Source organism: Tachypleus tridentatus, chromosome 7, assembly GCF_004210375.1.
Source record: "Tachypleus tridentatus isolate NWPU-2018 chromosome 7, ASM421037v1, whole genome shotgun sequence".
NCBI lineage: Eukaryota > Metazoa > Arthropoda > Merostomata > Xiphosura > Limulidae > Tachypleus > Tachypleus tridentatus.
Window position 1 is genome coordinate 34916049 of NC_134831.1, and position 144179 is coordinate 35060227.

The following is a 144179-nucleotide window of genomic DNA, read 5'->3' on the forward strand; positions in this document are numbered from 1 at the left end:
TTAAGTTACCTATTAAGATTGTTTAAATTCACCGATAGTTTATTAGTTTGACTTGTTCGAAATTTCGCGCAAAGTTACATGAGGGCTACCCGCGCTAGCAGTGAGAGACTAGAGAAAAGACAACTAGCTAGTCATCACTATCCACTGCAAATTTTTGAGCCGCTATTTTGCCAACTAATAGTGGGATTGACCATCCCATTACAACGCTCTCACGACTGAAAGAGCGAATATGTTTGGCAGAATTTGGATTCGAACCCGCGACCTGCAGTATCGGCGTCGAACGCCCTAACCTCTTAGCCATGTCACATCTAAATGTATTATTATTAACGCATTCCAGTTTTTCCACTTCTCCCTACCGAAATATTCTGTCGACCTGAAATATTACATATCAAAATCAACCTCATTGGCTGAATTATGGAGGTTTTATTTCACCAGAATTAACCATGCTTAAACTAATAATTGACACGTGTTAGATAATTCATGGCTTTTACTATTTTCTCCAATTATTACGATAGCTTTTAATCAACAGTAAACTAACTGTATATTTAACTCGCTGTAAAACATGCATGTGTAACAAAGAGGCTGATAGACCCGTTTTATGTGATGAGGCCAAAGCAACAATCTGATTAAACGCAACATTTAACCTTTACAGTTACTCTTAATCTAGTTATAATGTTGGTCTGAAGCACTTTATTGACCAGTCTGTGTGTATTGTCCTAAAGAGTACAGATGCTATTAAAATAAATATAAAAAGTGTACATAATAAGACACTATGCATAAAAATCGAAGTCCCTGTTCAAAAAGACAATACTTATAAAAATGTAGAAGTCTTAGTTCAAAATGATATTATGTATTAAAAAATGGTTTGGTTTGTATTGGATTTCGTGTATGACCACAGGAGAGCTATCTAAACCAGTTGTTCCTAATTTAGCGGTGTAAGACTGGAGATAAAGCAGCTCGTTATTGCCATCCACCACCAACTTTATTGGGCTACTCTTTTACCAACAAATAGTGGGATTCACCGTCACATTATATCACTCTCCCACGGCTTAGTCCGAAAAGATAAACTGACATTAATACTACTATTTGAAAACCTGAAATCTACTACACAGCTGCACACATGCACTATTTGCTACCGATGAATGTGGATTAAGTGAACTATTTATTTTTATCGTTGTAATATCTTTTGTTTGTTTCTTTTTCGCATCAGTTTTAAATCACAACCTTTGTTCCAACTGAGTTATTTGCAATTGATTACAAAGTTCATTATTAAAACAAAAAGCAGATAATTAAAAATAAACTAAGGCTTACATATCATGACTTTACATAATGAAAACAAAATGAAAGTTCATCAAAAAAATTAACTTCTGAAGTTACGGTTTAATGAATATTATAGCATTTTGTTAGAATTAGAAAATTAATGTCTATAGAGATAAATATTCAAGTAAGAAGATGGTTTTATTCGGATAATTTTTGGCATATAAGCGATCTATGGCACCTGAGAAATAAATACAAAATTCATTATGTATATAAAGTTATCGTCAGGAATAGGATTTACAGAGATAATTTGGGAGAAAGTGGTCTACGTGGAAAACTTAAATGCAGAAAGCTTAATAATGTGACCAACCGTTTAAACTCTGCGAGGAATCGTAAGATTTTACAAACAAATAAAACAATGTGTTATAGACCAACGAAGAAAAGAATAAATGTTTCACAAACTCACTGCAGATGTGCAGAGTTCATAAGGTGTTTAAACAAGACCGTGTAAGGAAGACGGTAAACCACGATGGTAGTTTTCTGACAGTGAGGGATACTGTCCCTATTGACGTAATTATGACGAACCAACAGTATCATAACATCTAGGTATATGACGTAGTTCTCGTTTAATGAAATTTATTGGCCTTGGCTTTCAGTTTATTTAACATGATAATATAAAAGCTATGAACTAGTAACCCAAAGGCCTGACGCTAATTAGTTAGTTGGATTTACGGTAAACTTCACGAGAGTTAAAAAAAATGGAAGGACAGAGAATACTGGTTCATATGATTTTATCCTGCAGTTATAAACCAATTAAATATTTATTATTTAATTTATATTACACGATAAACTTACTACGCCTTATACCATAATATTGTGAAACAAGCTTTCCTGAAACCTGTACACAATAAATACATATTTCGTGTTTTCTCACTTGAGCGAGGCAAATTAATGTGACAACCAGCCTATTGAATGTCATGTATGAGTTAAAAATACCATAGCAATTATGCACTCATATCAAACGCTAATGAATTATATTAAACGAATATTAGCTGAAACTTTGTTCCTAAATAGAAAAACAACAACAAAATCTGTAGAGCGAATTATACGAACTGTGTTTTCAAACTGCTGTTTACAACGGTAACAATGACAATGGTCACTTTCCAAACAGAAAGTATAGGCAATGCTATGTTACTCAGAGGCTGCTAAAAATGAAACAGGAGGAAAGCAAAATGTAAATAAAGATCAATGTTTTAATGGAAAGGAAGAGCATCTTGTAGAACATAATAGTTGTAAAATCATATTATTTATACTGGCTACATAGGATTAAAAAAATAAATAAGTAGAATGTTCAATAAAGTAAAATAAAATAAGTAGCTGCAGACTATTTGCGCCCGTGTGATCGGCGATTCAGAATTCAAGACAGCGCTACCTGTATTGCACAATGTCAAAGTGCTACGATGAGACATTATCATGTTGTTAGCAATTTCGTATTTTGTATTTCCAACCTAAAAGATATTTCACGCGACGACTGGAAAAGAATAATTGCACGTCTACGTTCTGGGGCAGTGGAAGATTTATAAAGAGGAAAATTAAATCCCTCTATTCGGTCTGACAAAGGTAACCCAGTAACAAAATTAAAGATGGCTAGCGCAGATAGCCTTCACGTAGATATGTAAGAAAATCAAACAAACAAAAAAACCTTATTCGACAATGGTTGCTAAAGGTTCAAATCAGAGACTCCAAAGTACAAGCAAAGGTATTTCTAATGTAGAGTTACAAAACAGAAAAGTGTCAGATAATGACAATGGTTTGTTTTAAAGCGAAGATTCACAATGAGCTACGGAATAGTAGGTTTGACTCACAAAATCGCAAAGAGAATTACATCAGAGGAAATAAACATCAGACCACCTGGTTAACAAACAGTGTTTTATGATTCTTTTACGTCTATTTATAATATAAATAATTATTTAATTATATAAATATTTGAAGAAGTCACGAAACTTATAATCTGTATTACAACTTTTTTTATCGGGCACGTCCAGCTGACGTCTTTAAATGAACTAGAAGAGAAAATCATTTTAAAACTGCCTCACATAACAAGTTGTAAGTACCGCCAGTTAGTTATTACAGTATAATTCCAAGTAGTTAGTCATCCATTCTGATTGTTTCTAGTGTATATTTATAAGGTTTTTTTAAGGTTCTACTATATTTATGGTTTGTATGAATAATTGTACTCTACTTTATTTTATATTCAAGTAAATAGTTAAAACGATGAAATAAAAAATATCAATGATCGCTTTTCTTTATAAATTAATGATGAGAATTAAAAGTAAAAAATATTCGACTTTAAATGATCTATGATCACAACTTACAGAAAACCTTCCGAATATAGACCGAGTGTTAGCTTAAAACACTACAATCCAGGGTCCTAAGACTTGTTCTCCGAAATAAAACAAAAAACAATCCGAGTTGTAATTAAATCAATCTAATTCTAACAGATTTCTGACTAAAACTGTAGTATGATCATCAGAACACAGACTAAATTAAAATCAAGTTAATCTAACTCTAAGGATTTGTGATCAGAACTTGAATAAGTTTCTTAGGGTAGGCCTGGCATGGCCAAGCGTGTTAAGGCGTGCGACTCGTAATCTGAGGGTCGCTGGTTCACATCCCCGTCGCGCCAAACATGCTCGCCCTTTCAGCCGTGGGGGTGTTACAATGTGACAGTCAATCCCACTATTCGTTGGTAAAAGAGTAGCCCAAGAGTTGGCGGTGGGTGGTAATGACTAGCTGCCTTCCCTCTTGTCGGACGGCTAGCACAGATAGCCCTCGAGTAGCTTTGTGCAAAATTCAAAAAACAAACAAGCAAACAAATTCTTAAGGTAATCCAAGTTGAACTTAAATAACTTTAGAAGCGGTATATTTTTAATAATATATTGTTGTTTATTTACAGAAACAGAACGGGGTCTATTCAGAGCACGTGGTGCCTGTTAGAAATGTTTGAATGCAAAGTTTGTCAAGTATCAGCAGAAATACAATGCTAAATTGTCGGATATTTTTTAGAGCTGAAAAACATTTGTTCTAGGTTCTCAAAGAACTAAACATCTTTATACAAAAACAGAAGCATTTGAGAGAGCTCAAAAATTAAAACTAATATTCGAATAATGTTAAAAGTAACTAAACTCAGTAGATACATATCTCCGCCACTCAATTTTGATCATATTTGACTCTTTAAAAAAAAAAAAGACGTGCGTCCGTATGTTTAGATTTTCACGGACTATGTTTTGTAGGACGATATAACATAATATTCTACATGTGTCCAACAAGTTTCATCAAAATCCGATCACTTTCGATTAAGTTAAAGAGCAAAAATAGTGTGAAAAAATCTGTCTCTAGGTTAACAGAGATTTTTTGGATGTTCGTGACTTTGACCCTCAAAACAGTAATCAATTTCAAATTCGGGGCCTGGCATGGCCTAGCGCGTTAAGGCGTGCGCTTCGTAATCTGAGGGTCGCGGGTTCGCACCCGAGTCGCGCCAAACATGCTCGCCCTCCCAGCCGTGGGGGCGTTATAATGTGACGGTCAATCCCACTTTTCGTTGGTAAAAGAGTAGCCCAAGAGTTGGCGGTGGGTGGTGATGACTAGCTGCCTTCCCTCTAGTCTTACACTGCTAAATTAGGGACGGCTAGCACAGATAGCCCTCGAGTAGCTTTGTGCGAAATTCCAAAACAAACAAATAAACAAAACAAATTTCAAATTGGGTCATATTTCAAATGTATACCAACTTTCGTCCAAATCCAGTTAGCTGTTTTCGAGAAATCTTGCTGACAAACACATACATATATATGGATGGAAACATAACTTCCATCCACCTCCGGTGGCGGAATTAAAATGTGTTAAATTCCAGGGATTATCAGTTAATTTTTCAGAAGAAAAAAAAACAACAACATTGAATACGAGATTCTAACATTATACATATCAAGAATAGAAAAGCAATTTTCTTGTTTAAATTCGGTGTTATTTTATATTTTAAAGTAGTTTTATAAATAAAACTGTCCACTTAAAATATCGTTCAAGTTTCCGTGTACGTCGTGCAGCTCTACAGGATGAGAAGTTGCTGTGGTTTCACAACTGTTGTTGTCTATCTGTCGTCTACTCGATTTTGAAGAAGAATGGAAAAGGAGAGAGATGCACTTCCATTTTCTTTAGGCCACACACAAGTACACAATATTGTCAGCAGGACTAATGACCCCTGTGTACTGAGTAACCCCTAACTGGAAAGATTACTACAACCGACACGACTGGACTAACCCTAAGAGAAAGGTAACGAGACCTCGAGTACTTTCGAATCTGTTAGCTATACAGTACCAAAATACATCAAATTACTGATGGGTAAAGAACAAAGGGCAAAAGAAATGAGTGTATAAAAGCGAACCTCAAACACAGGTTTTCCCTTAAGTATATATAATTTACAGCAATTTCCTTTGCGCAGTCAACGCAGCAACAACAACATCTAAAGACAACTATATGTGGGTTTCTTCTAAAGTGAGAACCACTAGTCTTTCGGATGTAAACTGAAAATATTATACTTTAATTAATTATTCAAAGGGTTGGGATACCCTTGAACGAGTACAGAAGTCTAAGGCAACCACGCAAAAATCTATCTTAAGATCTAGCTAGCTGTTATTATTAATGTATTTTAAATATTCTGTTAAACAAGTCAAGTGAAATAAATGGTTATTTGTATATATTTTCATAGGAATACATATTTGTTACAAATACAATAAAGAATTGTAAATTTTATAAAGACAAATATGTATAGGTATATACGTAACCTGTAGTAGTATATAAAATTGTTAATGCTTCAGAAAGTATCGAAACAAGTCAAAAATACAAAAATTGAGTTACTTAAAATTTAAAAAATATATCCCTACTTTCACAAATCACTGTAATTAGGTTACCTTAAGCAAAAGTGGGGATAAAAAATATCATATATAGCGATTTAAATGACTTTATAGGTACAAGAAGCTTTAGTGTTGGTCAGCCAATAATGTGTAATTGTCATTGTTAACATTCAGACGTTTTAAAAATGGTTTAAGTGGGCGATTTTTATGGCCGTCATTTTGTGTCATTATGATCTATGCTATTAAATACTACCATGCTTAATGATTAGATCTAAAAATGTGAGTTCATGAGACAGATTGTGTGAAACCCGAAAATTTAAAGCGTACTTTGCAGATTATGCTACAAAAAAGTTTAATAGCTTAATCAGTGAAATGGCCACCAGAAGACAACAAAACAATTTTTCAAAACATATATATACTAAATCATTAAAAAACGCGAGTATGTGCATTTTCAGTTAAAATGTGACCTTAACAATCAACATCTAATAAAGTGAAAACAAATGTTTGGACCACGTCAGTGAGGAAATATATTTGTAGAAAAAATAGTTTTAAGCTGAGCTTTTCGAATGTTCTGAACGGTACATCCGTTGCTACAAACAAGTATGCCATTAGTAGTAAAGTTTTTATTGGAAGTATGAGACCAGAGGACAGTCCCAATATATCTAAGGACATTTAATATTATTGGAAATGTTTTAAAGTCAGAAAGTTTCAAAAACTACTGAGAGCATTTAACGTCAACGGCACTTGTGATTGAGAAATGTGAAATATGTCTTTTCTTCTTCTTCTTATCGGAGATTCTTGGAACGGCCATTTTACTCTGAATTTTATTCGATTGCTGAAAAGAGTCGAGATCTGCTTTTGAAAATATATTTATCAATGTCTTGGAAATTGCTTCTTGTTAGTCTTCAACTTAGTTGAAGCAGATATCTCAAAGAAACACATTGACAGTAATGGTATTCTTTGCTTTTAATTTGAGACCTAGAATTCAATTTAGAAAACAAAGAAAAAAACAACATGACGAAATATCTAACAAATTATATAAAATTTATTTTAATTATCTTTGTAGCCAGGGCATAATAAATACAATTTTACCTTAAAGATGCTTAGAGTATTGATGGATAAATAAAAGAATACACGTTATTATTAACTTTAACAACTGTCTCTGTTAGTTATTAAACTTAATAAGTTTAATTATTATCATGGTAATTTTATAGAAAATGCAAAGAAAAATAGTTTTGAAGTTATCTCTAAACAGAAAATAAAGTCCACAATCTAAATATTAAAAGGTTTGGGTTTAACTCGCTATTGAGTTAAAGCTAAAAGACAAATGTGGAAGATCATATTTCCAGAAATTTACTCAAACTTTGGAAATGAAATTGAAAAGTTAAAACATCCAAAAGATTTTGAAGCCTTACCATGTCATTACAATCTACCTCACAACGTTCGGTCATGCTTTATCTGACGACTGTGCAATATTGACATTAATACTTCAGCGTAGTTTTAATTGTAAAAGGCTCTGCTTTAAGTCTGTCATTTCCAAAGTAGACCACTGCTTCTGTGTGCTTTCTATAATGCATCTAATATAGGAGAACAACTGTTTCCTAGCATCTGTTTTAATAGTTCTTTGCACACAAATACTTGGACACTGTATCCTGCAACTTGACTGGTATGTCTTCATACAGAATAGCATGATTTCCGCTTCATTCCCCCTCTGCTTGATGTTTGCGATTGTTCAACCGCAGGTATGATTAAGTATTAGCTTAGAGACCACATATTCTACGGAACTCATTTCCACATTAAGATCATTCCTGATTTTCTGTGTAATGTTACCTGGGGCACATTATCTGTTTTTGTCACTGATTTTGTGTTAATTTATTCTCAAATACCACAAGACGATATGTCTTTCTTACTACAGCCGAGGTACGACTTGTGTCAGGTATATTTATGGATGATGCTGTTGTTCCATACTGATCCATATTACTTTGTATTTCAATGCTATTAAATAAAGGAAATATCATATTCATGGAATTACTAAGAACACAATGAATTCATCTTTATGACCTGGGTTTACAAATAGTTTGCTTTAGAGCGTGGTGTTGTATATATGCGTTTCAGAAGCAATCAATTTTCGGTAGCATCACACTTCCTACGTTGCGTCAAACAATGTCAAAATGTAGTTCTGATACTTGCCGTCCAACCGCAACGCAATATCTGCTGTAGTTCTCACTTGGCTTGTTTATTTGCATATTCTAAATTATTTTAATATAACATAATCAACCTTCTTTAACAATGCTGGTGTTTTTAGAAACAATCCTCCTTAACAATTACGGTGTTTGGATTTAACATATCCAACCCTCTGGATCAATGATTTATGGTGTTTGAATCGAACATACCCAACCTTTTATAACAATGACTGACGGTGCTTGGATTCAACATACCCAACATTTTCTAACAATGATGGTGTTTGTATCTAATATATCCAATCTTTTGTAGCAATGATTGATGGTGTTTGGATAGTGGGATAGGCCAAACATAATAAATGAGCTTTTAAAGAGAACTTCGTTGATGGTGCTGAAGATAAAAATTATGTTTTGTTTTAAATGAGTGAATACTTTATACAAGCTTCCACTTGTTTTAAATAAATCAAATACACCTACTTTGTTATAACTGCTATGGTATTGTAACCATGCACCTAATGTTTTATAGCTGTGATGGTATTGTAAAAGTTACATGTTTGACACAGCTCCTTAATAACCTCATTTATTCGACCCGTGGAATCCAGATTATTGTGAAGTGTTTTGCTTAAAGACTAACAAACACTAAAAGGTTATAACATTTTAAAATGACAATCTTATGAAAAAGTTAGGATTGGTTGGTTTGTTTGTTTTAGAAAAAAGCCATAATGCTATATCCACCGCCGGGAACCTTACCCTGGATTTTATTATTATAAGTCCATAAGCATACCGACTGTTTGATAAAAAAGTCATATTATATATTTTCAACTAAATTTTATTTTGAAAATATAGAGGACAACAATTCATTAAACTAAGATCCTATTCTACAATCTTTTCAAGCACTCCGAACATGATTTAACACTGAAATCTATTCATGAGAGTCAATAGGAGACGTTTTCGGTTCGCTCCAGCACATAAAAAGATCTGAATAGATCGTACATTTGAAGTGATTTATAGGCCTGTAAACCGCACATCGAGTTGAATGCAAGAACGCAACTCATTTCAACATTCACATAACAGACGAGTACAAAGAGAAAATATGCATTTGCTGTGTAGATCGCTTACATTTGTCGCCACAGGTTTTTGTTGTTTTTTTTTTTGTAAAGAACATGGGTTTTCGTGACCAGCAATATTATATTATTATAAAATAAAAAAGTGGGTTTGACGCTTTGAAAGTCATCCATTATCGTTGACAGGAAGGAGATACAGGGAAGAGAGAGTTTTATGAAATCCTTCAGAAATCCTGTGATGTATTGGTTACAGTTCTATGTTCACAGGCAATACTTGGTAAGTAGCTAATTTCTTCCTGCATCAGAGAACGTGATGAACGTAGGATTCAAAGTGGATTTTCGACATTACTTTACCCATAATTCTAGGCGCGGTAATAAGTATGAATCGTAAAGATTCGTCTTTTATGTGTTGTTCGTTCGTGTTTCTTTGTTGTTTTTTGTCACGTAGACGAAACTTTCATGCGCATTACGAAGTTACCTAAGTAATTGTGAAGATCTGAAACGAAAAAGACAGAAGTGTTAGATTTAAGTTGTATTTTATTTCAAGAAACAAAAGTTAAACTGTGTAATTTTAATCTACCTATAAACCAATAGTATCCGATTATGGATTTGATTATCAATTTCACGAGCAAAACAGTGTTAATATTTAATGAATAGGAAAAATCTAGGCTAATGTAAACTATAAAATGGTTATTCTTATTAATTCGTTAGAACTGAAAGTTGTAGTATGGTGATAATCCATTTTAATATGAGCCCTTTAAATTAAACCAAAAATAGATTCTAAACATAAGTATTCTAATTTTGGTAATTAATTATTCCTCACGTGAGACTGGCGAATGAAGGTGTATTTCCACAGAAATGTAGATCCTACCTCCAAGTCACCTCCAAACCCTAGGGTATATTTTATATCCCACATGATAACCTGTATCCTGGGAATCCTCTCGACTGGTGCAGAGTTTTTTGTTTTGTTTTTTTGGCTTGTAATATATATATATATATAATTATATAAATAATATATAATATATATATATATATATATTACATATATACATATATATTACATATATATATATATCGTCAGAATGAAATGTTCACGACGTTATTCCACATTAAATATCAAGACGAGGTTTCAACTAATTTATTCTAAGCTTTAAGAAACGTTCATCATGAATATTCATTTCAACTAGCAGTACTTGAATTGCTAAGAACAAATTCAACATGTTATCAAATCAATCATTAAAGCTTATACGGCTCATTTTACTGTAAAGCATATTTTGCGGTACTTTAATATAAAATATTTTAGAATGGTATTCATGTAAACGTACTGCCAATTAGACGTGAATAATTCATATAACAATCCCGAATTTCTCGTTCCAATATTAAACACGATATTTGGTGATTAGTTCCTTTACCGTAAGATTTTTTTTTTTTTAATTTCGCACAAAGCTACTCGAGGGCTATCTGTGCTAGCCGTCCCTAATTTAGCAGTGTAAGACTAGAGGGAAGACAGCTAGTCATCACCACCCACCGCCAACTCTTGGGTTACTCTTTTACCAACGAATAGTGGGATTGACCGTATCATTATAACACCCCCACGGCTGGGAGGGCGAGCATGTTTGGCGCAACGCGGATGCGAACTCGCGACCCTCAGATTACGAGTCGTACGCCTTAACGCGCTTGGCCATGCCGGACCCCGTAAGAGAAAATAAAGAAAAAAATAACCGGGAACTGAATGTGTTGACATGGTTGATTCAAACAAATTCACTAATTAATTATTAGAATTAGTAACGCCTTCCCTTCAGAAATGGAATGTGTAGATGGAATAGTTGATAACGATCCTATTATGCATGAATGGAAAGAGAACAACATTCTAAAGCACGTGGACTTAGAATTTCAGCTTACACGGAAGACAAATATGTTTCACTGATTAATAGAAACAATGAGAAATTATGAACATGACTGCGATAATAAAAAGATATTTAGTGGAACATTGTTTTTAATAAGTGAGTAACTTGCTCTGATTAGAAGATATTAATTTCAGCCCATTTTGCTTTAATATTTAATTAAATTGATATAAATCAATCAACTACAGATAAACGTAAATTCATAAAAAAACATATAAAACAAGCATTAAACCAGAAACAAAATCTCAGTCATCACGTGATTATTTGACGTAAAAAGGCCTACATAAAGTTATAAACATCTAAACTGGATTACAATTGCCTTTTATTTGAGGCAAACGCTTCAATTTCATTTAATTACGCGAAGAGATTGTAACGTCGGTGCTTTTGATTTTGCAGCATTTCAAACGTTAGTAGATTTGTTCCACAACTGATTGATTTAAAATATGGAATTTCGATTTATCCTTCAAGTCTTCCATTGTGTATAAGAATCAATATCAAAAATTAAAAAGAAAGCCAAGAAAGATCTGTGACAGGCTGCCACCGATAAAACTTTTAATACCCAAGGCCTCTATCTGCATATAGAAAAATAAAGAACACCTTAACCCTGATGTTATTATGAACCATGATCCACATGTATTTGTATATAAATCATTTATTTGCTTGTGATGAGGCAGGTAATCTTATCTTTTATCTTTATAAAAAAAACAGTGGAGGCATAACAAAGGTTAATCTATAAAACTCTGACTTTCTGACTTTTGAGTATGTCAGTCAATGCTCATCGAATAGACATCCTGATCATATATTCTTTATTTAAATAGAAAGATAAATGTTAATCAGAATTTATTAATAATGTAAAGCAAAAGAGAATGTCTTTCAACAGATGGAGATGAATGATAGCGAGAATAACTAACCATTTAAGGTACGTTAATATTTCCAGTTACCCAATTCTTTCAACTGTTATAAGAATCCTACTAGCCACTAACCGTTCTATGTTAAGAGTCTTGGTTAAATTGACATGTAGCAGCCAACAGCTCGTATTATCTGAGACATATAATGGTAACGTTCATTTTGCGGGGTGAATACAGCCTGCTATCCTGGCGGTAAGACCCCAATCTTATATTAGATGGAGATCTTAACAAAATTACTGTCCAGTTTATATTTTAACATTTATACAGTTTTTAAACTATAGTTTTTAACAACTAATCAAATAATCATATAACTAAGCAATTCGTTTCACAACAAATTTCTGGATTTTTCTGGAGTGATTTCAGAATATCGTGCTCAGTTTGAGAAATATTTTATCTTAATCAGTTATTATACTTCATAGCTTTTTACTGAGCTTTCAGGTACTTTTGTAAAGTTAACAAATCATTTTTACTTGCTTGTTTGCTGGATTTAGCACAAAACATCTATCTACGCTAGCTTTCCATAAGTTATAGATCAAAGGGAAGGTAACTATCCAACGCTTCTCCCCGCCAAATAGTGAACTAACTTTGTCAGACCGAACAGTAATATTTAGCCATCACTTTAAAGCACCAACAACCGCCAGAGCATTTGAGTCTCAGTAGTATTTATATTGTTTTATGTGCAATTATTTTTGACTTTTTTAGGGAGAAGACACGATAAGATATGTCAACATCAATACGTGAAATTAAAACAGAACGATTTCTCGATATTCGACGTTATTTTATCTTCTACTCCTGACTCTTATACTACAGTTAAACAGTTGATTGTCTTAAAGTTCTGATACTTCCTGTCTTTTATCCATACCTATAATTGTTTCTTTTCGTACGTCAGTTTTAAAAAGAATATCGATGTTAGTTTATTTTTATTCAGTCCTTCGGTACATTTTATATGCATATATTCATTTTAGTGAAATTAAATAACTACATTTAAATTAAGTTAAATGAATAAACAAAATCATGAGGAAGGACTAATTTAGAAACATCAGATCTCAACCTCTGATTAATTATATTATAACCATAATGCCATAAGCCAAAACAAAACACATTAAAATAAAAAGTAAACAAAATACACTGCATTTCTTTACAAATATCCAAGGGTACAAGCTACAACGTGGGATTATAAAATTATCCTAGGTTTTGGAGATGACTTTGAAGTAGGACCCACATTGCAGTGGGGATACATACAACTTCTATCAATCTTAACCTCCAATTCGCCAGTCTCACTTAAGAAACAGGCTCAATTAGACTATAAATTAGAAGAGCGAGATGTGGGTGCTCAAGCTCACAAGGTCCTACATGTATATCACCCTTCACTGTCTGCAGACAGTTGTGAGAAGATGACTGCTCTCTCAAATTAAAATAAGAGTAAGAAAAAGATAAACATATAAAATAAGGAAATAAGGTACTGCTATTTGGGGGCAAGTAAGATGAAACCTTTTCAACTTAGCATTCCTATCCCCAATGTGGTAGAGGCACTAATTAACACGACATTGAACCATACCAGCATACTGTTTTTCTTTTAATTAGTGTAATAGGGTGTAAAGTTTTAGAGTATGACATGTGACACATCTTTTGCTATTACATTTGCAGTAATATAAGTGCTATAAGAAGCTTGCTAGGCTAAAATATAGTTTCAATTTAACATGTCACTAGTTAAGGCTATTATTCTTAACTTTATAAAGTTGGAACAATGCAATGAAAGGTGCAACATAGTCAGCGACCATTCACATACATTGAATAAATTTTAGTGAAATTAAATAAATATATTTCAATGAAGTTAAATAAGTAAATAAAATAATAAGGAGGGACCGCGTTAGAGACAGCAAATCCCAACATCTGATTAATTATATTATAACCATAATTTTTTAGCTAAAACAAAACACATTAAAATTAAAAAAATAAATAGGATACGCTGCATTTCTTTAAAAAAAAAGCTCATATGGTACAAGCTACAACGTGGGCTTATAAAATATATCTTAGGTTTTGGAGGTGACTGAGGAAGTAGGACCGACATTGCGGTAGGAATACATTGTATATCAGTCTTAACCTCCAATTCGCTAATCTCACACAACAAATAGACACAATTAGACTAGAAATTAGCAGAGCAAGAAGTGGGTACTCAAGCCCAAACCATCCCACATCTACATCACCCTTCACTGCCTATAGTTGATCTTTCACCGGAAATACAATAGTCAATACAAGACGGTACCATGAGATATTGCAACGATTATTATTTCGTCCTAATTTCTTATGTTAGCCCGTATACTGATAAAAGACAAGACGTTAGATGGTAAGAGTAGCAACCTGTTTATAACAAACATACAACAGCCAGCATAAATTATTATAATACAAATACAACCAATGTTAAGTAAACGTATTCATACGTTTCTCTTCTAATATATGAAATATCTGAAAGATGTTGTCCACGTTGCTTTTCGATCCTAAGTTTATTTACTCAAAATGTTCATGCAAAGTATTGTTGAATTCTGGATCAATAAATAAAAAAGATGGCAGTTAGTCAACAACGCTCACCACCAAATCCTGACTCTTGTTTGAGTGAACAGTCAGCTTTGACCGTCATTCTTATAACGCACCAATGGCAGTAAAGTGTGAAGCAAGAGTTTACAAGCGTGGACCATCGGGCTCACAGTTCAAGCTTGCTAACTACTAGGTCACACATGTCCTGACTAGAACGGTTTTTTGTTGTTGTGTTCTTTAATGGAAAAATGTAAGTAGTTAGTTTTTATAACCGTATGACACCTATAAAGTCTAGTTCAGCATAGTCTTTATACATAATATACAAGTGTAAAAACTAACTACATTAAACTATGCAAATCATAAAATTGTAAAAAAATCACTAATTACATTAGACTTTATATAAATGTAAATTATACAGTTGTGATATATATATAAAGTCTAATTTGGATACTTAGTTTTTACAGCTGTAAGATTTGTATACTTTAACATTAGTTAGTTTTACAGTTGTGTGATTTGTATAAAGTTTAATGTAAGTTGTTAGTTTTTACAGTTTTATGGTTTGTATAAAGTTTAATGTAAGCAGTTAGTTTTTATAGCTGTATGATATGTATAAAGTCTAATTTAGCTACTTTGTTTTCACAGCTGTGTGATTTGTATAGTTTGAGGTAAGTAGTTAGTTTTTAGTTTTATGATTTGTATAAAGTTTAATGTAAGTAGTTTTCACAAATGTATGATTTGCATGAAGTTTAATGTAAGTAGTCTGTTTCACGGCTGTGTGATTTGTATAAAGGCTAATGTAAGTAGTTAGTTTTTACAGCAAATAACTTGTTTCTACACTAGCAGTTTACATCAAAAGTACAATACAAGTTTCATAGTGCGGATTTAATAACAGCAATAAGAAACGAATACAATAATATAGACAAACACGTACGTAAAGAATACAAGAACTTCATTAGTTATGTCTTTGTTGCTGTAAGAAGATAAACGTATTTTAGTGTTCGATGTCAGACCTTGAAATATTTACGTGTATACGTATAAAAATACGAAAGTGTTATTTTCAGAAATAACTAAGTAACAGCACTGTGACTGTTAGTTGTTGTTTTTAAGGGAACTCTTAAATAAGAATATTATATCTATAAACAGCATCCATATCGTTTTTAGACCTGTTTTGTGTCGACACCAGACCTAGACGCTCAAATATATTGCAGACATACCTCAACCTATTGGTAATGCTCTTGACGTTAAATATAGTTCACATCAAACTATAAAAACAACAACACTGTTTTTCTTTAGCGTTACGTTCGCTTTATCCCGAGATAACAAAGAGATATGCTCCAACGAATAACGTCAATAAAACTGGTTTGAAGCAGGGCAGAAGAGCAAGTCGACTTTGTGGTTGAAAACTGGTTAAGTCAATTCCAGCCATATGTTGGCTATTGTAACAGTTTCTACTAAATATCCGAATCGCTCCATAGTAAGTTCTTGTACAAATAAATGAAATGTGTTATCTTCTACAGAGATCCGTGTTTGTTTATAGTTACTGTTTATTCAGCAGCTCGTCTTAGTCGACAAAAAATCAACTTTGATATTAGTCGAAATAACATGAAATAACACGATCTTATAAATATTTAATTTGCAAAAATGAAAGGCATACAAAGTTGAAATTCGTTTAGATGAACAGTTTTTGAAGTTTGTTGGTAATAATATGAGGTAAAGAAAAGAAAAAGCAGAGTTGAAACAAAAATTAACATAATACAACTTTCATTAATCCCAGTGTTCTCATATTATCATGTATCTTGTTTTTACTTGACAGCATCATTTTAAACTCTCTAACGTTTAATTAGTTTGACAAGATCATTTTAAACTGTTAAATGCTTATAAATTTTCATAATAACTATACAAACCCACTTAGTTGTCCTATACAATGCAGTATTTATCCAATCACAGGTATTGCTTTATCTTCTTGGAATTACTTCAGTCAGATTCTATCCATAAACTAAACAATTTAACCTCAGTTTAATGTTTAAAGAAGTTCACACTTTAAACTCTCCTGTGTAATCATAAGTCATGTTAACTGCACAACTATAGGTAAGCTAAATATTTGATATAGAATTTCAGCTAATCTGTTTGGTATTGTACATTCAAAGATAGAACTTCAATAGAGACGTTAAAGCATTTCTAAAAAGAAAGGATCATTTTATTATTTTCATTAACAGAACCAGAAAAAAAGGTAACTTTTGACATTCTGAAAAATATCTGTTTAGGTTTTTCACTATTATAGAATTCATTACAAATAGCTTACAATTGGTGCGGTAATTTCTCCAAGTGATTTTTTTAAACATGTTTATTTCACTATCAATAAACCGATGTCAAAATGATGAGATGTGACTTTCAGAACAGAGTAAATAACAGATATTAATATCTGAAAATAAACATAAACATAAACACACTATTTCTTTGTTCAGATACACATTACAATATAGAAAATTGTAGTGAACCACTAAAGGCAAAATTAGAAAGCATTCACAGAGAATGCCAGCCACTTAGCTCAAATGACAATGAAGGAAACACATTTGGCATATCCAGGTTGTGTCAGTAATAACAGCATTAAACAGATGACATCATAAACCATATATTTTTAAGGTGATGTTTATAGGAAGAAATATTTAAGATCTGTTTAAAGGAAAATGATTTCTTCAAATTCGTTAAACTATTTATACTATAAAGCCATTACTGCATTTTCAGCTAGATTTGTAACGGATAAGGGGAGATGTTAACCAAAATGTGTTAAAAACTGGCCTTACACAGAAAATGTTATCTAGAGAAAGCCTAGAAATTACTTTAAGAATTCCTGTTCAATACACGTAAAGAGTAAGTCCAAAGTTTACAAAATCAAACAAGTCTTTTTGACAAGAATTATAATACAAAACACTTGTAAAACAATACACATATTTACGTGTTGTTATTGTATGGATTTATAGAAAAGTACACGTGATATGCCTATTTATACGGTTATCTGCATGATGTGACAAGAACATAACGTGTCTACCTATATGGTTGTTGATAATATGAGGCAATCATATGACTACCGCACTGGTTGTTGGTAATACATGACAATACACATGATACACTTGTACTTTTCGGTTGTTTTTACTATACGACAATACAGATGATGCGCTTATACTTTATTGGTTGTCTGTTATATCACAATACACGTTACAGCATTCTTGTATCTTATTGGTTGCCTCTATTACATCACAATACACGTGAAACATCGATATTTTATTGGATGTGTATTTTATATCAGAATACACTTGATATTATGCATATATCTTGTTGGTTGTCTGTATTATATACATGGTCAGAAAATGTGATATCTTTTCTTTCCAGTCATGATGATGATGAAAACAAAGGCTGAACTTAATAGAAAACAAAAACCAATTATTTCCTCTCGTTCCTGCATTGACGTGCGTATACGTTTTCACGTACACGAACCGTATGCACGCGTGTAGGCTTGTGTGCATTAGGATCGTTTCTCTGTGTGGGTATGTATATACATGCGTGAAACTTGTTAATGATAGCTTATTCTTCCTTTGTGCGTGTATCTATGTGTTCGAGACTGATTGCGTATCTTTTCTCTTTTTTTTGTTTTTGAAGTTGAAGGCGCCTGTAAGACGTCTTGTGTGTTCAGGCTAGGTTGAGTAATTTCTTAGGTAGTTGATGACACTTGTGGATTGTTGGATTCGAAGTGATTGAGGTGGTAACCTTGTTGAAAAGGTCACATGGATCTAGGATTGAGAATTGATTGAGAAGTGTTGAGGGATTTAAATAATAGTTTAGTTTCAGGCTAGAGATAAGAATTATGGTTGGTCAAACTTGAATTATCAGTTTATTCTTTAATGGTAACGGCACTTCTCAGAATGGAAGGAGACACGAGACCAGATACCAAGATTTACCAAAGCTTGCTTCTCTTTCAAACAAATTCACACCGTGATCCGTCATAGTAGCCTTTTCAGGCTGTTTTACTTTATTAAGTAAAACAGTAGCGCAGAAATAGTTAACGTAAACGGTTTAGTCACTGGGATATCGTCTACTTCATAATTAATGATCAGCGCGTATTCGACGAACCTAACTCGTGATATACACCAGATCTACAAGTATTTGCATCGCTAATTACTGAAAAAAAAGTTAATGACAAAAGTGCAAGTTATGCATTTATTGCTCGATGCCAGTATTATATATGTAGTAATAAACATCCAAGTCGCCACGTGAGGTCCCTATGTTTTTTATGAAGAACTAGTAACTCTTGAATTCATTTAAACATTTTACATGAAAAAATGTTAAACAAAATTGACTCTGGGACAGGAACGTATATTAATAAAGTGAACGAATATTAATATTCGCCTGATTTTCATAAACAAAAAGGAAAGTATTTCCATACTAGTATTTCACACTGGAACCAAAAATAGTTAGTTTCTCTTTAGGAAAATTAGACTAAGTTAGTTTCCAACATATGGCATAACTTTTAGTTTGTTTAATAATTGTCATAATGCAAGAAAAGTAATATTTTGCTTTGCTAAAACAGTTATGTTTTTTCCTTACTTCAGTGTTTTCAGATTAACGTATTCGGTGCTGTCTTACTTTTTTGCGTTACTTAGCAGTGATATAAAATCTGGAGAAGTTAATTTATCGGAATCCAATTTTGCCATTACAGTTCGTAAATGATATACTTGCCTACCAAAACTCCCATACTAATACACACTCAGCGCAAATTAGTCCTTGCAATGATTTTGGAACACCTGCAGTTCGTTGTTTGTTAATAACAGCGAGATTATAAAGCTCTTTACTTTTCTAAATTGATTTTCTGAACAATCTACTCGTGTGAATCGATAAACAAGGAGACTGTTGATACTTAATAAGCACGTGCAAAAGAAATGGGAAACGGCTCAAGGTATGTCCCTTTTCATCAAATATTACTAAGTTTGTTTGTTTTTTAATTTATTAAAATTCTAGATTTTTCAGCCTACAGCAGGTAGAAGTAATATACGTAGCACTTACTATTTTGTCTATGAAGATCATGTAAATTCTCTCAGGCTTTATATCTGTTACACAACACAGATCACGTCTAATTTCTTTTAGTGAAAATCACAGTAAATTGAAAAGCCCATAAAAGAAAACACTTTTGTCTCATTTCTCAGCGAATTAAAGTTTTCAAGAAAGAAACATTAAGTATGTTACAAAGAGAAAGAGGAAGTGTTATTAATTTAGAACATTATTCATATATCACATTCTTTTTTCACCAAGGGATGCGTGTTGAACGACTTTTTTTCATGTACACTCCGATCCGATATTTGTATTTATTACAATTCCACGCTAGATGTGTTTATTTTGGAATTCACGTTAACACACTAATCATTTAATAATCGTTGCTGAAGACATCAAGAACTTGTCTTTGTATCTTAGAAAACGTAATCAACTGATTAAACTACAAAGAAATTATTCATGCACTCAATCATAAAGGTAAGTTTAACACATACATAACACAAAACTTTTCAGATTAGTTTTCCAGTAAAGATTTGATGTAAATGTATTTCAGCGTATATAGTATCTAAGCCGCATGGCTACAGTTATTTTTAGTTCTGTTTGCTTGATTGTGTATCAAAACTCGGTTTCTCATGATGTGAGTCCACAGATATACTGCTGTGCCACTTGGAGTTGGGAGGGGCATAATTTACTCCTAAAAAATCCAGCACTGTACATGCGTATATATCATCCATACCAAAATCGTGCAAATTATGCAAAAAAAAACAAAAAAAACACCTTATTGGCAGGTGCGGCTTCTCTTCATCACAGAAATTACAGTTTGGATGTAACATCTAAGGACATCACGCTTTCACCCTTTCTCGTTGTTCCTGGAAATTGTTTTACTTTAACTATCTGAAAAATATGAGGACCTATATGCATGTTTTTCTCCTTAAAAATGACTGGAAAAACGAGGCTACAAGTACTCCTTGTCCTTAATCCAATGTAATATTACGTTGATTAATTACACAAGCCTGCGACAGTTTTACTGTCTTGATGTTTTTACATGTTATTTAATAATTCTTCTGTGCTAATCCAAAAATATCCATCTTTCTCCATTACGTACAGATTTTTTACAAAACGTTATATGTACCTTTATATAAGTGAACCATTTTCATTTAAATCGGGTTACATCTTGTTATGTTTAAAATACTGACAACTACTAGTTATAGATTTCTTTAGACCAATTACAGCGTGAAAGTTTATCGATCGTTTTAGAGCCTACGAGAAACACACCGCTAGTATATAAACGGTTAACAAGCTGCATAACGTGTCATTTCGGGATAGTATTTGTTTGTGCGTACACGAACATTTTTTTTTCTTTTAAATGTTAATTATTCGTCACTATAGCAACAATAAGTTCTGTAAGTGACCGAAGCATATTATTTTATATTTATGATAAAGTTGTTGTAAATGAAATCTAAGTAATAGTTTGTCTCTTCCAGGTTTGTAAAAAAATTCTTATGTGATAAAAAAATGAATATTATTTTGGAAGTCTACGTAGCTGAATTATGGAAAATCCGTCATTAAAACCAAAAAAACTTACTATTTAACATACGAGATCAGCTATGAATTTGGAAATATATATTTATAGACTAAAATATTGAATTAAGAATTATCAAACAGTTACACTATAGATGACAAAAATGTAAATTTATTTCTTCCAAAATTTGAAAAATACCGTTACACTTATCTCATTGGTTGTGTATTAAACTAAGAAGTTGTAACTTATTATCATCGTTGATAATATCTTAGATTTTATGATTAATAGGATACAAACAGATAAAATACAAAAACAATTTCTTCTATTCGGCTCTACACTTCGTTGACGATAAGGTTTTATTTGTTTAGAATTAACCACAATGCTACACAATGGACTATTTGTGATCTGCCCACCACAAGTATCGAAACTCGGTTTCTAGCGGTGAGAGTTCGCTGTGTCACTGGAGACTGTAAATAAGGAAAGTAAGGTTTTCTGTGTTCCTTCTTAATTCCATTTAATTATGATGCACGTGGGAATTTTTGTTTCAAAAATACAACACAGAAACAACATTAAGGTAACTGAGAAATGTCTTGAAATTGTACACATAATTAAACACTGGAAGTTTCTTTGTTCAACAGATTTTTTTGTACCAAAGCAATATTTTCAAACAATCGATACAAACTATTATCTTCAGAGACATTACGACTTTTATTTATTTGGTTCAGATATAAGCGCAGATTCACACACACCGCCAGTTTTTCCAAAGTTCGGAACACATTTACGCAGCATCAAGACATCAATAGGAAACCCTCAGCTTTGCAGTCCGATATTTTAGTATTAAGCAACATCCAATTTCATGACGATTATTACACATTGTGTTCAGCTACAAATGCACGCTACATTATGTTTAACTGATAAATTTCAACAGCTATAGGTAAGATTAAACTACTTCATCATATATCGTGAAATACAGTGTGGAAAATGCTGAGTTACTTATAGTGAATTAATACATAATATTTTAGCTACACAAAAGTAGTATACATACACCGCATAACACTTCTATTACATAACTTGGTAGAGTAAAATATGTAACCACATAATTCTACAAACTATTAGTTTTCATTGTTACAAACAACAGTTAGGCGGTTTGTTTTACGTTTTCTTCAATAAGTGATAAGCACGTGTTGTTAGTGTCAAATGAGCTTTTGAAACAAACCATTGCCCATTGCCTATAATAAGTGTACTCGCCTGGATATTTGAAGTGTCTGATTGTTATCGTTATACGCAAAGTAACATAATGGGCTCTCTGTGTTCTGCCTATCACCAGTGTTGAAACCCAGTTCCAGCGCTATAAGCCTTCAGACTTAATGCTAACTCATTAAAAAGGGAAGGAACGAATTTTAAATTAAAGATTTAAATTTGTAATTTAACCAATAAATTATTATTCTGTAATTATTCAATTATTAGGGTAAAAAAGTTGTTGTTTACATAATGACATGATTATACCAAACGTTTCATATCAAGCAATGATTCATAATTTCTTTCATCATCTTTTACAGATTATGATACTGAAGTTTGTGTTAAAATCTACAAAGAATATGTGACATCCAGAATAACTGAAAATTTTGTTATTAATGGAAATAAACATTGTATTCCACTCATAACTTACATTCACAGTCAGATCACAGATTTGATTCTACTTAAGTTACATACGCGGTCAGAATGCATCTTTTATTCCAGTATAATTTACAAACATCGTCAGAATACAAATTTTCTTCCACTTATGATTTACATACACGGCCAAAATATAAATTTTATTCTAGTATAATGTATATACACGGTCAGAATACACATTTTAATCCATTACAAATTACTTACACAGTTATAACACACGTTGTATTCCACTTGTAAGTTAAATACACGATCAGAACACACATTATATTCCACTTATAAGTAATCTATCATGGAGCACTAGATATAGTACTTTCAAAAATGAGGTAACACTACCAGTCATCCAGCTAATTCTTATCTTTATGATGCTATGTTGTCAGATCTCAAACATAAGCTTTCTGATTCATCATTCCCTAAACGATGATTTCAGCTCATTAATATAGATAATTTCAATTGTGAAACCAACTCGGTAATTACCTTTTCTTATCTAAGTACTTACTGTAAAAAAACATTAATTTATAACGTTATAAAAACGCATAATTAACCCTCTATTCATCAGTTACACGGGCAATCAACGACCAACGTATTATTCACACCACTAGTTTTGTTGGAGATATCTCATAATCTCACTTCTTTCATTTCAACGGTATTCATTGGTTACAGTAATAATTGTTCTGTTAATTTCTCTATCGTCAGTACCCAACATGATATATAAAACTTTATTCGTACCGTTCAACTAACCCTTACCTTTACCTTATTACATAGTTTCAGTTTTTTATGCTCATGTTCTTAAAACGAACTAAAATTCCTCACATCGTCATATTCACTTATATTAAATATTCGAATAATTAAGTCAGTTTGCAAGGAAGCGGTAGTCTCTCTCTCTAGTTCTAATGGTTGACGCTCCCTAGTTTTCAGCTACTTGTTGAATATAGATATATTTGTAACTTTACTAAAAGTATTCAAATATACATTCAAAAAATAGCTGTTCAAATATATATTTAAACACTTTCAAGAGGGTTACAAAGAAAAAACATTTTGCTGCTTAGTACTCGGGAAAGCAACACAAGATGCATCCATAAAACGTTTATTTAAAAATAGGACTGGTTAGCATGTCGGACGCCGAGTCCGCGGTTCACACTTTGGGCTTTGGGGCCGTGAGTTTCAAATATCACCAATCAACAAGAAAAGTCCAAGAATTAATGCTGAGTTCTATTGACAAGGTGCATTCCCTGTAGTTTATCAACTGAAAATTAGACAAAACTAGTGAAGGTAACCTTGAAGTAACTTTACTGATAGTGACACCCGAGGGCTGGTGGTGAAAGGTTATGTTTGGTTCACTCGAGAGTTTGCTTTTTGTTGTTTCTTTGTTTCGAATTTCAAGTAAAACAGTGTTGGACAAGAGAGAAGGCAGCTAGTTAACACCACCTTTCGCAAACTTTTCGGTTACTCTTTCACCATCGAATAGTGAGATAACCACTTCTAATACTTCACTTTGATAGTAACTCACAACTTTGATAATAAATATTATGAAATATCATCTAAAACTAGTCAGCAATCTAGTCAAGTTTGATTGTTTCTTGAAATTTAGACGCTAAGATAGAATACGTTGTGTATAAATGTGTATTAGCCATAAATTACCCCTTTTGTAAACGTAAATTATTTCATATGCTTAACTAAGAGAACTCACTTGTTCCAGAAACCTCTTTACAAAATACTGTACTTTTGTTGCATTCATTTCATTGTTTGTATGCGAGTCGTTCGCAACTATATTTTGCCCTTTTCCTCTCCTTTGAAAATCCTGGATTTGATATTGAATACAAAATATGCCGGATATCAAGTATAAGGACCGTCTATCTATCTATAATCATCAGTAAAGAAGAATTGTTTATCTGTCTGGCTGTCGTGAGAAAGTAGCTGAATTATTTTCGACGAAATTTGGCAGAATGACTCAGATGTTCTCCTAGTGTTTGAATTTAAAACGGATAATCAATCAAATGAATGATGTAACTATTTATATTTCATTACACTAATACTGCGAACGGAGGTGACAATGTTGCACGAGTACCCCTGAATCGACGAATAGATAGAGCGTTAAGGAGTTGACTGCTACTCTTACAACTCACCCACACCTCCCATTCGTAGTAAGGGGCGGCTTACTCTCCCATTTATTATAAAATTAGCTCTTAAGACCGGCACCATCGCACTAATATTTCCTAACAGCTGAATTCTTAGCATTTGTAGAAAATTCAGACTTCTCTGGAAGTAAGAAAAGATGCAGAAACATATATTATTAATCATAGTTGTAAAACGCAGAGGTCCTCGGCTATTTAACACAAAAAGACGATAAGTGAATGTTCAAAAGTATTGTAATGTTACTTCTTGAATGCTTTTAAAACATCCAAAGTAATAGAGTTACGTGATAACGGGTTATAAATCAGTTGTAGCTTTAACCACATGGTTTGATTTGTTGTAATAACCATGGTTTTGAAAAGGATCGAGAAGAAATATACTGAGTGATAATTGTAGGTTTTCATACGTTATTTTCAGTACAAAAAAAGTTTTATTTATGCCTCTGATCGTATGAAAGAACAACTTGTACAAAAAAAAACACTGGAAAACATGCTGTCGATTTACTTTCAATAACGCAACTGAACTACTAAAGATGTGGACCACTGAACAAACCAACAATGAAACTTGATAATAAACAAACTAACTAAAAAGATCAACAACGAAACTAAGTAACAAATAAATTAAATAGATTGACAGCAAAACTAGGTATTAAAGAAATTAAATAGTTCAACAACAAAATTGGGTACTAAACAAACTAAGCAAATCAACAACGAAACTCAGTACTAAACAAACAAATCAACAAATAAACTAGGTACCAAACAAACTAACTAAACAGATCAATAACAAACTTGGTGCTAAACAAACTAAACAAATTAACAGATCGACAACGAACTTAGTACTCAAGAAAACTGAAAAGATCAACAACGATACTTGGTATTAAACAAACTAAGCAGATTAACAAAGAACTTACTAGTAGACAAACAAACTAAACAAATCATTCACAAAATTAAGTCTGCTGCACTATTAAACAGGCAGAAAACTAGGTTGACCTATGACATATCCATATCACTAAATATTCATTCTTTAATAAATGATTTAATTCTTACATAAGAGGATATTAGAGTAGATCACTACAGAAAGTTAAATATTTATAACCCTTTCACTGTAAAACAATTTTGAAATAATATGTTATGGAAGAAACTGCGACCAGATCCAAAACATAAGGTTTATGTTATTCTGGAATAGTCGAATTCACCCTTTTCCGAATAAATCTCTACTTTCGACAACAGCTACTTATAAAGAAAACAACTTAAAAGAAAAACATTATTCTTTTCTATGCAAAAAACGGCTCGTTTGGGCTGAGAAAACACTTTACATAGAAGAGCGAACAACGTTTCGACCTTCTATGTAAAGTGTTTTCTCAGCCCAAACGAGCCGTTTTTTGCATATAAATTTCTCAACAAGTGGGTTTCTCGTCATCACTGATTATTCTTTTCTGTTACTCAATGAAGTAAAAGCTGATAAATGGCAAACTCTTTATGGACGATATAGTTGAAAAGTGTTTACTAGGAAAACAGAAAATGTTCCCCAAAGCGCGAAGTGTTTCCTGGAACGGTAAAAAACGGTCAAAGCTTGTTTGTCTAAGCAAATTTAGTTGATGCAACTTTTATTGTTCACAAAGTGTTATTTGTAATAGTTAAATCGGGGGGTAAGTGTTTCTAAACGATTTGAGTTCGAAACCTTTTCTTAGGTGATCTGAATAGTAAATATTGCATTTTTATTTTACCTCTGACAATTAATATAAATTGATGTGTTATTTTTTATTTTATCATCTGACATTTTCTGCTCTATCTGCTAGTTTATTAAACTTCGCACGCATTTTCCTCAAAGTTCAGCTCATTTTAAAGTAATAAACTGGATAAAGATAAGGCGGCTACACATCACAATCCGCACTCGAAATAATCTAACTGAACATAACGCATGACCCCATAACTCAGATAGCTAAATTATTTATAAGTATGATAATGTATTGAGAACCGCTGATACTCGACTACACAGTTTGGAACGCTAACAACTAGACCACTCTTAATCTATGCAATTATAAATACATCACTGCTGATTATAATAAATGTATTAACATTAGGGATAGATTGTATTGCTGTAAGAATCATATTTACGAACTACATTCACAAGAAGAACGTTGGTATTCTTAATTGTTTCAGAAGAAAGTTGAAAATTTAAGAAATATTCTCTAGGTAAGTATATTCAGAGACGGCAGTGAGATTTTTATTTCTCAATAATCACTGGCTTGATTTAGTTTATTTTGAATTTCGTAGAAAGCTACACGAGGGCTATCTACGCTAGCCGTCCGTAATTTAGCAGTGTAAGACTAGAGGGTTGTGGGTTCAAATCCCCGTCGCACAAACATGTTCGCCCTTTCTGGCATGTGGGCGTTATAATGTCACAGTCAATCCCACTATTTGTGGCAAAAGAATAGTCCAAATTTGGCGGTGGGTGGTGATGACTAGTTGCCTTCCCTTTAGTCTTACACTGCTAAATTAGGGACGGCTAGCGCAGATAGCCCTCGTGGAGCTTTGCGCGAAATTTAAAAAAGAAACAAAAACATAAGCTCAGTCTGCAATGATTATTTTGTCTTGTATTAATTATAACATGAACTCCTCTAGCTAAATCTACTGTAATAATAGATCAATGAGTATTACTGTTCTAAATGACAGCTTTAAGCTTCGTACTATGAAAACTATCAAATGACTGACCGTTGATTATTAGTACTTTAAAAGTATTGAATTATTTTATTATGTTGGAAACTGCTGGAAATCAAGCACCATACATTTTAGTTTCAAGTCAGTAAGATAACCATGATACTCCGAGGCTGAGGGATTATTTTATTATTACACTTTTCCATGAAGAATGGCATTACTCTATAACATTAAATAGATATTTTGAAGTTTCTCTTCATTAACAGATTAGGGTTAATTAACTGCGATTGCTACTGAAAAATATAGATTTCAGACGATTATACGATATATGCCTCAGTGTATGTGTATGTTTTCTTATAGCAAAGCCACATCAGGTTATCTGCTGAGTCCAGCAAGGGGATTCGAACCCCATATTTTAGCGTTGTAAATCCATAGACTGCATAATACAAGCTTATAAAACGTTGAAAAATGAAGTTTCTGAATACTGTAACAATAATTACCCACAGAAACATGTGTAATGTTAGAAGAAAAACAAAACACAGTAGTAACTTTAACCTACAATCCCTAATTTTACAGTTTTAGTACGAGCTTTTTTCATTCTTAAAATTGAAATAATAAAAGTTCATTTATAGATTCTGGGGTTATCGAGAGATGCTTTCTACAGTTTTATGAAGCACTTATCAATCACGGTTTTTGAAATTTGCATACGTACTATAGTATCCCACCCGGCACTGTTATTAAGGTATATGTTTTCATACATAGACGCTGGGACACATATTGTGTATTCAAGCTGGAGAGAAACTAACATAAAATACTTTACAGTCAAAATATTTCTTGTTTACTAGTCTGAACAACGTATACTTTGACAGACGTAACTCAACAGTACTGGAAAGGTTAGGAGCTTTTAGTTAGCAGACTGATTAATTTTCACATTAAAAATACAGAAGATGGGGAAAAAATGTTTAGAATATTGCACCAAACTTTTGATAGATGCAAATTTCGTTTTTTATTCGTGTTTTTAAAAGTTGTAAAAAAATAAATGTATGTTTAAGATGTGCAGAGAATAGCAACAAGATAAAATGAGGTTGTGATTGTGGTCACGCTTGATTACAGTATTTCTAGGTTCCTTATAAAGACTTGTTGTTGTAAGGCACAGAGTTATAAAATGGACTGTCTGTGTTCGACCCATCACGGGACTGAAACCCGGGTTTTGATGTTATAAGCCTACATCGACGAAACAATTTCGAGAGAAAATTAAATATTTGTATGTGTAAACTAATATCCTTAAAACATCACTGAAATCAGACTGTTTCAATCATATGGAACATATTAATCCCAGACAATTTTATAACTGTGGAATTATAGTTTACCTACACATATTAAACACTCGGGTCTTTTTGAATAAATTTTACCCAGGAAAGCGAAAAAAATGTTGCTGTAACTCGTTCTTTTCATAAACTTCAAATATCCGGCCACTGAAAACAAAACATACAGCTATTCCACAGAAATATTCAAGACTTAGGGAATAAGCAGATGTTTAAATATGTTTCTTTATGCTTGAATTTGTTTAACTCGGTTGGAGAGCATTTGTACAACAAAACCTTATGGTTCTTGTTCAAGTTGTTTTGTCGAAAAAAGTATTAGAGCATGACTACAGAGTTTCATTCTACATGTTCTGTTCTCAGTAAAAACAAAAGTGAATCTGCAGACCAAAGAATAATGCATGTCAAAACTGTGAAGATGATGAAGTCTGTTAATTCTCACGATCAGGTTGTAAAGAATATCCAATTATTCATGTTTTGTGACTAACTGAAAGTAATTTCAGGGGTACAACTTATACCCTTATAGGTAACAAAAATTATTTTAAAACTAGAAAGAAAAAGAAGTCATATACGTCCTCACTCACATGCACCATTTAGATCAGTAAAACAAAAATGTCTTCCAAACTGAAATTATCAATCGGATATCTTGAATGTCCTGTGATCGATCTTTGGGGAAGAGTGAGATGGGCACCAAAGCTACTCTTATAGACAGTTCCTTAACTGGCTGATACGAGACACACAGATTATTTTAATTGAAAGAAAATAATGAAAATGCAATGAAAAACGCAAAGTAAACGTATATCCCATGTATAAAATCTAAGAAGAATTTCAAGATATTATTTCATAAGATGCTTTTTTTAGAAAATAAAAAGTAAAAAGTTTACGATGAATGAAAACAATTCATTCCTAAATATGTATATATACATACTTGATGTTAGAGATACACGTAGGTTCAAAAAGTATTGATATAAATGAAATAGAAACCATATAACCCAAGCGCTTTCTTTTTTAGAAGCAAATTGGGAATGGTGGTGTAATTGAACAAATGATCTATATATATGTAGAAAGAGGGAGTTTAGTGACATCATGGAGGACACTCTTTCTCCAAAAAAATGATTATTTCTCTAAGCGCCTCATTTCAAGTACAATGTAGCCAATGACAAGAGTGTATGTGAAAGATGTTAGGGACATTTTAATTTAGAAATGGTATATATATATATTTAAAACTATGCTTAGGTGTTTAAGTAAAATAAAAGTGAGACCTGGAGACATATTGGAAACGATATGTTATATTATCAGTTTATAGAAATAGGTATGAAAAATTATCTTCAACAAATACCAAGTTTTAAGAGAATTAGCTTTCATACTTCATGAAAAAATAAGCATAAGAATAAATTTATTTTTATTTTTCTGACCAATAAACAGAGATCACTGATTCGAAGATCTAGATTAATTCCGAAAGGTTGAACAGTGTTTAGATTAGCTATCCAATATGCTTCATTTGAAAGCAATTCTAATGATTGGATGTAGCAATTCAAAACCGAACATTGAAGATATTTTGAAAGCCAAACGCCAATTTCATAATTCCCACTAACTTTTTTGCGGCTCAGTGAAATTCAGATATGTACTCACTATGTGCAATGTGACTTTTTTTCCTAATGTCACCTTCTTTGATAACCTTTTGGTAAATAAAAATGTTGGTTGTATTTCTGTTTGTTTTTTATTATATGTGTGTATTGCATGCTACTTCCACATGGCTAATGTAGCATTCTAAACTTAGTGTTAAGTCTTTTACAGAGAGCTTTCGTTCTAGCTTATGAACAAATGATCATGCGGCCCGCGCTTCTCATTCCCCAAGTAATCTGGCCCCCTGTGAAAAAAGTTTGGTGACCCCTGGTCGGTCTAGTTTAACATGCTATGTAAATCCATTGATCATGAAAAAGCGAAAATCTCCCAACATAGACCATGTCATTGATATATAATAGTTTACTTCCAATGCGTAACCATAAGGTTCACCAGTACATTCTATGATTTTGATTTATGCTATTCGATATAAACTGATTGGACAGAATTATCGAGAACACGACACATTCTGAGAAGTGCTTATTGCTCTCAGGTGTCACTCAGTAAAATATCTTGTAAAGGAAATCAATACTCTCTTACACCACATTCATCTAAAGCTAATCCCAGCTCTGGTTCCTATCGGTAAACCTTTGGTCATAAAGCTCGTCAAATCGCTGCGTCTCCACAGACTTTGGTTTTAGTTGCATTGAAGAAAGAAAATTCAAAATGTATGTGGAAAGAGTGAAGCGTTACTCTTAATCTAATATATCGCAAGTTTGATTATTCAAATATAAAAAAAAAATAGTGTAACTTGTAAATAACCTCTTTTAATTAATATCTCAAAGGCCAAAGAAACAAGGATCACTTGAGTGAATGTAATTTTGTTTGTCCACTAGGAGTGAAACTTCAGGAGTACTAATTAATTAATCGTTCTAGAACTTCCACTAAGTGTCCATAGAAACGCTTTTCTATATATGTGTCACTTTATTGGATTTTAATTACTACATTAATAATATTATTCATTCCTCTCAAAACATACACTTAGCTTACTATTACTGCGAGAATTCTAAATTGTCTAATTCATCACTTAATGAAAACAGGTTTTCATAGAGACATTAAAGTAGCAAATATTGATAACATATTAACCCGTGAAAGGAAATTCCCCTTTTTTAAAGCCAGAGTTGTAATAACTTTCTTCCTTCACTGATAAAGATATTGAAAGGATTCACCCAAGCGTTTATCAGTCCTCATTCGAAAGTACACTTGGGCAACCACGAAAAGATAAGGATTCCTGACTTGGTCTACGTCTAGACTACAGTTTTAAATCCTCTGATAAACAGTCTATTGGTTATCTCTTCTGAGTATTGCATATTAAATATTAATTTAACAATAATGACCCATTTAATCTGTTGTCATAAAAGATTGTGATGAAAAGATATTTTAGAATGTTTTTTTTTTCTTTACACTCATTTGCGTTGCTAAAGAGATACAACCACAGTTGCACAACAAAATATTTCACTGATAAAAAAGTCAGTTATAAATGAACGAACAAGATACGGATTTGAACAAAACGGGTACAGAACTGTATTAGATTGACTTCAATCTCTGGAAAGTCAGTCACTCTCCGATTTGTTTATATGAAATCAGAATAACTCAATTTTAACTAGTGCTATGGGATAAGATCCAAATATCATGAAAGCACGTCGTTAAAGCGATAATGGTTACTTAGAATATTGATTATTTATAAGTTTTATGTTTAAAATCAAATTAACTTTGTTATAGCTTAATTACTGATTAACAGAGAGAAAGAGACCTTTTCTTAACATTATAAATATGTATTGTTGCTGTGAGGTGTGTTTTCGTTGTTGGCATACAGAGGTTTAATTCTCTTTTAACTTTTCAGAACACATTTGTTTCTTTTGTATTTACGCACAAAGAACACAAGACCGTTTTTGCAAAGCCGTGTTAATTCAGAACTTATGTGATATATACTAGAAAGAAGCCAGGTAGTCATAGTAACCGTATACATCTCACGTGTTACTTTTGTCTAACAAAACAGAGTGATTTGACAGTCACTGCATTCGTAAAGCATGTCATATTACTCGAATCGCGTTTTTTAGAACGCAAATGGTAAACATTTATATATTCAGTCGAGAATGACTATTTCAGACTTCCAGACAATATCTGTTTCGCTTATATCACGCTAAGTATGCAATACAAATTTAAGAGAAAATAATTAGTTTATTTCCTAATTTTGTACGTCAGGAATACGTTCCGACAACAGATATATATATACATTTATCTCGGCAGTAAATACTGAGTGATAAAATAGCACCGACTACAACACCAAATTGAAGTTTATCTTTGTATTGCACTGATGTGTTATTATTTAATCCTTCGACTGACATCTGAAGAGCAAGCAACTCTTCATAGTTCTGATTCTCTCGAAACTATCACTCACATCGTGAGAACGTTAACGGTTTGTAGCAAAGGGAATTGGTAGAACTGTAAAGTATTAAATATTGTTGTCCCTCAAAACATTGTTCGTGTGCTTTGTTTGTTTTTCTTGCAGATGAAAAAAATATTCATCCTTATTACTGATGTTAAAGATGGCATATTCGAATAATAAAAAAGCAACGTATAAGTAGGAGAAGAGAGTGACCACATTCTGCAAAATTCACTACTGCAAAATCATTAGATTTTATCTATTTTTTCTTGGATATTCTTTATTTCTCATGAATACGAGTAAAAGATCATTCGTTCAATTCTGGTTAATCATTGTTGTTACGAACACTTTTGAAGACCTCTAATAAATTTGGAATGATGTAGTTGATAGAAGGCTAGCCTAACAGACAACGCTATATTAATGAAGTAACGGGAATAGATGGCGCGTTACAACAACAGCTTCCATTCCTTTACTGTAAGTAAATTGTATTCACAGGTCTTTGGCGACTGACATTTCCTTGCACGAGTAAGCCTGCTATGCGATTGCGAAAAGAAATATGGAAACAACGTTATTCACAGGAAATTAGAATTGCGTGAACGTGTTCTTTGTGACATACAAGATAGCGACAGATTCCGTTTTAAGGCGATATTTGCGTAGACCAAGTAGGAAATAACTTCGCCATTTGATTTATACATGATGGAGAATGTTTGAAAAAGTTACAATATTTAGTTCATTCAGTTTTTTTTTTCTAAACTATGTTTTAGTTGCTTCAAATATTATCATAACTGTTGTAAACAAACAGGAAAGAAAATCCTAACAGGTGATTCTGTCTTCTTAAATGATATCTATATTAACCAGGCTCGTCATAATCTCTTTTAAAAGAGTTAAGAGGAGCTCGACTCGTAATCTGAGGGTCGCTGGTCCGAATCCCAAAAATATCAAACTTGCTCGCCTTTTCAGCCGCTGAGGCGTTATAATGGAACAGTAAATCCCACTATTCGTTGGTAAAAGAGTAGCCCTAGAGTTGGTTGTGGGTGGTGATGACTACCTGCATTCCCTATAGTCATACACTGCTAAATTACGGAAGGCTAATGCAAATAGACCTCGTGTAGCTTTGCACGAAATTCAAAAACAAACAAACTATAATAGTTAAGAGACCGATGTTAGTTTGGAAACATTTATATTCTTCACACTGCCAGAACAAGTTTTGTATATTACATACAAAGCATTTATCAAGGAAACACCATCAGGTATGTTTCATTATTCCTTTCTTAAATCAACTATTTGTATTGGTTTGAAACCGTACTTAAATGAGTCGTTTATTCAAGTTCGTTTAGGGTTCAAAGTGCACGAACGTTCTGTAACACTGTGACAGTTACTTCAATTCGTGTGCGTGAAGGTAAGTAAAATCCATCCTTACTTTCATGGTACTTGAATATAACCAAATTATTGTACCAAATGGACCACGTGTTTATTCAACAGTGCATTACTGTAAACGTGCTGAGATATACAAAGTACTATAAACATAATAACAAAAATAAGTAGATGTAAAAAAAGGACACAGTAATCAAACAGAAATAACAAAAACTAACACAATACTCTAACCTATGTTGTCCTAGCAATATTGTGTTTACACATATTTATATACACGCACACAAACATACGACATATAGTTTGACGTTATCTTATTTCTAGACAAACAAAGTGACTATAAAAATAAATGCGATCAGTAAGTTTCCTGCTGGGCCCGGCATAGCCAAGCGTGTTAGGGCGTGCGACTAGTAATCTGAGGGTCGCGCGTTCGCATCCCCGTCGCGCCAAACATGTTCGCCCTCCCAGCCGTGGGGACGTTATAATGTAACGGTCAATCCCATTATTCGTTGGTAAAAGAGTAGCCCAAGAGTTGGCGGTGGGTGGTGATGACTAGCTGCTTTCCCTCTAGTCTTACACTGCTAAATTAGGGACGGCTAGCACAGATAGCCCTCGAATAGCTTTGTGCGAAATTCAAAAAGAAACAAAACAAACAGTTTCCGACTATTACAAGTGCGCTCATAAGTAATTTCTTATTCCAGCAGTACCGCATTTCCGTCCACTGAAGAAGACAGACATCGAAGGTTGAAAAGTGTGTGAGGATTATGCCGTTTTTACTGTCATTTCTAAAATTGTCAGTCCAATACTAGTCTTTTCTGCTTCGGTAGATCTAAATTTAGTATGCAAATTGCAGTAAAGAAATGCAAACACCATGTAATACGTCGCAATATATTTACTTCAGTCTTCGTTAAGAAAAACAAAAACGTTTGACGTGAAGAGTCTTGTACAACATAATAGTTGCAGGTGAAATTATATGATTTCAAGGTGTGGCATTGACACAGATCGGAAATACAGAAATTATAAAATCAATTCTCAGGACGATATCTATTCGAATAAAAGTACTGAGAAGGAGGAAATACGAGCTGTCCAGGGTAAGTAATAAACTTTTTTCAACCAGAACTGGCACAAAGAAAATGTTCATTACAGGATGAAACGAACAAAAAGTGGAAGAAAGGTCTTCGAAACAACGAAGAAAAAGAAAAGATTAACACATTTTTTCATGTTTCTCAAGCAGCAGTACATTCTAGTAGACAAATCAGAGATCATATTCTGAATGCCGAAGTTCATTTAATTACGTGGAGAGTTAAAGAAACCGATACAGCCAGCTCATTCATCAAAGACTCTTTTAATTTCAAGTCCAATCTAAATCAATTTAATCATAAAGCCTTAATGGCCAGTTTCGACGTTATATCCCTCTTTACAGAAGTTCCAACCACTGAAGCCTGCAAGATAGCCTTAGAACTCTATATCCGAGACCCTAATCCATCTAGGACATTCCCAGCAACCAATTAGCAACCCTCATAGAATTCACCACGATGAAGACAAACTTCACGTTCAACAACCACAACTATATACAAACAAATGGCCTAAGCATGGGCAACCCAGTATCACCAATTTTAGGCAATATTTTTATGACACAAGTTGAAACACAAGCAATTAACACAGCATTACATCCACCACTATACTGGTACAGATATGTAGATGACACGGTTGCGGAATTCACATTTACAGAACATACATTTAATTTTTTCAGTCACATTAACGCTATACATCCCAACATTAGCTTCGCATGTGAACAGGAAGAAAGCAATCAAATATCATTTCTTAATCTCAAAATTACAAGAACCGACACACAATTTAAAACAGAAATCCACCGAAAAATATCCCATACTGGACTATACATTCCTTGGGACTCAGCACATGAAATAAAACAAAAACTCAACATACTAAGAAACCAAATAAACACAGCCATAAAACTATGCTCACCATATAAAATTAACGATGAATTAGACAAAAGAAAATAATACTTCATAAACATCAATAAGTTTCCTCCACAAACCGTAGAAAACATCATATGCACACACCTAGACAGAAAGCAAAATCAACCAACAAAAGTAAATATATTCCTGACATCAGCAGACAAATAACCAACATTTGGCAAAAACTAGTAACAAAATATGAATTCCAGTTAATTCAAAAACCAAGCACAAAACTGAGGTCGATACCATGTAAAAACTACACTAACAAACACCACACCAACATTATTTATAAAATACGATGTGATAACTGCCACGACTTCTATATTGGAGAAACAAGTAGAAAAATGGAAACCAGATTCAAAGAACATAAAAAGTCACCTTCACACGTTTTCGAACACTGCAGGTCAAATAAACATTGCATAACCATATAAAACGCTCAAATACTAAATAAAGAAACAAACATAAACAAACGTAAAATTAAAGAAGCCTTATTTATGCAACAACTTAAACCCAAAATAAACCAATACAAAGGAACATCTTTATACCTATATTAAAAATAATAAAATAAATAATGTAAAATTATATATTCAAACATCTAACACCGCCCTCTATATTCCGACACTCATTTACACAACCCCTTCCAAACATGTGGTCAGCTTCCGGTCAGTTACCACTTTCTTTCTTTGTGAACCTGACGATGATCGAAGAAGGTCGAAACGTTGTTCGCTCGTCTACGTAAAATATTTTCGCAACCAAAACGAGCAGTTTTTACATATATATATCTCACAGTAAGAGTATTACTTGTGAAAATACCAATATATTGCTATCACCAAGCAACATACCTTTTATCATAACATCTTGATACAGAGGATAATCTTCTATGATAATATGCAAGTAAATATCATAATATAAATGAAATGTTTCATAGAACGAGCACTGAAAAATAAACAGAAACACACCGAGCCATTGACAAAAATACTTTAAGAAAATTACAGTTTAAACTATCTCATGATGGAAAAAAAAATCCCATCACTTTCATTGTTTTACAGGAAACCACACAACTGATCAGCTGTGCTGTTGGAGCTGTTGGTTAAATCATAACTAAGTAAATGTATACATATTTCAAGATGATTGGTTGAAAAGTTTGTTAGTGTTTTGTTGTTGTTTTTCTATCCTCTTGACTATAGAGGATATAGTTTCCCACAGCCAAGGGCTGGAATAACCACGTGGTTTCATAAGCTATAACTTCCCAAAACTAGTAGGTGTTGTTGACTAGTTGTCTTTCCTTCAGTCACTTTGTGCGAAATTTAACAAACAAACAAATAACTGATCATACCCGAAGAAGGCAGACCAATGTTTTGTCGAAACATCTAATGTGATCCACCAACAATATAACGTTTTCCTGATCTAATAAATCGTTTTTTGCTATTCTTACTGTCTAACACATAACTGAAATAGTTATTTAAAAGGTCTTCTTTGGGGTAACAGTGGAATTGATACCAATAGCTAAAGAGAGGAAGTACTAGAATGCATCAGTTCAGGAAATCAACTAGACTGAGGTCATAAGTTCTTTACAGCATGTGATATATATATATATTAATGTGTTTTCAATTTTGCCGCAGACATAAGCACATGACGACTATAAGTGAAAATAAGGTAAAAGGAAATTGAGTAAAAGATGAGTATGTTTAACACACGGTAAAAAATAAAACGTTTTATTCTATAAAAAAATACGGTAGTTATAATGTATTGTGTACTTTTCTTCATAAACTGTTTCCGTTACTGTTCCTTTGATTCAACAAAAGTCGCCTATCTTCACTTGAAAAACTAAAAACGTTATTCTAAGCCCTGAGTTACAGAGAACCACATCTAATGTGACTATATACTTAGTCTCAGCCCTGGGCTACAGAGAACTATGATATACATATAATCAAATACTTATTCTCAGCAATTGGGTATTCGTGGTGTGTAAAGGACAATACATCGAAACCATACACATTACTTGTTTCCTTCCACCATTATACCCCATGATACCTTCCTTTCACATTTGCTTCATTCTTCCAAGCAGCACTGATAAGCCGTGAATTCGGAGAAACTAGTTTAATGCAGCGAGAGATACGAATTCGTTTGTTTGCGTGTTTAAGAACAAAGCCTCGACGATAGCAATGACCTATCTATTGGGTTCACAGCATGAAATCATATCCCAGGTTTGAGGTTTATAAGTCTGCGAATTTGCTGCTTTCCCATCGAGGAACGAAGTTGCAAATCATAGTAGAGGTTAGGCCTTAACCTCATCCATTTTTCAGTGAAATTCAAAACTAAACAATATTACTTCTTAAACCTTTGCTCTAAAATATTCTCTCTCCAATCTTCAATTCGAATGAGTAACCAGTTCACAAAGCACTTGTAACATCAAATCTTACTTTAGGCTAACAATTAGCTTTTGAAAAATGTAGAAAACAAAACAAAAACGTTGCATACTTCAACAAATCTTTTTATTTCTGATGCGTTATAATGATACGGTCAATAACACTATTCGTTGGTAAAAGAGTAGCCCAAGTGGGTGGTGATGACTACCTGTCTTCCCTCTAGTCTTACACTTCTGGCCCGGCATGGCCAAGCGTAAGGCGTGCGACTCGTAATCTGAGGGTCGCGGGTTCGCATCCCCGTCGCGCCAAACATGCTCGTCCTTTCAACCGTGGGGACGTTATAATGATTCCATCAATCCCACTATTCGTTGGTAAAAGAGTAGCCCAAGAGTTAGTGGTGGATGGTGATGACTAGCTGCTTTCCCTCTAGTCTTACACTGCTAAATTAGGGACGGCTAGCACAGATAGCCCTCGAGTAGCTTTGTGCGAAATTCCAAAACAAACAAACATTTACAGTAAATTAAATAATTAAATTACACCATTGGATATTTATTGTTTGTTTCTTTTTTCATTTGGCGCAAAGCTACACGAGGGCTATCTGCAATAGCCGTTTTTAATATAGAAGTGTAAGTTTGTTTTTGAATTTCCGACAAAGCTACTCGAGGGCTATCTGTGCTAGCCGTCCCTAATTTAGCAGTGTAAGACTAGAGGGAAGGCAGCTAGTCATCACCACCCACCGCCAACTCTTGGGCTACTCTTTTACCAACGAATAGTGGGATTGACCGTCACATTATACACCCCCACGGCTGGGAGGGCGAGCATGTTTAGCGCGACGCGGGCGCGAACCCGCGACCCTCGGATTACGAGTCGCACGCCTTACGCGCTTGGCCATGCCAGGCCCTGTAAATGTTTAGCAATGAATTAATGCTTTGACTGTAGTTTATCATCGTCAAAATCATATTAAACAACACCTTCACTCTTGTTTTTGATCCACGTGAATAATTTTCTTTATAAAGTTAGAAACACTTGAAGTGTTAACGTTTCTCAGATGTGGTCCACTGAAAAAGTTTCAGAAAGGAAGAATATTTTTCGAGAACTTTTAATACAATTACCTAGTAATCAAAAAAACCGTCGAAATAATTTTTGTACTGGTTGATGCCCTTGTAAAACTTAACTGTTCAATGGTTGAATCACTAGATGAAAGAATCAAAGTATCTGAAGTTTTCCAATGAGATCATTCGCTCATCAGTTGAAAAGAAGAAGAATAGAGTTCGTTAGCTGTGAATAAAACCGCTCGAATGAACACACGTGTTCCCGCCTCTTTAGTCACTGAAGAGAAAGAAAATTTAACAAAGGCAAGTCATTTTATTTCCCCTTTAACAAGGATAAATTATTTAGGGACTTTTAAGGTCGTTCCCTTATTGCAATAGCGGTCTTTGATTACTAATTGAATAAGCACTTTTTATATGTTGGCGTGTGAAGACATTAAGTTAAGCCAACATTCAACGCTTAGAGACGACTGAATACACAATAGACTGACAATTCCAAAAATAGTGTTAAACTCTAATGACCAGGGAATTGAATGAATATGTATCATTAAACAGTACAATGGGTCGACGTTAGTGGTGATGTAATACAACTGAAATTACAAGAACCCATTTAAGGTCATTGAATTCAAAATCAAAAGCTCAAATCTTCTTGTAACATCCTTTTATTCTATTCCCTCTCAGTTTATAATTTTTCTTATTAATTTGTATTACTTTAACTTAATCAGTATCTAAAAAGTAGTTTGAAAGATGCGAAACAGATCGCATTTCAGCTCCATGGGAGTAGATTCTTATTTCAAATAGCACGATGACTAGAAATAAATTATAAAATTTCCTCAACATTTTCTATATTCTCTATCGCTATAAATCTAAAGATATGAGTTGATATCTAAAAATAGTTTTGGTTTTACAAAATCAATGTCTTTCATTTCTTCTTAGTTGATCATACAAACTCTTTAATATGGTAATTCAGCCCCCCAGTAGGACAGCGGACTTAACCCTAGAAACTTGATTTTGATACTCACGGTAGGCAGATCACAGATAGCCTATTGTGCAGCTTTGTGTTTAATCACAAACAAATAAAACAAACTTAAAATAATTTAATTAAACAAAACAGGGGTAACTCGCATTTGTTGGTTGTGGTGTTTTTTTACATGACGTCACAAAATTTATAAAATGTAAAGGAAACCTTTAATCTAAAATTCTTAAGTTATTCTCCTAGACTAATCACGTGCGAGGTTAGCGACATAAAGTTCTAAACAAATCTGAATTCCGTATGGGACGTCCCAATGACTTCGAGGGTAAACTTAAGTGGGTGAAACCAATTTTCAAAACACGTGTACTCACTGAACACCTCTAGTATAAAATACACTTTGAGCCAAATGATGTGACAAAAAATGACAAATCAACCGACTTATCTAATAAAAAACAGAAGATCTAGCGACACTTTCGAAACCTGGGTATGGGGGTACAAATATTAAAATTCAACAGGGCAACGGTGCTATTACTCAAAGTGTCATTAAAGAAATGAATTCACACGCGAAACCTTAACACATAAACACTCTTCCCTTTGCATTTATAGTATCATCTACACTTATTACTGGCGATGTCGCCTAATTTTCTTTTTGTTAGTTTAAGTGTTGGAAGTTCATAGACTTTCCGATGTCCCAGCAGCAGACTTCATTTTTTACAGAATTTAATGAAGTTTGGAAAGCTTCACGCATACACGCTACTCTTTTAATTATACAAATTAATTATTTTAGCATAAAGAATTAGACATGATACATTAAAAAACTTAATTACTGAAAAATTCCAATAATATCGCTAAGTTTAAATCACTAGATAAAGAAAGACGTGCAGTTTTTAAAAATATCTTAACAAGTCATTGTTTCTCGATTTCCATCTATTCGACGACATAGAATGGGAAACGCACTGTATTCATAAGTTTATTCAAAATTAAATATATTATCTGTCATTGCTTTAAGAATATTCAAGTGATAAGACTGTCTTATTCCAGATGAGAGAAGATATCCACTATTATCTACATGTTTATTTACGAAAATGAAAAACGAACCCGTTTGTACAATAATATGATAGTTGACGATAAAATGTGAAATGGTATGTAATAATAAAATTTTTTCAACGTAAGTATAGTGGAAATACATGGTCAGATTTTTTTGTATTAATTAACTTTATGAGTCTGTGGTAGGTGTTTGATGTTTAAACCACGTGTGTTCAAGAAATCGTATTTCCTCTTCGCTCCTTTCTTGGAATGTTTCATTTATAATTTTGGGTATCTTGTCTTCTTGTTTTCGAGGAGAAGAGAAAGATCTTGAGATACGTTTCTATGATGATTATATCATGGAAGATTAAGCAGTGAGTATGGCGTGTCGTCTCGTAAAAGGATGGGGATAATTCCCTTATATTAGACATAAAATAATGGGATATATAGAATTTACATAGTTTGAATGACAAAGGGCAGGAATGAAACAAGTAGGAAAATCTTGAGTTTAAATCAAGAGGCAAAAGAACCAGCAATCTAGGAAGGGGCATTGGTAAGAATGTGGTAAGATGTCTTCAGCTGAAATTGCTGTCAAGAGATATCAAGTGTGGTGTAGAAATAAGGGGACGAGAACAGAAAATAATACAGATGAGTCGTTGATCAGGTGGATCCACTGGACAGACCGAATCAATGACCGGGTATGCTGGACGTCATGGTGACTTGTTTATTTGTGTGAGATAGGTAAAGTGGGGTATGTTTACGTCAATAAAACAGACTATAAGAAAGTTTGTGAAGTTGTGCAGCGAGTTTGGCTATGAGGATTTCTCTTCCCATATAGATCATTGTATAGCCTTCCGTCTTCAGACTGTCATGTTCATTTGGATCTACATACACCCTTGTGCAAATTAATTAAAAGAAGACGGAAAATTACGATTTTTTCAATTTTTTTCGTTTTATCTCTGAGAATCCAAAATTTACTCAAAAATTAATACATGATATGACCGCCTTTATTTTTCAGAAGATCATTAATCTGCTTTGGCATCGAGTCCACGAGTTGACTGCAATCTTTACTAATGTTTGGATTGCGGTACCACACCTCAATTATGGCCTCAATTAGCTTATCTTTCGTAGTACAGTCTTTTCCCCAAAGTCTTTCTTTGCAAATCGCCCAAAGATGTTCAATAGGATTTAAGTCCAGAGAGTTTCCAGGCCAGTCCAGCACCTTTATTCGCGTTGTAGTCATAAAATTCTTCACAAGATCCGATATGTGGCACGGAGCCAGATCTTGCTGAAAAATGCCAGATCCATTTGGAAATCTCTTTTTTCAATTCTGGAACGACTCATCTCTGCAAAACTTTGATGTACTGTCGCCCTCACATCATACCTTCTACGATATGTAAGCCTCCGACGCCATAGTAGATGAAAAAGCCCCAAAACATCTTCTTCAAGAGATGTTTTACGAACTGATTGATGTGAGATTCTCGAAGTTTCTCACCTGGAGATCTGCGAACATGCAGACTTCTTTAACCCTGAACGAAGAAACGAGTCTCGTCACTGAATAACACCTTCCTCCATTGTTCTTGCGTCCAGTTCTTGTATTTCAGACCCCATTGATACCGTTTTTTCTTCATTGAGTTGGTAAGAAGTTCTTTTTTGACTGGTCTCCTTGCCCTTCTAATGCAATTTCGAATGACGTAATATTCCTCAAAATTTCGTCATATATCCAAAAATAGATCGACCGTATTGCAAAACACAGCTAATGACGCCGTCTGTGTGAAAAATGACTATTAAAGGAAATCAGCGGGTCTAGCGAGCCTACACCGGCCGCCATGCTGAAAATATTGTAAAATGACCATTTGTTTCAATTAATTTGAACAAGGGTGTAACTATAGTAGCAGGATAACGTTGTGGAAATGCCAAGAATTCTCTATGGACCGAGATTTTCGTCCGTAGTTTCGTGTTTTGTGCTGCAGTAGGAAGTAGTGTAGCTGTTATATGCATATGTTGTTATTTCATCTGTGTACTAAACGTCAAAACGTTCACATTTAAAAAAACAATCCTCAGAAAAGCAGACTTCTTTAGATGGCCATCTACAGTGTTTAAAACTTAATTTCTTCATTACTTTATACCCCTTGTTGATTCACTAATAAAAGTGAAGTTTTAACGTGCTAAAAATCAGGTTTCGATATTTTCTCTGCCCATAGCACAGAATGTCATTTTGTACCTTTGTGCTTAACATAAACAACAACAAAAAAGCATCTCTTTATAGATATCAGATTTAAAATTACATTATTTTTGGTGACATCCATTTACAATCAGTTTTAATAAAATGGTTACTTTACCATATTAATATTAAGAAAGGTAAAAACAATATTACACACGTTCAGAAATCACTATCACAAGTATTTAAATCACTTAGTCTTAATGTTTGTAAATAAAATACACGTTTGCAGCAATACCAAAACTTAAGGGCGAAGCTTACGATAACTTCTTACAAGTGCTACGGCTGGTTTCATGGTGAATTTATTTTATTCCAAATGAATCCAAGAAAACTGTAAAAACACATAGCATGAGTTGCTCGTAATAAATAATTATGTATATTTTGTTTAAATTATTTAAAAATTAATTATAGAAAATTTAATTACTTCCGAATTTTTATCTTTTTTTCTTCTCATTAAAATAAACCAAAATTAATCTTAGGTATAATTAAATTGATTGTTTTTGAATTTCGCACAAAGCTACTCGAGGGCTATCTATGCTAGCCGTCCCTACTTTAGCAGTGTAAGACTAGAGGGAAGGCAGCTAGTCATCACCACCCACCGCCAACTCTTGGGCTACTCTTTTACCAACGAATAGTGGGATTGATCGTCACATTTTAACGCCCCCACGGCTGAAAGGGCGAGCATGTTTGGCGCGACGGGGATGCGAACCCACGACCCTTAGATTACGAGTCGAACGCCTTAACCCACTTGGCCATGCCGGGCTGATTAAATTCAGAAAATACAGAGTGGTGACAATTGCTAGGCTATCTGTACGGATTAGGAACAACATTGGAATAGTTTGTTAATAGTTCCATGGGAATACCCAAAGAAATTTATTTAGTGACTGGAGGAGACATGGAAAATTGAAGAGTGAGTTGCATTTCTTATGTATTGTAGTCGAAACTTCAGGAATGAACTGACGAATCGATGTATGTTTGTCCTCAAGCCTATAGTCATCAATGCATAAAGTGTATATATATAGTCAATATCAGGTTAAATACACGTGGTGTGATTTCACTGTCACAACTATTTTAAACTTTGTAATGCTCTTTCAGTCATTTTGAAAATGAGCTATAAATATAGAACTACACAGAAGATTCACGAATAGCAATTACGCTAGTACGACTTCCCGATTTTACAGTTAGAAATATGAGTACTCGCTCAACATAAGTCAACACAGTTTACAAATGAGAGGATTACAGTCAAGTTGGTGCCCCCCGCTAGTACAGCGGTATGTCTCCGGATTGACAATGCTAAAATCAGGGGTTCGATTCCCCTCGGTAGGCTGAGCAGATAGCCCTTTGTGGCTTTGCTAAACGAAAAACACACACACACAGTCAAGTTGGCATCATTAACGTAATGTTGTATTCAAAGCCATGGACCCCAGAAACTTCCATTCCTTAGACGTTATGTACAGTTAAGTCAACTTTATTATTTTTAACTGACTTTTATCAAGACATATAAAAGTGATTGTGCTTACCCATTCACGTTAATATTATTCAAAAGCCCCTTATCAGAATCAGTACTATAATTTCAGGTAAGTCCAGACTCTATAACACGACTTATGTAATGCATTTCTTGTTATTACAGATTGAAATTTGTTTGTTATATCTTTTGTTTGAAAGCTTAGCTCAGAACTACACTAAGAATAGTTGTGTTTCACCAGAATGAAGGAAGGCACTTAATCAAAATCGCCCAACGTTAACTCATAGGCTACTTTTGTCTGTATGTAAATTGGGATTTGACTGTCACTCTCATAACATCCGCGATTCCAATGTGCGAAGAACGGTTTTGCGGCAACTGGTACTGAACCATGAACTTTCCAAATGACCCGCTAACCACCAGGAATCGCTGTACCTTCCCACACCTCTGATTTCAAATCGTCAATGAGCAAACTTGAAGTTTCATTCAAAAGCCCAAAGAACACGTGCGAATCGATCACTTATTATGACACAAGAGATTACTGGCCTGGGTTTAGAATGTTTAGTCAGTTTTAAGAAAATCCAAACCATAAAATTAACTAGTTTTTATGTTTCCTTCTCAATCCATTATAAACGTTAAAAATTTGTTTAAGGTTAAACTTGTACTTTTAGACAATATTAAAATAAATATATCTTACGTTTTAAAACAGGTTATTCATATTAATTTGGAAATATAATATTCTAATTTCCACCAAACTTATATTAGCAAAGGGAATATTTTGAACACTCAAAATACGTTGCAAATATTTCTGGAATAAAAGAAATGCTTTGGATTATACATTATTATGGTATAAAATGTGGGGGAAACGATTCAGAAAAAGACACTTTTGCTTTCTCTTATTAAAATTTATCAGTAAGACCAGACACTCTTTAGAGGTACAAAAGAAACAGTTTGCAAAATAATACAATAAAACAATCCTATTAAGACTCGATATAGGCGGTTGATGGAGATTTGTTGTAAAATATATAAATATCGTTACGACATAAAACAACATTTGAAAAAGAGGTGTAAGGAAAAAGCGTGATTTTCCTTAGGAACGTATGTCATGGTTGGTTAAGCTTAGGCCACACCTTTATTGCAATAATCAGCAATATATATAAAAATTACGGAATCACTAGAAATAAAGTATATTGTTAAAAGAGTTAATCAACAGGTTAGACTTAATTGTTCGACTCTCATTTAGGCAGTTCAACAACATAGTAGCCTAAACACTAAATAAGCCAAATAATTATATTCTAAGACACATACCCGCGGATATTTTCCGCGTTAAATCTTACGTGTAAAAGACACAGCCAACAAATATTTGTTGCAAGACATTGTTGCAGCTTCTCTGAAAGGCGACCAGATACATTTATTTTTAAGACTGCATTGTTTAAATAATACAGTAATATACTAACACTCTCCTATAATACAATTCTATAAAATATTATACTCTATTGTTATCAAGTTCACAAGAATATACCAATAACAAATTCGATGTTAAATTATATTTTCAACTTTCCTTTTGAAATGGAATCGTCTTGCCAAACATTCCGCTGCAAAAAAAAAAATTAAAAAATTAAAGACAACAAAGTAGTAACGTATTGTATTTCGCATTTAGTGAAACGTACGTTATCATGTTAATAGCATCAGAAAGAGTTTTTGTTGTTTTGGTTTGTTTCGAATTAAGCACAAAGCTACATAATGGGCTATCTGTGCTCTGCCCACCACGGATATCAAAACCCGGTTTCTAGCGGTAGGAGTCTGCAAACAGACCGTTGTGCCATTAGGGGTGGGGGCAAATTTTGTTGTTATTGTATTATGCATTTAAAATAAAGTTTGAAGTACAGCATCTAAATCTTAACACGCTTTGTTTAAATTTTTCTGTGCTGATATATTTACCACATATCGAAAACTTATATAAATACCTTATAAAATTTAACTTATATTTAGTTACAATAAATATTAAAACCATATGCAGAATATAAATTGATAAACCTTTCTCAGTGGCACAACGGTATGTCTTCGCCTCCCACTGCTATAAATCGGATTTCGATACCCGTGGTGAGCAGAGTACAGCTAGCCCCTTGTGTAGCTTTGTGCTTAATTCAAAGCAAATAAACTTATTTTTTCTTAGATATGTTGATGATGGACAGAATTTAGAAACTGTTTACAACTCAAAAAAATATTGTAACAGGAAAAAGATTTTATCTTCATGAATTTATCTAGGCACGATAAGTTCATAAAAATTTTATTCCAAATTAATATACTACCAAAATGAATCCTTAAAGAAGGCCAAATTACGTTTATTTAGATTGGTGTCACAACAATATTAGTTAAACTCAAGAAATCTTTCTTTTCGTCACACCTACTCACGGTACCAAATCATCTCCAACAGAAAATTCACATTATGCTATATAATATGGTGAGTTATTTTTATATAACTGTAAGACCCCTGCACACCAATACCTAAGTGTGAAATTCTCAACATCACATATTTAAACATTGTTGGATACTTCGGTGTGAAATATTCGAGTAAATATTGTTGGGTGGACATTTGGGGAAGGGCACACACAAGTAGAGGGTTCAAAATGGCAGTTACTGTGAAACATTATGGTCAGGTCAAATAAACATATATGAGCAAACTAAGCTACAATGTTAAAAATGTTGCGTTGATTTTTCACACCAAGGAATCTAATAATGCTAAAAAATTTCACTGATGATTGCATATTGAGACAAGATCATCATTTCAGAAAAGGCTTTGTGAAGAGGGGGGCATGCGAGGTCAATGTTTTGACTGTCTCTTGGAATGGGGGGGGTAGAGGGTGTAACAACTGGGCAGCATCAGTGAGGGATGTTGATGTCAGATGAGATGTTTAATCATATCTACATGTTCACTAATTTTAATTGTTATAAAAAGTGTATATCACGTGTCCATCAGTTTCTCCCTCAAAAATTCGGCAGTACAAAAAATTATTTACATTTGAAAAAAAATACTTTGTTTATAAACCTGTACTTACCGTCATAAGGAGATATTAATATGAGTAACAATCACTAATATTGTTTATAAAAAGTAATAGTGAGAATCTATAACAACTAGCTACAATTACTGTCCTAATATTGTTAACAGAAAGTAATAGTGAGGACCTATATCTACTAGTGACAATCACTGTCCCAATATTGTTTAGAGAAAGCAATAGTGTAAATCTGTAACCACTAGCGACAATCACTGACCTTATATTGTTTACAGAAAGTAATAGTGGGACCTTTAACTACTAACGACAATTACAGTTATGATATTGTTTACAGAAAGTAATAGTGAGGACCTATAACTACTAGCGACAGTCACTGCCCTAATATTATTCACAGAAAGTAATAGTGGGGTCTTATAACTACAAGCGACAATAACTGTCCTAATATTTTCTTTTGCAGAACCCCTCGGTGTGGATTCCTGTACGTGGTGAGGGGACCTCCCAGGGGAAGGTTCTGTTCTATCTGGTTACCTTCTCTGGGATCTAAACATCCACCCACGTGTTTGCCGTGCGTGGCGACCCGTGAAGGGGAGGAGAGGATCCTGGTGGTTGAGGGGTCCAAACCTAACACACCACTTTGGCCTCGAATTCCTGTAGACGGGCGGCCTTTGGGTGGCCCCCCTTGGGTCAATCGGCTGGTCCACTTGGGCTAGAGTCAACCAAGTACCAGTGTTGGAAGTTCTCAACGGGTGTTGTTGACACTGTGCCTGATGCTGGTGTTTGGGTATAGTGCTCACGAAACCCTGGCGTTGCTGCATTGTCCTTGCGTGACTTTGTAGTGCGTCCCCTTGTAGGGCTCCATGGTGGGTGGGGTCAGTGGGTACCGAAATTTTTTCTTTTTTTCCTATGGATCCTCTAACAAATTTAAATAAAATTGTAAGAAAACAGACAATGGGTAAGCGACCACGTCTTGAATACTCAGAACAACAATCTTCAACATCAGTAACACACGTACCTCATTTTCTTATATTACATTCTCTTTCGGAAAAGCCTTTAGAGCAAATGTCCCCTTTTTTTATTCAAAAGGGACTAGAGGGACTTGCTGGTTCTCCAAAATCAGTAAAGAAACTTCGATCTGGTGACATATTGGTTGAAACATCCACATCCCAACACAGTGAACTCCTCTTGAATTCAAAGGCAATTGGGGATATACCTATTGAGGTGACACCCCATGCTACCTTGAATTCTTCACGAGGAGTTATTGTTGAAAGGGATTTGAAGAACGTTCCCGAGTCAGAGATTCTCGCTGGTCTCTCCACTCAAGGAGTTTCTGCAGTGAGGCGCATCTCCACTCGCAAAGATGGAATTACACTGCCAACAAATACCCTCGTTTTAACATTTACTTCACCACGTGCACCTGCCACCACCAAGGCAGGTTATCTCATTTGCAGGGTTCGGCCATACATACCAAACCCTCTTCGATGTTTCCAATGTCAGAGATTCGGCCACTCAAAGACATCCTGTAGTGGTTCCCTGACATGTGCTCGTTGTGGAGGCAAGGACCACGATGCCTATGACTGTGACATGAACCCACATTGCGTAAACTGCAATGGTTCTCACCCCTCTTACTTTCATTCTTGCCCAAAATGGTTGGAGGAAAAAGAGGTGCAGCGTTTGAAAACGACACATAACATTAGTTATCCTGAGGCTCGGAAATTGCTGTCCACAACTCCATCTCGGACATATGCTGCTGCACTTCATTCCACAACTACAGTGGGAGTGCAGACAGATCTCTCTGTGCCTCCAAAAAAATCGTTTTCAAAACAAATGAAAAGCCTTTTGACCTCCGTGGTTAAAAAGGTTGATGAATCGACTTCCACACCTATCTCTGTTCCTCCCATACCTTCCAACAAACCACGTCCTTCAGTTTCAAATACAGGCATTTCTTCTGATACATCTTTTTCTCCCACCACAAGAGACAAAACAATTATTCGTTCGCGTCCTCAATCACTGGATTCCCCTTCCAATAACAAAAACCTGCCCACCCGACACAGAGCAGGATCCATGGAGGTTGATAAGACCTCCTCCGACTAAAGACAGTAAAGAAAAAAGACGTGGTCGTAAACCGAAGAATTCTCCAGCCACTTCACCTACCCGTTCTTAAAAAATGGCCACCTTCATACAATGGAACTGTCGAGGTTTACGTTCTAATCTGGATGATATCAAAACGCTGATTGCTTCCTACCATCGTGTTTGTCTTTCTTTAGAAGAAACATTTCTCAAAACTGCTGATACTGTCTCCATTCGGCAGTTTTCTCTGTACAGAAATGACAGGTTGTGTGATGGTCGAGTACATGGAGGGGGTGGCACTGTTGGTTGATCAACACGTGCCCACCCTGTCTTTGTCACTCAACACACCCTTGGAGGCTGTAGCCATCCGTGTTTCCTTGGGTCATACCATCACTGTTTGTTCTCTGTATCTGTCCCCTGGAAAGACATATGATCAATCAGATCTTGATGCTCTAGTTGAACAATTGCCATCTCCATTTCTAATCCTAGGGGATTTTAATGGACATCATCCCCTCTGGGGAAGTGCTATTATTGATGGGAGGGGCCGATCTGTAGAGCGGATGTTCTCTGATCACAATCTTTCTCTTTTCAATACTGGTTCTTCCTAGTCAGTCCTTTACCGCTATTGATCTCTCGGTTTGCTCCCCTTCATTATTTTCCCATTTTTCATGGAGGGTTGACAATAATCCACTTGGCAGTGATCATTTTCCTATACTTTTGAGAGAAACTGGCCGTGGTCGATGCCACCCTACCCGCGTGCCCCGGTGGAAGCTGGATCAGGCAGACTGGTCCACTTTCACTGCTCTCGCAGAACTGTGTAGCAGCGGTAACTGACTGTATTACACATGCAGCTGCTCAGTGTATTCCTAAAACCTCGACACGTTTTCCACGATATCCTCGTCCGTGGTGGAATCCTGCTTGCCACTTAGCACGGAAGGCTCAAAAGCGGGCCTGGGATACTTTTCGTAGATATCCCACACTTTCAAACCGGGTTGCTTTCCAACGGGCCCGTGAACATGCTAGGTGGGTAAGACGTCACAGCCAGAAGGAATCTTGGATTAAGTTCACATCCAGTATATCTTCTACCACCAGTTCCAAGATCATATGGGACAGGATTCGAAAGGTTAATGGACACTACAATTCTATCCCCCCTCTCGATCTTACTCTCTGATGGTCAGGAGGTGACTGATGTTCGGAACATCGCTAACAATCTAGGTGAAAGCTTTTGCCGGGTATCTAGCACTTCTGCTTGTTCCTCCACCTTCCGGGCCATCAAGACTCGGGCGAGCGATCACCTCTTTCCTTTCGAACTGACTGTTTCTTTGACTATAATTGTCCCTTTACCCTGGTGGAACTAAAAATGGCCCTTCATCGGTCTGCCAGTACGTCTGTTGGACCTGATGATATTCATTATGACATGCTGCACCATCTATCTCCTGCTTCTCTTGATGTCCTTCTGATTGTTTTCAACCGGATCTGGCAGGAGAATGTTTTTCGTGATGCCTGGCGCCAGGCTATTATTTTACCTTTCTCTAAGCCAGGGAAAGATCCCAAGATTCCTTCAAACTACCGTCCAATTGCTTTGACGAGCTGCCTCTGTAAGACATTAGAAAGGATGATTAATGCTCGTCTTGTTTGGTTCCTTGAATCAAACAACCTCCTCTTTGCCCACCCAGTGTGGGTTCCGTCGACAGCACTCCACCACAGACCACCTAATTCGTCTTGAAACATCTATCAGAGAAGCCTTTCTCAACCGCCAACATCTTGTATCAATATTCTTTGACATAGAGAAGGCTTACGACACAACGTGGAGGTATGGCGTTTTGCGAGACCTCCATACATATGGGTTACGTGGCCATCTACCCATGTTTATTAAAAAATTTTTAATGGACAGGAGATTCCAAGTTCGTGTGGGTTCGACACTTTCCCGTTCTTTTGTACAGGAACTTGGAGTCCCTCAAGGCTGTGTATTGAGTGTTACACTCTTCAGTATAAAGATAAATGCCATCACTGAACAACTCCCTCTCACTGTTGCGAATGGGCTGTATGTCGATGACTTTCACATCTCATGTCAGTCGTCAAACATGAGATATATTGAGCGGCAACTACAAACCGCCCTCAATTGTGTACGGAAGTGGACTATGGCGAACGGCTTTAATTTCTCTCTCTCCAAAACTGTATGCATGCACTTTTGCCGTCGACGGGGTATTCACTCTGATCCTGAACTTCATATCGGTGAAGTTTTGCTGCCAGTGGTCCCGGAGACCAAATTCTTGGGGCTTATCTTTGATCGTAAACTGACCTTTATACCACACATAAAGCAGCTTCGGGTCAAATGCACAAGAGCACTGAACATCCTCCGTGTTCTCTCTTCTACCAGTTGGGGGGGCAGATCGCTGTTCAATGTTAAAGGTATATCGTGCTCTTATTAGATCGAAACTCGATTATGGATCAATGGTCTATGGCTCTGCCAGACCCTCGGCCTTAAAGATGCTGGACCCCGTTCATCACCAAGGACTTCGACTCTGCACTGGGGCTTTCCATACCTCTCCAGTTCAAAGTATATACATTGAATCTCATGAACCGTCTCTACACCTTTGCCGTTTGCAACTATCTTTACAATATACTTCGAAACTTCATTCCTTACCAAAGCATCCCACCTGGAAATGTGTTTTCCTTCCTCGGTGGGCAGTACTTTTTCAGAACAGACGATCTGTCATTGCTCCGTTTGGCCTTCGCATCCGGGAGCAATTGGATGAATTAGGTCTGTCCTTGGATAACATTGCAGATTCCACAGGTCGGCCCATCCCACCATGGCTTATTACAGCCCCCAAATGTGACCTTTCTTTCAGTCACCTAAAAAAGGCAGATACTCCAGATTGGAAGTACCGTCTTTTATTCAATGAATATCTTTCAAACAATCATTCAGTTCCTATTTATACAGCTGGTTCCAAATCAGGTAATTCAGTGGGCTCTGCTATGGTTTGCTATGGGTCAGTAGTTGCGCGCAGAATCCCTTCTACAGCTTCTGTGTTCACTGCTGAACTGTATGCCATATCTCTTGCCCTGGATCATATTGCAGCTGAGCAGTACTCCAACTGCACTATTTATACTGATTCGCTTAGTTCTATACTTGCCTTGGAATCACTACACATTAGCTCACATCCTATTCTCGCTGATATTCGAAACCGACTGGCCCATTTCTCATTAGCAGCTACTTCAATCCAGTTTTTCTGGATACCAGGCCATGTTGGTATTCGCGGGAACGAGCTTGCAGACATGGCAGCTAAATATGTCTGCTTCAGCACCATCACTCCTATGTCTATTCCATACATGGACTATGGTGTTGTCTTCAAGGCTCGGCTCCGTGCCAGCTGGCAGTCCACTTGGAATGAGCAACGTGACAACAAACTTTTTCAAATCAAACCCAAAATTGGACTTTGGTCATCTAGCTTCCGTAAAGTTCGGATGGAGGAAGTTGTTCTCACTAGGCTACGCATTGGTCACAGTTTTTTAACTCATCATTTTCTTTTATCTGGAACAGATGCACCAATGTGTAGTTTGTGTAACACTCAAATCACTATCAGCCACGTTTTACTTTCTTGCCATCGTTACAATTCTCAACGACGGTAATATTTTAAACATATTTTTTCCCAGTGTCAATCTGTAACATTGGACAGAGTTATTGGTGATGGTGACTCTGTCCACCTTGATAATGTTTTTAATTTTTTAATGGCCATTAACCTTTTTAATCTCATTTAAGTGTTGCATATTTATTCATTACACCTTTTTAATTGTGGTTCCTTTTTTACAGTTTTAATCTCTCTCCTTCAATTTGACATTGGACAATGGCCAGAACATTAAATAACTCGACACCAGGACTGGAAAGGCCAACTTCAGGTGACTAACGCTCCTGTTTGAACTATCCGTTTGAACTACTCGTTAGTCATCCTGGCGAGTTGTTATTATACTTTTGCTGCATATCATTTCACACTTTTACTGCTTAACTTTTTAGTACTGGCCATATTGACTCATAACCCGGAACCAGGACTGGAAAGACCAACTTCAGGTGACTGACGGTGGTTTTTATACTTACCTGTTAGTCTTCCTGGCGGGTTACGATCATTACCATTCTGCTACAGGTAGTTCTTTACAACTTTGTTGACTGGATGTCAACATTGGTTTTTACGCCATTTTCTGTTTTAATTGCCATTTTGCTTTTATCTTCAATTACTTTTACAAATTTTACTCCATTTACTTGACTTTTATCTTTTTACTGGACATTTGGCTACTCATTATTACGATTTTGCGGAGTGTCTTTTAAAACTTTTATTCTTTTACATTTTGATAATAGCTGCTGTGACACATAACCCGGAACCAGGACTGGAAAGGCCAACTTCAGGTGATTGACGGTGGTTCTTGAACTTACCTGTTAGTCTTCCTGGCGGGTTATGATCATTAACATTTTGCTAGAGTAAATATTTTACAACTTTGAAGACTGGATGTCACCATTGGTTTTTACACCATTTTCTGTTTTAATTGCTGTTTTGTTTTTACCTTCATTTACTTTTACAAATTTTACTCCATTTACTTGACTTTATCTTTTTACTGGACATTTGGCTACTCATTATTACGATTTTGCGGAGTGTCTTTTAAAACTTTTATTCTTTTACATTTTGATAATAGCTGCTATGACACATAACCCGGAACCAGGACTGGAAAGGCCAACTTCAGGTGATTGACGGTGGTTCTTGAACTTACCTGTTAATCTTCCTGGCGGGTTATGATCATTACCTTTTTGCTAGTGTAAATACCTTACAACTTCTTATACTCTGCCTTCTATCTTAACATTGTAGACTAGGTGTCAACATTGGTTTTATATTTTTTTTTCGTTTTACCTTCATTTCCATTTATGTCTATTACTACATTTATTTATTTTTTTACATTTTTACCGAATGTCTGGCGCAGATAGCCTCGCTGCTTTGTGCCATAAAACACTAAATCAATCAATCAATCAATCAATCTTTTGCAGAAAGTAATAGTGGGAACCTATAACTACAAGCGACAATACCTGTCCTAATATTTTCTTTTGCAAAAAGTAATAGTGGGGATATATAACTAGTAGCAACAATAGCTGTCCTAATTTTGTTTATAGAAGTAATTGTGGGAACCTGTGACTACTAGCGACAATCACTATCCTGAGATTATTTACATAAAGTAATAGTGGGGACCTATAACTATTAGCAACAATCACTGTCCTAATATTTTCTTTTATAGAAAGTAATAGCGTGGACCCCTAACTATTAACCACAATCACTGTATCCTAATATTATTTACATAAAGTAATAATATTGACCTATAAGTACTACCAACATTCACTGTCCTAATATTTTTTTACAGAAAAGTAATAGAGTGGCCCTATAATTACTATCAAAAACACTGTCTTAATATATTTTATTACAGAAAGTAATAGTGAGGACCTATAACTACTAACTAACAACAATCACTGTCCTAATATTGTTTAAACGAAGTAATAATGTGGACCTATATCTACTAGCAACAATCACTGTCCTAATTATTTTTACAAAGAGTAAAACTTGGGAATTATGATTATGAGCTGTAGACACAGTCCTGATATATTTAACAGAAAGTAACTTCTGAAAGAAACTGTTGGATTCCTACACTTAGAATACATAGGGCATAATTGAAATATCTGTGTTAAACTTGTGCAAAAGTTGTCAATTATAATCCAACTGGCTGTTGTTAGAAGTCACACCATGAGGTAAATAAATATTGGTAAAAATACTTGCTTCACTTAAACGCGTCGCATATAGCTACATCAAACACGTTTATGCATACATACAGTGAGAGTATTTAGGCATATGGATCTGTAGTTGTTGAAATAATTCGTTTATAATTATATGTCCATTTAAAGAACCATCGCAGAGACGAGCAAAGCGTTAAATTAAGATGTTTATACCAGTTATCTTAAATATATATGAAATTTATTTTAACCGCACTGTGGTTATAATCGATTCCTTCTGTGGATTTTGTATAACCCCAACTTCAGTTGAAACCTTCCGGAAATCTCAGCCAGGACTTTCTCATGTGTAACTCGCTAGATGATAGCGTCACATAGTGCAACATTTTAGTGTCAGCTTGCGTTTAATGATATGCAGCGCCCAGGTTGAATTACACGTGATTTCACAAATGTTTGTAGCTCGCGTGCTTTCGGACGGTATTGAACTATCTGCGACATTGCACTTTCACGACATCCTCGCAGAAGGTAACACATGACGAAATGCTCTTTATTTCTCTTCGAAGAAGAATTCGCTATTAGCCACAAAGGCCTGTTGTACAATGCCTTCATTTTCCAACACTGTTTAAATCATTATACATGCTGTTTTTGACGCAAATGTCACGCCGTAAATTTTAATGCTAAATATATTCTTTAAAATATACATTCATGTATCAAGTGAGATGTTCACGTTAATATCACATGTTTCATTAATTCCTGATTTTTGTTTCACTTTCGTAAACTGTATACTTATTACTGTAAATCCCAAATAATATTTTTTTTTTTCAGAACAAACTCGTTGCCCTGGCATGGCCAGGTGGGTTAAGGTGTTCGACTCGTAATCTGAGGGTCGTGATTCGAATCCCCGTCGCACCAAACATGCTCACCTTTTCAGCTGTGTGAGCGTTATAATGTCACAGTCGATCTCACTATTTGTTGGCAAAAGAGTAGCCCAAGAATTGGCCGTTGGTGGTGATGACCAGCTGCCTTCCCTCTAGTCTTACACTACTAAATTAAGGACAATAGTGAAGATAGCCCTTGTGTAGCTTTGCGCGAAATTCAGAAACAAACAAAGAAATTCTTCATTTAGCTATCTGCTATTAATACCGTCAGGTGAATCGAACCCCAGATTTTAGTGTTGCAGATCCGTAAACTTACCCTCGTCGTTCCACCAAGGGAGAAACCAAATAATGTCAGTAATCCCTCTGAAAACACTTGATATCGTTTGTGTTTGCTTGTTGTTGTTTTTTGTTTTGATATTCGCACAAAGCAACTCAAGGGCTATCTGCACTAGCCATCTCTTTCTTTGAACTATTATAACTGCTACTGAGGCAAGTTCTATTATTTTATCAAAAATTGATACATTGAAATCAAAGACGAGTGTAGGCGTTTCTCTTGTTCATAATTTTGTAACCATTAGACACAGATTGAGACTCAAAACTTAGCAAAGCTGATAAAGTATATATTCAATGGTAATATTTTGGAAAGAAACAACTGCAAAATACACATTTCAGAAACAGAACAACTGTTTATAATATAGAACAACGTGTTCTGGTTTCTTTAACTCACAACTTAATGATGTACAATATATAGAACTGTTAAAGGAACAAATACAAAACTTACGTCAAAGGATTCAATGTTAATCCTGCTTCTTCATCTTCACTACTCTATCTTACACCAAACTAGAACAATGATACAGTAGTTGTGATTAAAGGTACATCTTAATGAAATTGGTTTATGTTACTTATCCTACATTTATTCTAATAAAAAGTCTGGCTGTGCACATTTTCAATAAAAGTAATATATTTTTCATGAAAACAAACCTTTGGTAAATGAGTTAATATTCAACCTTTGGATAAAAGTGAATTTGTGGAAGTAAAACTCTATTTATCTAATACACACAACAACATTTTCAACATGTACTAATAATATAAACAATATAATCTACCACATAATAGTTTGAGACTCGTAACTTCGACCTGACCAGGATCTTTTATGACATTGGACCAGAATGCCAATGGTCAGTAACATTAAGTTTTGAACATAGTCACATCTAACTTTGAGCAGCTGATCAAGTAGTATGTATCTGCTACCTGCTCTCAATCAAATAGCAGAGCCATGATTTTAATGTCCTCTCCCCCAAAAACATGTTATATTGCGAAGAGCGTTAAACATGTCGCGGCTTGAACCTTGGACTTTTAAATCCACAGGCTGGACGCTAGCCACTAACCTACTCTGATTAAAATAAAGTATGTCATCAAGGTTCTTTACACACCTTGGAGGTTCATTCTGACAGTGTCATGACATTACTTTATGAAAGTTGTGTTGACTCTTTAGTAAAATAGGGAAACCAAAGTTAGATCTTCCCGTGTGATTCGAATTAATATATTTGACACAGAGAATATTAGTTATAAGGATCGAATTTGTGTCATAATCGTTACTGGCAATTGAAGATTGGCATCTACCTAATTAAACGTCTTTAATTAAAGGTTTAAGACAATGATCTGTTAGGTTACTAAATAAATCTAATTAATAGAATTGTTGTTATTACCCAGAATACTAGTTTTAGTTTAAAACATGTTTATAATGAACGAATTTTTTACGACAAAATAAACGTCGAAGATGCTAAATGAACGTATTTTTAAGTGAAGACTTTTTGGATTAGTTTGGTTTGTTTTGAATTTCACTCAAAGCTAAGCGAAAGCTAAAGGCGCTACCAGTCCCTAACTTAGCAGTGATATACTAGTGAGAAAGTAGCTAACCACCACTACTCACCGCAACTCTTCGGCTACTCTTTTACCAAGGAATAGTAGAATCGACTGACACATTATAATGCCCCCAAAGTTGAAAGAGTGACCACTTCAGCGTTAAGGGAGTTCGAACCCGTTTTCAAGATATAACTTTTCATAATAAGTCTCATGATAAACGCAAGTCGATCGTCACAGCATTATACAATCAAACTATATCAATGATAAATTGATATATTTAACTGACTGACATGAATTATTGCGATTGTTCAGGTAGCAAACATTTCAATAATTAGTGTGAAAACAGTCTGATAACTCTTTTATCTTCAAATTCAAAACTTTTTTTTAAAATAGTTTTTCTGAAGGTCATCAATTTTGATCAAGTTAGTAGACGATCGGCTACAAAAATATAAACTGCAAGGACGGTAAAAACGATTATAAATTTAAAACTCACGCTGTCCAAATGACCTCCAGAATATTAAAAAATGTATCGTTTTAATCGCACGAGGAGTAAATCGTATTTTTACTACACGATAGACAATGAGATTCTTTACAGAACAGCCTGCATAAAAGTGGATTTGTTTAACAAAATTCACGGAAAAACGTCTATACACAAATTACACTCGATTTGGAAATTGCAACCAGAACTATACTTTGCTTTTGATGTTGGTCCATTTTATATTCCTAAAATTTGGAAGTTTTAGACGTCTTTTGTTTTGTGTTTCTTTTTATTATAGTAAACCCACATTGGGCTATCTGCTGTGTCCATCGAGGGGATCCGAACCTCTGGTTTTGCTGTTGTAAATCCGAAGATTTTTCGTCGTCCCAGCGGGGGCTAGTCGTCTTTTAGCATTCAATCAAATCAGTCAAAAAATTTGGCTTTCGGTATTTCAACATATTTTACAGATATTGTTCAGAATACTTTGAACGATTATGAACATGTCAAATGAACGAAACCTGTACAGCATACGTTGCCTAAAAGAACTAATTCATTGCGTCTGTTTTGGTTTGTACTAATCACAAAAATGTATATTTTTATTCACCATTTAAGAACCATTTTTTATTTCTCAGCGTGTTTAACTAGTTAAATTTAACGAAAAAGACGTAGTGCTGTTATTTATTATCATTTTATCGTCTATACAACAATACAAAGCGTTGTTTTGAGGCTGAAATATTACAAGACGTTGCTTTAAAACTAAATAATTTATTTATAAATTAGAGTATGAAATGGTAAGATTGCTCTTGCAACACACACAAGCAAGTCGTGTGAAACTGAGGTTTACACTCACAGAAAGGTAGGGACATATCGCCATCCATGTTTAATCTTTATCCGCAAAACTCATGCGTAAGCTAACAATAAAACAGGAGGAAACAGTTGTGAGCGTTTGAGCCCACAAAGCCCTTTCTTAAGATAGCAGTTTATATAGAAAATAATTACTCCTGAATAAAAAAAAAATGATCAAGATGTAGAATAAAAATAGTCACCAAAAACACACTTTAAATATTACTTGGTAAATTATCTCATGCGTACGTCGTTCCAGATCAAATTGTTTTTATATGACAATTTTAAATCTTAAATACCACTTTAGCCACACATTACCCGAGAAGAAAAGTATGTATCTTACTACATTATTGGATTTGTTTGTTTTGAATTTCGCGCAAAGCTACACGAGGGCTATCTGCGCTAGCCGTTCCTAATTTAGCAGTGCAAGACCAGAGGGAAAGAACCTGGTCATCACCACCCACCGCCAACTCTTGAGTTACTCTTTTATTAATGAATAATGGGATTGACTGCCACGTTGTAACGCCCCTGGAGATGAAAGGGAATTCGAACCCGCAATCCTCATATTGCGAATCTAACACCCTAACCACCAGGCCAACTCGCTTGTTTCCGTGCTCTGGAGTTGAATACCCTAATTAACTAATACCTTAACACTACTATTGTAATGGAGGGCTAGATCTCTGATTCCTGGAGATGACTTTCCTAACTAACGAGTCGAGTGTCGTAACCACCTGACCATGACGGGCTACGTTATTAAAATTTGGTTTCATTGTAAAGTCCGTACAGGCACGCGCATACAAAAAAGAAATACTAGAAACAAACGATACATTATTCTGTAAAACTATGACTGTAAGATATTTATAATGTTAATAGAATGTACAGCTGTCGTTGTTTTCGTAATGCAAAACTACACACTGAGCTACATACACATTCACCATTGAACCACCAGAGTATGAATGTGTTGGCGCTAAGCGTGCAATGTTTCTCTCATCATACCAGTTGCAGCTGTATCTTAATGTTAAGATAAGATACCATCTGTACCTCAATGTTAAGTTTGAGATAAAACATTTAGTATTCTGAGTTATTTTAGTACTTTGAATAATTTAACAAATACGTTAGTTCGGATTGTCTGGTTTGTTTTTTGAATTTCGCGCAAAGCTACTCAAAGTTTGTTTGTTTGTTTGTTTGTTTTGAAATTTCGCACAAAGCTACTCGAGGGCTATCTGTGCTAGCCGTCCCTAATTTAGCAGTGCAAGACTAGAGGGAAGGCAGCTAGTCATCACCACCCACCGCCAACTCTTGGGCTACTCTTTTACCAACGAATAGTGGGATTGACCGTCACATTATAACGCCCCCACGGCTGGGAGGGCGAGCATGTTTGGTGCGACTCGGGCGCGAACCCGCGACCCTCAGATTACGAAGCGCACGCCTTAACGCGCATGGCCATGCCAGGCCCCAACTACTCAAAGATTATCTGCGCTTGCCGTCCCTAATTTAGTAGTGTAAGACTAGAGGGAAGGCAGCTATTCATCACCACCCACCGCCAAATCTTGGGCTACTCTTTTACCAACGAATAGTGAAAATGACCGTAACATTATAACGCCCCACGGCTAAAAGGGCGAGCATGTTTGGCGCGACGGGGATGCGAACCCGCGACCGTCGGATTACGAGTCGCACGCCTTAACCCACCTGGCCATGCCGGGCCGTTCAGATTGTCTGGAGGGCTAAGGAAGTGAGTGGATAAAGTCTCAATACCGCCACCTAGTGCTATTGTATAACATTAATTGTGATGACCAATATTGGCGGTTCCATCCCTTTTCTTCAAACGTATATCTCGCTGCCAAGATAGGTTATCATAAGTAGAGAATAAAATGGTTGAAATAAAACTGAAATTAAACGTAACTATGGTGAAATCAAAATGTTTTGAGTGCAAGTTAAAAACACAAAATCTCGACAGGAAAATAAAAGTGGAAGATATAATCACTACCATTGTGTGTATGTGTGGCTGAAATATACCATCTTTTTCAATACATGTTACAGTATGTACTAATACCATTGTTTTCAATACATATTATGGTAAGTAGTAACAAAAACTTCGAAAATATTTGAAGACCTTTTGGTTTCTTCAGTGACAACAAAATCAATAAAAATGTTGGGACTATCATTTATTTATCACTCTGAAAATAAAGCAACTGATTAAAATCTATCTTTTCATATTTACGTAATTAAAATATATTATAGTCGTCAACAGTTTCCAGAAAAGACGACAAAGAAGGCGTTGAAATATTTAGTAACTTTTAATTGGGAGCTGTTGATAGTTTTAATAAACGTTTAATTCTGTGAATATCAAGTGTTGCGCTTTACATTTTTAAAGTTACACAAGTGTCGATCATTCATGGTTATCACAAATACTACACTAGTTTGTTCAGTGTACCACGAAAAAGAAGCGCAAACACTTTAATGCAAACACTCAAACGATGTTTTAGACGATTTTCGAAACAAATTGATTACTAGACTACTCGACTTTATCCAACGGTAAAAAATTATTTTACATATCATATCTTTCTAACTATATATCTTTACTTCTAATTAACTATTTTGCTGATGAGTCACTTTAGAAAATCTGCACAAAATATTCAGTAGCTATCTACGATCGTCGTCAAAACTGTGAGTGGGTTTCAAGTTAAATAATATAATAAATTCTTTTGGAATCTTAAGAAACCTTTCGATGTTACATATTACGTTTTCACTACTTTACTGTCAGGTATATAGAACCAATTTTTTTTTTTTTTTTACTAAATATATCGAGTTATTTACTTACTTTTAAATTAATATTTGATGGCATGGCCAGGTGGGTTAAGGCGTTCGACTCGTCATCTGAGGGTCGCGGGTTCGAATCCCCGTCGCACCAAACATGCTCGCCCTTTCAGCCTTGGGAGCGTTATAATGTGACGGTCAATCCCACTATTCGTTGGTAAAAGAGTAGCCCAAGCTGTCTTCCCTCTAGTCTTACACTGCTAAATTAGGGACGGCTAGCACAGATATACCGCGAGTAGCTCTGTGCGAAATTCAAAACAAAATTAATATTTTACGACAAGTAAGCCTTGTCAGATTCGTTGATTTTGTGCAAACTCATTTCATTATACATACAGAGTTTATGGTTATCAGATTACCTGGAATTACAATACAATAAGGTTATAAGATTACCTGGAATTACAATACCATAAGGTTATAAGATTACCTGGAATTACAATACCATAAGGTTATAAGATTATCTGGAATTACAATACAACCTAGAAATACAACTGCCTGGCCCAAGAACGCTTATATGAACTACGAATATCTGGTCCAAGAACGCTTTTGTGAACCACGACTTTGTGTCCCACAAAACGCTTGTGTTAGCTACGAATGCCTAAACCAGGGGTCACCAAACGTTTTTCACAGGGGACCAGATTACTTGGAGAATGAGAAGCGCGGGCCGCATGATCATTATGTTCAATACTCATAAGCTAGAACGAAAGCTCTCTGTAAAAGACTTAACACTAAGTTTAGGATGCCACATTAGCCATGTGGGAGTAGCATGCAATACACACACATAATAAAAAACAAACAGAAATACAACCAACATTTTTATTTACCAAAAGGTTACCAAAAAAGGTGACATTAGCAAAAACAGTTGTCACATTGCACATAGTGAGTACATATCTGAATTTCACTGAGCCGCAAAAAAGTTAGTGGGAATTATGAAATTGGCGTTTGGCTTTCAAAATATCTTCAATGTTCGGTTTTAAATTGCTACATCCAATCATTAGAATTGCTTTCAAATGTTCATTAGTCAACCTTGACCGATGTACCGACTTCACATGCTTCATTTTTGAAAATGCTTGTTCACAGACATAAGTTGTTCCGAACACTGATGCCATACCAGATGCGAACTGCTTCAGCTTTGGAAAAATCATCTTCAGGTATGCAGCTGTAAAATTCAATAAGTTGCCCTTCACTGTGTTTTGCTTTCAACAAGCCATTTCCTTGGAAATTGATGACCTCCAGCTGAAGTTCCACTGGCACGTCATCAATGATATAATCAAAAGGATTCTGAAAAAGGAGAATGTCACTTTCGATTCTGTCGAGATCCGAAAATCTCTCTCAAATGCTTATTTAAATCACCAATAATATTTTTCTGAAACTCCAGGTTGACATCTTCTGTGATTCCAGCATGAAACTCATTGAAACACTGAAAATTATAGTTTTCTCCTTTCCAAATGTGCTTCAAACAATGACAACTTTCTCCGAAATTCTTTAATGATTCTATAGAGATCATGGACAAGGTTATTCTTCCCCTGAAATTTCAAGTTCAATTCATTCATGTGGGATGTGATGTCAACCAAAATTGACAACTTTGACAACCAGGTTGGATCCGATAGAAGTGGATCGGCTCTATATTTCTCGATAAGAAATATATCTATTTCTCTTCTCAGCTTATAAAAACGAGACAAGATTTTACCGCAGCTGAGCCACCTCACCGCCGTGTGATAAGGCAAGTCATAGAAATCCGAATCAATTTCTTCAAGAAACCCCTTGAACTGGCGATGATTAAATGCATGACCCCGAATGCAGAAATGACTGGTTTCAGTACGCAAAAAATATCTAAGTCTTTTCCACAGAGTGCTTGCTGATGTAAGATGCAGTGTATGAACAGAGCGCTTGGGAGTTGAAGATCTTCCAACTGTTTCCTGATCAGCCCCACCAGACCTTTCTTTACTCTAGCCATGTTTTTTCCTCCATTAACTGTTACGCCTCTAAGCTGATTCCACTGAAGGTTATAGTCTTGCAAAGTTTTATGAACTTTTATGAAGTTTCCTACTTGTTAAAAATGCGCGTGACAGTCTTGTTTCTTTTTATCATAACGTCTTGTGTTTGCCAGCTTAAAGCGACCATCGGTGTGATTTATTTTGTTATGACATTCGGACATTTGATGAAATGTCATTTTTTATTTCCAAGCAGCTAGCTGCTGGCGAACCGGACAAAATGACCTCGAGGGCCGCATTAGACCCGCGAGTCTTGGTTTGGTGACCCCTGGCCCAGACCAAAAATGTTTCTGTAAACTATAATTGAGTAGATTAAGAATAGAGTTGTGAATTAAAGTTACCTTCTTCAACAGTGCATAAACGTTACGATTAATTACTTTTATTAATGACTTCGGTCGTTGATGGAACACGGCAACATAGCTATAGTTACGAACATTCATGATAATTACAACCGAGTTACGAACCCTAAAATACACGAATCAAGAACATGTTCATATACTATGAGTATCTTTTTCAGTTGATGGAGTACGGCAAGTACCGAAAAAAGGTTTGTTACCTAAATGTTTAGTTCGGTGGATTTATTTCGTTACTAGAAGAGGATTGAACAGTGATATTTTTAAAAGCATCTGTTTTCTATTTTATCGAGAAGTTTGTACATTTCAAAACAACTTTAAGTCCATCTCTGTACCTGACTATTTTGTCCTGAAATAGCTTCAATTCATAGTTGCTCGTATCTAACTTATCTATTAACTAGCCAAAGCACAGTGTAAAGTGAGAAACTTATTTTTTAAAATGGATTTTATCTTTCATTCCATTTCACCAATAGTTTGTGCTTCTATATTTACTTTCGTGTTGAAATTTAAAAATCGATAGACAGCACACGTATACTTGGAATCAACATTCTCAGAAAAAAAAAATTAACATAAATTTATATTTCTGTGGTAAGAATGGAGAAATATCTAAGTGATTTAAGACTTTTCCATTTATCCACTTTTATTTCGCTTGTAAGTTCTACTAAAAAGTCTACAATACGTGAGTTTTGGTAAGAATTATGTTCATCTTTCACTCGCGATCAATAAATTTCATCTCTTTTGTAGAAAGTAAAAGTACAATTTACTTCACCATCAGAATCCGAACTGAAATAACTCAGTATTATTTGTTTTATTATTTCCCGCGTCCTTCCTTGTTCTTGGATAAAAGCGATCTGTTGTATAAATCATGACTCCATTGTGCTGTCGTATACAAACTCTCGTAACTTAGCATCCAAGAAAACTCGTGTTAAGCACTGAAGCATAAACTCAACCCAATGGGTTCACAGTAGGGTTCCAATTTTGTAAAAAAGGTATTTGAACCAACTGATTTTCAAACGACCCACAAAACATTTTTCGTGTTCACGAACAATACTGCTCTGCCGTCACCCCCCCTCCCCAGCATCTATTGATCTTGTTTTAGTCGGCCTTCTATATAACGAACTCAAGTATCATTGTACCTCGAGTAAAATAGGTTTGTCCTTAGGGGACAAAAATCACTGAAGAGCTAGCTATTTGAAACGTGAATTTGCTGTAAGGCACTCGATACTTTAAACTGGATTTGTTCTTCCGGTTCACCCTACCGTAAGCGCTTCACTTTACGGATACGATAAGCTAGAAACGCCCACAAGAGGTCCATCGACCATACCTAGTTGTATATAAAGGTGGCCGGGACCTTTTTTTTTTTTTTGTTTCATCGGTAACATACCAAACTATTTATATTCATCAGTAGATGGAACACGTTACAATGTCAAGGTAACCATCGCTTATCCTCTCTTCTTATTCTCCGAGTATCATGTTAAATTATTTAAATTCCTTAAGAGATGAAACACTCTATTGGAGTGAGGTGGAGGAATTCTCAAATGATTTAACCACAACGTTTTCTTTTCAATTTGTCATTAGATCTACATGAACCAATATATTTGTATTTGAACAAGTTATTATTAAGGCATATTAAATCTATAAGTCAGTGCTAAAATTCAAAACCTAACTCACGAATTAATGGCGACAATTATTTCTCATGATTCCATATTCAATGATTTATATAGAAAATTCAAATACGTGTACAAGCAGCTTCGCTATCATCTCTGAAAACATGGTTTTGACTGTCACTCTTACAGCGCTTCCACGTTCAAACGGGCAGAACGCCTTATTGAAACAATAGAATGTGAATCCTGGACCCTCACTTAGCACGCTTAGCCATCTTATATGGTTGTTACTATCGTCTTGTTTGTTTGTTTGTTTCAGAGCAAAGCCACATTGGAATATCTAATGTGTCCACTGCGGGAATCAAACCCAGGATTCTAGCGCTATAAGTCCGTAAAATTACCGTTGTCCAACAGAGGGAGTTACCGTATGGTGATTAAACAAAAAAAATACGCCCCAAGGTTTAACAAAATTGACCATAAACGTTTTAATAACATTAAAATACTGTTTTCCACTAAACTATTAAATAACAATCGTCAATTCTGTTTAGAAAAGAACAAGAGACACAGTAACGTGCAGAGTAAGTTAAGTATTTCACTTTGTTAATAAAGTCATAGCAAATCATAAAATGCTACCGTACTGTTACGCATCTTGGTTACATAATGCTCTAAACAAATGAGCAATACACTACCTGAAACAGCTTGCACATAAGGCCACATACGAGTATTTTACGGCGTTATGGATGAAGATTTTGGAGAAGCTACGTTCAAAGTTAAAGTTTATATTCTTTTATATAGATCTGTATTTTATAAATTAACAGTTATTACTAGTACATCCCTTTAGAATTATATTAAGATTCACGCAAGTTTAATAAAATGGAGAAAGAATAAGGGAAAATGCAATCTAATAAAGTTTAAACAGTTGTTTTTTTCTCAATACACTTAGTTTTCTTTTTATAAATTTCGTTTCATATTATTTAGTAGAAGGTTAAAGCAGTTTCCAACCCTGAGATAGGTAAACACGAAGAATCGGCATAGCCTATTGTCATGTTGTTATGGCAAGTTTTTTCTTCACAGTTTCAAAATTAATCATAGTACAATAGTGTAATAAAAAAACTTAAACCTTGGTTGTGAAATTTCTTACCTGGATTATTCCCTGTATAAAACATTATTATACGTTTTAATACATTTTATTGAAAATACTACAACGTAGGTTGAAGTATTTTGTTAATTTCGCCCCTACAAGAAACATAACTAAAAGTTATTTCCCATATGTTGGAACATTTTGTTGTTTTTTTTATTTCGCATACAGCTAAACGACGGCTATGTTACGCTAGCAGTTCTCAATTTTGAAGTGACAGAGTTAAAGAAAGACAGCTACTGAACATTATACATTCCAAACGGTTGAACTACTCTATATACACGAACAATGGGACTAACTGTGGCATTATTACACCCCAGAAGAGAAAGGGTGGGCACGTTTGTGGAAAGATTTCGATCTCGCGGCCCACGGGTTACAAGACGAGCGTCCAAATAACTAAACCACATACTGTGACGGTAGGCTGCGCGGACTTATTTGTTGTTATATACAATTTTTGGTTAACAAGTTATTTAGCTTTATCTTTGCTATGTCTATAACAGTTAAAAAAACAACTTTTTTAATCATAACTCTCAGCTTACAGATATATGTAATTATACCACGAAAGAATTACTACATACAGACTTTCTCTCCAGCAACTATGGCGTATATCATTTTACTTATAGTTTCCTAATTTGTTCAACGATGAAACAAGATGTATTTTTGCAAAAATTTAAGATTAGAATTCTACGAATATCACAGATCGCCAAATGTGAATTTTTACGTTTCAAGAAAAATATTAATTTACTGTGTCAAGAACTCAAAACTTAATGTTTACATTGTTATTCGAACAGTAGTGAATCTGGTTTATTTTCAAAACAAGGAAGATGTCAAAACCTTGATTCCCAGTTGCTTGGAATTCGATAACTTCTCTATTATCTACAGCTTTACTGCTGACATCAAAGGTAACACCGACTCATTAGAACGTTTCAGGAACTGTGCACACGAAACATTCGCGCTTTATATTTAACTGATACACCAAAGAAATTTCTCGAAGACAACAGAACGAACTGCTTCGGGATTATAATTTCTGTCATTAGCATGTTATTTCAGCTTGTCAGTCTTAAGTACTCACATCTGAAGCTTTCATTAGCAACTTTGTTTTGTGTATTCAGGATGTCACCGATAGAATAAAAGTGGAGTTCGACAAATGACTAATTGTTTAATACTGATATAAAAAGTATTACTAGTAATCAAGAAACGATTTAAATGTTTAAATTTCTTGGTGACACTTGAAAACACCTTTGAACTAAGAGTTTTTTGTTGTTGTTATTTACAGCTTTTGTGTTACCAGTTCGTGTGCTTAACTAATGTTAAATCCAGTTGCTATTGTGTGTAACATTAAGGAATTTAATTGATTTGGAATTAAGTAGAAGCATAATTTGTTCTAGTTGTGTTTGACTTTTTAAACATTATGCGTGTGAACTAGAATAGTATAGCATCTTCTGGTGCTAATCAACTTTAATAAATTATTTGTATATTATGGTACAAAGGTGTATCGCCGCAGATATCCATTTAAATCTGTTGTCATTTTATAAGGGTCAGTTAAGAAATAAAATAAATTTTGTTTATTCCAGGTATGTTATTCATAATGATGGCAATTCGTTCTTTCAGTTCTATTTTAAACTTGTTCGTTCTTGTTCACAACGTTATATTATTGTGTGTCCTTTGATATGAGCAATAACAAATAGTATTAGGTGCATTCAATTATATATAACTGTATATTTGATTTTTGTACTTGTTTTGTATGTAATATATGTGATTATGAGGCCTCTACAAGAGGTTTGTGAATACAAAAAAATTGTGTGACTTAAAGTAATGAAATCAAAATTGGCAGCCAAACTGGTAGCTACAGTTGTAGCATCGATAATAATTTTACAGCAAATATTCATTTACTAGAAACATTAGAAACGTGAATAGATTTTTATGGGAATATTTTCAGAAGTATTTTTTGTTGATGTTTTCTACTTTTACCTTCTAAATGGAGCTTAAGTGAGCTCGTATTTCAAACCATAATACATTTGTTTGAAAAATAAATGAATCTTAATTGAACTATGTGTCCTGTTCTTGCAAAATTATTCATGATCCTCATTTTTGGAACTTGGGTAAATTATAAGCAACATTTGCGAGTGGGCTCTATCTACAAGTCGCTATCCTTAACCCTAGCATTTAAATTCACAATTAGGGATGGTTATACAGATTGTTCTTCTTAACATTTCCTCAAAGCTTCACAAAACACTGAGTAGAAGTATACTATACATACGTTATATATTTGTACACGATATTTATATCAATAGGTATGAACTGTTATGAAATGAAATTTCTCAAATCCATATTAATAAAACTATATTTCGACTGGTTTCATTCTGTCAAAACTTACCACAGAAATAAATCACAAGATAACTTGAAATAGTTCTCACAGAATTAAAACATAGTTGATAAGTAAGTGAGACAGGATCTAATTAATATTTCTTCAAGTTAAACATTTGTATATTTAAGCTTTAAATTAAAAACAAACAACAATTTCTTCTTAACATATAGGATGATCTATAACGGGGATAAAATCACAGTATTAAAGCCAACTTAGAAGAATCTACCATAGAACAATTGACACTGCAAGAGATACAAAAGTTTGGTCTACCCAAAACAACGCATGCAGCTGAGCATGTGAAATAACTCTGTGAAAAAGTGTTTAGAGATAAAATAGACATGAGAAGTATAATTTGTTTTTGTAATGTCCAGCTTCCCATTTCTGGCTGTAAGATTAAATACTTGATAAAGGATTGGGACTTCATGACTACAAGCATATCCATATGAGTGAGTAATGTGCAAAGTCTTGTTTTCATTTTTATCATTATAGCTGTTCCCTGTAGTTGCTGAAAGACATTTTAACCAAAGAAAACAATTGTGTTTTGAACATATAAAAATAAAAAACTTTTAAGAATTTGGGTGCTGTGATCATTTCTGTTTTTAACTTAAGCAAAGCATTAAGTCACACAAATTCTTGAAGGATCTGGAAATTGATTTTGAAATACCTTAATTTTATCTGGTGGAAGGCTCTCTTAGAGTTATTAAATCAAAGTTTTCTACAACCATCTCAAAGTATTTACATACAAAATTGAAAAAAGGGAAGACATTCTAATAAGGAGAAAGTTGAAAATTCAATCTTCTCTTTCTCCTTGGCTGTAAATATTGCTTGGTAACACTTACCATGAGAAGATCTGTATTAAAATAAAGATGTTCACCTTCAATCATCTCAACAGTCATAATTTCAAATGACCAGATGTCAACCTCAGGCCCATATTACTTCACTGTTACAATTTCTGAAGCCATCCAGCAAGAAATGCCAGCCATTGCTTGTTTACTTCACTCTGGTGTTATTACAGCACATAATCCAAAGTCAGCTACATGATGGAAAGAATCAAGAATAACAATGTTTTCATGTGAGAAAAAATGAAGACATTTAGGTTGAAGACATGAAGGTATTTAATGATGACTTGGAGAGAATTTCAAGTTAGTCTTACAAAATTAACTTAAAGCATATTAACAATTGTTACAGTTTTGTAGTCAGTTTGTTAGTATCAACTTAGGTAGCAAAAGTTAACTGTTAAAACTACTTCTACTTTATCCAGTTGTATAACATCCTTTTTGTCCATTCTCCTCCTGTAAAATCAGCTTTTTTACAAAACTTTTTTTCAATATTCACTTAAATTTATAACAAAATAAAATTTTATTACCATTTGTTACAGATAATTTAATAAAAACATACTCAAATAGTTAACTCAAATTTTGATTTGTTCTTCTTCTATTACAAAGTTTGATTGTAAAATAAAAATAATAATCCAAATGCACAAATAAAATTTGTCAACATACAAAAATTTGTTACAGTCTGCTGATTTGTACAAGTTTGTTGCTTAGTTTCAGAACAAAGAACTTGAAACAAACTGTTGTTTTGATGTTACTGGTGTTAAAAGAATGTAAAATCCAACTAAATACACAATTTGTATCACCAGATGGCTGCTATATATGTAAACATTTCCACTAATAAAGTAGAAAACAATGTTTCAACCTTCTTAGGTTATCTTCAGGTCATCGTTAACCTTATACACCTTCAAGTAGTCTATGACAATTTCTTTCATTAAAGGGGGCTAGCATGTTACTTGGTAATACACATATGTAAAACTTAGTTTTTATGTCAAATCACAGTCATATTCATTAACAGAATAATGCATAGCTATGTCATGTAGGTGGTTTTGTTTCAATATATAGTGTAAGTTTACCAAGAAACATCAAATTAAGATGAGAAAATATTCAATACTTTACATAGCTAAAAGAAATATTTAGGATTTATATTTCAATAATATTTAAAACTTTAATATTAAAGTAAAAATGAAAGAAATAAAGAGCCACAGCATAAAATATCAAATATAACAGTAACAATTTAAGATAAATAAAGAATGGATATATATTATCTTAAAAAATAAAGACACATCGAATTATCAAAAGGTAGACATTTTGTACTGCATATAAATATTGGAAACACTCTGATGCACATGCAAATATTTTATATTTCTGAGTAAATATGATTTTTATATAATGAAGTAAATTAGAGCTATCATGTAGGGATTCAACAAATTCATAATACATGTTTATGATTACTTACAAATGAAATGAATTATTTTTAACAACAAAAATCATGGTGTAGACATTGAATTCTGGCAAAATATTTAAAACCAACGGGTATACAAATTGTTATAAGAACGAGTAAGTGCATATTTTTTATTAAACATTGTTATTTTATCCAGGTGTGTGAGAAACAATATTTCAAATCTATCTTTTTCCTCCAACTAGTTAGAGCCAAATACAATTTTACTGAATAACAGAACTAATCAGTTTGGCTGGATGGTGAGAGACAAAAGTTTCTATGAAACTATCTATACACATAAGATAAAATCTACTAATCATTACAACTTAAAAGCTGTAAATTGCTGAAATATTGTAAAAGTTCTAAATTATTGTAAAACACGTTAACTACAGAAATATTTCCTTTTCCATCATAATTTCTTTACTGTGGCTAAATATTAGAAGTATATAAAAGAGAGACTTGTATTATTATTTGTTTTAGATAGTCCTGATTTTCAATGGACAATAGACAAATTAAAGTAATCTGGAAAAAAGAAATCATCTGTAGTTAATTTGTTTTTTGATAACCAAATCTGAAAAGTTTGCAAAGTCATTACGTTTCAAAACTTAACTAGTTTTATGCTCTAATCCATTCAAACTAACATATTCAAACTTTTAATGTCCCTATGGATTACACTGTTGAGATGCAGAAATTCTTCTCCTTGAAGAACCTGAAAGATAAAGATTTTTAACTATTACTATAATTTCAATTCAGTGTGCTTGTTGCTTTTATTTCTTTATATATGGATATGTTTATATATATCTGTAGAAAACAATTCAAACATGAGATGGAATAAGGGAATGTTAATGTTTGTTTATTTTCATAAACAGCAGATATAACCACTTTGATCTCATTGTTGGTTGATATATTAGTTGTTTTAACATCCACTGGAGCACCCACCATAAATCTGCCCCTGAGAAAAGCACTGGCTTTGCATGTCAAGACCAACAACCTTGAGTAACTGCCCCTGTGCAACATTAATCTTAAGTTGTTTTAGTACTTTGTTATATCACTAACATTTTTAATAAAAAACTTCAAACAAATCAACAAATGGTTTCAAGTTTTGTTATTTATATATTTCATTTTATATTTTCAGAACATAGATAAAGAGCAATATTAAATTATACTTCTATAGCTAATCAACATGACATAAAAGCCATTGCTGGAATGGACTGTTGGCAAATCATCCTGGCTATTATATACATTAGATGTTGTTATATAAATGAAACTACTTGCTATGCTCAGATTATTAGGTTCACATACTCAATATAACAGAGATGGACCAGCCATGCATCATGGCACATGGGCCCTCTCAAAAGAAATGAATGAGTAACACATGACTGTCAATTGGTGGGATGGTATAGGCCTTACCTCATAATAAGATGGCATGGTTCCCAAAAATTGTTTGGTTCTTGAATTTTATACAAAGCTACAAATAGCTAGTCATCACCACCCACCACCACTGCTTGGGCTACTCTTTGAGTAATTAATAGTGGGATTCACAGTCACATGAAAATACTTCCATAGCTGAAAGGACAAGCATGTTTGATGTAACAGGGATTCAAACCTACAACCTTAACACTACAAATTGATCACCCTAACCATCTGGGCATGCCAGGCCCCCAGAAACAGAATATTCCACCTTTACTAAACAACTATGATATTGTATCTTGAACCCATTTAATTATAAAAGTAATACCTATGAACATTTCTACTGAAGCAACATGACAAAAGCTTTTGTTGGAACATGCTATTAACAAATTGCATTGACTATTCTTTATATTAAAAGTTGTTATGTAGGCAAAAATCTCTTTTCAATGTTGTTTCTTTTACAATTTGCCTCCTTAAAAAGATGTATATGTACACATGCTTGTCTGTCTGTGATTTTTATTTTTAATACAAGGAACCACTTCTTTTCTCTGTTGTTTTCTGCTACTTTGCCTCCTTGGATAGATGTATATGCACATGGATAAACAGTACTTAGATGCACACCTTCAGAGGTCTCTTGGTATGGGTGCGAAATTTTAGGTTTCTAAAATCTGAAGATATGGCTGTCACATATTCTTTCCTATATGTTTTTTCCTAGCTTCTTTTCTAAACAGATGCACAAATATGTGAATAAGCAATAAAACTCAGATGCACAACCTGAAAGTCCACTTAGTATTGATGCCAATTTTGAGGTTTCTAGGCTCTATCCTTTGGAGATATGGTGGTCCTTCACATGCAGAGAAAAACTCTTCTGTTATTATTAGTAAACAATGTTATTAGCACAATACTGTTTACATTATATACTCAGCAGATTTTTCACGTTTCTAGTTCATCCCAAAAGACTAGGCCACCACCTGCAGTATTTTTAAATGTGTGTTCTTTATAACTTGAACGAGTTTTGTCATTTGGAATATTTATAAATTCTAAAACTAAAGTTTTAGTTTATTTTAAGACTGTTAAAGTTTTATTTTATTTGAACTCTCAGCCCTTTCTTATTCTTATTCTTTTTCCAATTAATAACTTCTATGACAGAAGATTCAAAATATACTATACATCAAAGGCATAAGTTTTCACTGATATTCAGTACAGTTAAATCTTGCCAACAGTAAATTAACAAGAATATTTACAAATTTGTTGAAGATGTGCTTTCTTATAATGCACTGGAAGTGAAGAAAGAGCCACACAGTTTACACTATGATAACCACATCACTTTTACACAGAAATTCACTATTACTGGCTGAAATGTTATTTTAAATATTTTTATCGCTCAAGATATTAAAGTTTTAGAAGTGTCCAATTTTGTTGTCAAGTGTAGAGAGTTTTAAAAAGGAACTTCAATAGTTATTGAACAGATTTTGAAAAATTACTATAATCAGACATAAGAGCCACACAGTTTACACTATGATAACCACATCACTTTTACACAGAAATTCACTATTACTGGCTGAAATGTTATTTTAAATATTTTTATCGCTCAAGATATTAAAGTTTTAGAAGTGTCCAATTTTGTTGTCAAGTGTAGAGAGTTTTAAAAAGGAACTTCAATAGTTATTGAACAGATTTTGAAAAATTACTATAATCAGACAGTATAGTCTGAACACATTTTGAAAAATTACTATAATCAGACATCTTCTGTAAAAAGAAAGGAAAAAACAACAAAAACCTCTGTACTAAAAACAATCAATATATCATGCTTCTTTACCAACTGTTGTTATTTCGTTTTCAGACAGACAGGTTTACATGAGAACATTATTCAAAGAGCCAAGTACCAAATAATATACCATTATCACCTAGACAAAGTTTAAAATTTCATTTATATATCATTCTTTAATAAAGTCATTTATAAATAATCTTTTCCTTACTCAAGATTCTGCCAGTAATCATATATCTAATACAAATATCCACACCAAAGTTCTTCCAATAATTCTTCATGAAGTAAAAAATAATGTAGCTATACTTCTTCAGCACTCTTTCAAGAGTTAGATTATTATTATCCAGAACAGTGTTTACAAACGTGTGATACATATACTTCTGGTATCACACAAGATAATTTTAGGTGGTATGTGGAAGAAGATTTATTTTTTATGATGGTGTGTCTGAGCCATCATAGATTACTGGTTAAGAACAGGATTTCTGAAGTGCAATGGTAAAGATTGTGAAGGAAATGAGATAAAGTAGTGATAGCTATGAGAACCAATTTAATGAATCACCAAAACTGTTTGATAGTGTAAAAGTACCAGCTGCAAAGAAACCAAAAATATCATGTAAATATGATGAAAATTATTTGTAAATTGGATTTTGATGAACAAGCAATGAAAGAAGGCCTAATTCATTATGTGCCGTACGTATGGAGACCTCAAGCATCATTTTGAAACAAACCATGAGGAATACCATGTGTAAGCTATTGAATTTTTCAAAGAAAAGAGAAGGGACATTCCAGCCTCCCAGAAAGTAAAGCACACTGTGGCAGGTGATGATAATGTGAAATCTGTGGAAACCTCTTTTGTATCATCATATGTAACTGTAAATACCACAGCTATTGAAGTAAGAGGAGAGACACTAATCAAATCTGTTGCCAAAGAAGTGATGATGGGAAGCAATGCAAGCTAAACAATAGATATATGTTCAATTAAACAACCGAAATATATCATTCCAAGGCAAGCTTATATCAGTATTCTACATGCAAGACAAAGTTAATGCAATGATTGCAAAACTGGAGCTCTGGGGTACACATTTTGGTTGTAGTGAACTGGAATTTTTTCCATTTTTCATTCACATGGCTATGAACTCATCTGAAACACTTGCTGAAAATATTTTGAACATAATGAAGAGACACTTGAAGGACTTCATGAAAGATCTTCATAAGTATTTTTCCAAATGTGATGGTAGATGTAAGTGGATGAGAAAATACTTTTTCATCACTTTGCACACATTACCAAATAACTTGATACCTTCAAACAAACAACAGCTTCTGGAGATCGCTTCACAAGGTGTCTTGAAGTAAAAGTTTGTGTTGAACAAAAATCACATTATTTTACTTGCACATTAATACACAGTACCCAACCTTATCAGAGAAGGTAGTTAGGTATCTTTTATCATTTCCCACTAGACTGCGTATACAAGCGAGTTGAGATTATCGGTGTTGGTTAATATCAAAACTTAAAAAGGAATCTTATTTTTGATGTAGAATCTCATCTTCATCTTACACCAAGCTACATCATACCGAATATTTCTTTACTGGTTATAAACAGTTTCATTCTTCTCACTGAGAAACATATTTTTGGAGATTCATTTTTATACTGATAATATTTATTATTCATTATAGCATGAATTCTGAAGTTATTTTAACTTTGTTATAACAATGTCATTTTGACATGAGAAAAAATAATGTTTTGAAATTAATACAGTAAAACCTGTTTAAACCAGAAACTGGAAAAGGTGGAAACCTGTACAAGCAGTAAATATCAAAATTTTGCAGCATTATCTTAATTATCAGCATTATCATTTCTTTTATAAAAGGCCCTCTACATATGGAATTTGCATAACATAGATGTAAAACTATCTCTCATATCAATCAACAAGTATGATTAGAACCTGAGTAAGGCAGAAAAAATATTTTTGATTAAATATTAAATCTTATTTGATTAATAATTTCTTTAAATATTTCTTTAAAAATAAATTATTGTTTAAATAATAATGTGTTTAAATATTAATAAATTCTCAGACATTTTGTTATAGTAAATATTGGTTAGATATATTCTGTTCATTTTTTCTGCCATCATTATTCCAAAGGTCACTATTCAAATAAATTACTGACTGCACTTTTGGAAGAATTTGCTGACAAAAAACAAGAGAACCCATGGGTAACAGGTAAAAGTGAAAATCTGCACTGTTTCAAAAATTTAAGGAAGAGTCAACTTCCTGTGAAATGGAAAGCGAATAATAAAGCATGGATAACAAGTGCTATATTTCATAAATTTTTGAACAAGTTAAACAAGAGAATGGAACAAGAAAATAGGAATATTGTACTTTTCCTGTATAATGCAATTTGTGACCCAAAAGTTTAACTTTCAATTGTTTGCTTAGTCTTTCTATCTCCATGTACAACATCAGTTCTACAGCCAGTAGATTTTGGAATTATACAGTTTATAAAATTGAAATACATAATACTAATCCTTCAGCATATTTTTGCAAACATGGACGACTGTAAGGGAGCATCTGAAATGAACATGAAAATTGACGTGTTAGATGCAATTGCATTTTCATGTCATTCAATCAAATACATAAAAGATGAATGTGTAATAAAGTGCTTTTGAAACTGTGGATTTATTCTCGATAATGGCAGAGATTGTAGAGAAGTTATTTGTTATGATGATTCTAGTGAAATCCAAACTTTGATTGAGAAGATTGATGCAGATGACTCTGTAAACATGAAAAGTTTTGTGACATTTCCCAATAATGTTTTAACAGAAACTGATGAAATTGATCTAAAATCTATAATAGAATCACAAGATGGCATTCTCTTTCAACTGCTTGAGAAAGCCCACTGAAAAAATGAAAGAATTGTGATTGCACACTTTCTTCAAATAAATTTAAGATCTTGTGGGATGTTGGGGGCTCGAGCACGCACATCTCACTCTCCTGATTTCTAAACTTCTTATATAAAACTAGCAAATTGGAGGTTAAAGTTGAAAAACAATGTATCGTCACTGCATTGTGGTTCCTACTTCATCAGTCACCTCCAAAACCAAGGATACATTGTTTAATCCCACATTGTAGCTTGTATCCTGGAATTGTGTTTTAAAAATATGCAGTGTACTCAGAGCAATTTGAATGTGTTTTGTTTATGGCTTCAAAACTTATGGTTATAATATACATAGAATGAAATGAAAATCAGTGTATCAAAAGCAATTGTGGCTACATCCTACAATCTCTCACATAAAAATTATCGTATTATTTATTACCAAAATTTTAAAAAAGTAAACCTGTGAGAGTGATACGTAAAATTATTCTTAAACCAAGTGTTACTCAAAATTGTCCTACTAAGTTAAATAGGTATTACCTTAGCGTACACTCTACAGAATGTAAAATTAAAATTACAGAAGAATTAACTAATATGTAACACTAAGAACACTTTCCCAGAGTTCATCTCTTACAAGGTAACTATCCACACAGTTCACAAGGTTCAGATGTTTCACATCACACAATATTAATAGTTCAGTAATTAAACCTTCTTTATCAGGTTGCTAGGTTAAATAAATCTTCTTAACAGCAACTTCCAACCCAGTTCCTCTTTCTACGGCTTTATGTACCACTCCAACAATTAAAGAAATATCATCAGAATCTGTAATGTTCTTGTACATAAAGACAATACCAGATTCTCGTGATAAAATTATTGTGCTTTAAAAAACAAATAAACAATGGAAAATCACCTGTTTAAATTATATGTACAATAATAAAACTGTATGCATATCTTATTATACAGGAAACACAATATCATACATAACTGAATGTCTCTCATTATATGAAGACTACCATAAAGTATCAATAAAAATAAACAGTAGGTAAAATTGACACATGTAAGCACCACTTTTTAAAATATCATTAATAACTTTTTGGAAGTGATTCTGGTGTTACAATCGAGATGTACTAGTAGTGTGACAATTTTAGAATCTTTTCAGCTAATCATTCGTGAGTGAATTAATACATTGAAGTAAATGTATGCTTTTAAGTACAAGAATATCAATGACACTATTGATTATTCTGCTCCATAAATCTTGTAAATTTGTGTATGACCAAATATGCTTTAAAATTTCACAAGGTAATGATGTCTTTATACACTGTTATTTTACTCTACAGAAGTTACTAAATGCTCTCTTTTAATCACAATGTGCAGTTATTCAGTTTCAAATTTTAACTTTATGAACTATGTAACTATTTTTGCTGGGACTTAAATAGCTATTTTTAACACAAATATTTGTTGATGTAAAATGAAATAGCTGTATTTGTGTGAGATGAATCAAACTGTCCACTTGTTTTTCTGCATTTTTTTAATTCCTTGGTAGGTCAGAAAATGGCATGGAGTTCCTTATATTGAACATTTTTATATCTTATAATTTAAATCACATTTTCAATACATTAGGAATATCATTCTATAGACTGGTTAAGCAGCACATACATTTCCCCTCTTCATCACATATATTTAATGTTATAAATGTCATTACTTTCTCGACTGAAAATGCATTTCCATGCACTTAGGTCACGGTAGGAATTTTGGTTAAATTATGATTTCGTTCATTATGAACGAAAAATAACCAGGGGCGGTCAGAAACTGCTGTTTCTCTTCACCCCACACATGGCAAGAATAACTAGTGTAAGTGAGAATAGGAGTGATGGAGTAAGGTTCCAATGGCTGGCGAATGGTTTATTTTTCCGAATGTGATGGTCATAGATGACCGCGAGTCTAATATGGTATAAATTTTCATCAGGAGGAGCGTCATGAAGAGCTGAGAGTCAGCACGGTAAGGCCCGCCGAAGAGAGGACGAAGGGAGATCCAGAACCACATCCACAGGCTTACGATGAGATGTGTTTAGATTGATTGACGTGGAGAGAGCAGGGAGATGCAAACACAGTGCGTCGACATGGACAGGAGTTGTTGTCACGAGACGTTATGATTATTTGAAATTTTGAGAACTAAAATGATAATAGAATTTATGTTTGAATACAGTAAGTCAAATGACGTGCCTCTTCTCAGGGCCGGGATCTATAGATCCAATCAAACGGAAATTTAGCTGTGGGGGGAAACGGGAGTACCCCGAGAAAACCCACTTTCACTGGTGAGGCGCCGAAAGAAACCAACCTCACCAGTGCCCGATGCTGAAAAGGAAAACATAAATGGTTATACACTTGAGTTTACATTCATGGCGTGTATGTAATTATAAGGCGAGAGGTATCATTGCCAATGCAGCACGGGTAGCTGCTAATAGTGGAATTTGGTTTGTTAATGGTGTCCGGTTTTTTGCTTTCTTATAGTATTTAGCTGCAAGATAGATGAGTCTCTTTTTGAGAGGCGGGATGGAGCTAGCTCTATTAATGTATGCTAACGGAGCATATCTGGGAAGACGGAGCTCGAGACGGATGGCCAGATTTTGGGCTTGTTGCAATTTCTTAAGATGGGTGGAGGGAGCGGATACCGTAATCATGTTACCGTATTCGATTATTGACCGAATATAGGTTTTGTAGATGGCGAGAATCGTGCTAGATCTACACCCACGGACTATGCTGCTGATGCGTCTTAGGTAAAAGATACGTTTATAAATTTTAGAAAGGATTGACTGAAAGTGATTTGTCCATGTTAGCTTTCTGTTAAATATGATGCCCAGGAATTTAATAGTAGACGAAAATTGAATTTCAGTGTTTGCCAATTTCAGTTTGACTTTGGGAAGGGATTTATTCTTCCGCGTAATTTTACGTTTAAATATTATGGCCTGCGTTTTGGAGGCATTGAGTTCTACTCGCCAGGTATTACACCAGGTGGTAATCTTGTCTAATGTGGCTTGAACTTTTGTGGCAGTGAGGAAGGGATCACGTGATATGCTCCATACCGCGATATCGTCGGCATATTGCGACGCATAAGTATGTTTGAGCGGCGGGAAGGGAATATCATTGACATAAAGAATGTATAACAAAGGGCTGAGTACTGATCCTTGGGGAACTCCCGCTGAGAGGGGAACAGTGTGAGATGTAGCATTCCTGATTTTAACTTTAGCTAATCTGTCATCAAGGAAACTGGAAATCCAACTCATTAGGGTAGGCGGAAAGTTGAACTGGAAGAGTTTAAATTTAAGCCCTTGGTGCCAAACAGAGTCAAAAGCCTGTTTTACATCTAAAAATAAGCCAACTGTGGTGTGATTTCTGTTGAAACCTTGAGTAACTGATTCGGTAAGCCGAACTAAGTGATCAGCTGTCTGTCTATTTTTGCGGGAAGCGTTTTGTATTTCAGAGAGAAGTTCTTGTTTTTCCAGGTACCATGTTATACGATTAGCTAATACCTTTTCTAACAATTTTCCAATGTTGTTAAGTAGACTAATGGGTCGATAATCTTTGGGGTTGCTGGATGCTGGGTTAGTTTTAGGTATGACTTTAATAATGGCAGATTTACACTGTGGTGGATAATAGCCAGAATAAAAGGAAATGTTGAAAAAAGCGGTTAGATGTTTTAAGAATAAAGGCGAAGCTTTTTTGAGAATGATATTTTGTATACCATCCTCGCCTGGGCCGGTGTTTTTTAGAGTTTTAATAATCAGTTTTATTTCGGCTGGTGTGATTGGCTTGACTAGATTTTGAAGGGCAGTGCTGTAGACAGAGTTATCGTGAGGCAAACGGCATGGGAAATGTGAAGTGAACGCTGCCATGTTATTTTGGATAAAATTTTGGACCGTGTACATATAAGAATGATTAAAATGCGGTGAATTGGGGGTAGAGAAAACCTGCTTGTAGTGTTCAGCGAGTAAGTTGGCTTTCTCTATGTCATTAGTTGCAACAGTGTTGTTGTATTTTAGATTAGGAATTTTGCTGGTTGAGTTGTCATTACAAATACTTCTGAACTTTTTCCAGAATGTGGCTGGGTCTTTATAAGACTTGTCTAAAGAGTCACAAAACTCGTTCCAGTTTTGTTCTCTTTGTTCGTTGATGCGGCGCTTAATTAGGCTGGTTACCCGATTAATTTCTGTTTTAATCATGGGGTTACGGGAAGTTATGAACTGACGTCTGAGTCTGCGCATTTTGGTGATTAGTGTGTGTATTTCACGTGTTAGTTTCCATGAGTTTTGAGTTTGGGTTGTTGTTAATGCGTCGCTTGGGAACTATTTTTTGTATGGTCTCTGTTGTTGCATTAGTGATTTGAAGTAAATATTTGTCGATGGTGTTAGGGTCGTTAGCATGAGTAATAACTGGAGGTAAGTTTGGATCAAGGAATTCCCAAAAAGAATGCCAATTGGTGGCAGAGAAATCAAACAGATATGGGAGCGAATTGGAGGTTTGAGTATCGGCGATATTTAAAGTTACTGATATAGGGTAATGATCGCTCCCAATGTCAGGGAGAACTGTAAAATCTTGGATGTGGAGAGATATGTTTGACGTGAATAGTACTAGGTCGAGTATGTCTTGGTTCCCATCATGGTGAGTGTGAGTTGGGATATTGTTGATGCCCACTATAAGACCATATTGAGAAATAAAGTTATTTAGAATTATACCGTTTCGATTAATTGCTCTACAGTTAAAAGTGTGGTGTTTAGAATTGAGATCACCAATAATAATTGAATGCGGGAAGGTGTTAACTACTTGGAGGAGTAGATTGGTATCAGGGTGGTACATTTCCATGCACTACTTACCTTCTCTTATATAAATAGCTATTCACATGCATTGCTACCCTCTATAAGCTAAACATTTTTACATGCATCCCACAAGCCTTCTGCCTCCCCTCCATTTGAAATGACTTATTCTAATGTGTCTCATGCAATTTATCAGCACAACCCTCAACCAGTGAGACTGCCACATATTCAGGGTTACCCATGTTATTTCCTCTATTTAATTGTACCAGACTAACACTACTAGTTTTGCCAAAAATTGAAAGATTCTGCTTTAAAAAAGAAAGAAAAGTGGGATGTGTGAAACAACGCAAGTATCTATCGAAAATCCAAATTATAGTATCGGAAAATTATATTATACCTGCGTTCATATGAATACCTTGAATCCCCTCCATAATCGAAAGGACCAGTGCAATGGAATAAGAGAAGCATCCTTTGAAAGCATAGAAAGAAAACATCTGGAAACAAGAGAATAGGATGCAAAGAACTGATGTGAGAGACTGTACCACAACTGAACTCTTTGTCCATTGAAGAAAATTATGATACATGTGGATGGAAAACAGTATCCAAGTGGTGTGTGAGAAAACAATGGAACTGCTTCTGGTGGAGTGACTGAGGCACGAGATCACACTCAGAAAGCCAACTACATCCAAAATTCATGTTACTTGGAACTGACATTCATGCATGGATAGTGTGAGGAGCATACTGTCTACACTTCAAGTTCAGAAGGTGTAATAACATTAATAACAATGAGAAATTACCATCAAAAGGTAAATAAGGCTCCTGAAAAATTAAAGAATAATAAAAAATAACTTACAGAGCCAAAGTTGCATGGAAATTTGAAGAATGGCTACACATCAAAGAAAAGAGCCCAAAATATATGCAATTCAATGCCTACATTTGGACACACACACTCAACTTTGTCTTCTGAAATTATCTTATAAAATTCAGCAAGACTGAATCTGTTTATAACAGATTTTTGTTGCACTGAACTTATGGTGCACATATGAGTAAAACTGCTGAAGTTTGGCAGAAAGATTAGTGTCCAAGTCTTCTGGGTAAGCATCAATTTGCTTTTAAGAACACTGTGAGTACCTTTCAGTTTCAGCAGATGAAGTGACATCATTGACACATCACTTGGGAAAGAAAATCTCTTTGCTATGTCTTTGTACACCTTTTCTCTTCTTCTCATCCGGGTATCTAATTTGTCAACAATTGTGCAGAAGGTGGTGATATGAAATTCATCTCTGGCATTCAGATCTACTTTTGCATCTCAGTCATTGAGTACCTTCTTCCTGACACGTTTGAGCTGCATTGTAATCAATATCTGGTAGGATTTCCTTTGATACTGCATCAAATCTTTCAAAGTCATCCCTTAAAGCATGTAGCTGGTCAGCTTATGACCCGTACAGATCTCTACGTTTTTAAGTTCACATCCTCATTTTGCAGAACTTGACTTGCCTTATGAAACTTTTGCAAAATCTCATCCCACATGATCAACATAAAGACAAATTCAAGCTCTTGCATAGAATTTGAAATATTGTCTGCTTCTCTTCTAGTGTCTCCCTTTGGTGACTGGTTTGAAAATTTAAGTTTGCAAACTTCATTTAAGTACTGAGATATCTGGTTTGCCATTTCATCAGTAATATGACTTTTCAGTTCCAGAAAGGTTAAAGAGCATTTAACAGGCTGCCCATCTTTTAAGTATCAAAGTACAACACTTAACTGATCTATATGTGATAGAAGAATTTACTTCATCAACAATGAATGTGTGGACCTTCTGAACCAATGGTTTAATGAGTTCTTCATAGGTAATTTAGGACAAGTAGGAAGGATTTCCTTTTCCAAAATTTCCATATTTTGAAATGTGTACTGCTAAAAATGGATCAAACTGACTTATGAGCTCAAGCAGCCCTAAAAAATTCCCATTCTGCAGTGAACCAAATTTCATCTGTTCCTCAAAAAGCCAGGCTACTTTCAACTAACCTACAAACAACAGCTGTTACACACTCCAAGACATGTTCCCAATAATTGCACTCTTCTTTAATTTGTTTTCCAACTCTTGTTACAAGCCTAAACCTTGTCTGTAAGTTAAGTATATTAGCATACTCTTGGTGAGTAGTGTTTCTTTCATGATGATCAATTGCAATAGTATTTTGCCAGTCACTGAACCCTTCTCTTTCAACAAAATGCGAGGAAAATTTAGGGGCAAAGAGATGATAGTGAATACAATAATCACTCTCTCTTGTATAACTCACCATTGGCTTTTACCCAAAAAAAAAATGTTTTTGTAAACAGTATCTCATTGACTTGTTACAAAAACATAATAAAATGTAAACTGTATTGGACACTGAACTACTAAATACCAGGTTAGGCCTAGACTACAGAGTGGACCGTAAGTCCCTACCCATCCATATGTTATTATGTTATATTCAATTACGCATGTATTATGAATTTGTTTTTTTTTGTTTTTTTCAGAGAAATATGGCCGATGTATGCTCATTTACACTTGAAGAACATATTGTAACAAGTACATGGATACATGAAGGCAAGAATACTGGTGATAACTATCTTTGGGGATACATAAAGGGCATTGTGTCTAAACAACATTATAATACTAATGATGAGTTGGAGGCAGCTGTTACCAAGGCATTTGGAACAATAACCCCTGTTATGTCAAGGAAAATGTCTCACAGAACACGACATCACATAATATTATGCAGCAAGAATGAGGGACAGCACACAGATACACTGGATACATAAGATATATGGATGGGTAGGAACTTACTGGCCACCCTGTAGAGTACCTTAATCCTAATCAAATATCTGAAGAATGTGTTGTAACCTCAATTTTGAGCTCAGTTTTGTCTTGGGGACTTTGGATGAGCGAACAAACCAGGCACATGTCTGAAACTATATCTGCATGACTGGATGCAAAGGCAAATTCAAAACGACAGCCTCAAATTGCGAGTAGTGAACTTCATTATTTCGGGCTACAGCAGTGTTTCTATTGTACTTACACCAAACTAGTTACAGTATTTAGGCCTAACATTATTGTCACTCATTTCTCAGATAACAACACTAATGTTAAGCCTAATGCTAATACATTGCAACTGAGGCCACTAATGTTAAGCCAAGTACTCAGTACTGACCTTGCTAACATGAACTTGTTCAATTCATGCACTTTTTCAGACAATTCTAAATTGATTTTGTTGATTTGTCGGTTCTCTACAGTATCTTCGTATGACCACAGTGCCACAGTACTGTACTACTACTAGTAGTATGGTGTATACATAACAATGTTAAGACTTGTTGTCGTACATGTCAAAGCCTCATGTAATTTGACCTAAAAGGTCTATCTAATTATCTCTTTTAGACTGCTCCTATCATTCAATTGTTTTCCTAGCTTTTTAGAAATGTAATACAACACATACTGATCTTAATTTATAGTCACAAAATAATTGAATTACACCTAAAAGTTAGTCGTTGTTGTCTCCATGTTTCTGTCTCGGATTGTTCATTTGTCTCATAACAAAATATCACCAGAAGGATGGGCCAGGTTGGGGCATTATGACGTCAGGATAGGATCAAGGAAGAAATGAGAAGAATACAATTGTGATCTGCATTTTTGGGTCTAAAAATGGCATATTTGACAATTTTTTTGGCTACTTATGAATGGGGATAAATACAAGGGTGCCTGATCTTAAATGTGATTTAAGACCGGACACCCTTGTTTTTATCCCCTAAGTAATTCTCAGCTTCAGATCTGTTTATATTATTACACAATCACAAGGGTATACATTATGTCCAAATACTCTAATAGGTTACATGTAATCTATGAATGGTGGTATTGCTAGAGTAGCATTCCTTTCTAAAATTTTTCTTGGTATGATAAATTTTAAAACATACTCGCACACAAAGGAGGTTCTTTTAACAGCAAGTTATCTGAAACCAAAAAAATTATGGCTCAGAAAAGGTTCAGTGAGAAACACAAAAATATTACAAAACACACAAATAATGCAATACTAACCCAAATAAAACTAAAACAAATGATATAATAACCCCATTATAATGTACAAAAATAGAAGTCAAAAAACATTAAACTAGCCACATCTCTGTACAGATCTGTCAAGATTTCATTTGACTTATGTTTCCATGGATTTATTCTCTTATTTTTCTGTAGATGTGACTGAATACAGCAGTAAAAGATAAAACAAGTTACACTGCCTATAATTTCTTGTAAGTAGCCACAGCAGAAGAAACAATTGAGAAAAATATTGTATATTCAAGGTAAGACAATATAATATATGATCAACTTTTACTTGAAGTTTTATCAACATTCTGTTCTGCTCTTAATAGTAATCTTTCACAAATCAATTTCTTAATTCAGATACTTAGTTTCTCAAAACTTTAGTCACTCACCAAGCCAAAGAAAACGTTTTTTTTTTAACAACGCAGAGTAAAGACAAACACAGCAGATGAGAACAAAAAAGTGACTAAAATTGAGTGTGGCAGTGAAAGAGTTTAGGGCATAATAGCTAGGGGAAAAAAAGTCTGTGGTTCTTCTCTTCTCTTGGTGCCTTAAGCACGCACTTATTTTACTTAATGGTTAATCCAGAATTGCTCCAGTTGATAGTTAAGCCTTTACAGTATATGATTTTACGTATTAATGACGATAATTGAAATCTTCAGAGTAAGTTACACCTGCAAGTCTGCTGCAAGGATTAAATTCATTTTTGCAGAAAATTTCAGCTCTGTGTTTATCCTTTATACTTTGTGTTTTTTAAACGTTTTATTTGAAGATTTTCTGTGATACATTTGATTTTTGGTAGGTCTCGAGGTATACTTTTATTTTTAGGAAGGTTGGTGTCAATTTGTGTCAATTTTTCTAAAGCTGCAAGTTTGTACACGTGAAATTATCATCACATTTTTTAATTTTGTCATATGTTTTTGTAATAAAATAAATTTCTTCTTTCCTATTTCGCCATAACATAATCAGATTCTTTCGATAAGGCTTACGTTTGTTAGTGGTAACTTTTGGCTTAGTTGGCTTTCTTTATAAGATAGTTCAAACGGAAGTTAAGCCGTAACTTTGATTTTAAAAGATTAAAGATATAAATATATGCTCAGTACTCACTTCGACGAAGTAAATTATTTTCGTTATATTTTTCAATACTCACAGAAATATATCACTTGTTAGGCCTGTATTAATCGTAAGGGATTCCACAACGATTAACTTTCCTTTTTACTGTTCTTTGGTCTAATTCCGTTTCGTAACATCTCGTCTCCTAATTTTTATTGTCTCTCTTCTTTTACTATTCATTTCAAATCTTTATATTTATTGATAACAATTTATTTATCTTTGGCACAGATAGCCTACTTGCTTCGCGCCATAAAACACCAAACCAAACTATTTATCATTACTTCCTTATCGTCTGTTTTCGGTATTCTAAACATCAATAAATTTCACGCGACACTCTAAACTCTCGACAGCAATATGTTACAAACATAACGTACGACTCCTATCAAGTTTCGTAATTAAACTTGGCAAAATGTTTACATTAAATTCATTCATTGTGACTCTCATGTTACGAAAAAAGCTAAACAATCATTAAGTATTTATTCTTAAAATAAATTAACAAGATCCACACTTAAGATCCTTTTATGTAATTTATTTGATAAACATATAAACTTATATAAATATATACATATGACTTATTCTACGTAACGTGCCCCGACATGATCAAGTGCTTAGGGCACTCGATTCGTAATCTGAGAGTCACGGGTTCGAATTCCTGTTAAACTAAGCATCATCGCCATTTCATTCATAGGGCGTTATTATGGTCAATCCCATTATTCGTTGGAAAGAGTACCCCAGGAGTTGCTTTTCCTCTTGTCCTCCTCCTTTGCTAAATTAGGGACAGTTAGCGTAGAACGTTTTCGTGTAGCTTTGCGCAAAATTCAAAACAAACAAACTTACTTAACGTAATTACAACTTCATAAATAGAGTATCATGTCATCCAGTGCTTCTAGTACACTGTTTGTTATGTTATTAGAAGCAATATTAACCACTTTCATTCACAACATTCTTGGGTTTGTATGAAACTATTCGAGGATCTGCATGATATAAGGTTCTAATCATGTATCATTAGGGGAGTATTTGACAAATCATTCTTTGTCACTGGGGCCCTTATCTTCACTTCTAGTATCTTTAACTGAGATGTCCTTTGTCATTATTACTTCATCAACTAACACAACAATAACGTCCTCCGACTCTGAGATTTCTGTCTATTTATCTCTTCCTCGTCAAAAGGTAATTCATTCTAACTTGAGATATCAGTTTTCATTTTGTAGCCGATTTACTGTTGTACATTTACTGAAGTACCTTAGCTTCTTTCAGTGTAATTTTGTTTTTTCTTATGAGGTATACTGTAGGCTGTGTCATTCATAAGTTCTGCCTGTTCTCGAAATTAATAGAGGATTCTCGATCGTAAGAATCAACAAAGTACTAGGTATGTGCTAGCAATTGACAATATTTTTGCCACGCGACCTTCGGTGAATGATCTAGTTTCGCATGATTTATATAAAAGCAGCGCACCAAGAGAGAAGAATATTGTTACTGGACATCTACAGCCAGTGTGCTGTAGGCCTAGGAAACTATAGTTGTGATTAATGCCTATTAATCCAGAAAAAAATATAATTTAACCACCAACATTTATATATTTCGAACATTACATACTGTTCAACTCAGCAACACTTTAGCTTCAGACACACAACAAACTTGGGCTCATTAGTTAACCAGTTTATCTACAGGTCTAAAAAAGTAGGACAAAATAAAATACATCACGAACAAAACAGAATCCAAAAGCCTTACGTTAAGAATTAGAAGTGGCAATTTTTTCATGGAAGAAACTATAGTAACAAAAAGACTCACGCGATTGGCAAGAGAGAGAGAATACAGTTTTACGCCTTTAAGAACACGGTTTTACATGGTATTTCTAATCCAGTTTGTACCCGATGTTTTTCAAAAGAATAATGCAAGAATATCTTGGCTTAATCAATTAAAAATTAGTGATTGGATAAAATTTCCAATTAATATGAAATTCATGAAATCATAACAAACATAAACACGTATAATTTAATGTTTTACTTTTTCCGATTAGTACATTTTCAGTCTTGCAGATTGAAATATTTGTGAAAAACAAACAATTTTATCACGTATTTTATTAATTTTTTTCATTAGAAAGGTGACAGATTTGAAGCTTCAAAACGCTTGATGTAAGCGTCATAAAGAAAGGCATTGCCACCCGCGTAGCAGAACCTTGTAATTTGTACTGCAACTCTTATATAAATTGTAAAAGGATGAAATCCTTCAGGAAAAAAATAATGCTATTTACCGGTGTGTCTGTGTGATACTTGTAGGAAAATCGATTTTTACCTAAAGATAGCCTGGCATGGCCAGGTGGGTTAAGGCGTGTGACTCGTAATCTGAGGGTCGCGGGTTCGCATGTTGGTCGTACCAAATATGCTCGACCTGTCAGCTGTGGGGGCATTATAATGTTACTGTCAATTCCACTATTCGTTGGTAAAAGAGTAGTCCAAGAGTTGGTGATGATTAGCTGCTTTTACTCTAGTCTCACACTGCTAAATTAGGGACGGCTAGCGCAGATAGCCCTCGAGTAGCTTTGCGCGAAATTAAAAAAACAAACATACAGTGAGTCATCAGCAAAATTCCACCTGGATTGACATATTTTATGTAAAGACCATATGTGTAGTTACTCTTTTGAAGAGTTTATACTTTCTATCTTGAATTATTCTATCCTTAACAGTATAAATTTCACCTACTTTCAGTGATGTCGAGAAAACCCACTTGTAGAGAAATACATATGTAAAAACGGCTCGTTTGGGTTGAGAAAATTTGTTTACGTAGAGGAGTGAACAACATTTTGACCTTCTTCGGTCATCGTCAGGTTCACAAAGAAAGAAAGAGGTAACTCACCGGAAGCTGATCATATGTTTGAAAGGAGTTGTGTATCTGAGTGTCGGAATGTAGAGGGCGGGATTATATATTTGAATATATAATTTTATATTATTTATTTTATTATTTTTTAATATAGGTATAAAGGTGTTCCTTTGTATTGGTTTATTTTGGTCTTAAGTTGTTGTATAAGTAAGGCTTCTTTAATTTTGCGTTTGTTTATGTTTGTTTCTTTATTTAGTATTTGAATGTTTCATATGGTTATGCTATGTTTATTTGACTTGCAGTGTTTGAAAACGTGTGAAGGTGACTTTTTATGTTCTTTGAATCTGGTTTCCATTTTTCTACTTGTTTCTCCAATATAGAAGTCGTGGGAGTTATCACATTGCATTTTATAAATAATGCTGGTGTGGTGTTTGTCAGTGTAGTTTTTACATAGTATAGACCTCAGTTTTGTGCCTGATTTTTGAATGAATTTGGTATTAACTGGAATATCATATTTTGTTAGTAGTTTTTTCCAAATGTTGGTTATTTTTCTGCTGATATCGGGAATATATGGTACGCAGCAGTATATGGTTTCGTGATTTTTTGATTCGTGAGATATATTTACTTTTGTGGGTTGATTTTGCTTTCTGTCTAGGTGTGTGTGTATAATGTTTTGTACGGTTTGTGGAGGATACTTATTGATGTTGATGAAGTATTATTTTATTTTGTCTACTTCATCGTTAATTTTATCTGGTGAGCATAGTTTTATAGCTGTGTTTACCTGGTTTCTTAGTATGTTGAGTTTTTGTTTTGTTTCATGTGCTGAGTCCCAAGGAATGTATAGTCCAATATGGGTGATTTTTCGGTTGATTTCTGTTTTAAATTGTGTATCGGTTCTTGTAATTTTGAGGTTAAGAAATGATATTTGATTGCTTCCTTCTTGTTCACATGTGAAATTGATGTTGGGATGTATAGCGTTAATGTGACTGAAAAAATTAAATGTGTGTTCTGTAAATGTGAATCCCGCAATCGTGTCGTCTAAATATCTGTACCAGTATAGTGGTGGATGCAATGCTGTGTTAATTGCTTGTGTTTCATCTTGTGTCATATAAATATTGGCTAGGATTTGTGATACTGGGTTGCCCATGCTTACGACATTTGTTTGTATATAGTTGTGGTTGTTGAACATGAAGTTTGTCTTCATCGTGGTGAAATCTATGAGGGTTGCTAATTGGTTACTGGGAATGTCTATAGATGGGTTAGGGTCTCGGATATAGAGTTCTAAGGCTATCTTGCAGGCTTCAGCGGTTGGAGCTTCTGTAAAGAGAGATATAACATCGAAACTAGCCATTAATGCTTTATGATTAAGTTGATTAAGATTAGACTTGAAATTTAAAGCGTCTTTGATGAATGAGCTAGCTGATGTTACATATTTGGAGAATGCCCATGCTTTGCATTTACCAAGATTGTAATTAAACGATTCATATGTGGACATTATTGGTCGTAATGGAGAATCTGGTTTATGAGGTTTGGGGATGCCGTATATTTGTGGTGTGCATGAGTTGGTTTCATGTAGGTAGGAATAAAGTGTTTGTAAGATTGTGTTGGCTTTTTTCATTTTTAGTAGTATTTTGTTTAGTTGCGTTTCGTGTGTCTTTGTTATATTTGTGTGTATTGGTTTAAATTTGTTAGTGTCTGATAGGATGTTCTTCATTTTTTGGATGTATTCCTTTGTGTTCATTATGACTATAGCGTTTCTTTTATCTGCTTTTAGAATTTTAATGTCTTTGTCTTGTTTTAGGTTTTAAATGGAATTAATGTCTCTTTTTGTAAGATTATTTTTTAAGTTTCTATTTTGTGAAATTATGTTGATGGTTTTGTGAGAAAATTCTTTGAAAAAATCGTTTAAGATGTTGTTTTCAGGTGTTTCTGGAAAATATAAATTTTTAATTTTACCTGGGAAGTTTGGCTGTTGGGTGTCAATAAAATTGTCTAACTTGTTTTCTTTCTGTTGGTTGTTTTCTTGTTTTTGTTTTCTGTGGAAAGTATCACAAGTCTCCTGGCTAGATCTTCTAAACATGATTTTATTTCTAAGGTTGGAATGTACCTAGGTGCTATTGCGAAGTTGAGTCCTTTGTTAAGTAGATGTATCTCGTCTGTGTTTAATTGTCGGTCGGATCTGTTAATTATGAGGTTAGTGAACGGTTTGACGTGTTGTCTTTTCTGTTATTTACATCTTAGTTTTTCTAGTTTTTTGTTGTGGCAGATCTTTTTGTCTCTGTCATTCCTAGTGTTGATCTGTTTCATGGTTATTTAAAACCCTTTTTTTTCGAAAGATATCAAATTTCAATTTATTTATTTGCTTGTTAGTATTTTTCTGAAATCACAAGCATGGCTCTAATTTATTCCAGGGACCTTCATTAATGTTCATTTCTTACCAAAATAGTGTACTCACTGTACATTGCTAGATATCAATACACAATCGACGTTCAAAAGTTATTTTCCCAGCAGCTAAGCGGAAAGTCTGGGGGCTTATAACTTTCAAAATCGGATTTTGATACTCGTGTAAGCAGTACGCAGATAGGTTATTGTGTTGTTTTGTACTTACGATCAAACAAAACAATGAAGAGTTATATTATTTTTCATAATCTATAATTAATGCTTATTTATAATTTAAAAATATGTAAATTTAGCGTTATACAAAATGTAACCAGTATGTGGCGCAGAGGTTTTCCGTTGTCTATAATTAACTGATTGATATCGAAAGTTAAGGATGTTTAAAAGGAAATTTACAGGTTTCAGTTATAAACCAAATAACTTTAGTGTAAATGGTGAGTTTAAATGTTTTACTTTATGGTTGCCAAACTTTCTTGTTCGTGTAGAATTTTTTCTTGCGAGAGACAAAACTGTAATATACCGAGTGATGTAGCCAACTCAACAACATAATTCAGGATCAGGTTACTCTTTGAAAGATAATTTATATTTTTGCTATACCTTGTTGGTCCTACTCTAGTATGTTGCAGAAACAAACACAACGTCGACCATTAACACATAAACATCAGTATAAAGATATGTGTGTAATCAAATGGACAGATGAACCGAAATAGAATCATATCGGGACCAACAAAACAAAAACGAAGTTAAATGTTAGAATAGAACTTTTTAGAAGTTAGTTTTCCCAATACCATAATCTTCTGTGTTGTATGGTATTATTCTCACTCTTAGTACCATAGTGAAGCATGTAATACTAACAATAAAGCTGAGTTAGAAGCTACACTATCAACAAAAGTTTTATTGTTGCATTAGAAACACATTAAATCTTCTGGTATTAGACTGCACTCTGAAGTACTAGACATAATACAAAACGTTTTGGAATAGTATGGGATCTGTTGGTCCTTCCTGGCTCTTACATTCTCTAATTTAAACTATAAATATTAATGAATACATTTTTAAAAATCTTAAAGCCAGTACTTATCATTCATATACTTATCAAGCTTTCTGTTAAACTCCATTAAATTTTCTGCTTCACAATATCCAAAGACAACCCACTCCAAAGGCCAACTATCTTGTAAGAAAAATAAAGTTATCTTAGCTGAAGGTGACTTCTACTCTGCCAGTGTTTATACTTGAGTCCCTTAGTCCTACTATACTCACTGTTAAGTATGGATAAAGATGATGCATCAACATTATCAGTTCCCTTTACAATCTTAAACACCTCTATCATATCACACCCTTCCTCCAATCCTTCTTTTTTCAAGAGAAAGCAGAATGAGATATTTCAGCCACTCTTCATATGACAACTCCATCGCAGACACCTTTCTAGTAACCCAACTTTGAACCCCTTCAAAAATTTAAAGCCCTTCCAAAGGTAAGGATACCAAGACTGAACACAATACTCCAAATATGACATAACCAATGAATCATACAATGAAATTATAACTGCTTTAGACTCGTATTGAAAATCTCTGTCGATATAACCTAAAATTTTATTTGCCCTACTACCAGCAATAGCACAATGCTTGAATAGCTTCTGCGACTAATCAGCTATTACATCAAGATCCCATTTTCTCTATTGTTTAGATTATTCCCTTCCAAATTATTATTCATATAATGATAACCCAGTAGAATTATTTTGCATTTATTGTAATTAAATCCCATCTGCCACTTATTTGCCCAATTCACTGAATGATATAAATCTTTCTGTAAACCAGCAGCATTCTCTTCACAGGTAGTAACACCCTATGTCTTAATGTAATCTGCACATTTAAGTAACGTATTGACCATTCTTTCATCTGTGTCATGGATGCATATCAAAAAGAGCAAAGGTCCTAAGACTTGAACCCTGAGGTACCTCATTTGTGACATTTGTTGAACTGCATTTGTGACAATCCTTTCTTCCTGATCTACTCTTACTCCCATCAACACAAATAGTAACCTTTTGAAAGAATGTCAAAAGATTTCATAAGGCAAGGTTTTCTATCAGTGAAACCATGTTAGCTATCTAATAAAATTCTAAACTTGGTTAAATAACTTTTTGAATTTTTTTTTAAAATCAGACTCTCCAAAATATGTTCCACAACTGAAGTAAAACTAATGGGTCTATAAGTATTGGGACAATTCTCATCACTCCTGTTGAAAAGAGAAGTTACATTAGCTAATTTTCAATTTATTATGCTTCTCATTATTTTATTTCTAATACTCTTTGTGAGCCAACATTGTTTTTACTTGCTGCTACCCTGTTCTTTCTGTAAGGAAAATATTTACCTTGAATATTGAAAATTTTTTTCTTTAAAGATTTGCTACCCTGTTCTTTCTGTAAGGAAAATATTTATCTTGAATGTTGAAAATTTTTTTCTTTAAAGATTTTCCACATTTGCTTTGTATCAGCATAACACAGCTGCCCAATTCACAACAAATAATTCTTGTTGCTTCCCTTCAAAATTTGATTTTTGAAATTTGGAATCAAAGTATTCTGATTTCAATATGCACGAAAAATATTAAACTTAATACAACAGTGATCACTTGTACCCATGTGTTCTCCAATTTCCAACCTATATTTTTGAAGTTACAACAAATCTCAAATAGTAGTTTGTAGTAAGACTTAGGGAAGTGAAATTTAAAAAAAATTATTAATGCATATATATATAAATACAGGGAGCAGTGTGTGTGTTTACATATATATATGTAAATACAGGGAGTGGTGTGTGTATTACATATATGTATATATGTGAATACAGGGAGTAGTGTGTGTGTGTTTATATATATTAAATACAGGGAGTAGTGTGTGTGTGTTTATATATATTAAATACAGGGAGTAGTGTGTGTGTTTACATATATATAAATACAGGGAGCAGTGTGTGTGTTTACATATATTTATGTAAATACAGGGAGTGGTGTGTGTTACATATATGTATATATGTGAATACAGGGAGTAGTGTGTGTGTGTTTACATATATATACACACAACTTCCCATATTTACAGATGTTAGTAAGCTTTGTTATACACATTTATTCATTATATTGTCAAACAGCATTTGATTTTGTGTTTTCGTTTACCAATTTATTCTTTAGGAAGTGATAAATGAAAAAGGACATTGCCTGAAATATTGTAACAACAAATGTACATATATTAAAGTGTGTACATATGTGTAGTTAACCTTTTGGTGGTTCTATCTTCAACATTTCCTTATATCTCCTTTAATAACCACTCCACATAATTTTCTACAGTTTTAAACCAACTATAATATTATTACATTAAGGAAACATAAATAATAAGTTATACATTGTTAGACACACGTTATGACAGACTCGAGAAATAGAACATTACAAGCAGTTTTATAATTTAACAAATATTCTAATGTCAAATAATTGTATATATTAACTCCAGTGAATTAGTGAAAGTGAAATGTTGATTAAAATAAAAATATGTTCCTTGTTATTTATTTGAGGTGTAAAGGTCAGTTTTTATAAACTTTTATCAAAACAGTTGTCTTCCCCACCATAGCAGTTAACTACCTCATACTGTCAAAATTTCACATAGAATTTGCTAAGTATAAAGCTTTAGAAACTAGAACAGTTAAATCTAATCATCACTAAATGCTAAAACAAATTAAATGTAGTGCAAAGTGATATTTGATGAAAATGTTTTCATTTTTCAAAAGGGTTCCTCTTGAATTTTTTATTAAGAAAAGTATGTACTTTTCAGTAGTCATTCAGGTTGTTGCTGCACTTTGTTATAGCATGTATGATATAAGCCAGATCATTTTTATTCATTCTCAGTGGATGGGAAATGCACTACCAATCAAGGTTATATCTACTTTTTATATGTGGCATGGTAGTAATGTTAACTGTAATGTATTTCAGACTAACTAAATCATGCTACTCCAAACATAAGCTTCTTATATTTGTGCAGACAGCTATAATATCACTTTAAACATGATGTGGAATTAGTAATTAATAAAGCAGATCTTTTGTATTAATTTTCACAGTTACTGTATATTTACATTGATTCAATTCAGTTGTTGATTCTGTGTATTTTTGCAAAGTGTATCTATATTATTGGTATGTGTGCGAGACATGATTTATTCACCACTTTAAGAAAATTACAGATCTAATTACTTAACATCTTTCAATCTGCTTTCTGTTGTCAGATATTTTAACTATAAAAGATGCAACCAAGGTTGTCCTGAAGGAGAGACATATTTACGTAACTTAAACAACCTCATCTTCTACTATGCAGTATTTATAGTATCGATAGTTCTTGTGTTATATCAGTTACTTTTTAAGGAATTATTAGCAATATTTTAACTTAAACCATCAAATGTAGTATTTCTATTGAGAATCCATTAGTCAATTAAACAATACAACATAAAAAAACAAACACTTTCATTTGAACCTACTTACATTGATTATCTGTAGAATTATTTGTTGATGATTGGAGCACTTAACTAAATGTCAGGATTATTTGTGTAGACTTTTTTAATTTTTATAGTTATTAAATGGAGTTATGTTGTACCAACAACAAAGAATAATACAAGAGATGTTATTTATAATAAAAACATGAGAAATTGATCCTTTGTCTAAGTAAGAGATTTAACTTTGTTCATAAATATAGTAGTGCAATGTTGAATGTTCTATGCAGCAATCATAACAAGTAATCTTTGTTGACAAACACGAATTTGTGTGGTGTACTAATTGTTCTTTTATAAAACTTCATCAAAGAGAAAGAAAATGATGTGAGGAAATTATGAAAAAGTTAAGTATTGTGTCAATGGGGTCCCTATGAAAAATATACCACGATAAAACAAATTGGTCAAGGGTAAGTTTAAAAGTAACATGTACCTCAAGAGCTTTTTTCAAAAGATTGATAACATGATTTAAAGGTAAATTTGTACTCACTAATAACATAGTAGAGATAAAAAGTTCATTTTTGGAACAAACACAAATTACTTAACAGGTGTTATTTTACTTTAACTGTATCACTTCATTCATTAGTTACTTGATGTTTGTATGTTGGAATTTTGTTTAGTTTTTGTTCTACATTCATTAGTTGTTTTTTTTTTAAATTTCAGTTGAGTGAGTATCTGATATTTAGCTAATTATTTTGTAAATTTTGCATCACAATTTCTTTCTTTCTCCTTCAAATACCTTTATAGAAAGGGAAACTAAGTTACGGGTCATAATTCTGCTGAATTTCCAAACAAGTGTTAATTAAATTTCATATACTAGCTATTGAAATAAGAAACAAGATGGTTTGACAATTACTGCATATTACTTCCAGCTTTGTTAATATTTTGCTTCTTCCTTGTGTAAAAGAGAGAGAGAAAAAAAAAGAGTTATAAACATGTTACTAGGCATGAGGAATATACTTGCCCAGACTGAACACTTCCAGCTTATTTATTTTATTAGCATGACTTAATTATTGCAAATGTGTACATATTTTATTCATTGCAATGACTTACTTCCATACGTTACATTATCTCCTTTCACAAGATTAACTTTTCTCATTTAGTGCTGCTTCCTATATGTAAAACATGTTTTACGCATATCACAAGACTTGTACCACCCATCCATGAGAAATACTTGATTATAATGAGTTTCTCATACAAATTACCACATGAAAATCTTCCACCAATGAGAATGACATGCATTTTGTTATGCATATGATTAATATTCAGGTCTACTGCATTATCATTTTTTTTCAGCAGGGTTTTATTAAGTTGTTTGAAATTTTTCTTTAGCATGCTTCCCAATCATAACTTAAATAGTTATACTTCTGAAGCAGTCTTTTGTATTAACCATTTTTGGTTATGGAGCTCATGTCTTTAAATTCTCTATCCAATCTTTATTGTTTTCATGTGTTTTATTCTCTCACGTGTTTGTATTCGTCTATCAAACAATTTGTTCTATATATTATATCCCACAAATTTCAAGGTTAATGTTACAACTTTGAGTATCACACCTCTTGCAAAACACTTTTTCTTTGATGACATGCTGGGTGAGTTGTGGTTGGGATTATCTGTGATTATTTGCCAAGATATTGGTTACTACATAGGTCAAGCATGTACTCCGAAACTTCCATCACTTCCCCAAGAACATGTTAAATCTATTTAGTTTAACTAAGATTTTAATAGCCTTTTACTGAACCCAGATTGTGCCGTGTTTCAATGCTCCATCTGTAGAATCAGCTCAGCCTTAAAAGCATGTTTAGACATAATTTCTCATGTGTCATCCATTTACTTGATTTCATAAATCCCTGTTTTTCTTTGTCGCATGATAGTTCTTATTTAGTCTTTCTATCTTCCCTGGATATTAGACATCTTGTGGAGCATCTTACTTCCCAACTGGATGAGAGTGACAGCATCTTTTTTTCTCTCACGGGCTGCCAATCACTTTTCTTTGATATATTATCAAAACTTGTTCTTAGCAGCTGTAGTTTATTTTGTCAATTTAGAGGCAAACTATGATGTCCTGCAATGTTTTACCCAAACCCAGCTTTCACACATTTGTCTAAATCTCATTTCATTCTACAATACATCATCTATCCTAGGCTATGCACCAAAATCTTGAAGTTTATCATCGTCATCTCTTGACTTACTCACACACATGATTTCTTTGTTGTCAGGATTTTGTAGATCTCAGTATCATCTTTTCCTCGGTTATTTCTCCACTCACTTATCTCAGAAAATTACATGTTGCCCCTTCTCTTTAGTGGTAGGTATCAACCATGTTCCTGACACACTCAAATCTCATGAAGAATCCTCTACCATTTCTTCCTTGGAAAATTGTTTGTCACAGTTAAAACCTCAAAGCACCTATTTCCATTTCCTTTTTAGCATTCCTCAATGCTTCCCTGTTTTTTCATCCAGGAGTTCTGTATTTCATTTTCTTTCATGTAAATTGGCACAATGCCAACAGTATCAGTGACAACCAAGTGAATTCTGGTTTTGTGGGAGCTTGATTGTAAGAATTTGTTCCTCTTTAGTTATTTTTTGCTAGAGATGAGTGGATTATTTGAATTCTATCAAAAAGACTTTTAATACAATCTCTATCTCTACTTCCTTTGTCATAGAACCCATTTCCTTCTCTCAACCACAGGATCCCATCTTTGACATGCCATTGAACCTGTGGCTCATCTCAGTTTTTATTCTAGGCTGTTTGTTGTCTGTCCCTAAGAAAACTGAAGAGTGGCAACTTGTTATGTATTTGTTCCACCTCACTGAATTTCTCGTTCTCCTTTGTTTCAACATGGAATTGTTTCTCACTCTCAGGTGGTTTTTTACTCAAGGTATGTGGATGATCAAGATGGATGTCATGAATGCTTTCTTACTTATTCCAATAGCTCTGAAGTCATCACTACATGTCCAACAAGGGATATGTTATCAGTTTTAAAAACTCCCGTTGAGGCTTAGTTTGGGCCCTATGTTTTTTATTTTATTTGAGTATTTTGAGCTTTTTCTCATCATTGCCAAACTCATTGGATGCATTTTAATTATGATATGGATGACTTGTTACTGTTATTTCATTGTGAACAGGAGTCTACCTTTCATACATTTCATCTGCTCCAGGAAATAACTCAAGTGGCCTGGTTAATCATATTGAAACTCCTGATGTGCTATCGCTTTTGGGGCTGTGTTTTACTGTGGTTGCCACAATACCCTTTATTCAAGATCATATGTGAGCTCATCAGTGGACTTTTTACGATTAATGGACTCATGCATGGGATCCTCTTCAGGGTCTTCAGTGATTGGTGAGGATCCACACTTAGACAAATGGTCCACTTTCTCATCCTCATCTGGATTTTCATCTCATGTCTAGAGATGGAGGGCATGGGTTGATCAACAGGAGGCTTTGGAGTGTTGGTTTACAGCTGAGGAGTGTTATTATATCAAACCTGGGGCATTTAGCTGTATGTCAGGCTTTGGATCATTTCTTCCATCTGGCCAGACATTGTCTGGTCATGATTCATTCCAACAATTCCACAGTGGGTACTTGTCTCAGTTACCAAAGTGGCATTCATTCTGGATCCATATGTTCTTATATGTTGTATCTTTTTTTCTGGACTGATATGAAAGATATCCATATCATTGTTTGTTATATTCCAGGTGTTTCAACATTGTCACAGATCATCTTTCCCATTCAGACAAAGTCTGTCAGATGAAATGATCTTTCAATCATCTTGTTTTTCATGGTTTTGACTTCAGTATGGTGCTTCTCACATCAATGCCTTTACAACACTGGTGCACAAAGTCCAGCCCGTGATGTCCAACGGGAAAGTCAAACATAGAGAGTTCGTGCCTGTGTGAAGATTAAATGCTATAGAAGAATATGCATCAGATTAGATACTGAATGGTTCCATATTTGTGTCAAGCAATAAAGAAAATTTAATAAGCAAATTTCGTTAGTGCATAGACATTTAATCATTGGCGCAATGACATAATATTTCTGTAATTACGAAATCTCACACATTCCAATTGTTCTTTGAGATTTACTTACAAGCCTATTTTGATATTATTTCATAACAAAAATGACAGCTAATCATCAAAGAAAAGTTGACGACGAAAACCGGCAGTTTCATGATGATTGGACTGTGCAATACTGTTTTGTTGAACAACAGAAGAACGTGATTTGTCTGCTGTGTCATTCGACAGTAGCAGTGGCAAAGGTATCCAATATAAAGCATTTTTATGAGTCGAAGCATAAAGTTTTCCACAACTTTGTTGGTGATGAATGAACAGCTCGAATTGAATCTCTGAGGCAGTCGCTGAATCACCCACCTAGCAGAATGTTTTCTCAAAGCAGTCAGCAGATTTAGTTAGGTCAGTTACAATATTTTGTTGATGATAGCAAAATCTGGCTGACCGTTCACTGATGGTGATTTTGTCAAGCAATGTTATGATTACTGTATCGGAAAAGTTGTGTCTGGAAGCAGTTTGCAAGCTACAGATGGTGGCTTTGAATCATATGACTGTTGAACAAAGAATTTCACACCTCTCAGCAGACGTGACAAGGCAGCTTACAAATAAAGCAGCCAACTTTGTCAACTTCTCTTTGGCAGCAGACGAGTTGACTGACATCAGTTCAACAGCACAGCTACTAGTTTTTGTTTGTGGTGTGCCATCATCGTTTGATATCACAGAGGAACTAATCGACATGGGTTCCATGAAGGGTCAGACAACTGGATCTGCTCTATTCGAGGAGACAGTACGATTGTGTAGTGGTGTTTCATTGGATTTCATGAAACTGTTAAGTGTCACAACTGATGGTGCACCAGCCATGACCGGAAAAAGTAGTGAGCTGGTAGCACTGTTGATGAAGCATCGAAGAAAGCAGAACAGACAGTTGGTGAAGTTGCACTGTATTATTCACCAACAGAACCTGTGCAGTAAAGAACTTGGTTTTCAGGCACTGATGGCGTTAGTGATGAAAACCATTAATTTCATCAAATCACAAGGGCTCAATCGCCGTCAGTTTCAAAGTCTTCTTGAAGAAATTGATTCAAACTATGGTGACCTTGTGTATTACTGTGAAGTACGCTGGCTGAGTTGAGGGAAGATGCTCAGAAGATTCTGGGAGTTGTTTGATGAGCTGATAGAATTCCTCAGAAGCAAGAACAAAGACACAGAAGTGATTTCCATGACTAATCCAGCATGGCAAGCTGATTTGACCTTTCTGGTCGACATGACACAACACTTGAATGATCTGTATTTGAAGTTGCAAGGCAAAAATCAGCTTGTCTGTCAGCTTGCAAATCACGTCTCAGCTTTCAGGACAAAGTTGCAGTTGTTCCAGCAGCAAGCAGCATCAGGCAACTTCGTGCACTTTTCCACTTTTCAGTCACAGCTACAGAAGAATCAGGACATTGACACACAAGTTTATGTTTGGAAGCTAGATATCTTGATTCAATCCTTCAACTCACGGTTTTATGACTTTGACCAATGCAGATTGTTGATGAAACGTTTTGCTGATCTGTTCTGTGTGTCAGTGGATGACTTGTCAGCAGAATATCAGCTTGAACTTACTGATCTCCAAGCATCTGATGAACTGTGTGCTATTTACTGAGAAAACAATTTGCTTTACTTCTACAAAACGTTGCCTGATACATTTGCTAATCTGAAAGAGAATGCACTTGTCCACACCAGCATGTTTGGCAGCACGTACTGCTGCGAACAGGCTTTCTCGCATATGAAACTAAACAAAAACAACATTTGCAATGAGCTGACTGATGATCATCTGGAAGCAGTCTTGCGTTTTTCAACGTCAAACATCAAGCCAGACATTTCTAAGCTCATAGATGACATGCAGCACCATCCATCGCACTGACTTTGTGATAGTTGATGTATCATAACATTTCTTAGAATAATGTGCAAACTCTTTGATGTAATCGTTATTTGTGTGTTCTTAAATGTGATGTCTATCTTGTGTGAAACAACTGTGGGACAATTTTAATCTTCACTTTTTTGTGGCCTCCAATGGTTACGAGAAGTCTGTTTGTGGCCCCTGACTCAAAAAGTTTGTGCAACACTGCTTTACAACATCCTTCAACCACAAGCCACTTCTATTTTGGACTATGGTTACTCACCCTGGAAATCAACACATTCAGTCAGAATTGGGTCAACAGATATCTGTATGTTGGTTTTCCCATTCACCTTCTTTATTGAATTATTTAATTTCATCCATACCACTCCATGTCAGGTTTTTCTGATTGCTACTTACTGACTGACTCATCTGTGTTTTTTTAATTATCCAGCTACCTCTCTCCTTCCTTTTTTTTTGGTAACATTGATCATATCACTCTTCTTTTCCTCTGTCTTCATGCTTGTTGTTTGTTTGGTCCTTGGTAAATAAATCAGATTTGTTGTGATGTGTAGTTTCATTTCTCTGGAGTGTTCCACTTGCCTTCCATCCATGAAATGTTTTCTACCATTTATCTCTGGAATGGAGATTTTCACCTGATTTGCTCTCTGTTCCTGGTATTGTTGTTTCTTACTAGGCATTTTAATCCAGGACCTACTATCTCTTTGGTTTCCAGTTATCAGGTGGCTTTGTACCATACCTTCCATTTTTTCCCAATAACTCCATATTGATAAATTTCTTCCAGAATCATTGTCCTCAGTGGCAGGCTACTCTTCTGGACTGTTCCTCCATTGCCTTACTCTATTTTCATTTAAACCACTTTTTGCCTGTTCCTTGTATTACCTTTCCGTTAAGATTTATTTCCTTCTTCTCTTAGCCTGAGGACTTTGGTCTGATTTACATGCCAGCATTCTTTCATGTACTCTTGATCATCCTACATATTTCTACTTCATCTGAATCATTCTCTTCTCTCCAAAACTACAGTGGCTAGTGAGGATAACCCATTGATCTACATTCCTTCCATCAGCCATCTTTATCACATGTCTGATCCATAAAAATGTTTTGATGTTTTACATTTTCTCTCGTATTTCATCTTTGTCATCCCATGGAAGAACTTTTCAACTGCACATATTGACTATGTCTAACACATTTGTCTCTCGCTGTTTGCACAGTATCACCATTTCATCCTCTTTGGACTATTTTCTTTGATGTGTAGCCACTCTTCAAATTTCCATGTGACTTTGGCTCTGTAAGTTATTTTTTATAATTCTTTAATTTTTCAGGAGCCTTATATGCCTTTTGATGGCAATGTTTCATTGTTATTAATGTTATTACACCTTCTGAACTTGAAGTGTAGACAGTATGCTCCTCACCCTATCCCTGCATGAATGTCAGTTCCCAGTAACATGAATTTTGGATGTAGCTGGCTTACTGAGTGTGGTTTATTGTGTCTTAGCTACTCTACTCCTAGAAGCGGTTCCATTGTTTTCTCACACACCACTTGGATACTGTTTTCCATCCACATGTATCATAATTTTCTTCAATGGACAAAGAGTTCAGTTGTGGTACAGTCTCTCACATCAGTTCTTTGCATCTTATTCTCTTGTTTCCAGATGTTTTCTTTCTATGCTTTCAAAGGATGCTTCTCTTATTCCATTGCACTGGTCCTTTCAATTATGGAGGGGATTCAAGGTATTCATATGAACGCAGGTATAATATAATTTTCCGATACTATAATTTGGATTTTCGATAGATACTTGCGTTGTTTCACACATCCCACTTTTCTTTCTTTTTTAAAGCAGAATCTTTCAATTTTTGGCAAAACTAGTAGTGTTAGTCTGGTACAATTAAATAGAGGAAATAACATGGGTAACCCTGAATATGTGGCAGTCTCACTGGTTGAGGGTTGTGCTGATAAATTGCATGAGACACATTAGAATAAGTCATTTCAAATGGAGGGGAGGCAGAAGGCTTGTGGGATGCATGTAAAAATGTTTAGCTTATAGAGGGTAGCAATACATGTGAATAGCTATTTATATAGGAGATGGTAAGTAGTGCATGGAAATGCATTTTCAGTAGAGAAAGTAATTATATTTATAACATTAATACACTATATGTCGTGTAGAGGGGAAATGTATGTGCTGCTTAACCAGTCTATAGGATGATATTCCTGATGTATTGAAAATGTGATTTAAATCATAAAATATGGAAATGTTCAATATAAGGAACACCTTGCCATTTTCTGGCCAGCAAGGAATTAAAAAAATGCAGAATAACAAGTGGACAGTTTGATTCATCTCACACAAATACAGCTATTTCATTTTACATCAACAAATATTTGTGTTAAAAATAACTATTTAAGTCCCAGAAAAAGTAGTTACATAGTTCATAAAGTTAAAATTTGAAACTGAATAACTGCACATTGTGATTAAAAGAGAGCATTTAGTAACTTCTGTGGAGTAAAATAACTGTATAAAGACATCATTACCTTGTGAAATTTTAAAGCATATTTGGTCATACACAAATTTACAAGATTTATAGAGCAGAATAATCAATAGTGTCATTGATATTCTTGTACTTAAAAGCATACATTTACTTCAATGTATTAACTCACTCATGAATGATTAGCTGAAAAGATTCTAAAATTGTCACGTTACTAGTACATCTTGATTGTAACACCAGAATCAGTTCCAAAAAGTTATTAATGTTATTTTAAAAAGTGGTGCTTACATGTGTCAATTTTACCTACTGTTTATTTTTATTGATACTTTATGGTAGTCTTCATATAATGAGAGACATTCAGTTATGTATGATATTGTGTTTCCTGTATAATAAGATATGCATACAGTTTTATTATTGTACATATAATTTAAACAGGTGATTTTCCATTGTTTATTTGTTTTTTAAAGCACAATAATTTTATCACGAGAATCTGGTATTGTCTTTATGTACAAGAACATTACAGATTCTGATGATATTTCTTTAATTGTTGCAGTGGTACATAAAGCCGTAGACAGAGGAACTGGGTTGGAAGTTGCTGTTAAGAAGATTTATTTAACCTAGCAACCTGATAAAGAAGGTTTAATTACTGAACTATTAATATTGTGTGATGTGAAACATCTGAACCTTGTGAACTGTGTGGATAGTTACCTTGTAAGAGATGAACTCTGGGAAAGTGTTCTTAGTGTTACATATTAGTTAATTCTTCTGTAATTTTAATTTTACATTCTGTAGAGTGTACGCTAAGGTAATACCTATTTAACTTAGTAGGACAATTTTGAGTAACACTTGGTTTAAGAATAATTTTACGTATCACTCTCACAAGTTTACTTTTTTAAAATTTTAGTAATAAATAATACATGATAATTTTTATGTGAGAGACTGTAGGATATAGCCACAATTGCTTTTGATACACTGATTTTCACTTCATTCTATGTATATTATAACCATAACTTTTGAAGCCATAAACAAAACACATTCAAATTGAACTGACTACACTGCATATTTTAAAAAAAAAGATTCTAGGATACAAGCTACAGTGTAGAATTAAAAATGTATCATAGGTTTTGAAGGTGACTGATGAAGTAGGTCGCAGTGGGGATACACAATTTTTTAACCTCAACCTCCAATTTGTTGGTCTTATATTAGAAGATTAGAAACTAGGAGAGATGTGGGTGCTCGAGTCCACAACGTCCCACAAGATCTTAAATTTATTTGAAGAAAGTGTCCAGTCTCAACTGTTTCACTTTTTATTAATAGGCTTTCTCCTGCAGTTAAAAGAGAACATCAATTTTACGTTTTTTTCATGAAGTTCATTTTTCCCCTTCATTTTTGCATACAATTTGATAGTGTTAATATAACTTAACATGTGCGATGAAGTTGGAATTTATCTTTCCTCACTATCTTTTCCATTTTGTTCATCTTCTGAATCTCTCGCACTATTACCATCTTGTGATTCTATTATAGATTTTAAATCAATTTCATTATTTTCTATTAAAATATTCGTGGGAAGTTTCACAAAACTTTCTATGTTTACAGAATCATCTGCATCAATATTCTCAATTAAATTTTGGATTTCACTAGAATCATCATAACAAATAACTTCTCCACAGTCTCTGCCATTATCAAGAATAAGTTCACAGTTTTGAAAGCACTTTATTACATATTCATCTTTTATGTATTTGAATGAATGACATGAAAATGTAATTGCATCTAATGCCTCAATTTTTATGTTCATTTCAGATGCTCCCTTACAGTTGTCCATGTTTGCAATAATATGCCTAAAATCAATATTCTGTATTTCAATTTTATAAACTGTATAATTCCATTATCTAGTGGCTGAAGAACTGATTTTGTACATGGAGATAGAAAGACTAAAGAAACATTTGAAAAGTTGAACTTTTGTGTGACAAGTTGCATTATATAGGAAAAGTACAATATTCCTGTTTTCTTCTTCTCGTTCTTTTGTTTAATTTGTTTTAAAATTCCTCAAATATAGCACTTGTTATCCATTCTTTATTATTCCCTTTCCATTTCAAAAGAACTTGATTCTTCCTCAAATTTTAGAAACAGTGCAGATTTTCACTTTTACCTATTACCCATGGTTTCTCTAGTTTTCCATCATCAAATGCAACCAAAAGTACAGTCAATAATTTATTTGAATAGCGACCTTCAGAATAATGATGGCAGAAAAAATGAACAGAATATATTTAACCAGTGCTTACTGTAACAAAATGTCTGAGAATTTATTAATATTTAAACAAATTATTAATTAAACAAGAATTTATTAATATTTAAAGAAATTATTAATCAAATAAGAAATTAATATTTAATCAAAAATATTTTTTCTGGCTTACTCAGGTTCTAATCTTACTTGTTGATAGATGAGATTGGTGAAAGATAGTTTTCTGCCCACGTTACACAAGTTCCACCAGGTATAGTGTCTTTTATAAGAGAAATCTTAAGATAATGCTGAAAATTTTAATATTTCCTGCTTGTGCAGGTTTCCACCTTATACATTTTCTGGCTTAAACAGATGTTACTGCATTTATTTCAAAACATTGTTTTTCTCATCTCAAAATGACATTGTTGTAACAAAGTGAAAATAACTTCAGAATTCATGCTATAACTAATAATAAATATAATTGGTTTAAAAATGAATCCCTGAAAATACGTTTCTCAATGAAAAGAATGAAACTGTTTACAATCAGACAGCAATAAAGAAATATTTGGTTTGATGTAGCTTGGTTTAAGATTAAGGTGAGGTTCTATACTGAAAATAAGATTCATTTTTTAGTTTTGATGTTAGCCAGCACTGATAATCCCAACTCACATGTGCACACAGTCTAGTAGGAAATAATAAAAGATACCTAACTGCTTTCTCTGACAAGGTTGGAAACTGTGCATTAATATGTAAGTAAAATAATGTGACTTTTGTTCAACACAAACTTTTACTTCAAGACACCTTGTGAAGTGAACTCCAGAAGCTCTTGTTTGTTTGAAGGTATCAAGTTATTTGGTAATGTGTGCAAAGTGATGAAAAAGTAGTTCCTCATCCACTTACAGCTACCATCACTTTTGGAAAAATACTTATGAAGATCTTTCATGAAGTCCTTCAGGTGTCTCTTCATTATGTTCAAAATATTTTCAGCAAGTGCTTCAGATGAGTTCATAGCCACATGAATGAAAAATAGAAAAGAATCCAGTTCACGAAAATGTGTACCCCAGAGCTCCAGTTTTGCAATAATTGCATTAACTTTGTCTTGCATGTAGAATACTGATATAAGCTTGCCTTGGAATGATATATTTTGGTTGTTTATTTGAACATATATCTATTGTTTAGCTTACATTGCTTCCCATCGTCACTTCTTTGGTTACAGGTTTGATTAGTGTCTCTCCTGTTATTTCAATAGCTCTGGCATTTGCAATTACATATGATACTATAAAAAGGGTTTCCACAGATTTCACATTATCATCACCTGCCACATTATGCTTTACTTTATGGGAGACTGGAATGTCCTTTCTCTTTTCTTTGAAAAATTCAATAGCTTACACATGGTATTTCTCACGGTTTATTTCAAAATGACACTTGAGGTCTCCATACATATGGCACATATTGAAATGTGTTGACATGCTAATGGCATGTGCCTTCTCTCATTGCTTGTCCATCAAAATCCAATTTACAAATAATTTTCATCATATTTACATGATATTTTTGGTTTCTTTGCAGCTGGTACTTTTACAACACTATCGAACAGTTTTGGAGATTCATTAAATTGGTTCTCATAGTTATCACCACTTTATCTCATTTCCTTCACAATCTTTACCATTACACTTCAGAAATCCTTTTTTTAACCAGTAATCTATGATGGCTCAGACACACCATCATTAAATAGAAATCTTCTTCCACATACTACCTAAAATTATCTTGTGTGATAACAGAAGTACATGTATCACATGTTTGTAAACACTGTTCTAGATAATAATAATCTCTTAAAAGAGTGGTGAAGAAGTATAGCTACATTATTTTTTACTTCATGAAGAATTATTGGAAGAACTTTGGTGTGGGTATTTGGATTAGATATATGATTACTGGCAGAATCTTAAGTAAGGAAAAATATTCTGTCTTATTATTTATATGTGACTATTAAAGAATAAGATATTAGTGAAATTTTAAAATTTGTTTAGGTGATAATGGAATATTATTTGGTACTTAGCTCTTTGAATAATGTTCTCACCTAAACCTGTCTGTCTGAAAATGAAATAACAACAGTTGGTGAAGAAGCATGATATATTGATTGTTTTTAGTACAGATGTTTTTGTTGTTTTTCTTTTCTTTTTACAGAAGATGTCTGATTATAGTAATTTTTCAAAAGTATGTTCAATTACTATCGAAGTTCCTGTTTAAAACTCTCTACACTTGGTAACAAAATTGGACACTTCTAAAACTTTAATATCTTGAGCGATAAAAATATTTCAAATAACATTTCAGCCAGTAATAGTAAATTTCTGTGTAAAAGTGATGTGGTTATCATAGTGTAAACTGTGTGGCTCTTTCTTCACTTCCAGTGCATTATAGGAATGCACATCTTCAACAAGTTTACAAATATTCTTGTTAATTTACTATTGGCAAGATTCAACTGTGCTAAATATCAATGAAAATGTGTGCCTGTGATGTTAAATGTACATCATATTTTTAATCTTCTGTCATACAAGTTACTAATTTGAAAAAAAATAAGAAAGGGCTGACAGTTCAAATAAAAATGAAACCTTAACAAATAGTTCAGTTTTAAAATAAACTAAAACTTTAGTCTTAGAATTTATGATACACTAAATGATGAAACTTGTTAAATTATAAAGAACACACATTTAAAAATACTGCAGGTGGTGGCCTAGTCTTTTGGGATGAACTAGAAACGTGAAAAATCTGCTGAGTATATAATGTAAACAGTATTGTGCTAATAACATTGTTTACTAATAATAACAGAAGAGTTTTTCTCTGCATGTGAAGGACCACCATATCTCCAAAGGATAGAGCCTAGAAACCTCAAAATTGGCATCAATACTAAGTGGACTTTCAGGTTGTGCATCTGAGTTTTATTGCTTATTCACATATTTGTGCATCTGTTTAGAAAAGAAGCTAGGAAAAAACATATAGGAAAGAATATGTGACAGCCATATCTTCAGATTTTAGAAACCTAAAATTTTGCACCCATACCAAGAGACCTCTGAAGGTGTGCATCTAAGTACTGTTTATCCATGTGCATATACATCTATCCAAGGAGGCAAAGTAGCAGAAAACAACAGAGAAAAGAAGTGGTTCCTTGTATTAAAAATAAAAATCACAGACAGACAAGCATGTGTACATATACATCTTTTTAAGGAGGCAAATTGTAAAAGAAACAACATTGAAAAGAGATTTTTCCTTACATAACAACTTTTAATATAAAGAATAGTCAATGCAATTTGTTAATAGCATGTTCCAACAAAAGCTTTTGTCATGTTGCTTCAGTAGAAATGTTCATAGGTATTACTTTTATAATTAAATGGGTTCAAGATACAATATCATAGTTGTTTAGTAAAGGTGGAATATTCTGTTTCTGGGGGCCTGGCATGCCCAGATGGTTAGGGTGATCAATTTGTAGTGTTAAGGTTGTAGGTTTGAATCCCTGTTACATCAAACATGCTTGTCCTTTCAGCTATGGAAGTATTTTCATGTGACTGTGAATCCCACTATTAATTACTCAAAGAGTAGCCCAAGCAGTGGTGGTGGGTGGTGATGACTAACTACCTTCCCTCTCGTCTCACACAGTTAAATTAGGGGTGGCTAATGTAGATAGCCCTTCTGTAGCTTTGCATAAAATTCAAGAACCAAATCCTTTTTGGGGACCATGTCATCTTGTTATGAGGTAGGGCCCATACCATCCTGCTATCATTGACACTCATGTGTTACTCATTTATTTCTTTTAAGAGAGCCCAAGTGCCATGATGCATGGCTAGTCCATTCCTGTTATATTGAGTATATCAACCTAATAACCTGAGCATAGCTAGAAGTTTCATTTATATAACAACATCTAATATGTATAAAAGCCAAGGTGATTTGCCAACAGTCCTTTCCAGCAATGGCTTTTATGTCATGTTAATTAACTATAGAAGTATACTTTAATATTTCTCTTTACCTATTTTCTGAAAATATAAAATGAAATATATAAATAACAAAACTTGAAACCATTTGTTGATTTGTTTAAAGTTCTATTATTAAAATGTTGGTAAATTGTTTCAGAAAATACTGAAACAATTTAAGTTTAATGTTGCAGAGGGGCAGTCACTTAAGGTTGTTGGTCTTGACCTACAAAGCCCATGCTTTTCTCATGGTTGCACACAGAATCCCCTCTACAGCTTATATGTTCACTGCTGAACTGTATGCCATTTCTCTTGCCCTGGATCATATTGAAGCTAAGCAGTACTCCAACTGCACTATTTATACTGACTTGCTTAGTTCTCTACTGGCTCTGGAATTGCTTCACGTTGATTCACACCCAGTTATCACTGATATTGAAAACTGACTGGCCCATTTCACATTAACATCGACTTCTATCCAATTTTTCTGGATACCAGGCCACGTTGGTATTCACGAGAACTAGCTTGCAGACATGGCAGCTAAATCTATCTGCTCTGGCACTATCACCGCATTGCCTATTCCATACATGGACTATGGTCCTGTATTCAAGGCTCGGCTCTGTTCCATCTGGCCGTCGACTTGGAGTAAGCAATGCAAAAACAAGCTTATCCAAATAAAACCCTACATTGGACTTTGGCCGTCTTGCGTCCATAAGGATCGGAAGGAGGAAGTTGTTCTAACTTGACATTGCATTGGTCACAGTTCTTTAACTCATCGTTTTCTTTTATCTGAAACTGATGCACCAGTGTGTAGTCTACGTAACCTCAAATCACTATGAGCCACATCTTACTTTCTTGCCATCGTTACAACTTTCAATGACGGCACCATTTTAAACATGTTCTGTCCCAAGGTTTGTCCATAACAGTAGACAGTGTTATTGGTGACGGTGACACTGTTCACCTTGATAAAGTTTTTAGTTTTTTAAAGGCCATTTATCTTTTTGATGTCAACATTGGTTTATGCTATTTATGTTTTTAAATGCTGTTTTGTTTTACCTTCATTTCCTTTTATGAATTTTACTACATTTACTTTACTTTTACCAGACATTTGGCAAGATCTTATTACAATTTTGCTACATGTCTTTAAAAATTTTTATTACTTTACTTTTTGATAATGGCCGTAATGACACATAACCCAGAACCAAGACTGGAAAGGCCAACTTGAGGTGTCTGATGGTGGTTTTTGTACTTACCTGTTAGTCTTCCTGGCAGGTTATGATAATTACCATAATGCTACAGAAAGTCCTTTACAACTTTTCTTGCTGTGGTTTCTCTATTAACATTGTAGACTGGATGTCAACATTGGCTTTATGCTATTTATGTTTTAAAATGCTGTTTTATTTCACCTTCATTACTTTTTTATGAATTTTACTACATTTACTTTATTTTTACCTTTTTACCGGACGTTTGGCGCAGATAGCCTATCTTCTTTGTGCCATAAAACATCAAACCAACCAACCATTTCGAACAAGGGAAAAGAAAGACTCAAAGTGTTATTTTTACACCCTTTTGATTTTCAACCGGCGTAGTTTGCGTCATTTTTCGGTCTGTTTGTTTGTAATGTTTCGCCAAATTTCTACGTTTAAACTTTAACGTTTGTATTTTGTATTGTTGTTTGTTCAGAAGGAGTTTTGACATCATATGATAGGTATGGTTTAATGACTGGGGTCGTTTTGATACTTTAAACAATAATTTGAACCATAATAAAAGACGTGTTATTCAATTCAGTAAGTTAATTATTATTAATGTGAGTGTGTTACAGTCAATCATCAACATAGCGAGTTTGATTAATTAGTTCGCCAATTACTGTCAGTCAGTTGCTTCAGTTTTTTAATTTTAAGAATGTATTTAGGCACACATACTAATGCCGTATGTACGAGAGATGTTAGCAAGTAAATGAAACTGTAGCAATAACACCGTCCACTGTGAGCGACTATCAGCGAACATCAGTTTAGTAAACTTGTACAACCCGTCATTGAAGTCAAACACTAGCATCACTATCATTAAATGGGATGTACTTTACATTCTTCATTTAATCAAATAACCCAAAAGTAGGTCGTTGAACAATATAAGGTATAAGAACAAAAAAAGATATTTAAAATATTTCAGTATCGTTCGAATGAATGAATGAATGTCGTCGGTGTTTGGGTAATAAAAGTTCATATCCTGGAGGGTCAGGTTCTCTATGTCCTCTTCCTCCTCCCCGTACTTATATTCTTGGCTGATTGATATTTATAATTGTGAACTGAATATTATTTGGTCCTTTTCAGGGCAATGTCCATGTATTTTGGCTCGTATACAGTTATTATTTTATTCTATTAGCAGAATGTCACGTTTGCTGGTGGCATTTTTTAAATACATAAATAAATAAACTATATATATATATTATTATTATTATTTAAAGTTTATATTTTTTATTATTATTTAAAGTTTTTATATATTTTTTATTATTTAAAGTTTTTATATTTTTTTCTTTTTATTTATTTTTTATATTTGAAATATAAGTTAACTGGGGAGAGATATTTAGGACTAGCTTCATCATGTATGAGGTACTTGTCTAGTTCGCATAGTAATTCGTTTTTCATCCAATTCTTATTAAAGTACATTATTGTAATATGTAGGAGTCTATCTGGTATGGTTGGTATGTTCGAGTATTTGTGAATGAATTGAGATGATATAGTTCTTGGAACTCTGTATGGAGTTGTGAGGAGTGTGTTTTGGATTGTTTGTAGTTTAGTTTTAATTATTTTATTGCTTACAGTTATCCATGCTGGAGCTGCATAGTCTATTACAGGTCTAATATATGTTTTATAGATTTTTAGTATGTTATCTGTAAATGCTCCTCTGTTTTTACCAGTTAGACTCCTAGCATAGTTAGTTCTTCGCCAGACTTTAATTTCATTCACATGATTGATCCAAGTTAGTTTTGAATCATAGGTCAGACCTAAAAATTTTTCCGATGGGGCAATCTGGAGTAGAGTGCCATTCATATATAGTTCTGGCTGTTGTTTTTTGTGTTTTGTCGATTTCGTAAAGACTACGAGTTGTGTTTTTGCTGTGTTTATTTTTATTCTATATTTTTGACAGTATTCACTTATTCTATTTAGTTGCGGTTGTATGTTCGTGGCTGCTGTCGTGGGTGTTGCGGCACTTTTCCAGACTGCCACATCATCTGCGAACTGTGAAGAGAATCCATGATTTGGATCCCTCAGTGGCATATTGTTTACATACATGATGAAGAGTATAGGGCTAACCACCCCTCCTTGAGGGTCACCAGCTTGTGGAATAAAGTATTCAGAAAAAGTTCCTTCAACATTTACTCTACATTTTCTATTTTCCAAAAAGTTAGATAACCAGCGAATAATTCCTCGCGGTAGTTCCATTTCATTCATTCGGAACCTTAGACCATCGTGCCATACAGTGTCGAATGCTTTCTCGATATCAAGGAAGCAAGCGACTGTACATTCTTTTTTGTTGAAACTATCTATTATGGTTTCGGTTAATCTGATTAGGTGGTCTGTCGTTTTGTCTAAATTTCCTGAATCCATTTTGTTCTTTTGGTAATTTTGATGTTATCTCCAAGAATGTGGAGAGTCTATTACTGATTATTCTTTCAAGAATTTTGCCTACACAGCTGGTCAGGCTGATTGGTCGGTAGCTGTTGGGTTTATTCGCTGGCTTTCCTTCCTTATGGAACATTAATATATTTGCAAGCTTCCAAGAAACTGGGATGTATCCTGAGGATAGTGATAAGTTAAAAAGTGAATTTAGGTGGTCAAACAATTTCGGAGTGCCCTTTTTTAGGAGGATAGCTTGTATTTCGTCTTCACCTGGTGCTTTGTTTTTTGTGTTTTTTATTGCTTCTAGTAATTCTTGGAGGGATATTTCATGTGTTAGTAATGTGCTTGCATAATCTGTATCGGAACTTGTATTTGTATCAGTTATGTTTATTGGAAAAATTGGTTCAAATTGATGTTTATTGTTTACTATGTGATTAGTGACTTTATTGTAGAAATATGTATTCATATCTGGATCAGGGTGAGTTTTAAATGCATTTTGGAGTTGATCTTTGAAAGCTTCGGCTATTTCTTTATTTGTGTGTGTTATAGTGTTATTATGTTCGAGTGGAGGATATTTCTTTGTGTTTGTGTTTTCATTTGTGAGTCTTTTAAGATGTGACCAGAATTTTTTCGGGTCAGTCTTATCATTTAGTTTATTGCAGTAATTGTCCCATTTATTTTGTTTTTGTTGTTTTATTTATGTTCTGATGTGATTTTTAATGTTGTTTATTTGCGTTTTGGTTTCTCTGTTTCTTGTAATCATGTACTGTCTTCTTAATTGTCTTCGTGTTTTGATTAGATTGATTATTTCTGTGGTGGGTTTCCATGTGTTGTTCGTTGTTTTATGGTGATGTTTTAGTATTGTTAACTTGGCTGCTTTCTGAAGGCATTCCGTAATTGTTTGACAGTAATTATCCATTTCGACATGTGTTTTAACTTCTTTTATAACTCTATTAGGTAACAGGTTATCTAATTCCTGTTTATAATATTGCCAACCTGCTTTTCTGAAATTAAATTTTCCTTTCCTATATGTTATATTTTTATGGGGGGCGAGATTAAAGACACAATATATTGGGAGGTGATCGCTGTCAACATCCTTTTCCACTTGAAATTTTATTAATTTCTGGCTTAGGTTATATGTACACATACACAGGTCTAGTATGTCACTGGAGTTAGTGGCATACGCTGTATGTGTAGGGGTTGTATCATTTAATTTGTTTGTTTGTTTGTTTTGGAATTTCGCACAAAGCTACTCGAGGGCTATCTGTGCTAGCCGTCCCTAATTTAGCAGTGTAAGACCAGAGGGAAGGCAGCTAGTCATCACCACCCACCGCCAACTATTGGGCTACTCTTTTACCAACGAATAGTGGGATTGACCGTCACATTATAACGCCCCCACGGCTGGGAGGGCGAGCATGTTTGGCGCGACTCGGGCGCGAACCCGCGACCCTCAGATTACGAAGTGCACGCCTTAACGCGCTAGGCCATGCCAGGCCTATATATCATTTAATAAAGGTATATTATTATCGTCTATGAATTTTATTAGATTTCTACCACTGGAATTTGAGCTTCGGCATCCAAAGGTAACATTTTTACTATTTAAGTCCCCCATAACTATGAAGTTTTGGTTGTGGGAAAAAATGTTGCTAAGTAATGTTATATCTATTTGTTTGTTAGGTGAGCAGTAAATTCCTGCTACGGTTACTTTAGTTTTATTCCTTTGCAAGATATCTACAGTAACATGTTCATTGCTACTGCTAAATTTAATTTCTATTACTGAAAGCTCCACTTTGTAGAGTAGCATAATGCCTCTGTTTTCATCATTTTTATTTGTTCTGTCTTTTCTTATGGTTGAATAATTTGATATTTTAAATCTATTGTTGTTGTATATTAGAGTTTCGCTTACTATTATAATATGGGGGTTAGTTTCTTGTATTAGGTCTTCGATCTCATGTTTCTTGGAAGCTATTGCACCTTGGATATATACTACTGTGAACATTGCGCTGTGAGCATGTATCCAGTAAGTGTTGATATTATGTAGGGTATGTGTGGTATGATGTGTTTTTTGGAAATATTTATCAGTAATTCAAAACAGTTAGTTGTCTGGTTTGGTTTGGTGTTTTCTGTTACGAATTCTGTAATTATATTTTTGATTATTGTTGTGAACAGGCTTGTTTTATCTGATGTGTTAATATTCGTTTCTTGTATGGTGGTGTTGTTTCTTCTGGTTTTTGTGTTTGTGTTAAAGTGTTCTTGTCCTGGGTTTTAATGTTCTGTTCTTGCTGTTTGTGGGGTTGTTTTCCTTTTAGCATTTCTGCGTACGTGGTTTTTGTTGTTTTATTGAATTCTGTTGATATGTCTGTTTTAGGTAAGCTGTTTGTATTAGGTTGATTTTGTTCTGTTGGTGTTCTTATCTGATAAATACGTTGTTTTATTTGTTTGTATTTATCACATCCTTTATAATTTGCTGTGTGGGTTTCACCACAGTTACAACATTTAGGCGTTTCCCTATCTTTTTTACATTGATTGATATGGTGTTCCCCACCACAGCACTTCGGTGTTGCTAGGCAGACTGCAAGACATGTCCATATCTTTGGCAATTGTAGCATTGTGTTACAACAATTGCCGGAGTTTTTAGTTGTTCTACTTGGTATTTTTGATACCAAAGCGTTATTCAATTATTTATTAATTTTTGTATGTTGTAACTGTCGTCAATATCAATGCGTATGAGATTCGTAGGTGCCTGTGTTTTCTTTGAGATTATACGTTCTATTTTATTGTGTGGAATGCCTTGTTCATCTAAAGCTTGTGTGACTGATTCTAAGTTGATGGTCTGGTGAACCCCTCTTACCACAATGGCTTTAGGCTGCGGCTTACTTCCTGGAAGGTGGATTTTAATATTTCCGGGTTTGAAGGCATCTGCTGACCACTCCTTCACTAATCTGTTAAGGTCAGCTGCGTCATGCCCTTGAACAAGGACACCGCCTCTGGGCAGACGCTTAATATTAACTATGGTTACGTGCGGCTTGCAGCGTTTAACTTCTGTCGCAAGTAGGGGTTGGTTGTACTGGCCTGGAATACCTTCTATTATGATTGCGAATTGTGGTGGTTTTGTTTTTTGTGTCATATTGTTACTTGTTTTCTGTTGTTTTTGTAATGATTTTTTTCTTTTAGATGTGACTGTGATAAAACCTTCTTGGTCTTCTGTGTCTGGTTCACTGTCTGTGGTATTTTTCTGAATATTATTATGACTGTTTTCAGTAGAATTACCAACATCCACGGTGTTTGTTTCAATTTCTGTTTCTTTAGCTTTATTGGTTATTTTATTATAAGCGTTATTTGCAGGGGAAGCTACCTCTACCTCGGTATTAGTAGCAACAACTGCTTCTTCTTCGTTTTCGGAATTTTCCGTTGCATTTGTTAATTTAATAATTTTTCTTTTTACTTTTCTTCTTTTTCTTACATTATTATCATTAGTTTTTTCAGATGTATTTAATTCCTTTTTTGCTATACTACATAACGTTAACAATGGAGAGTTAGTTAAATTATATTTTGTTTTGCCACTAACAAGACTTGACTTACTTGATTTCTGCATTTCATGCTCGGTATCACTATGTTTTTCGTCTGCCATGGCTAGTCTTTGTCTGATTCCAGTCTCCTGGTGAGATCTGCGTAGCGGTTTCCCGCTCTACTGTCGTTGATTTTTTCAGGTGGTCTCTGTTGTAGTATTGGTCTGTGTGGTCTATCGCACGTGTAATAAGATATATATTCTTCAACTGTACTGATTGGGAAAGCCTATCTATTCAAACTTTTTCCTTTTTTGCGTGGAGAGAGCACGTCTTATCTGTCTCACACTCGCCAACAAAATCCAATTTCAGTATCGAAACAAAATGATTTTGTTTTTGAATTTCACGTCAAGCCACACGAGGGCTGTCTGTGCCAGCCGTCCCTACTTTAGCAGTGTAAGACTAGAGGGAAGGCAGCTAGCCATCACTACCAACCGCCAACTCTTAGGCTACTCTTTTAGCAACGAATAGTGGGATTGAAATAACGAGTATGTTCGGTGTGACGGGAATTCGAAACTGCGACCGTCAGATTATGGGTCGAGTGCCTTGACCGTCTGGCCCTCGTCAAATTGATCTTAAATTTCTTTAAGATAGCTTTTTGTTCCATTTTTGTTATAGCATCACTATGATTTGGTGTTTATTTCCTATAAACCATTCTGTTGATAATTAAAGCATTTAATTCACGAGTTCTTTATAACTACATTCTCAACTTTCTATAATAGACATACCCAGAAATTTATTTTTATTTTAAATTTTAATTGGATTGTCTTTAGTTTGTTTTTGATAAGATTAAAATAGCTATTTTCTTGGATTTTACAGTATACAGTCACAAATACCTGTTAAACAGTGCCATCTAGGAACAAACATGTTTAAAGTAATTTATTGCTATTAGAGAGTAGATACGTTTCACCCTTATAGAAAAACTAAATATATTTGTCTACAGGGTGGCCCGTAAGTCCATACCCATCCATGTGTTATTATGTTATATTCAATTACGCATGTATTATAAATTTGTTTCTTTTCTTTTTTTTCAGAGAAATGTGGCCTATGTAAGTCCATTTACACTTGAAAATGTCTCACAGAACATGGCGTCGCATAATATTGTGCAGCGAGAATGAGGGACAGCACACAGATACACTGGATACTTATGATATATGGATGGGTAGAGACGTACGGGCCACCCTGTATTCCAAATACAATCCACATTTAGAAATAAGGGTTATACAGTGCCATCTATGAACAAACGTGTCAAATAATTTATTAGCATCACTGAGCAGAAGATGAGTTAGTGAACTGTTGGCTAATCATTTTGCACATGTCACACGTTTCCATATTTGATCTGAGAAACTGAACGCGATGACTTACGTGAAGGCTAAGTAAGATTTATTAAGGTTAGGTGGCAGTGCACGTGTCTTTGTTACTGTCGCGTCAAGGTATATTTGACATTTTTTGTTGATATTTATTTCGTTTCATGTCATCTGGTCTAAACAAAGTGAATAATTCTATCTTTTGTGTGTATGTTTGTTTTTAAATAAGGGACAGTATTATAATATTAATTTCAAACATTTTACAAACAAGTCTAGTGGTGGGGCAACTTTACAAATTTACAATACTATAATTCAGAGTTCGATTCCCCACTATGGACAGAGTGCACATAGTTTGTTGTCTAACTTCACTCAAAAACACAAGCAAACCATACTTAGAGACGATCAAGCCAGAGAGCCCAACATGGCCAGGTGGTTCATGCGCTCGACTCGTAATCTCAGGATTGCGGGTTCGAATTCCCATCAGACCAAACATGCTCGCCCTTTCAGCCGTGAGGGTGTTATAACGTGACCGTCAATCCCACTATTCGTTGGTAAAAGAGTGAGTGGTAATGAGTAGCTACCGTCCCTCTTGACTTAAACTACTTAAATAGAGGTATCTAGCGCAGATAGTCCTCGCGTAACATTGCACGAATTTAAAAACAAATGATCGGTATTGCAAACATTTCACTTTCTTCTACATTAACTTACTGTTGTGTACTCAGTTCCTCGTTGCCTGTAAAGATAAAGTTCGAGATATTCAAATAGATAAGTTTGTTTGTTTTTGAATTTCGCGCAAAGCTACACGAGGACTATCTGCACTAGTCGTTCCTAATTTAGTAGTGTAAGACTACAGAGAAGGCAACTAGTCATCACCACCCACCGCCAACACTTGGACTATTCTTTTACCAACGAATAGTGGAATTGAACGTCACTTTATAACGCCCCCACGGCTGAAAGGGGCGAGCATATTTAGGGCGACAGGGATTCGAACCCGCGACCCTCAGATTACGACTCCAGTGCCTTAACCCCCTGGCCATGGCCGGACAAGAGTAAAGAAAGTATTTTCTGATAAACGAAACAATAAAAAAAGAGAAAGCTCTTTTTTAAATTGAGCACAAAGCTACATAGTGGAATATCTGTGCTCTGCCAACCACGGGTATCGAAATCCGGTTTTTAGCGTTGTACGTCCACAGCCATACCGCTGAGACATTGGGGGGCATAGAGAAAGCAACGTGATGACAAACGTACAACGATTATTTAAACAAAACATATGACTTACTCACTTCTAATACTTTTGCACGATAATTTGACATTACTTTATGAAAGTCTAATATTTCCACATTTTTGTTTCAAAGTTACCGCAAGCCTGAAAAAGTGGTTACATTTGTAAAGTTTGGAGGGTTAGTACAATGACAGGAGACGATAAGATGTCTAGAAAGAGGGGTTATAGGAAGCGATTTGAGAGGACAAAGTATAAATAATACAATTGTTTTTAAAATATTGAGAACGTTAACTCTTTTTAACTATGTGCAAGGATTAAGAAAAAGAAACAGACGAAGTGCTAATAAAAGGAAGAAATAAGTGCTGACGATTGTCGTATTTGAATTTTTGCGCAAAGCTAAACAAAGGGGGTATCTCCGCTAGCCGTACGTTATATGGCAATTTAAGACTGCAGGCAAGGGAGCTAGTCATCGCCGCTTACCACCAACTCTTGGATTACTTTTTTACCAACGAAAATAGTGGGACTGACCGAGCAATTATAACGTCCCCATAGCTAAAATGGCGCGCATCTTTGGCGTGCTAGAGATCTAACCGACCCTCAGATTACGAGTCGAGCTCCTAGACAACTGTGCATACCGGGTCATATTTTGTTGGTGAATCAGAAAGGAAAAAATAGATTTGTTGGTACGTAAAGAGATTGGAAGGAACAAGGTTCTTTCGTAGCGAGTTGTTTTGGTTAAAACAAGAAGAGTGAGACAGCAACTTTAAACTTGGTTTTGAAAAACAAACAAACAAAGGAGAACGTACTGAAGGCGTCTTTACCCCACCCAGTTACCACACAATTAACACCCTCAAAACTTTCATGAAGACTTGGCAAGCAGATTGTGTCAATATGTGGCTTTAAGTACAGTTCGGATTTTAACTTCAAGATAGCGATATCATCCCAAAGGTTTTTTTTTTCCTACCGTCATCGTACTTGGGATGAATGATAATTTCTCCTACGTCATGGTCCTCGTGCTCATAGAATTCTTCAGTGTTTTGAGAGTCCCATTTACGAAGCCTGACTTTTAGGTGATAGTCGTTCCCAGACCTGAAATAACAATTTTCTTGTTGATTTATCATAAAGAAATAGATCGAGACAGGTTCTCACAAAGACCTAATTTGCAAAATTCCACACGCTTAATTAAGTCTGGTTTAAATTTCGCGCAAAACTACACGAGGGTTATCTGCGATAGCGTTCCATAATTTCGCAGTGGATGACAAGAAGAAAGGCATCTAGTCATCAACACCCAATGCCAACGAAAAGTGGGATTGAATGTAGCATTATATACTCTCACGGCTGAAAGGACAAGCACGTTTGGTGGGAGAGAGATTCGAAACCGCGACCATCTGATTATAAATCAAGTCCCTTCCTAACTACCTGAAAATGCCGGTCCTGGCATTTCTACGAACAGTATTATATAATATAGTAAATGGTATTATTACATCATTAATTTTTTGAGTAGGTCAGCGCTTCGATTGTTGTAATTATCAGTTTTGTTAAGTATTAAAATAAATATTTTAATCTATATTTCACCAATATATGCAATTGTTTTTCATATAATAATGTAAGACCGACACATAAATTGTACATCTTAAATATCAGTATTTTAAAGCGTACTTATTTATTTTATTGATTTATTGTAACAAAGGTTGCAAATGACCACGTTCTTGACAAATAAATAATACACTCTTTTTATCTTTATCTCTCTTTTTGTTATCCAGCCGCTTATGTCGTGTGTAGTGTCGTCCTCTTATCTCCCAAGGCCATTCTCCAAACTGAGAGAATCCATCTTCTTTAGTGTTCTGTATACGTTTGTTAATTACATTGATGTTTCTGGAACCACAGTGTGGCACGAAAGGCGTTTTGGTGGTTGTTTCTGGCAAGGTGCAACAAACATGAAAAGGTCCACATCCATTTTCCTCAGATGATGCCAAGGTGGCATTCTGAAATAATGTTCACTAACATGAACTTTCTGTAGTTGCAGGTAAACTATGTATTCAGGTATTCTTGTAAGTTGGAAAGATAGTAATATAGAGAGGTTTTCTGTTTCACATTTTTTGTGTGATTTTTTTAATATTTCACAAGCTTTTGGCCACAAGGTTTTACAATTAAAGTACACACTGTTGTTTTTTTTATTAAGCACAAAGCTACACAAATGACTGTCTGTGTTCTACCAACCACAGGTATCTAAACCGGTTTCCATCAGAATAAGTTTGCAAACATATCGCTGTGCCAGTGGAGGACTAATGTACACGTTGTCGGTTGCTAAAACTGTGGAACTTTTAACCTGAACTTATAAAATACGTGAACCAAACGACCACTATAGGCTCTATCTGGAGCATGTTTAGCGCCATCACGGTTCGAACCTTGCACCGTACATTTCGTTGCTCGGCACGTTAACTACTAGTGATGTTTCGACGACGCAAATACAATCGGAAGGTTGTGAATTAAATGAATAAGAGGAAAGATAACACGTGAAAAGATCTTTATCTGACATCTTAACATACGATCAACTTGTTTGTTACTCGCCGTGTTTACTTGGATACTTATTAATATCAGAATGTATTTAAAACGTTCCACGTTTATCTGTAACAATGTTATAAGTTGTACGATACCTTTCACGAAAAGTTTGTGTGGTGACTTGTCATGCTTGTTACTAAAACTATAGTTTAGGCAAGAAGTTGAAGAAAACAAGCGAAGGATTTTTCTTATGCATTTGAACGTTTCTTCTGCCTTCAGTCTTTTTAAAAAGTTGTAGATATATTTCCTTCACTTGATTGAATTTTATTACTTTAATTAAATCAATAACTCTTTAGGTACTTGGTTTGGAAACTACGATTGTATACATTAAATCAAACGTTAGTTACCTGCTGTCAAAGTTACGAAAAGCGTAACATAATTTTAGGAGTGAAGTAAACATTACTTTGAATGCTAACTTGTTTCACGTTGATAGATGATAAACCCTCGCTTAGTTAGTGTGAGGGATTTTGGCGCAAAAAAATCGGTTTTCGATACCCGTTGTGGGCAAAGCATAGATAGCCCATTGTGTAGCGTAGCTTCTCGCTTAGCGTAGAAAAAGAAAGACATAAGGAATATGAGAAGTACGCTATTTTTATTTGATTTTTTATTTTAAACTTTAATATTATGACTGCAAATAACTATGTCTACACCCTGAACTTTTTAAATGATCCCTGTTCCTGTTACGGAAGAAATCAAACATTTTTCTCCTAGTGTGTCTACAGTTCATGTGTAAACAGTGAATCTCATGAACGAGATATATTACCAAATACCTTTCGTTATCAACTTACTCATACGATAATTAATTTCCTACATAACCACTTCTCTTATACACACTGTACGTTGTCTTTGTAAAACAGACCTACACCTACGACAGGATAAAAATCAGAATTTCATTCCCTTATCGTATCCAACGGACTTATTCAGGTATTAACTTGTAAGCATCAAAAACAAGACAGAACCTTATTCTACTTTACACTATGACTGAACTGTACTATCGTTATTACTGCATCACATGACGACTGTACTGTACCATTGTCATTATAACATCACACCACGACTGGGCTGTACTATCGTTATTACTATATCACATCAGAACTGGACTGTACCATTGTTATTACTACATCACATCACGACTAGATTGTACCATTGTTATTACTACATCAAATCACAATTGGACTGTACCATTGTTATTACTACATCAAATCACAACTGGACTGTACCATTATTACTACTGCATCTCATCACGACTGGATCGTACCATTGCTATTACTACGTCACACCACAACTGGACTGTACCATTGTAAGTATCGTACAGCGGTGTTAGCAGTTATATTTATTATATACAATATTTCCAAGCATTCAGTCCTCCCGTTTTCCTCTTGCTTCATTTCAATAACTTTTTATTTACTGACTGATTCTTGTATTGATCGCTAGAGGTACATTAATATTTTACTATATTCTGCAATTTTCCTTTTTACTTTTAAAAAGAACCAAGAAAAACAGGAGGCAGTATTCAGAAATAAACGAGATTAACTGAAGTGCTGATGCCATTATGGGTGAGTTTCGTTTTTCTTCGTAACTCATTTTTTATGCTATCTTTTGTCAGACACTGTTTTTGTTTTATATGTCAACCATGTAGCTCATGTCAAGCTGTTTTTTCTATTAATTCTTCTTCCAAACACTTATAAATCGACCGCCATTTTGTCATTCCTCGACGGACTGACCTGAAACTTGGTAGGGTTATACCTTGACTCAATACGTCCAGACACATTTATCTTTTTCCTTCGTTTATATAGGTCTCTTTTACAAAGGATATTATGGGGTCAAAGGTAAAACGACCCAAAAATGTTCATTTTCGGCTTCTGTGCAGCCATATTTAAAACGATTGAGATGAAATTTGGTACAGATATCAATCTTTATGTGCCCAACCCAGTGATTTACAAAAACGTTCGATTTGCCTATTTTGAATCTTGTTTTTTTAGGGGTCCAGAGTACACAAATAAAATATATTTTTTGTGGGGGGTCAATTTCTCGGTAGTATTTTGGACAATTTACAGGAGATTGGATACAAAGATACTTTACTACAGAGCCAAAAATGGGTTTGCCTATTTCCAGTAATCATAGGGGTAAGGTTCCACAAAAAAACGTAATTTCCGAGTATTTTTTTTTTGAAAATTACTTAGCCTTATTTCGATCATTTTATACGGACTTTGATAAAGATACTTTTCTACGAAGACATAAACAGACAATAACAAATGGTGGATATGTCCGTTTCTAGTAAATATAAGGGGTTTAAAATGCCACAAAAAGCATAATTTTAAGGCATTTGACAATAATGCCGTTGAATTTGGGGCAGTTTACTCCACTTACACGTTTTTGTAAGTTTCGTTGACCGTACTTGTTTCAGAAATCGTGCACATGCTATTCTTTTGTTTAATAAATCACCGTCGATTACTGATAGTTGTATTAGGGTAAAGCCATGCTAGGGTAGCTATCGGGTTTTAGGATTTAAGTCCATAGACTTACGGTTGTTCAGCTGAAGGGGGGGGGGACATAGCTAACGCATAATAATAGGGAAGCTACGTTTTTCTAAATGGCATCCATAACAGAAATAAAACATCAACAGAAAACTGAAACCATAAGTGATAGCTGCCTCTGATATTACTACATTACAAAAACAAGAATAAATTACACATTACATATAAGAACTGGCTCAGCAGTTAGCTGTGGTTTGTTTCTGGGGTCGAGATGTTATCTTCTTTACAAAAATAGAAGGATACACACAAGCATCCATCGTAATTTTTATTAGAGTTAGTACCATCGGGATTGTCATTTCCAGTCCTGCTAATAACATCATTTCCTGCACTACCCCAGATTAGTTCATCGTCCTGGGGATCCCCAGAAGAACGATTAATGCAAGGAACTTCATTTACTGAAAACATTTATTATGTTCTGTAAAACTGCTTGAGGTGTTTTAAAACCTTAAATAGTAATATTGAAATGATTAAGTCTAAGACACTGCTTAAACATTTTAGATACAATTCCACGATGACAAGAAATTCATTTGAAGTAAAAATGTACTCTAAAGACTCTTCGTTAACCTGAAGATGACCTAAGATGATCGACACACTGTTCTGTATTTTAATTAAAGTTTTAAAACTCATACCAGTTGTCTTTAGAATACATTTTTAGATACAAGTCTATCTTTCAATAATAGCTTTATTTGGAATACATTTTCATTCGTCTGGAAGATCAGAGATTGGTTTATCTGGACTACCCATGGGGTAAAAAAACACATCATTTTATTATTGCTGTGCACCTCAAAAATAAAAACAGTTAATTTACTAAAGCTCGTTTAAAGCAAAATATGAACAACGACAACATCGAACTAATTTTAAACGAAACTATTTTTATTTTTTATTATTTAATTTCATTTTTTCTGTTGTATTTCTCTTGAAATTGTCAGTAGGGGGAACTTTGTAAACATTTGGCATGAAAGAAAAAACACACACGAAAAACAATGATGACAAAACACCTTCACAAATTACCAATAATAATAATAAAATATTTACCTCAATGCTTGTGGCACCTGCTACTTTTGTGGTTCGCCAACCGTTTCTAAAGATGTTGCAGTATCAATTAGAATTAAAATAATAGTATTTTCTAGAAGTTGGCTAGAAAATTTCAGAACTAATCTGAAACTCCCCACTGTGACCCAACTGGTATTTATTCTGTATATCTTATCCAACTACATAGCAAGTTCTAGGGTTACTTTTTGGTTTGAAATTTCTCTTACATCAAGTGCTAGGAAGTTGCTGATCTTCAGACAATGTCAGGTCCTCTGCGGCCAACAAGTAAGGATTCCTATATAATCAGTATCTACAAGCGTAAAACTTTTCTATGAAACTGGTTTACCTAACTCACGTAAAAAACCGTCATTTATTCCATGTGATATGAACAACTTACGTTATTGGTCAACGTCACACATACCATTTCACAATGGATCATTGTGATACATTTATTTAGGATTCAAATATTACATTTTATCATACATAATGAAATATGTTGTTTATTTAATTTTGGAGAAATCTGCCTGAAACCTATCTGCAGTACCAGTCCATAGGTTTTGAATGATGGAAAGGCAGCTTATGAATAGCCCCCACCACCAACTCTTAGGCTACAGACCAAAAAGTAGGATTTGGCTGTTTTACTTATAACTCATTCCTGGATACAAAAGATGGAAGGTGATTTTGTATTTGTTTATGGTAGTGGAACGCGAACCATGGAACCTCAAATCCACAGTCTGGAACGCTAATCACTGAGATTCATTAGGCCTAAAATATACTTGGTTTGTTATTGAATGAATAATTCTTGTTTTTCTTCATCATTTATTTATTTTTTATTTTGGATTTGTAGAAATAGAAAAACAAATACAGTTAGCTCTGGTACACTCTAACTTAGAACAAACATAATCTTAATATCCTGTACAAATTATAGGTTTTAGTTTTTAGAATACATTTACGAAAAACTATCCGAGCTCTGCTTCAAGGCTTGTTTGTTGCACTTTTCACAATTCAGCTGTCCCTTATCTTGGAGCAATGGACTAAAAGGCTTTTATTTGTTTGAAGCTAAACACAGAGCTACATAATAGACTATTTGTGCTCTGGTCACCACGAGTATCGAAACTAGGTTTTTAGAGTTTTATGTCCACAGATATATCGCTGTGTCACTAGGGGTCAAGAATAGAAGGAAGACAGTTCAAATTCTTGGGCTACTTTTTATCAGTGAAATTGGCCATGGCATTATAATGTCTTTACAGCTGACAAGAAGAGTATGTTTGAAAACAGGATTCTAAACCACGACCTGAATATTGCGAGTCAAGTGCCCAAACTACCAGGTCATACATACTAAGACTATTGTGGGATTCAAATGCTCCAATGTACCAATGAAGCACCTCAAGTTTCCACAGTTGCTTTTATAGCTTCCCAAGTAGACCCTTTTAGACAGTAAGTGTGCAATGTATGGTCATGCTATCTTGCCACTAGAAGCGTGAATACTGTTTCAGATATGGCGTCTCTAAAATTATAAAATGGCATGGAACACAAAATTCAATGTCATATTTGGGTTCTGCCAGCGTGAAGATCAAACCCTTGACTTCCATCTTGCCTGGTATATAGACGACAGAACTTATATTAAAAAAAAAAAAAGCCTTAGAGATTGCGAATGAGCCACCCAAGATATAATAGAGTTTCCAGTTACTGAAGGAGTCACATTCAAATAGCAATAAGAATCACATCACACAGTTTTTATAGCTTTAAATAAACAGTTCTGATACAGAGAAATTCTATAAATGATGTTGATAAACACCGGATATCTGAAAATTTGTTTTATTTTTATTAAAATTTGATTTGGCATGGTCAGGTGTTCGACTCGTAATCTGAGGGTCGTGGGTTCGAATCTCCGTCGCACCGAAAATGCTCACCCTTTCAGTCATGGAAGCTGTATAAATTGAAAGTCAATCCAACTATTCATTGATAAAAGAGTAGTCTCAGAGTTAGCGGTGGGTGGTGATGACTAGTTGCCTTTCTTCTAGTCTTACACTGCTAAATTAGGGACGGCTAGCGCAGATAGCCCTTGAGTAGCTATGCTTAAAATAATAAAAAAATTATTAAAAGTCTCCTCCCCTCGAATCTGTTGTGGCTGATACCACTAAAAGTCATGTCTGAACACTTGCAGTGGTCAGAGCACAGAGAGCCTTATTGTTTAGTTACGTGAAGTAACGAAAACTCATTAGCTTGAACAGTGGCTTTGCTTACGAAGCCAAAACATTAATCAAAACATGGATATATCTATTAACTGTGTATGATAATTCTAAATTCTTATTCCACAGACAAAAAGCAGTCATTAATTGCCAAGAAGACAGTTTATAGTTCACTGCCTCCTATATTGTTTTACTTTGATTTCAATAAGTAAAATTAGAATAACTTTATTACTGAATAAAACAGGAGAGAGAGAAAAGTCTCACTGATTATATCTAATATCGTCTCAAATTTGAATTAAAATAAACTTTATCTCCTCGTTGCAGTGACATAAAAACTAGTGGGCCCGGCATGGCCAGGTGGTTAAAGTACTCGACTCATAATCCGAGGGTCGCGAGTTCGAATCCCCGTCACACCAAATATGCTCACCCTTTCAGTTATGAGGTCGTTATAATGTAATGGTCAATCCCACTATTCGTTGGTAAAATAGTAGCTCAAGAGTTGGCAGTGGGTGGTGATAACTAGCTGCCTTTCCTCTTGGGACAGCTAGTGCAGATAGCCCATGTGTAGATTTGCACGAACTTGAAAACAAACAAACCAAACCACCTTCAACAATAAATGGTGTTCCTAAGTCCAATGGTTAATGTCTGTCAAATGTCATGTCACAAGTGATACGATTTCTAGTCATTAGGCTACATGTTTTATTCACTTGGAACATTCATTTCTTGTACTGTTTATATTTATTTTTATCCTGTTTTGTTAGAGACATTTCCGTCAGTGTGTCGTCTTACCTCATACTATACAGTCATATTGTTCTAAACTTATATCGTATGCCATCAGTTTAAAATTAAACTTATTGCAAGACTGCTCGCTTATTTCACTGAACGTATCTGAAAATTGTTAGCGTTCCATTTAATTTATCACAAGAACAGCAATTTTAAATTAATTTATCCGAATGATATGCCCTCTAGTGGCACAGCAGAATGTCTGAAAGCTTATATTTCTAAAAATTGGGTTTCAATACGCGTGGTTGGTGCAGAATGGGTAGACTGTTTTGTAGAGTTACGCTTAACAATAAACCAACCTAATTTCACAATTATTTCTAATTGAACTTATCATAAGTTTCCCAGTTTTAAACCGAGTGTATCCTACGATAACTGATTTTACACTGGATCTGTCCTCACATTTAAGGGTTTGTTTGTGACATCATCAGTGCAACACACTATGACATGAACAGAGTAAATGATTTTTTATTTATTTTTTTACATTTTAGAGCACTTTGGAATAGTTCTATGCATGTAACTTGCTTTGATCAGAAGTTTGTTATTACTACGGTACTGCATTATTCTTCACGCAATTCCTTTATGCACTGTAAAATAAATAATTAAAAAGGCGGCTGAAATAAGTTAAGTGTTTGTAAATGCATCAAAAAGAGTAAACCTGTTAAAGAAGACAGAAAACAAATATTCAGTGGATCAATATCTGGTTGAACTTATTTGAATACAAGAATGTATATTATAATAATAAAGTACCATGTACTCAAAAATATAATATACTGAACTTGTATCGACCAGATACTGAAATGTGTATGATACAGAATTCACTTGTTAACTTTGTGAGGTTCACATGTATCTCTTAATTATCGATCACTTTCACCTACCCCATAAGAAATGACTTGAGAAAATATATAAATGGATTACAACTTACATATCTGAAAGAATATTACTGTATGCTTAAAAATGTAATATGTAACGTACATATTAATTTACAAACAATTAATTTTTGAACAAAAACATTTTTCCTAATAGAAGATGTGATCTTCATGTATACCACTTTTAATAAAGCAATAATAAAAGTTCTTTGACTAAATATTCAACTATAAATTTTAAGAAAAAATACATTTTTTATTACCATACATTTCTTACATTTTCTAGGACGCAATGAAAAACTCAACCTTAATATCATATTAAAGGCATTTCAATTTCATTTACATGTGTACTCATATGTTGAATTACCTTTATGTATTACTATTTTAAGATATTGGAATGTTACTGAATAGGCCTCAAGCGCTACTTGTAAACAGATATGCAAAAATATTAGGCATAAATATTCATACACAACAAGCAGTGCTTAAGATGAATACATGTAAAAACTGTTATATAACAAACAACCTTCTTCTGGTCTCATTTTAAAGTTGTTTTTTTTTCTCAATTAAAAATAACTTATAAGCCTTTGTGTTTACACCTGGTAATACAGCATGACTTTTTAAGTTTGATGTAATAAGTGGCAATGAAGATTTATTAATCTATTAGAGTACTTTGTTTTAAATAAGGCACCATTTTGTATTATTAAATAAAATGACTTTAAAATTACTCGTCGACCAGTATGTATAAAGTATGCTTAGATTTATTTCTTCCTGCCAAAAAAGAATAAAATCAAACACTGTATATTGGAGTTGTTGAATACTTTGTGAAATGTACAGGCAATGGACACGTAATACTAACAATTAATACAAAGTTATTAATGTTGGTTCACTGAACAAAGCATTTGTTAACCTTCTGTTTACACATGGATTCCAGAAAAGTAAAATTTAGTTCATCTTGGTGCTACAGCTGTTTCTGTTTGTGCAACTGTCATTCCAGCAGTTACTGTAAACAGATAATCTTCATTTATACTTATTATTTTATCATTATGTTTAAAACTGACAACTTATATATTGGAAATATGTAGCATTTGAAGATCTGTTCATGCAGGCAAAATTTAACATTCAATTTTGAAATGACAGTAGAACAAGTATGAATAATGTTAATACCAATCTTTATTTCAGAAGTAAGATATTTTATATTTAATTAATGGGACTATTATTAACATTTCAAAATATGAAGTAGTATAAAAAAATACAAATGTAAGTTCACCATATGTTATTGTTGAGCGGCTCTTAGTACGACTGAAGTGTTTAATTATTTTATGGTGTGAAGTATAAAAAGCTCAGACTTTTGGCTTTTAGTGAAACCAAGAGTGCAAAAAAGTTAACCTTTTTAAAGTTCATTAAATAATTTAGATTGGCAAATTAACAGTAACTGTCATTGTGGACGAGTACTTTTGCTAGACTAACTTAAACAGCAACCATAACTATACATGGATACTTTTCTTTGTTACAATCTATTTTAAACCTACACATTGTCACCATCAATTAATTTTAAACATTTATAGTGCTGAACAAATGTGACATCCTAAATGAGCCAAAGTGATGACAGTTAAATCAACTACAAGTTTACTTTCTTCCAAAGCTCTGAATTTTTATTTGTAAAGTGACAAATGTGACACACGCGAAACATTACACAACAACACTTTAGTCTGACAATGTGCTCATATCTGATTGTTTTTGCAGTAGATGAACAGTGCTTATTTCAGCTTTAACATTCTTGAGAGAAGGTGTAACAAACACAACAGTAGAGAGTTTAGATTACTGTAACAATTAAAATATTTACATACGTATATTTAAAGGAAAAATACAGTACGCTGTTTTAGCTTTAAAATGACAAAAATTATTCTTAATCCAGTTATGGAAACATTTCGTCAACAACACAAACCAAAAATCACAAGGAACATAGTTTTAATTTTGCTGATGTTGCATTAATGGAAACGTTTGTTCATCAGTTAAATAAACAGTTTCAAAAAATCACCGGTAAGTAATCCATAACATGAAAATCTTCAAACCTGCTATCTAAATGTATTCTAAAGCTAATATAAATATGGGCCTCATAACTGAATAGTACTACCTCAGATCCAAGGAAATAATAAATACAATAAATAATTGTTGTTATTCTATATTGGACCTGGTTAACTTACTGTCTTGCGTAGAAATAAAAATATTTTTAAACTACTATATATAACTAAAATACAACCTTTTATGGGGGACTTTGAATACTACGTCCAAAAAATAATACTTAAGTTTGTACACTTATTCTTTCCATTTAAGTTTCAACAACTATCATCCATGTAGTTCTAAACGTAAGTCTATATTATTATTTTTTTACTCATTACTACCAATCACTTAAACTGGTATCAAATTGTTTTGTTTCTTTTTCTTGGAAAGTAAGTTTAAAAGGTGAATGAACAGGTACTGTTAACTTGAAAGACGAACACACTGAAAAGTCGGGTCGTTCCGAAGGTGATTACATGTTGTAATATGTTCTAAATATGTAACATCAACAAGCTCCTTTTTCAAATACTCTGTTAACTTTAAATATATTTTTAATCAACAAAATTATAAAGCATTAATGGAGAGTTTTTACGTAATTCTCCCTCTTCACAGAAGTCCCAACACCTGAAGCCTGTAAGATAGCTTGAGAACTTTATATCCAAGACCCCAAACTATTGATACACATCCTCAGCAATGAATTAGCAACCCTTTTTGAATTCACTACCACTAAAACTAACTTTATGTTGAATAACCAAAACTACCTACAATTAAATTGCCCAAGAATCCCGTGTCACCAGTTCCAGCTAATATTTTTATGATACACATTGAATCTCAAGTGATCAATTCAGCTTTACACCCACCATTATACTGGTACAGGAATGTTGATGATACAATTACACGATTCACATCTACACAACAAACACTCAGATTTTTTCAATCATGTTAACTCGATACACTCCAACATTAAGTTCACCTGTGAACAGGAAAAAAATAATCAAATAGCAGTTCTTAACTTCGAGATCACAAGAACTTGTACACAATTCAAAACAGTAATCCACAGAAAAGTCGCCCACACTGGAATATACATTCCCTGAGACTCAGCACATAAAACAAAATAAAAACTCAACATATTAAGAAACCAAATAAACACAGCCACAAAACTATGCTCACCCGATAAAATTAACGATGAAATTACCAAAATAAAACAACACTTCATCACCATCAACAAATTTCCTCCAAAAACTTGAAAAATTATACGCACACACTTGTACCATCAACAATAAATCCCAAGATACAACAAACTACAAACTTTATACTGTTGCATACCATCATACTAACATCAGCGAAAAATTAACCAACATTTGGAAAAACTTGCAACAAAACACAACATTTCTGTAAACACCAAATTTATTCAAAAACCAGGTACAAAAAATAAGGTCCATATTATGTAAAAACTACACTGGCAAACACAACGCCAACATAATTTATAAAGTGCAATACAACAACTGCCACGACTTCTATATTCGAGAAACAAGCAGAAAAATGGAAACCAAATATAAAGAACACAAAAAACACTTTAACACGTTTCTGAACACTGCAAATCAAATAAATACAACATACCATAGCAAAATTCTAGATACTAAGTAGGGAAACAAATATAAACAAAGGCAAAATCAAAGAAGCCCTACTTATACAGCAACTAAAACTAAAGTTTAACAAAAACAAAGGAACACTCTTATACTAACTAAGAATCTGAAATCCAACTGCAACGTCCTCTGCAATCCCGTAACCATTAATGCTCTTGTTAATGAGACATGTGCCAGGCAAAGGTCACTTGCAAACTCTCTTTGTTGACCTGAAGTTGACCCAGAAAGGTCGGTACGTTGTTCTTTGATTTTCAGTAAAATTGTCAATACCCATAGCAGCCGTTCTGAGATACATTTTCATTTGAAGTGGGTTTTTCGTCATCAAGAATGACCCACGATAGATTAATTAGAGTTAAAGATGTAGTTTGACAAAGATAGTTTAATATTACTCAAAACGCATGTCAACTGATAGATGGCGAGACATTGTTCAAAAGTGTTTGAGATATAAAGATGCAAAAACATCGTTAAAAGGAGAACATATTCATTACCCCTTCCTTCACTCCAACACCTAACATCTTTATACATCCACCCTTACATCCCAGCAATTACAGAATATATTTTTGTTACTAGTGAAATTTAATCTATACTCTTGAAAACAAGAAACGCAAAAGGGATATTTTTGTTATTTTAAAGAGAAATATATGTAATAACGTTACAAGCTCAGAGTATGTGATGTTACAAGTGTTAAGGCACTGATTGTCAGACCAAAATGACAATAAAAGTTGTGCACTTTGAAAACTGAGGAAAACATCGGAGTTTTCGCCAAAACGCATGCGTGTCCAATAAATGTGTTTGAGAGATCTGCATGTTCTGCAAGTGCAACATGTGCAAAATCCCTATAAAAGTGACGGGTTCTCGGTTTCCATAGCTCAGTGTTAAGCCACCGACACGCAATACAGTTACGCCAAGACCGACTGAAGCACAACGCAACAACGCCATTGGTCGATGGAAACAGGCGAATCTCGATCAGATGTTGCCAGAGCTGTGAATGTCCACCCAAGCACCATCACAAGGCTATGGAATCGTCACCAATAACATGGATCAACTCGTGACCGTCCACGATCTGGCAGACCTCGTGTGATCATGCCTGCACAAGATCGCAACATCCGGTTACATCAGACCGTACGCAACCGTCGACGAGATTCTTAGGCCCCATGTGCAACCCATCATGGTGAACGTCAACGACGTTTTTCAACATGACAACGCCCGTCCTCACACAGCCCGACTCACCACTGTCTTCTTGAGACACCACAACATCAACGTTTTTCCCTGGCCCTCCAGATCACCTGATTTAAACCCCATCGAACATCTTTGGGACGAGTTGGACCGACGTGTGCGACGGCGACAATCTCAACCGCAGACTCTACTTCAGCTTGCAGCAGCTTTGCAGGCTGAGTGGACAGCCATCTCATCGCTTCCATGGGCAGGAGATGCCAAGCAGTTATTGATGCTCTCGGGGGGGCATACTCGTTATTGACGTTGAGTGACGTTAAACTTCACCTAGTGAGCGTGGACTTCGCCTTTGCAGACTTTGGATGTTCAGCAGTGAATGTGCAAAGTTTCACACATGTCATACAAAACTACCCGGAATAAACTTGCTAACAATTTGTCTCATATTTTGCCTTTTGCGTTTCTTTTTGAAGAGTATGCTATGGTCACAGTTTATTTTGTTGAACTTATACAACTAATAACAAATAAACTATTTTCTTAAAATCACTATGTGATCTACTTTCAACGTGTGTTTAAAAGTTTGTGAAATCTTAAATTGTTGAATCAACAGACTAGTATTTAAGTTTTTCTACCAGGTGTAGATCGAAACTTTTACGAACAATGTGTTTATTGTGTACGAATAACGAAAACTGGAAATGATTTATTTCTTAATATTCCTGTGTAGACGACGACAAGCATCAAATCCTGAAATGAATACAATAAATACAGTTGCCACACGTACCAAAGTAAGGTAGAAAAGAACGTTACATTAATAAAATTTATCACAGAATTTTTTTTCAGTTCACAAAACTATTAAAATAATAAAATTAAACACGTACAGTGAAAGCCAGATCAAATAAGTTCAAACAGAAAATATGTGATGTAATAAAGTACTTCAACAATGTTCTGTTGAACCTTGTACACTTTCAAGGACATAAAAAGTAATATAATAGCATTTTTTTAAATTATCGATCTAATAAAAACCAAGAAAAGAAAAGTTTAAATTATATAATAAAAACATATTTCCAAACTTGTTCTTAGTGTAACTGAGAACCAAGGATTTAACAAAGTTTTCTTAATTCTAAAAGTAAACTTGTTTTTAAAGTTAATAAAGATGAAGGCACTAAATATATGAAAGCAGAAAAAGAACAACATTTGGTTAAGTACTTTTAGAGTAATGATACACTGACCTACTTCGTGTGTTAATACTGGGTAATAGAATTTTTGATTTATCACTGTAAGTCTTTAAACTTTCCATTGCACCACCGACAGACTTGCAAAACTGAGGTATAACATTATGTTGTGATGGACTGCGTAAGTTGCCCAGTCGTAAAGAGAATTTTTGTTTCAAATCTGGATAATGGTTTATATCGAAACTTATGAGCTAGTAAACAACATATTTGGTTCCTATATTAATGGAACATGACTCATGAAGTTTTAATGTATTGTCAATCGTACTTTTACTGTAGCTAAGAAAGAATAGAGTACTTATATCTAATGCATAAGCTTAAATATTTTAAAATTATGTTTTATCGTTGTGCTGTTATTGGTTACAGGTTATTCAACTACGTGTGTTCTTTATGAAAGTTTGTGAGAGAATTAACACATAAATAATGATTTGATACGAAAATATGGAGAAACTGATGAAAGAAAAAGTAGGAACGTTCGTTAAAACGAACGGCTTATGAATTATTAGTCATCTGAATGTATCCATACTTGGCTGATTTTTAAACTTGACGTCAAACAATGAGCTCTGTGCGCTCCTTCCAGTACACTGTATCGAACCCGGTATTATTCCTAATAACAATAGATTATTATACTATATCACAGGTTACATTTAAGATGTTTAACATTAATATTGATAATCCAGAATTTAATTACGTTTTTCTATCGCGATGTAAGTTACGACATCTAACGATTTTTCGTCCAACATGCTTGTAATATAAACCGTTAATAAATGATAAAATTATGCTTCAGAAGTAAGTCAGTATCTTAATTACAAGAAAGTACAATATTATACAAATATATATAAAGACTGTGTAACGACAAACTGTTTACGTAATTCTTTCATTCGGCTAGTCTTTAATAATTATCACTCTCTGAAGTAAAAATTTGAAAAACTAGATAAAACCAAACTCAACATCCTGCAATAAAATGACTTTATCATGTGTCATTTTGTTTGTCTACAACGAATTGAGTTGTTATTTTCTGAAGAATGTTTGTTAGTTATCTCTTAATCTCATAATAATTTATATGAAACTATTTTACTTTATTGTACACGAACCATGTCAATGTACACAGAAGTGATAAGCTTATAAATAAAGTTGGTATCTTTAATATTGATTGTAATCTTGAATGATCAAAGATTAAAATATTTGTTATTCTATGAATGAATACTTACATTTTATTTAACTTGGAAACAACGATAATGGTTTTCAAGCCATATGTATTTAATGAGGGAAAACAAAGTGAGTTAGTCTAATTTTCATCGCTAATTATATCCACAACATATCAGCTTTTACTGTCTGTAGCCAGTTGTAGTACTGGCATTCCAGTAAACGAATGATACCAGTACGAGTGGCCTCAACCAGTTATCTAACCTAACTTGTATAATTTCCAACCACTATCCATTTAGTCTACTGTAACTATCATGCTTAAACAAACGTTTATATGCGGTAAGGTGTTCATCCGCACAAAGAAGTACCAAGTTGTTAAATGATATTATTCACAACTAAAAATAGTTGTGAGAAATGTTTAGTAATAATGTTTCTTTAAATATTTATTTCTTGATACTTATTTAGTACATTTTTGTATGTATTACAGAATATTTTAATAATTTTATTTAAAGTTTCTTTATTAAATCAATTTAATATTAATTTTTGTATCAGTATTTGACATTTCTAATAAAATATTATAAGTTATTACAAACAAAACATCTTCAATCGATGTTGATGAATGGGCGTAGGTGAACGTAACGTAAAACATAATCGCATATTTTTTATATTGTTGACTAATTTCAATTATATTTACATATACTACATGGCGAAAAGTGTGTGGACACCTGACCATCACACCAATATGTGCTTCTTGAACATCTCATTCCAAAACCATGGGGATTAATATGGAGTTAATCCCCCCTTTGCTGCTATAACAGCCTCCACTTTTCTGGGAAGGCTTTTTATCAAATTTTCGAACATGACTGCGGCGATTAGCTCCTATTCAGCTACAAGAGTATTAGTGAGGTCGGGCGAGAAAGCTTGGCTCGCAGTCAGCGTTCCTATTTATCCAATAGGTATTCGATGGGTTAGGTCAACGCTCTGTGCACACCACTCAAGTTCTTCCCCACCAACCAAGGCAAACCATGTCTTTATAGACCTCGCGTTTTGCACGGGAGCATTGTCATGCTGAAAGGAAAAATGGCTTTCCCGAACCTGTTGCCACAAAGTTGGTAACACACAATTCTCTAGAATGTCACTGTATGCTGTAGCATTAAGATTTCTCTTCGTTGGAACTAAAGATCCTAGCACAAATCGTGATAAAACAGCCCCAGACCATTATTCCTCCTCCACAAAACTTTACAGTTGGAACTATGCATTCAGGCAGGTAACGTTCTCTTGGCATCCTTCAAACCCAGATTCGTCCGTCAGACTGCCAGATAGTGAAAGGTGATTCGTCACTCCAGATAACGCGTTTTCACTGCTCTAGAGTCCAATGACGATGTGCTTTACACCACTTCAACCAATGCTCGGCATTGTGCGTGGTGATCTTAGGCTTTATGCGGTTGCTCGGCCATGGAAACCCATTTAATGAAGCTGCCGACGAAAAGTTCTTGTGCTTACGTTGCTTACAGAGAAAAGTTTGGAACTTGGTACTGAGTGTTCTAACTTGGGTAGACGATGTTTACTTGCTTTAGGAGTCGGCGGTCCCGTTCTGTGAGCTCGTGTGGCCTACCGTTTCGTGGTTAAGTTGATGTTACTCCTAGACGTTTCCATTTCACAATAAATGCACTTACAACTCTAGCAGGGCAGAAATTTGACAAACTGACTTGTTGGAAAGGTGGTATCCTGTGACAGTGCCACGTTGAAAGTGACACAGCTCTTCAGTATGACCCACTCAACTGCCAATGTTTGTCTTAGGAGATTGCATGGCTGTTTGTTTGATTTCATGCAGTGTTAGCAATGGGTGTGGCTGAAATAGCCGAGCCCACTGATTGGAAGGGGTGTCCACATAATTTTGGCCTTGTAGTGTATATATCATTTTTATACACTGTGTGATAAAATAACAAAATGAAGAGTTATCAGGGTCTTGCAGTAGATATCATATTACTAAACTTATAGTACGTACTTAAGGGTAAGAGATATGCTTTAGCTCATTTTGATCATGTTTCATACAGCGATTTAATGCGTGTAACATTTCGTTTTTCTTAAAGTGCATGAATTATCTGCTTATAAATCTGTCATCGAGTGATTATATATTATGTAGGAATTTAGGGTTTGTTGAGTGAAGAACTTTATATGTGTTAATAAGTATTGCATGTTTTTAGTTTACTTTTATCTTTCTTGGATGCGACATTGATTTACTTTTGAGAAACGTATTTTATGAATGGTCGAATGTATTGAATGTATATTTTTCATGTGTGAGTTCGTGTTGTTCCTGTACTATATCTTGACAGAGCTATAGTTTGTTTCATTCTTCGACAGATTCTTTTAAAACATCATCCGTATATTTTTGTTACGTTAATTTTGTGACGTAGATAAGTTTTTCTGTTTTTGAATTCGACGTAAAGTTACACGAAGGCTAGTACTTAATTTAGCAGTGTAAGATTGGAGGGAAGGCAACTAGTCATCACCATCCACCGCCAACTCCTGGCCTACTCTTTTACCAACGAATAGTGGGATTGATTATCACCATATAAGGTCTTCACAGCTGAAAGGTCGAGCACGTTTGGTGTAACGTTGATTCGAACCCCCGATTTTCAGATTATGAGTTGAGCGACTTAACCACCTGACCATGGCGGACCAGTCGAAGATAAGACGAAGAAATTTTGCTTATGTAACTGTTGTGAAGTTGATTGTGGTGTTGATTTTAATTAGTTTTGTTAGTACTAATATTTGTGTTAATGGTATATTAATTTTTTATTAGTTTCTTAGAACAGTATTCCGAGATGTTATTTGATGAGGGCTGAAAATGCGTGGTCCATATTGCTGGTGTTTCGGAACGTATCCAGATAGATACATCGTATGGAAGTTGTGAAATACTACGAGTGGGTGCCTTCAACAACCCCTCGGTGTGGATTTCTGTACGTGGTTAGGGGACCTCTCAGGGAAGGTTCTTTTCTTTCAGTTTACCTCCCCTGGGATCTAAACATCGACCCACGTGTTTGCCGTGCGTGGCAACCCGTGAATGGGAGGAGAGGATCTTGGTGGTTGAGGGGTCCAACCCTAACACACCACTTTGGCCTTGAATTCCTGTAGACAGGCGGCTTTTGGATGGCCCCCTTTGGGTCAATCGGCTGGTCCACATGGGCTAGAGTCAACCAAGTACCAGTGTTGGAAGTTCTCAACAGGTGTTGTGGACATTGTGTATGATGCTGGTTTTTGGGTATAGTGCTCACGAAACCCTGGCGTTGCTGCAGTGTCCTTGCATGACATTGTAGTGCGTCCCCTCGTAGGGCTCCATGGTGGGTGGGGTCAGTGGGTACCGAAATTGTCCATTTTTCCAATGGACCCTCCAATAAAATATTTAAATAAAATAATGAAAAAACAGTCAATAGGTAAACTACCACGTCTTGAAGACTCTGAGCAGCAATCTTCAACATCTGTAACACTTGTGCCCCATTTTCTTATATTACATTCTCTTTCAGAAAAACCTTTAGGGCAAATGTCCCCCTTTTTTATTCTGAAGGGACTAGAGGGACTTGTTGGCTCTCCAAAGTCAGTAAAGAAGCTTCGATCTGGAGACATATTGGGTGAAACATCCACATCCCAACACAGTGAACTCCTCTTGAATTAAAAGGCAAATGGGGATGTACCTATTAAGGTTACCCCTCATGTTACCTTGAATTCATCACGAGTAGTTATTGTTGAGAGGGTCTTGAAGAACGTCCCCGAGTCAGAGAATCTCGCTGGTCTCCACTCAAGGAATTCCTGCAGTGAGGCGCATCTCCACTCGCAAAGACGGAGTTACACTGCCGACAAATATCCTCGTTTTAACATTTACATCACCACATGCACCT

The 144179-nt window shown here is 34.4% G+C and overlaps 2 long non-coding RNA genes across 2 annotated transcripts; one reads left to right on the plus strand and one right to left on the minus strand.

The window, feature by feature from the left end:
- Positions 1-7187: 7187 nt before the first annotated feature.
- Positions 7188-89390, minus strand: LOC143255419 (uncharacterized). The gene is made up of 3 exons (XR_013030636.1): positions 89091-89390; positions 71580-71773; positions 7188-9904 (listed from the first exon to the last, which is right to left on the minus strand). It is a non-coding gene; the product is annotated as an uncharacterized LOC143255419 (long non-coding RNA).
- Positions 89391-94397: 5007 nt separating this feature from the next.
- Positions 94398-109126, plus strand: LOC143255414 (uncharacterized). The gene is made up of 2 exons (XR_013030634.1): positions 94398-94704; positions 107724-109126. It is a non-coding gene; the product is annotated as an uncharacterized LOC143255414 (long non-coding RNA).
- Positions 109127-144179: the final 35053 nt, after the last annotated feature.